Below are 139250 nucleotides of genomic sequence, written 5' to 3' on the forward strand. Positions count from 1 at the left end.
AAGTCTTGTGGTAACATGCGACACTTGGTCAGCAGTTGGGACTGGGAAGTGGAGCCCTAAGTAAACCTTTAGTTTGTGTGCCCAACCAGCTTGTTTGGGTTGGGTTGGTTGTTGGGGTTTTATCGCCCCCAGGGCAGAGGCTAGAAGGAAAGATGGTGAAGAGGAGGGAGGCTGCTCCTCTGCTGACGGCCCTCTGGTTGCTGCTACCTGAGAGGGCACCTGTGCAACCTGTGCACTGCAGCAGCCCACCCTCATGGTCAGTGGAAATGGAACACACTAAACCTGTGTCATGGCAAATGGCATTGGATATGTGGCTGCCATTTTACCGCATGATTATGTGCGCTCCCTCACATCGCACATCTCTTATTCCACCTGTAGGAGACTGGGAGGCACAGACAGACAACAGTCCAAGGTGGGAAGTGAGAGTGCAGCTCCAGCTGTTCAGTCTGTGCACACACTGCTCATCATGCTGAGCCAGCAAGTCACTACCTACGTTTGCTCCCCCACTTGCCCCAACACACTTGAGTCACTTGCTTTGATCCCTGTGACTTTCATTGCTTTGTAAAAGGAGCCTCACAAGCCTCTCACACCTTGCTTAAAAATAAGCTGTGCCTTGAAGACATCTACTTGTGCCTTTTTTTTTTTTTTGCTGTATTTTATTGAAAAAGCTGGTATTAACATATTTATATTTTTATTCAACAACAGTTATAGCTAATTTGTGCAACACAAAGAATGCAGCCATGAACAACAGCTTTCAAAACAATCAGGTTTACCAACTTTACCATCGTTTACTCTACACCACTGAAAGCTCAAACTAAAAAGAGAAAGAAAGTTGGAAACGTTCACAATGACGATGTTAACTTTCCGTACATTCAAGAAGACCAGGAAACAACTGTAGTAGCAAAGTCAAAGATGTGGGTGAGTGCTGGTCTTTGAGGGATTTCTGTGTACTTCCTCTGTCATCACTTTGTGTTATTTTGGTTGGGTGTCTCATTAGTTTTATAAAGCTCCAAAGATAGATTCATTTCTTTAATTAACAGGATCTTTTTGGTACCCAGAGCTATAACAGAGTGAGGTTCTTCAAATTAAAAGGAAAAAAAGGGGAAAAAAGGGAAAAAAAAGTTGTATTAAGAGCTGCTTTATACTAAGTTCTCTATAGTCTCTTACTTGCGTATGGTAAAAGCTAAATATATGTTTTATGGTACTTCTACTTGGAAATGCCAATATGAGCTCAGAGCAATTTTTCTTGAGCTGCGAAGGTTAATGAGGAGGCCTGAAGTCAAAGAAATTGAATGACGCCCTTGAAGCAGCAGTTTGGCATTAGCAACTTTTCTATACAACTTACCACATCCTTAAACCTCTTTACAAGGAAAAAAAAAAAAAAAAAAAGCGATTTTGTTAAATCTCGTTAGAATAAATATGTACACATACTGTCCATGCCTGATAGAGCATACAGTATCTTATCAACAAACATTCCTCATTCCCTTTAAGTTAACCTACATGTTTCGTACCAGGTGTGTTTAGTATGGCTGGAAACCAATGCGCGTGTTTGTGCTTCTACACACAAAATATACAGCACTGATGTAGAAAACTTCAGACAGGTTTGGCGTGTTATGATGCCTTATAAGAGAGCCACATACTCGACTTTTTCAGGCCTTTAAAGTAGCTTTTCACCCATCCTTTCCTCCAAAAGAAAAGCATGCAGATCCCTTCATCAGTCTGTTCTCCACTAACCAAAGGAGTCAGTGCGTAATGGCTTAAAGAAGTGGGGTTTTGTTTGTTTGTTTTTCTGAGGAGCTTTAATATGGGCGCATTAACACCATCATCTCAGCTGTGCTCCCGTGGTTGTGATTTGCAAAGAAATCCTTTGGGATATCAGTTTTTCTTCTAGAGCTGTGAGGGGGGCAGACAGAACTTTCTAGTGCGTGAAGAGGGCTTCCTAGCACTATGCTGTTCCCATGGACTTCCAAAATGGAGCACGTAATTCCATGTGCTTTCATTTACCACTTACATCCTATTCATTTGACAGCAAAGACAGATCCGTAAGAGTTATACACCTCACAGTAACGTGTTTATGTGAAGAAGGCTTGGTTTGCACTCTGTGTTTTCCTCTTTCTCCAGGGATACCCAAATCACCCAGCATTGGGCTCACTGACAACTCACAGTTCGCTGAGCAATGCAACCTCTCACAGTAACCATTCTTTTTATAGCTACAGCTATTATGGCACTGTCTGTATTCCCCATATGCCAGGCTGAGAATAACCGTTCTGCACTGAGCAGATGTGGGATTTCCTGAAGTGTCCAGCAGAGCTGTGACTTTGCTTCCACTGATGTCAGGATTTGCCTCCAAGGACAGCACTGTTAGCCAAGGCTTCCACAACTCCCACCCCAAGGCGATAGTGTAGGTTTATGGATTAACTGTGCTAGACTGTGTTTGAGCAGCCAGTCCCTGTGCAGTGGTGATGCCAAGTTTGGAGGAAAGCTGCTTATTATTAAACAGAGCAAAGAGATTGAGGGAGAATGAACTTCCTAAAACAAGTTGGCTGAGTAACTCCAGCAGCCTGCTGCTTATTCACTCAGGAAGTCGAAGCACAAAGTTAGTTATGTGAATAAATAATGCAAGAGTGTACAGAAGGGAATGGGACAGGTGACACAGGGCAGCTTCTCACCAGCACGCATTTGGGAGGCCCTTCCAATGTGCCATGTGGTCCAAAGGGATGTGGCTACTCATTCATTCGCACACAAACAGGCTCGGCTTAGTTGAAAGACAGAAAAATGTTACTGAAAAAGAAAATTAATCATCAAAAGATGAAAGCAAAAGCTCTAACCATGTGGTAACTGTGGGCCGCAAAAGCAGGCAGTGCACCAGAACAACGTGGTCCTGTGAACCACTGAGACCCTCAAAGCACTGACAGGAGTTGAGGAGTCCCAGCCCTCCTCAGAACACTCCCCGGCTGTGTAAGTGCCCCTGTTGGATTAAAGGAACCGACACAGACCACGGGGCTGGATTTGCAGTCGTGCCTTTTACTCATACAGTTGCAGTGATGAGAATAGTTGGCTTGCCACCAGTAATGATACAGGCTGAGGGGTGAAAGGATGCAACCTACCGATCCCACCACATAAGCCCTAATTTTTGTGAAGATCACATCCTTTTACAACTCTCAAGAGGCTGGTTTGTAGGTACAGAGGGATATCGATAAACCTAGTGCATTTCTGAGTTCACTTTATCCTGAAATATATACAAATTGTTTGTCGCAGCTACAGCAATGATGTTCTCCGTCGGATGCCAGGCTGTGTGCAAGATCTTCTTGTTGAAGTCCAGACTGTCAACACTGATCTCATCTTTCCTCCTTTTGCCACCCACACAGACTTTGCGGGGCTTGAGAATGGCGCGGGGTTTGCTGCTCTCCCGGGATGCCTCCAAGGTCACATCCCGCTTGGTGTTCCGGTCAAACATTCGGAAGAAGTTGTTGTAGGATCCTGTCATGATGACGCTGGGGAGAGAAAGAGAGGAGGGGGGGAAACAAAGATATAATTACAGAGCAGCTTGTGGGAGGTCTGCTAACACTAGTTCCTCAGGACGGCTGAGCACTGACAGCTGGATGTCTTCTGGTTGTAATACTATATATAATACTTCTTAGAACTGAACGTGTCGATAAACAGGGTTCCTTTGTCTCTTGTATAGAAAGTCTGAAGGAAAATTCAAGTCAGGCTGCATCTTGGAGAAAGGGACAAAAACCTCACCCTGCATAAATCCCCCATTAATCAGACTGAAGTAAAGGTTTCTTTGATCCCCCATTCCCCGAGGGGAGACACTTTGTCAGCAGCTTTAAGGAATTCAGGATTTCATCCTTGGCTCTCAGGTTACTGGATTCATATGGTCACAGGCTTTAAAACCTTGCTTGAGAGCTCATCTCCTGCAAAGCTTTTCCCTCTCCACACTTGGGGCCACGCTCCACTCATCTTTTCTGTCTCAGCGCCAAACACAGTGACTTTCAGCACTTCCATTCCAGAAAGGGATCCCACCCCAAACCACCAGGTCTCCATGGGAGGAGCTGCACACTGAGTTCAAAGACAGATGTAGGCAGTCAGTCAATGTCTGCCTGTTCAGTGCAGCCCAACCAAGCATATTTCACACGCTCTGCATTTAACAAACTAATCTCCACCACGGGTGACAGCCGCTTGCTTTCACATTTTGCAGTCTCCTGCCTGGGGGGATCTGCTCAGCCAGCCAGGAGAACTGCACACCCAGCAGTGGCACAATGCGAAGTGTGAGCTGTGCTCTCTGCACTGCACACTGGCTCATCACATTTGGTGCCCCTGCATTCAGGAGCTGTCTGTCCCATGCTGCATAGTCTACATCCAGCATTGTCTTCATCTAATCTGGAGCCATTAGGAGCTACTGCAATACAGATGAGTAATGCAGCCTCGTCCTGCTCTGTTGGCTGCTGATGGCATGCCCTGCTAACAGGCTGCTTCTGCCCTGTGCTGGACCAGAAGTGTTTGTTGGCAGCAGCTGCAGCAGGGCTGTCTGCAGACTCAGCCCATCCCTGCCCCTCCTGGCACTGCGCTGCTTATTGAGCTGCACGTGAGCGATCTCGTGGGCTAAACAAAAAAACAGGCAGCCTGACAGCTTGATAAAATGTATCCCAGAAGCTGCAGAAAGCCTATTGATCAAGATTAGTGCCCGTTTCACAAACTGAATAAACAGCAGTAAATCTAATGTTTCACTCCTTCCAAATCACCGTGCCTCGTCATTAGGACTCCTGATACAATGGTCGCAACGCCAAAAAGTGGAGGTGATTTCCTATCCTAGCAGTGCCATGCACCGATGCTGACAGCCCAGCGTGCTGCCAGGGGGGTCTGAGTTGGAGCTGCAGGGCCACAAGTGCCTGCAGAGCTGTGCCAGGGATCAGAGCTGGGCATGTACCAGATACAACCAGAACTCATAAGGGGAGCAGAGCTCATGCAGGCAATGGACCAACGCACCAACAGCACAGATAAGTGCTTGTCAAAAATCTTTTTTTAGGTTGTGCTTGCAGTAAAGCTGCTTTTACAGACCATTTGCTTTTTAATTTCTTCAGCTCATCTATTTTTTAAAGTCTGTTTCCTCCAGTTGGATTCATGGCAGGGCTTTTTTTAACATATGTAGATTACTTCTTTTCATGCTGGCCCTGTTTTTCTGTATTTTAATGGCTCGGTAAAAAATAGCATTATGGAAATGAGAAAGTGTCCATTCTTGTTCAAGGTCACAAACCCAGATGGTTTATAACCTTACCTGCTGCTTAAAATAACAATAAAAGAGAGTGAGAACTCAATGCCACCCCGCAATTTATTCCTGTTCAGGAAAATATAATATACAATGATGGAATGTATGCCATAAGGAGGATTTATATATGTATAACAATATACACAAGGCAAAAGCTGGGCATGTTTCAGTGGCGGCACACAGCAGGCTGGGGGATGATAGAAAAATGAAACCAGCCCTGCCTGCCTGCCCCGTAATGCTCTGACAGGGAGACTCACCATGGATCCAAGCCTGAAAGCAGCACCCACCAAAGCTGCCTCCAGACACTGTCCTGAGTCTCTGCAGAGCTGCCCCTCCAGTCACCCAGCATGGAAGGGGCCATTTCCTTCATCTGAAACCATCTCCCCAGTAATGTTGAGTCACCACACCTGCAAGATTTCAACTCCAGGTCTATCAGAGCAAGGCAGCACACCTGCTGTCTTCTGGGACCAACATGCAAGGCCCAACATCTTCTTGTGGCAATCCTGGGAATGGTTTAGGTTGGAAGAGACCTTAAAGACCAGCCGTTCAAACCCTGCTCGTGGGGTTAAGACTGGAAATAAGAAGAGGAATTCCACAGCCTTCTCAAGCAAACATGTGTCATGCTGAGACCTGATAACAAGCTGATGTCCCCCAGCACTCTGAAACAGAGCGTAGTGCCAGCAGAACAGGCAGTTAGCGGCCTGTGCCCCGGGACCTGCCAGTTCCGCCTGACGGAGCGAAGGCTGACGGCTGTACCCCAGGATGACTGACACTTCAGTAGGGAGGATCTGACTGCACAGTTGTGTGTGACTTCATTCATCTGCTTACGGCACGGCACTAATGGTGATGGCATTCAGAAGCTTCCCTGGAAGGGCTCCCATACGCCATTCACTGCAGTCTTAAAAACAGAATGGTCACTCAGGTATTCATTTGCTACCGTGTAGAATACACCACACTATCTTTTCTTTTACTGACCTTTTTAGTATATCACAAACAGATTTGTAAGTACTAATTTTTGAGGTATAACTAAAAAACAGAATGGGTAAGTAGAAAAAACAGAGTCCAGGGGGTTGTTACTTAAAGCCTTGACTTTGGAGTGGAATGGAAGAATCGAATGCAAGTGGCATACAAAGCAGAGCTCATGTAGTCACGTAATGATGTATATACAATAAAGATGGCATGATTTTAGTGTAATATACTCAACCACAGATAATATGTGCTCATCTGGCTGAATTACCCTAAGACCTCTGCCTGACTCTCTCCCTGACCACTGCTTCTGCCCAAGTGCCTGCTGATTAATGTGCCCTTCAGCAAATGAGATAGGCTCTGTCTGATCAGATTAGTTCCTGTTCATTGGAGAAACTGAGCATCAATCATGTTCTAATCAGAGCTCGCGAACATTGATTTTTTTTTGTGAGCAGCCTCACCATCAGGTTCTCTCATTGCCTACACTAACTCCTTACTAATGACAAAATTAATAAACAGTATTTCACCCCAGGTAACAAACATGCTTTCATTTTTAAATGAACAACCTTTTCACTTCAACTTGTCACTGTAAACTCTGCAAAGGGTAGAAGTAACATGTTTAGAACTGCAATTATTACTGCTATGATTATGAATTAATACTATAAACCCTGTATTGCAGCATCTCTTAGGAATACCACTCTTAGTAAGCATTGCTTACCTTTAGCAGAAAGGCTTTGTTGAAAAACATACACCAAAAGGATCCAAGTAAGTGACTTAACTATTCAAATCAACCACTCTCTAATAGCTGCTGGTACCCCAATGTAATGTAAACTATGATCCACCAAAGCCAAAATAATCTTGTAGTATGTAGCAAAATGATAACATGTTGTGGGTAGAAGCAAGAAGCTCAGAAGACTGAACATGAATTTTGTCACCTCAAAAGATGAACATTGGCACTGGTATATTTGACTCCTAAAAAGAAACAACTAAACTAGAGCAGACCCTAATCTTTTATCAAACGTTGCCAGCTACTCTACAGAACACTTCCTTACACTTGAGAGCAGCACATTGTGCTTAGTGATATATCTGGTAATTGTGCAAGGCTAACAACCCCCTGATGTTTGGGCAGTACAACAAATTAAGCCCTCACAGTGCAAAGCTCTCACTTAATAATTACTTACTGAGCTGATCTTTCTGATCTGTCATGTAGGAACTAAAATATTACGCTCATTTTACATCCTGCTATTAAATAAAACTCGTGTTATTAGCAGGCAGCCATTCAGAGTGGGGTCTCGCTTCATCAGCGTGGATGGCAGCACTTCATGTGATGAAGGGAGAAGGACTCTGGCCCGCGTGGCTGCCCATCCTGCACAACACACTGGGAGCTCCCACTGAGGACAGGGAAAATGGTCTGAAAGAACCTGAAATGGCCTGAATATTTGTTCAGGTTTCAGAATATCTGAATTATTTGATTTGTCCCTGTTCATCACAGGGCAGCTGGACTAGATGACCTTTAAAGGTCCCTTCCAACCTAATTGATTCTGTGTTTCTATTACTCAATGATTGTGTGGTTCTTCAGTATCAGATTTAGGCAGCAATCAGCACCACTAAAAGGCTTTTACTTTGGCATTTCCAGTAGAACCAAACTAGCAAGCAGATCTAGGAAGCATGTTGCCCAGGGTGGTCCTTCTACATCTTTTTAAATGGCCTGCAGTTTGTATCATGGAGTATACTCAAACCTGAGTTAATCCTTGTGAGCAAATATTACTGAGGTGTGCATTATCATCTAGATCCTCTTCTTCCCTATATACACCTCCATGATGTATTTAGTAGAAGTGAGTATAATCTTGGCTCTTCTTTTACTAGGCAAAATCTTACCCCCTCCTGTCTGCAGAGCAGCTGTTCATTTGCCTGATCAGCTCGTCTGCCTTCTGGATGAGGGACAAGAAAAATCATGGAATGGAACCCCAGCATAATGTCAGCATTGCTCCTCCCTGTGCAGGATATCCCAGCCTTGCCCACACAAGAACCACATGTGCCTTTTTCCCAGCTGCTCGACACTCTGCATCACTGTCCTTGCCCAGTCCAGCCAGGCAGACCTGCTCCCTGTGACATGAGATGGGCTGCTCTCCCCAAAGGCAAGGCTAAGTGAGCTGAAGGCTCAGTTCCAAGCTCTCTGAGCATGCCAAACCATCAGCAGCACTTGCCTTTTGGCTCCCAGCTGTGCTGAGCCAAGGAGTCACTGTGTGCCATGCAAAGCTGGCTCGTGCCCTCCCTGTCACATGCATTTTGCAGCCTGCTAATCCCTTTCATGGTGTATGGATGTCCCTGTGAGTTATTTCCAATTGGTAAAATGGAGTTTCATGCTTTCTTTCAGCTAAAATCCTCACCTTGCATTATAAACCAGGATTCACTCAGCATGCAGAGACGGAAACTTACATGGAAAATAACCATATGTAATACCTCACTTATTGAGTGGTCCATCTTATGGAGGGTGCTCTTTTGCTAAGTCAAGACAACAGTGGACATAAGGATGGATTACCTGTCCGATCCATTCCATGCACATTCAAACTTGTCAAAGATGCAGTCGTTCTCATACAGCGAGCACAGCTTGCTGCGCAGGTAGTCATGGACCTGTTTTGTAGAAAACAACAGCTGTTATTCATGAAACAGCACAACCAGCTCCAAAGCCAGCCCACCACTCTCTGCTTTATCTCCCACAGTCACTTGCAAATCATGCCACGCAGATAGGTAGCCCTGCAGAAGATATTGTGTATAAAGAAGCTGTCCATGCCTTCCCACAACCCAATTAACCAGGTGCTGCAGAATTATTGCTGTGGGAAGGCATGAAGCACACCTTTCTCAGCAGGCTGCAAGCCACCCCTCTGCAACACACTTGTTTCTTGCTTGGGTGATTTTCTCTGTGCCAGCCTAATTCCCAAAGATGTTTCACCACCTGATGCCCTGGATGTGCTAATTAATGTGCACGAAATCTAATTTAAATTGTAACAAATATGTCATATTCCAAGGTAAGTGGATTATCACTTCTTGTGGCAGAAAGAACCTGGCTCTATTAAAGGAACCTGACATGTGTGATAATACGTATATTTGGGTAAGGTATTTCAGAAGCAAAATACAGCACAAGGTTGCAGTTCCATAGGCTGCAAATTAAAGCACTAATTTAGCCCAAAGACATTTACCATTTGGCTGGGGCTTAAAAACAACACTGTACATTCCCACATGAATACTTGAAAAGTGGGATTAACCAGGAGAAGACCTTTCCTCTGGGTTGAATAGAAGTCCTCATAAAGAGACAGCCCTCATGCAAACTGTTTCAGCCCTTTGCTGAATTTGATTAGTTTTCCTTCTGGATGATCGGTTTCCTTTTGCATGGAAATAATGAGCTAGAGAATCCCTGCCCAGGTGAACTTACAGATACACTCTCATTCCTGGTGTTTTCTTCTTGCTGCTGCAGAAACTGTAGAACAAAGCTGTGTGGAGGGGCTCTAGGGACACACACCAACCTGACAGCCAAGGGCACTGCTGAGCTCTGGCACAGGGGCACTGGTTTTGTGTGTCTATGCAGACCGCTCCATTCATGGCCATCTGAACAAGGCTATGCTGACAGCGGTTCTTCCTGCACACACTCAACACCCTCCTCCCTGAGGTCAGAATATTTACCTCCTAGGTCAGAATACTGAGAACTGATGCAGTTTATTGTACCCTTTGTAATTAAATCCTTTCATTTTCTCTTTACTTAGAGCCTTTCTGTGCTACCGCTATCATTTACAGAGCTGGAGTTCGTTCCATTATCACGTTTGTGAGCTTCCAATACGCCAAAGAAACACAAAGGTTAGAGCAGGTAAAGAAAGCAGATCATATTTGCCTGCTGACTGCCATTTCTAGGCCTCCCTAGTTCCCATTGCCAGCAGCCATCTGTCATGACCACTGTAAAGCACATACCCTTTGCAATGCGTGTCTGACTTTGCAGCTCAGAGCTGTGCCTTTCATCAGCTCTGCCAAGAAGCATTTTGCACATTCTCTCTCGGTTGTCTTGCTGATTTCCTCATGGTCTCAGCCCCTTTTTCTTGTCTGGCTGCCAACTGGCCTGGGACAGCAGCTCGCTCTTCCCGTTGGCCCTTTGGTCATCACATTTGACCACATTGAGACCCTCAGAGACTAGGAAAACCTAACAGAAAGCACTAAACTTTCACCTTGCTTTTATGCTCATCTGCCACTGCAGACCTGGAGTAAAATCAGATTTGCTTTGCCTGTAGGTATTGTTCTTACCACATCCCAACCCCAATCAAATTCACTAGTAACCCCAGGCTGCCTCCCTCCCTTCACTGTGCTCTTTTAGGTCAGACCTTCATGGAATTATCAAGTCATTTTCTGCTAAGGAATTACACAGCGATACAACCATGTGGGGAGCTATTTCACTGGGACTGGCTATTCACAATCAGGAATTGTGCTTAAGTGACACATTAGTGCAAATCCCTCTACAATAAACCCTGCCAAAAGCAGATCAAGCTATTATCAGCTCCGAACATGTTCACCTCTGGTAGCTGCTGGTATGGTTCTGCTGGAATCATTCACCTGGGCAGCAAGAACAGAGCATCCTTTCAGGCAGGGATGCCTTGCAATGTTCAAGCACCGGCAGCTCTACTGCATTGCTCTCTGTGCTGCCCAGGGTACCATACTCTGCCTGGTTTTTTTTTCTTCTATGTGAAGCATAAACAGAAGAAAATCATGTTTGAATCACTGTCAGCAGATAAAGCGTTTCTGCAACAGCTGCTTGATGCAATAGCAGTCTTTTTGCCACAGCACTGATAAGAACCTGCAGGTGGAATTTGATTTCTTTTTGCGACACTAAAATTCTATCCCAATAATAAAGCATTACAGTAATAAACTCTGCTCTTCCTTCAGTCTTGTGGGGAAATCTCCTATCACGGCCTGCTGCTTCGTGAGCCTTTCAGTTAGACAATATCTAAGTGGCTACCAAAGAGTCGATGAAATTAGAAATACAGCTTTTAAATGATATACACATAATCAGAATTCTGTAGATACATGACCTAGAATATTAAGTATATTTGTTGCCTTCAGATGATCCACCATGAAATCTTGAGAGACTTAACACATTTATACGTGAGATCTAAGTGAGATACCCCTAAGAAGAAAACAACCTTATAATAAGAACTACTCTTTTTCTTTTTGCCTTTGTCTGCAGTTGGTAAGAGAACAGGGGTTGTTGAGAGTGGCTGGACTGAATCCTACACAGCCCCATGTTATTGGCTTCCAGGGCCTCTGAGCTGTGGATTCTCCTCATTCAGTTACAGAACTTGATGGTGCATCTGCACACTCTTTACAAAACTAAAGGCAATCCCTGGATTAAAGTAAAGCAGCCAGAACGCAGTTCTGTTTTCAGGTGTTTGTTGTTCTTTGTTCTGACTGCAATATCCAGTACTGAAAATTTCACATTATAATCAATTTCCACATCTCAGCATGGAGAAATGTAACTTCTTAATTGGCCGCACTGCTGGGTGTCAGATTGATTTAAAGTTGGCCAGCTTGTTTCATAGCTACCAACAGGAGGAAATAAAAGCACATGTCACAGCCAAGATGAACAGGTTGGGGTGACCAGCTAATTCTCTCTGGGGAGAAGGCTGCCTACTCCATTACCATAAACATAAAGTAATGTATTATCTAAGTTCATAAAATCTGAGATACAGTTCTGCTCTCACTCTTACCTTTCCCACTCTATTTTTACAGGATACCAACATTTCAAACACATTCAGAACTGCAAATACTGCCATTTTCAGAGCAAAACCATTTCTGTCATTTTCAAGATACACAGGCTCAGAGTTCCCAGTGCTAACAGGAGATTCAGCCCAGGGTATCCATTGAAATGCAATGGGTGCACTGGAAAGCACTGCCATCTTTGTCTACTGAACACTTGGGAAGGATGAGGGACATCCAATCTTACTGACACCACATGTCGGTTGCCTTGACAAGTCCCACCACCAAGTTCTCTTTATATATTACTTTTAAAATAATCTTAATAGTAGTTACTGTGAGCTGCTGTGCCCCACTTGCCATTAGACATGAAGTTCCACAGTACTGCAGGACCGTCTCTATGTACAAGGCAGATGAATGACATTTTCCCTTCTTTTCATACTCTTCTGCAGGTAGCTTAACAGCTTTTTCTCACTGCGTGTTTGCTACAAGCATTTTCTGTGTCTCAGACACATTTTCCCTTCTGAAGGCAGTCACAAAATGTAAGCTCAGACCTCCACTGCCAACTGGAACAGATGTCAGAGCACAAACACAGCGCTGGCTGCAGCCACTGGCATTTTGTCTGGATAATATCACAACGAATTCAGGCAACCAGATGTGTCTGTCTGGCATTCACAAAGTGCTGTGTCAGTGGTAATGTTAGGATTTAACAGCGATCTCTTTTAGAAATAGGCACCAGGGAGAAACATATAGGGAAGGTTTGAAAAGGAAAAGTTCTGAGCTGATAAAGGTGTAAATTCTCAGCAGTCCCAGAGGGAGCTGAACACAAACCAATTCACAACACCCTTCCCTCGCTTTCTTTCAAATTTTAATAGTGGAATACCTCAACTGAAAATGGATGTCAAAGTGAAGAGATTATTTCCCTTGTTGGAAGCACTGATTTTTTTCAAGAGCCCATTCCACACTGTTATGGTGACTCCCTAAGAATTGCACATCTTTACTGCTGCTAAAATTGTCCTTTTGCAACTGCAAGGATTCCACCATCAGGACTTTAATCACACTGATTAACAACTCTTAACTTGCAGCTCCTCAGACCAAGCAGGAAAAGATTATGAAAACCTTCAGTTTTTTTAAGAGAGTTGTTTTTCTATTGTTGCGTTTCAATGAGAAGGAGGTCAGTAGGAGATACATACCTGGTACGTTTCTACAGGCTTTGTTTCCATGTTCAGATCCCAAACCTTGACAGTGAGGTAATCTCTTGTTAGCATGTATCTACCGCTGTGACTGAATTTGACATCTGACACTGAAGAGATAATTTCTGAAAAAAAGGACCTATTACTGGGGTCTTCTGGTTCTTCATAAACTGTTGGAAGAAAAGAAGCAAGGGAGAGGTCAGAATTCTATAGAAGAAACACTCTGTTACACAATCTGCACTGTGTATTTCTTGTGAAAAAAGGTAATCCAATATACAGATGTAAACTAAACAGAATTAATTCTATGCCCATCACCTTTATACTTTCTCTTTTATCTTTAAATGAAGATTATCTTATCTTCACATAAAAATACAAACTGTAAACTTCAAATTTACAGTATTTAACATTATCAGTGTGGTCAAAAAACACCCCTTTGGGAAACCACATAAATATACCATGTAGTTGACTACAGCCTCAGAACAGCAAGGCAGTTTATCTATGGGCACCCTTCCTGGGGTTCCCACATCCTGTTTTCTGACACATAACCAAAATGCAGGTGTTCCCGTCACACAGAAGATGTACAAAAGGGCCTTGGCATCCCTGCCTGGCTGTCTGCAATAATGACATTGATGACTCATGTTGAATTGCTGTAATTGAAAGAATTGTTCTTTGTTACAAGCCCATTATAGTAACCAAGATCTCTTCATCCTTCCCCAAAAATCCTGCACTAACTCTAGCCCTGCCAGAGCACAGAACTGAAGAGACCAGGTGATGCTGGTGTCAGGTCCTATAGCTGGTCACAGATGGCTAAAGCAGGCTATGGCATAACTCAACTCCTACAGGAGCCCTGTGCCATTCTGTGGCCTTTCTGCAGAACTCTGTAGCCCTGTGATTCAAATGACCTCATGTGGTGAAGTTCAGTAGGAAGTTAGAATTTCCATCTTTCAGCTATCAGTAAAATCATAGAATCATACAATTACCAAGGTTGAAAAAGACCTCTAAGATCATCCAACCATTCCCCTATTACCAATATTTCCCATTAAACCATGTCCTTCAGGACAGCATCTAAGTGTTTCTTTAACACATTGAATCAGGTTTCCAACCTTAAGGTTGGAAAAGATCACCAAGATCATCAAATCCAACTGCTGACCCTATGACCCTAGAGGGCACTATGATGCCCTCTGAGATGTGCTGAAAGTAAAACAACTTTTTGCTGTCAGTCAAGACAGACTTTTTGGATAGTCCATCAGAATGTGTTGTTTTTTTTCTCAGTTCATTTATCTATGGCTATGATTCAGCCTGTTGAAAGCAACAGGGCTGCACTTTCCATGGGGTGAAATAATGTTCAGCGGAAAGCTAAGGGTGAGTATGTGGGCGTCGGATGAGGGGGTAATGCAAAAAAAATGATAGGCAATTTTCTTTGGGGGTGGGCAGTGGAATGCAGCCAGGCATGCACATGGGAATAAGGCCTATATTTGTACATGTACAGCACTCCTAAATGGCTCTCAACTACTTCAAAAGAGGGGGAAAAACTTTTCAGACAGACTGCAAACGAGCAACTTTAAATAGCTCTTTAAAAATTTGCCTAGACATTCTGCAAAGTAGGTATTTTGTAATTATCCTGTCAGATTTTCAATAGAATTCTGACGAGCACGAAGCAATTATCGTTTCTCATACCTCTTGCCTTTAATCTGTCCAAACTATGTACTTGGCTGGCAAGAATTTCATCCTCCTAATTATGATGTGAAGTTGCTGTTAAAACCAGAAAAGAAAAAGAAAACCTAACTGAACTATACCTTCATTTACAGCTTAGATGTATTTTCTCAGTTCTGTATGTCTCATCCAACTGCCAGTGATTAGTAGAGAAGTAATAATTGTACCTGGATGCTCTGTGTTTCGTTAATTAACGAGATTAAGCCATTTCATCCCTTATCTGCACTGTTTATTGCTTTTCTACCCCCACCACAGTAAGTATTAGAATGACTTAGATTAATTAAGCTGCACAAACTACTGCAGGCATGAAAGCCCAATATCACTGCAGAAAGAAAGGCAGCAATTCTGTGAGAGCAGAATTTCTTTGCAGATATCTCCTATAGTCAGCATAACTAAACCAGGAGGATTGTTAAAGGAAATCAAGAGCAACTCTCAGTGTTACAGAGGAAGTGCAGTCTAACAACCAGAACAGGGCACTGAGCAGCCTTGGGAAATGAAGGTGAGATAGAGCTCTTACAGCTCAGCTATCTGCGGTTTAGCATCAATGTAGGGGAACAGGCACACAGCAAAAAGGCACATCGTCAGTTCAGAATGGCTAATAAAGCTAAGCAATTGGAGACAGAACAGCAGTGAAGGCCATGCACCTGGTACGGTAGTTCAGGCAAACAATGCAAATCTTGTCGGACTAGAATCTGGAATCTGAACTTTACTGAGATTTGACTGCAAAGTCTGAAGAACAGCAAGTAGACTTTAACTAAGTGATGTTTTAGGAGCCAGACAGCTATGAAACACCAGCAATAGATAAAATATAACTTCAGCCTCAGAAAGTATAAAACCTCGTGTCCTCTGAAGATTTTCCTCTTTCTTTTGCTGGTCCCATTTCCAAAGGCTCATGCTTTTGATGGAGTCACCAATACCACTGAAAATTACTGTTTTGTTTGCATGTCTGAGCTTTAATCACCACAGGGTCAAAATTCTGGTATGTGTTATATGGTAACTGTTGAGTCATGGCCTGAACCGCTGATTGAGCACCTGGGGAAAGGACCTGGTCAGCCCTGGGAGCACAGGTGAAGGCAATTCAGCTGTGTGACCAGAAGGGGTGGAGCCTGGCTGCACCTCTCTTAGACCTCATTTAAGGGCTGACTGCTACTGGGGATGATCTCTGGTTGGAGATCTTTCCCTTGTGGAGTCTTTCCTGTGAGCCTGGATCTTTGGAGATGGGTGAGCACCTTTACTTTTCCTTTGAAATACCATCCTATCTGTGCTAGTCCTTTTGCTGTTATATTCCTGTATTGCCCTTCCACTGTGTGATTGCAACATATGTAAACTTTATAAAGCAATAATGCTAAAGATGGCTTACATGGTAGATGCAACATCACAGTCCGAAACAGCACACACAATCCTGTACACCTCCCCAGATACTCACAAGGAATACATGTGATCCTTTACATTATGTTAAAGGACCTCTGCTAATACCTCAGCAGAATTTTCAGGACTCCTCTCACTTTTCTGTTCCTCTTGCCTTCACTATTACCCAGATAAAACAGAACAGGAGCTCCTCACAGCACTGCTGTACAGAGATGGTTCCCAAACTCAAATGTGAATAATATCTTTCAAAGCGCAAAGAAGAAAAGATCTATTTAAAGGGAAAGCAGTAACAGTATCTGAGATAATGTGGGGCAAGGGGTTAGAAAAGCTATCTACTTAATATAATGAAAGTTTTTATGGAGCTACTTTTTATTTTCTACAGGAATTTATGTATAAGGGGTTGATGGGATAAAAGAAAAGCCAACTATATTCAGTTAAACAAACCTTTCATTGCTTTTGAAGGGGAGAAATGTAGAGTATAAGCTTTGGCAAAATGTTGTTATCATGGCCTGAGCACTTGATGTTAACTGCAAGGGTTTACTGTGAAATATCAGTAAACAAAACAAAGAGAGAAAGAAAGCTGGTGAGCGGAAGGCTCTGATAATACTGTGGCATGAAAACAGGAACCCTGAAGATGTCTGTTACTACCTGCCAAAGGCAGAACTGTAGATAAAAAAAACTTTTTCCTATTACAAAGCCAAACAGATTAAAAAAGAAAAGATGAATCATGACCACTTGTATTTCAGAGCACATGATTAGCTGAAAAGTGAACAAAGACACCTAAACATAATGCCTTAGCAGCTTCACGGAGTTGGTAAGTCAGGGCAACTGATAAGGAGGGAGGGGACTGTGCGGAGCAGAGCCAGGAAAGATGCTGGAACAACAAAGGGAATCATCTGCTTTGTCCTGCCACGAACACAGACTGCAGCTATGCTGAATTAAGGACTCCTTGCAGATAACCCCCAGGTTACACACAAACACACGCAGTAGGTGTTTCTCAACTGGATGCATGTTTACTGGAGGTGGGTCAGCTATTCTCTTAGTGGGCTTCAAGTTACACCAGCACAAAAAACTGATGCAGTTCCAGGCCGAACAATTTCTCATCTAAATTAAGTCTCTCTTTCAGTCAGATCCCAAATGGAAATGGCTGCAACATCTAATAGAAAAGTGCTGAAAATGGCAATGGAGATGAAGGAATTGCCCTTCCGAACAGTGCGGCCATGGCCCTTACCAAAGGGATAAGAGCCAAGGTGCTCTCTTGAGAGCTGGTAAATAAAAACTTTAAACATTCTTTTCTTTTTTTTTTTTTTCTGGACTACATGGTTATACAAAGGAAAACTTTCTCATAAAATATGATTCTAAGCTGAAAGTCTTTCTAACGACTGGCTCGCACTATTATATTTAGATAGCAAATTAGCACAGATTCCCAGAAAACCTGTGATTAGCCCAAAAACTAAGCTAAATGTCAAAGTTACATAAAAATATGAGCACTTCTTTAAACTATTTTCCACCACAGAAAACATGAAACCATCAGGTTGTTTTTTGTTTTTTTTTCTGTGTGCATGTGGCATTTAGATTCAATATGCTCACATCTTGAGTTATGCTTAGTTCTGGTCTTATCTCTAAACTGGCAAAAGCCCAAAGATACAAAAATGGGCAACAGCAATGACCAGAAACATCAAATGAGCAGAGAACAGCTAAATAGAACGGGAATCCTCCGTCTAGACTGCTCTGAGAGGTCTGTAATTTTGAGTGGCATGGGATGGATGGATAGGGAAGGACAGGTACCCTTGTACATGTCTGTTCCAATCAACAAGCAGGGGTCACCAAAGGGAACTAGGAAAGGGTTAGTACAGGACATGTGGGAGCTGACAGCTCTCCACACTCCGCCTCATTAAGTTACCAAAGATTTCACTGACATTTTGGGAATGGTCAAAAATTATACACAGGTTCAAAAATAAATGCACAATTTCAAGGAAAAAAAATCCATTTGCGCTCCAAGAAATGCTCATAAATTCATTCTTGCCATGATCCCTGAACCTCCAGCTTTCAACAGTAAACTACAAAGGGTAAAGATTTTATATCTGCTTCATTCTTACATTTTCTGTAATGCTTCAGAGCTGGCAAGACCTCTAGTTTACCCACAGATAGTCATTAATACACAGTTTTAAATCAGCTGCAATGCTCCCTTTGAAATTCATGGTATCTTCATTCATTTTTAGTTTCACTGCTTATGATGATAGTTTGATTTACCATTATTAATTACTTTATCTTTCACTATCTCTGAGTGTCTTAATGTCTGCTGTTAAGACAACCCACTTGTACATCCATCTCCTGCAGAAACTGTCTTTCAAGATCATACTGCTAGCATGAAAATCCTGTCTTTGTGTTCCACACGGATTAATACAGATGTGCACATGTGGGAATTGTTTAGTCCAACTTCATATGCAGGCTACAATACATTCGTCAGGTAAGACATGACATATAAATAGCCAATCATCAGTACTTGACATTTGATATTATTACAGGTTGGAGCCTTTGTTTCAGCTGGGATGAAATCGTTCTCTTTAGAGTATTTGGTACGATGCTAAGTTTTGGTTCTAGGAGAACTACAATGTTGATAATACTTCAATGTTTATAGATGCTGCTAAGAGCCAAGAACATTTGCAGCAATGGGCCGAAGATGCTGGGAGAGAATAGAATATAAGGACAGCTGACTTAAACTGGCCAAAGGGATATTCCATATCATATGACACCAGTGCAGAAGGAGTTTTGAAGGGAGTGGGAATTCAGCTCTTCCTATTCCACTGCTCTGGGGGTTAGCTGGGCATCTGTCAGGGTGGTGAACAATTCCTTGTGTATTGTTATATACTAACAAGAATATACACATAAAGAGAAGGATTATGACATACACGGGTCGTAATTAATATCCTTTTCTTTTTCTCTATCTTAGTAAACAGTTTTATCTCAACCCACACATTCCACTTTGTGGATTCTTTTTTTCTATTCACTCCCCATCGCACTGGGAAGGGGGTAGTAAAGCAAACAGCCATGTGGTACAGAGCCACCTGCCAGGTTAAACAACAGTAGGCAGTCATTCTGTATTATTTGCTCATCCTCTTTCAGTCTTGGGGGAAAAAAAAGAAGGGAAAAAAAGAAAATCTGATTTTCTTCTTCTCTTTATAAAATTCAGAGGGCAGCTCTTCATGCCCTGTTCACTTACACATCATTTTCCATCTCTGAACAAGGGTGAGTTTCAGATGCCACCCCCACACCTCAAGACTGAAATTCCACCTACCGCAGAGCATTCCTTTATCCGGTGACCTGTTATTAAAACTGGGCTTCTCATCAATACCTCTAGAGAATCTGACTTTTAGAAGTGGAGCCCCAAATCAATATTTAAGAATCTGTTTTACCATCTGTGGCGAGTTGCTGCAGCTTGTCACAAACCACAAGGGATAGTGCATTAGTGCTGAAAGGCAAAGCCAGATCAATAGCTAAGGATCAGTGGGTGGGAGCTTCACTATGGAGCTGCTTACATTAATGTAACTTTGCCAGTGAGTTTGTTAAGAAAGAGGAATGGTGCTAAAAGAGCAGGGAAGTGAAAAAAATGCGAGGCTAATCTGGAGGAACAATCATCTTTAAACCTCAGCCTCACAAAGACTTATGTGCTTGTTTAATGCTGTGTGTTGTGAGCAATGCCATGGAAGGTAATGGAACATGAAACTACTCCTGTACAGCCAAATTCATGCATAAGTCTTTCCAACCTTGATATACAAGGTTAGCAATAAGTGATTTTTTTTTTCCCCAGTGAAACAGGATTTTGAAAAAAATAATGCTGATTTCAAGAGATTGAAAAGCAGTATTTGTTGCTATTAAAAAATTGAGCAAACAAGACAGGAATTTTAACAGTCTGAATAATTAAAGGAATCTTACAGCAATTATTTGCTTTATCTGTGTGTGGTTGGCAGAGAGGGGTTAATGAAACACCTCTTCAATCATAAATCATTCACCACTGCTTCAGGCTTTTCTTTCTTCCTACTGTTTGATGGCTAGAAGTACATAAATCAGTCTTTTTCTTACTCTGATTTAATTTTAACATATCTTGCATAACTGGAGGAAATACTATACAGAGATAATTGTACTTCTGTAGAAGCATTTCCTCATCTTCATTGCCTGTATTTTGAATGTCTTTATTATACCTCCACATAAACTGAGCAGAATGGAAGCTCTGGAGCCCATGCTAAAGGCAATCTTCTACCACATTCCAATGAGATTCTTGCACAAGGAAAGATCCAATCCAGCATGTATTTACTATGTGTAAAATTAGGATAACACATCCTTAGTAGCAGTTATAATTACAAAATTATCAGGATACAGGCCCAGTTTTTCACTGGGTATATAAACCTGGCAATGAATACGCCTTTGTAGTGCACACTTAGAAAATAAACCCAGAACTAGGATAAGGGGAACAAACTTTCATTAAAGCATGGAATTAAATCATTACGGAAGCTCAGATAAATTCCTTTCCTGTCACTCAAAACCTTGCAGATTTTGCCCAAATGGACATTACTTTGACAGTGGCTGCTCAATGCACAAAGGAAGAATGCTGGCTGCCTCTCCCTCAGATGGTAATTTGACATGAAACCAGATGCAGAAATAAAAAGCGTATTTCCAATGTAAAGCTCACATAAAAGAAAAACAAGTTGTCTCTTTTCCAGACATACAATAAGCATCATTCATTTGGAAAGGTCAATATTAATTAGCAAATCCAGCAGGGATACTCTGTCACAGGCTTTTTTGTGCTTCTGGTTGTTCTCTGTTGCAAATGAAAGATAATCCATATTCAGTTAGAGGTCTGAAAGCTGTCTTGTCTCTGTAATTGCAATCTCCCTTAAAAGGTTAGTAAATATCACTCATCTAACTTCTTAAATTCAACACTTTCAAATATATTCTCCTCAATTTCTGTTTTGGCTGCTTCCATGGTCTGGAATTCTGAAGTTTAAAATCAAGAGAATCTGTAAAAAAAACAGCAGATAACCAAACTCAGTTAAATGCCAGACAGATAAGGTAGCGTAGTTTATCCTAGCGGAAGGGCTGGCACTTTCATGTCCAAACTTCAACTAAAGATGTGGTCAAGAACTCTCATGGAAAGCAGAGGACACCACCACACTATTGGGTCCCAAGCCAAACCTGAAGTTCACTGTGCATTGCTCTGAAGACCAGCTTATATCTTTAGCACATAATTAACCATGCTGTGATTTTATAGCTGTAATGCTTTGCACCTTTCAGGAGGAGTCCAGAGAAGATGCTAGGACTGCCTGTCATCTGAAAACGATCCTCAACTTCAAGTAAAGGGGAGGATGACCCCAAAGTTTCTATTCTAAAGACCACCATGGAAACAGAGGCAGTAAGTCTGAAACTGAACCTCCCTCTTCACTGAAATATATTTTTTTTCTAAATTTTGCATGTGGGTAATGGATAATTGGAAACAATTTTTTAGTCTACAAAGACATTAAGAAATGAACTCTAAAAAAATGCTTAAAGCAACATATGACATTAAAGCAGATTACATCTTCTGAAGTACGCAATAACTGCAAGATATTAAGGCTATTACACTGAATGGCAATAAGTGTTATACTCTGGTGACTTAAATTTCCATGCTGCATAAATATACAGCTCCCATTTTCCACTTAATTCTGAGCTCAGTAATTCTGACACACTATTAAAAAAGCTCTTCATTCCATTCCAGCTTCACATGCTCAAGCTATTTTTCTCTCACTGGATGCTTCACTGCATGATGTGCTGAAACACAATATGTACCTACCTAGTCTACAAGCTGTTTGGAAGAACGTATCTCCCAGCACAATATAAGGAATTCTGAACATAGTATTAGCGAGACAAATCAAAACAAATTAGCAACTAGTCATTAATCAAACAGTATTGCTTTTAATTGCTGTAAGAATTCCTCATACAGGAGAATAGTAACGCACCAATAGCTTTTAACTTGTCTTCTTTGTTAACTGAATATTTTGTATGACAATTTCAGGAATTAGGGACAGGTTCCTCTTTTTGTTGGATGCTTCTAGTTGGCCACTCTAACAACAAAATAGTTTCAGCTGTTAGCTCCCCTTGTTTTCCCTGCCTTTATACACTTCACTGCCACACACTGCCTGAATTACGCCTCGAAGAAAACCTTGTTATTCCATATTATTTAGATGAATATTTTAATAGTGATATAAATATTAATCTTATTCCATAATATTTAAATAAATTCCCCATTTCTTGCTGCTGGAATCTGACCTTCATAATCATTTTACATCTTTACGTATAACCCCATAGACTTCAAAAACACTTTCTTCCTCTAATATTCTAAATAAAAGGGTCATGAGCCTTTTTTCTCCTCCTCTCCAGAAAATTTTGATGGAATTATCTCCCACTATTTGCCAAGTCTGACAATAAAATGATGCGGTATTATGTATGTATCTCTCCTACAGCTGCAGATGGAGTTCTCCTGGATATCCATTTGTAATGGCCACATATGTTTTGCTCCTGATTGCTCACCCAGCATTGTATGATCTATTAAAGAGGTGTTATAAGAAGATGTTTTAGGTAGTCTATTACAAAAACAACATATTTTATCATACCTTATCGGTATCTCAATGACCATTTAAAACTCGCTACTGACCTGATACTCTCTCAATGCCTTATGGATAGATTTGGTAGTTTGAGACAGTTTTCCTGTGGGACAGAGGTCCCCACTACAACTCATCACACAGATTGGCAGCTTGCTAATAAATCTCAGCCCAGGCACCAAAGATAAGCAAATACAGAAGTCTCTTCCATGTCAGAGCCAAGAAAGATTAATATGAGAAACCATGTAGCACTGCTGTCACTAAAGCTGAATAGAGAGATTTTACCACTGAATTTAGCAAAACAGATATCTTCAACAACAATATAATTTATTAACATCCTGTGTCAGTGACTTCTTCTACTGCAGACACTAAGTTTGTCATTTACTTACACAGTATAACACAGTAATTATGCACAGCACACTCTAGACTTGTAGAAATGGAGGGGCCCTTCCTCCCAAAGCTGCAAGAGACTTTAGCCTAACCACAGAGATTTGTATAACAAAAAGTCTGGAAAAAGAATAAAACCAGAAGCTCACAACATATCCTCAGCATCCAGCAGAGTTTTATATTGGATCTTTCATCCCTAAAAATACGTTTTCATACCACAATATCAGAACAGCATCTGAAGTACAGATTGTCATGAAATGAGACTGACTGAAGAAAGTAAAGTTGTATGGCAGAACCTGAGGGTTTACAGTGGCTACAATCACAGCTATTTTGTTTGGAAAGTCATGCCAGTCATGAATACGAAAGGTGCGAAGACAAGTTGAGCTAGGAGAGTAAGGTGTCAATCATGCATGTGCACCATGTACAAAATAACAGTAAAGAGGAATGAGATACAATGAGAATGTACTTGAAATGTGATCACGCAAGAATTTCATTTCCCAGATTGTTTGATTCCAAAGATATATCCTTTTCAGTTGCTACAGGCTTTACACCATCAGTTTTGCATGCTTCTGAGAGCTATACCGAAATCACTCCAGTCAGCAGGTCTACTCCTACTACTGCTTTGAAAGTTCTACTATTACCTTCTCAATTTTGTATTGTACATGCTCTACACACTTGGCTTCTCAATGTGCTTGACTTCAGCTCAGTGCAGCAATGCTACATTAAATGGCTATTTTCTAACTCACAGATCTGGAAAATAGGGTTTAATCAATGACCATTAGACCCTGCGCTCCCTTCTGGCATAAAATGCCTTCTTTCATTGAGGGTATACTGTATTCTTGTTTTAATAAGTTATGATTGGCACATGGCACTGCATTACAGGGGCAAGAAGGGCATATTAGTGGGGAGAAATTAAAGTATTATGGGACAGAATAACTCACAACAATGCACCAGATCAGGTTGTCCTTGCATTTCACTTCATAGTGTGAAGTGAAAGGAATTCCCCTACATGTATAAGGGGACAGAGCTAACAAAAGTAAAACGCTTATCTGATTAGGAAATTGTCCTAAAAGCTTATTTTCTACAATTGGAGATCACACCCCAAGAGGGGCCTAATGCAAAACCACCACAGCTAATTAGGTTCTCAGCTCCTCACTGGAAACCACCTCGTGACACAATGTCTGCTTCTTTTCAGTCTCAGAAGATAAGGAATAAAAACATTGATTCCATAAAGAAAAGCACCTGAGTCTGCCAGGGTACTGGTGCTAGTGGTGGAATAACCTTTATTCTGTCTTACCAGCAAGACATTACAAACACACATTTTCCTTCATCCCTCTGTTTGAGAACTGACAGCCTCACACTCTACTTCCTTGTTATTAGGTACCCTTCAAACACAAATGGTCGTGAATTAGAAGCTCTGCCTCTAAGTCTTACAGGATATATAAAATCACATTAAGACATGACATCTTCTATGAGAACACAATATGGTGTTTTTAGTGGCTTTTGTTTCTAGGGGTTTGTCATGGTTTAGGGTTTTATTTAAGTTGCCTGATCACTGAAGAAGCATCACAGAACCATGAACTTGTCGAGGATGGAAGGGAACGACACAAAGTACATCTGGAGCTAAACACAAGGAAGGACTTACGCTTGGAATGTTTGTCACAGAGGGCGGAGGTGCGCATGTCGCACAGCCGGATGGTGCCTTTGCTGCTGCTGTACACAAAGATGTTGCAATGATGGGGATGAAACTCAGAGGCTGTAATCACTTCTGTCAGGTCCTCCATATTGGCTGGCTTTATATCTACAATGTCTGAATGGAAGTTTCATTAAGGAAAATTGAGTTGTTTGCCGGTTATCTGTGACTCTTACAGCTTTCTTGAAGGAAGCACAGTGATCTAAAAAGCATCCATAAATTTAATACTCTTCGATAAAAGATGTTCCACATGGGGCATTTGTTTGCGTCACCTGGACAGAACTCAGAAGCAACCACTTGATAACAGTTTTACAGCAGATGTCATTAGTAATCAACATTTGCCATGCTGTGCTCATATGGACACCAAAGAAATAGTGTTTCAGATTTGGAATCCCCACCTTCATTAAAATAATCCAGAACAAAATAAACAATGGAAATGGGGTTTCCCAAGCACAGATCTGTCAGTTGAAACACCAGAGATTACCTACATTAAGTATAGCTCACCCAAGTCCATCCCAATACAGACTTCCCCACCCATATAGACTACCTACTTTGGTGAGTTGCAAGCATTTACTTGGAGGAGAAGGCCAGCATGTGGAAGATTGCTGATAAAGAATGAATGAGTCTCACAAGGAAGCTGCAAGAAAGCAGTATACATAAAATGAAAGAAGGGTGCATATGTAAAGCAGTGTATTTAAATAAGATTGTGCATTTTCACATGGCTGTTAGCAATCCACTGTAGATAAGCCATCCAAATATTAACAAACCCTTCAAACAAGAAGAAGGGTAACATTACCCTGTTTTACTGATGAGGCTCAGAGCGAGAGAAAATGATTTGCATAAGATCACATGGGAAATGCATGACAGAACAAACTCAGATCTATTGAGCTCCACTTCAGTGCCCCAACCACAAATCATCTCAGTGCCTGGATTCCCCAAACATAAAATTTGAATCAGCTGACATTCAAAATTTAAACAACTCAGAGGATAAGATAAATGAGAAAATCTGTTTCACCAATGGCAAGAGAAATCATCTCTTAATGATACCAGGCTGTTTTTTCCCCCCCTCTGTTCACATTTCCAATGGAAGACTTTTAATTGATTTCTGCGGGACTAGAGTTCAGTCCATCCCCAACTTGATATTCTATACTTTCATCTTTCCGAAAATGCAGATTTAGAGACACTACAGTAGAATTAAGCATAACAACACAGAAGATTCAGAGATAATTATTTTGAGGACTTTGCATAGACAAATACCACACACTGACTATTTCACGGTTTTAAAAGGAAAGCATCAGCAAGATTATGAATACTTTGTGACATTCAGTAACAACTGGGAATGAATTAATGTTTCACTTCAACTGCATTCCCTCTCGCGTCTTCACATCCATCTCCAATAATCCACCATGATTAATATTAGTGCAATGAATATTAAGATGTAGCTACATTGTTTTACCTAATCTTATAAATCACTAAATTGTCTTGAAAATTAATGGGAAAAAAATAACCTTTATTCAGTTATTTGTGTTTTGTGTATCTGTCTTGAGAAATACAGTTAAGTAAAAGCAATTGCTTTCAGTGATTGAATTGCTTTCAGGAGTTCAGAGAAATTATAGTAACTCAATACAAGAATTTCACCTCTCAGCACAGAGATGAATAATTGCTGAGTGATGAGAAAGATATGAAAAATAAATAGAGTATGTGAAAAGTCATGGAAAGTATCATTTTTCTGGATGCTGTAGACAATGTTGACGAATTTCCCTTCATTGTATGAAATGAATAACCCTATGCTGAATAATGAAATTAAGTATTCCATTTGCCTGCCAGAAGAGCATAGGATACTTGAAACAGATTGCATTTCCAGATGTGATCTAAACCTCCGCTGAGGAAAAAACTCATTGCCTACTGAGGATAATGGAGAAAACGCACCACAGGAAACTCACTCTTTCATCAGATTTAGAAAACAACTAACACTTGTATTAAAGGAAACAATCAAAGGAATGGAGAGCTGTGGAAGATACTTACTCCAAATAATAGATGGAAAAACAGTTTTTGCTTTGACAGCTACAGAACCCCGTGTACCAAATGAAGAGTGTATCACACAAAAGAATATTTTCCTTCTTTTGTGATTTTTGCCATCTATTTGAAAACAATCAAATACTGCTTGACATGTGATGTGCGGAAACTGTATTTAAACTAGCATGGGTAAGCCTAAGTAAGGGCATCTCCCACGAGACACTGCATTTCTATTATTTTCCCATCTTCCCCCTTCTCCCCCTTTTTAAACACAATGTCCCTCAGCATGAAAATATCTAAAAAATCGGACCACAGAGAGTTCCTAGAAACCTGCCATAAACCTGCCATTTGGTGAACTGGAAGAGCTCAGTGAAAAGCGTATTTGGCAGAAATTGATTAAATGAAAATTCCATTGCTGAAGGGAAAAGTATTCTAATGTCACAAAGCTGTAGAGCCACTCCTAAACTAATGGCTTCCTTTGCAATTTTATCTCATGATAAGACATCTTGACCAGGTTACAGTCCTTGTCCCTCAGTTCACCCACATGTCAAGGACCAAAATCACATCTGAGTCCTACTCTACCAAATCATTTGGTGCATTTCCAAGGTATGAAAACAAAAACAAAGGCCAACACTTCAAAGAGACTGAATGACTTAACAGTCTACAACCGGCAGTGCACGGGGATATAGCTATTGCTACATTATTGCTATATTGCACTATTGCTTATCTGTGTGAAATGGAATGAAGCTATGAGGAGGCCAGCAAATTTTCAAGATGCTCCCCATAGAAAAGTGGAAATTAAAGGTCAGAGAATGCTGAGATATTGTGTTCTTACAGTTGGGTTAGTAGAGTTACACAACCAGAAGTAAATTTTGGTAAAGGCAAGAAAGATACATTCAGGCAGTGTAATCCTGAGCTCTGGCTAAGAGCAGCGCTTGCCTTTACCAACACTGCTCAGCAGCGGAGGCGTTACACAGCAGAAGACGCAGGTCAGGACCTGACTGAAGTCAGAAATTGCACACGGAAAAGCTCCATTAGCAATGTGCAACAACACACAGTAGGAGAGATGCAGTCTGAGTGAAGAATTCAGTTACACTGTATGATTAGTTGCATTCCATTTGTGCTGCTGATAATAAAATGAGGACAACAGGATGAAGATGATTTGTTCCACTGCCTCTGGGCCACTAGTCACGCAGAAAAATGTGAGAGGCCTATGTGAGAAGCTGGTCCATAAAGTTTCTTTTAGTGCAGGTTACAATGATGACCCTCACTTGGATCCAAAATGTCCACTGACCAGACTTGCCCATTTGGTCAGTCAGAATATACATGAGCAGGCATACTTTATGCTCATGCCAAAACATGCATTATAAGACAGTGGAAAATACACAGGGTTCCTGCTGAGCAAAAAAGGTTCCAGAATGAGTTTTCCTGTATGATAATGGATACATAGCCGCTTCCTCAAAACAGATTACATTCCCTTTGAAGTGAACAGTACGCATAAAGAAACAGCTGCTTCATCTTCTAGAAACCAACAAGGAATACTACCAGAAACCAAATTTTGTAGATAACAAAACTCAGAAGATACAGCACATAAAGGACTTATTCCTAGTTGTAATCATTTGGATTCGTTTTCATATCTTTTACATGTTCACTGCAGGAAGGAAATCACTGATATACTCACATTCAGGCTACAGAAAAGAATTTAACTGCATCTCAACTGCAATGCAGAAGAGAGGCTTTATTTAGAAAGTCAGACAATTTTCCTTAGTAACTTCATAAGACAAAAAAAAATCCTCTTTATTTCAATGTATGGTTTTTTGTCACTTCATTTTTACCCCTGAGTGGGATTTGTTTTCTTTTTAAATCTGTAAGCACTTTCAAAAAATAAAATTCAGCATAGCACATCCTCCCAACCCTGGCTATTCCCTGTGTTTTCCACAGAGGTCTATTCCAGCTCCTAATTTAGTCTGCTTCTCACACCTACATTCTAGCCTAGACCTAGAAATATTCACTGAATAGAAGCTGAAATCAATAGCAATTCATGGAAGCTGCCAGGGCTTCAGTTTAGGGTAATTGATTGCTGTGGTCCTGTTGAGGCTCTACACTTTTAATATAAGCACTTCTCCAAGTGATTTCTTCTGTTAGTAATTTAGTGCACACCATTTTCATTATAAGGAGGGAACTGTGATGCTTACAAATCAAGCTCTACCAGTTTTACACTTCCTACACAGTGCTTATATCACTCCTATAATACCATGTGTCAACTGAGGGAATTCATTCCAAATGCCCACAGTGTTCTTGCAGGTTGCATCAGCACAGCAGGGAAAGGATCAGGCTTCAGTATGCATGATAACATCATGATATGATTAAATCAATTTACTAGGAAAGAAAGAAGAGAGCCCTAACATGTTAATAGCTATTCCCTCACTGTTTCTTCTTATTCATTAAAGATATAATGTATGCTTACACAGTCAAATGACAATTCTGCAGTAGGCGTGTCACAGCACTAAGGATGCCACTGGACAGATTCCAGCTTTTTAATCTCTATCTTGCAGACCCTTTGTCCAAGAGTCAAGGATTTCTGGAATGGATTATCAATAGGTTAATGATTTTGGCCTGTTTGTCAAATTTCTGTCTCTTACCTTAGGCAGAGAGATGACCCAGTATTTATTCTCTAAGTACTCCTAATAGCCAATGTCAATGCTTTTTATCATGCAGCATTTTCCCACCGCTCCACTAAAAGCATGTGCTATATGGGTTTTATTAAAAGCCCAGGGAGTTGCAATTATGTTGTCCATGCCATTTTACTCTTCTGAACCACGAGAAAAGAAACTGCTGCATAAGCGTGTGCTCCTTCAAGCTGTCTTGTACCTAATATCTGCTAATGCAAGGTATTGATCCATTCGTGAAAATGACTTAGTAGTACAAGGTCAGCCCGATTCCATTTTTAAATTCCACGGTCCTTACAACAATGACTCTTGAAGATATCAAACTGGAGCTGGGAAGTCTGGCAAATACATTGCACACAGGTGGGGATTTGCTGATGTTGATTGGCAATGTTTCCATCGAAGGCACTTAGCTGGTGCCATTATGATAGTACAAGGGCTTCTGACAGCGTTTGTTTGGTGGGATGGTTTTTTTTCTGAATTTTCCCTCATATTAGGATTATGAGATAGATAGCTAAATAGTGAAACTGCTACAAGTCTTTCAGCTCGACCTGGAAAGCCAATCTATGGGCAGTTATGTTAGGTGCCAGGCAAACACAAAGCAAAAAGACTGCTCATTATATAAAGAGCAAGTACAAAGTGCATACAACGAATAGATGAAGTAGTGGTTAGCAGAGTTCTCTCAACTCACAGCAGTGCTCCCTGGGCAATGCTTAGCACAGAACTCTTAGTGCAAGAATTTCCTCACAGACTAATAGCTAAGGTTTCAGACAGAGTTTTGTCCAATTTTGTTCTCTATTTACATTTCTACCATCATAAAACCTAGGAAGAGAAGAGAGGTGGATATTCAGAGCCTTATTATATTTGTCTTTTGGAGCTGCAGAGCAATCAGATGCAAATTTTCTCATAGATAGATAGGTTTGCTCATGCACATTGCAACCATTAATTTTCTTAAAGAATAATGAAGTTAGAAGTAGATACTGGAAAATGTTGATCTAATTAAAAACTGAATCTTCAGCTTGTTTTATTAGAACAAAATGCCCTCAGTTTCATCTGGAGACACAGTCACAGGCCTTTTTTAACTGTAACCATATGCATACCCAAATTTTCAAAAGCAACAAAATCATCATCTGCAGATGCATGCAGCTGAGAGCAAAATTAAGTGGATGAGTCAACACAAGACCTGTGCTAAAAAGCACATCTGGAGTTTTCAGTGTATAGTACTCTGTCACTGAAAGGTTGCAAAGTAGTATTTAGTTAATATATTTGCATGTTAATTAATTATGATTTGTCTGAAACTGCTGTGAGATGCTTAACATTGCATTTGAAACATAGCAGATATCAGCAACACCTCAAGTATGTATAAAATATGAATGAAAAAGACCTATTAAGTCACCTAGTTCAGCTTCTCTTAGGCAGCAGTCTTTTCTGTGGTACAGCAAATGGCACCATGTATTGCAAAAGTTCCCAGAAAGGGTACAACTTCAGTATAATAAAACAAGGAAAAATTATAAATTAGGGCAAAATCACCTCATCATTGACAAACTTATTATCCCAAAACTAATGTTTAAAAGAGAACTGAGAAGGAACCACTAGGTTTGCTAAATGCAGTCTCATACAGTAAAGAGAAGTACAGCATACATAACTTCCTTAAACTGAATCTTAGAATAGCCAGGGATTTATGGGAAAGCAGAAATAACATAGTAAGTCTATGCACTAACGGAGAATACTATCAATACATTTATTCCTTGATACTTATTAAAATCTCACACATCTTAGGAAGATCTGTCTTTTAAGAGGCAGATGCATAATTTCTAGCTGGAGGGTACAGACTCTTTAGAGGATTTTGGTGGATTTTCTTCTTTCTCTATATGCAATTTATTCTTTCACATAACTTACAGGAATACTTTACAGAAATCCCCAGCGCAGCATATAATATAGTAAAAATATTCCATATTTTTACTGAAGAAGTTGTATTTCAACTCAAAGACTCGTTGTTTGCTTAGTTTAGCTACCAAAAACAGGTATTTGAGAGCATGTTCTATTTTTCCTTGCATATTTATTACAGAATCAGTAAAATAAAGCAATCTATCTTTAAAATATCTAAATGTTTCTGAAAAAGAATTACTTTGAAAATACTAACAAAGGCTTCAGTTCAGATTTCATGCCGAAGTTTTTGCCTGCAAGCACTCTGCACTGCCAAGCAATCTTGAACATCCGCAATGTGAAAATGAAAATAAGGAACAGATGCAGTTCTCATGAGAATCTCCAGAGTGAAAGTTACTAAGATCATCTCTATTAACACATACAACACACCTCTATTAACTCATACAACACACCTCTATTAACTCATACAACACACCTTCTAGCAGGACTATTAACTAGCTGATTAATCTACTGAAAGATTTACAAAAATGCCCATCAGCTTCCCCTCTAGGCACTGCAGAGAATCATGGATTTCTGGAGTTTTAAACACCAAGACTATTCTTTGAGGCAAAGGAGTTTGATATTCACAGCTGTATGGTTGTTTGCTTGATCTCTTCAGGAGACTGATTCCAGACAAGTCACATAACTCTATTCAGTATGGAAACTGTCATAACTGTTTTGAACTCTGGTCTTCTCATCTTGTTTAAGATAATATGGGTTTTATTCACAAGAGCATTTTCACTCCAAAAGGCCCTGAAAGTGAACTCCCTAAATGGAAAGTATTGTAATTTCATATGTAATGGCAATAGTACAGAGCAATCCTTCCCGGTGTGTATTATGGGAGCAGACAAGAGAAACTGAAATGTCTGCATTAACAAGTACATTGGGTACCTCAACAGCAACAGAAAAACTTCCAGGGTTGAAGGACTCAGAAGTGTAGTCTATATGGCTTTCAATACCAAGATGACTGTGTGGGCATTGTTATTACATCTCTATTCTTCTACAGAAGGTCTCTGAGCTAAAAGATTTTAGCTGATGAACACAGCAGTAACATTTTCTTCTTCTTTATGTTAATAGTCCACAAAAGATTGTTCTTTGCAAGGTTAATTTCAAGCCCAAATTCACAAGGGAATGAGAATAATTAGGCCCATTTAAAAGAATTCTCCCCTCTGGCAGAGTCAATTGAATTATTTATGCGTTATCTTTTCATATAATTGTACCTAGGACTGTGTAAATGATTGGGTTTTTTTGGTCTAACTTTCAATAAATTTATAATACTCGTGTTCCGAGTTGGATACACTGCCTGCACCTGTGACAGCGGAGAATGGCTCACTTTTAAAATGCTTCGATGAGAAATTATTCCAGAGGGAAACAGAAGCACATGGTTTGAAAGCTTTTACAGTGATACCGTATTGATTAAAACTCATCAGCTGAAGAAACAAAATTAGTAGGACAATAAATCTTGTGCTGAATCCTGCTACCCATTTCCACAGGAATTGACTACAGCCACACCGTGCTAAAATGTAAGTGCTCCTTAGCTGAGAATCAGTTCTATGATGCAACCCTTTAGCTGCAATTCCTTCCTACACTCCTGCAATATTCCTTGCAACAGTTCCCATGCCCCTCTTTGCTGAAGGATCTCAGATTGCAGATAAAACCTAAGAATTCTAATGAGATGCTGAAGTGAAAAAGGAAACCTGTCTGATGCTGTTCAATTGATTTCAGCTCTACTGAGCATTCTTTCCTTCGTTGACAGAAAGAAACTTGAGAAAGTTTGAGATTATGACACCTGAAATGACACTCCTGGTACAAAATAGTTATTTGTTTGCTACAGTCAGAAGAACTGACGCAAGTAGACTGAAAAGCAACTCACACTGCAGAGATCTAAGAAAATATACTTTTGTATCTGCTTTTTTACTTAGATCACTCTACAGACACATTGGTATAGCAAAATCCCACCACTGCTCCTTAACGTACTATTAAAGGATTCTGACATGAGCTTTGTGGGTTGTGGATATTCTTCATTGTCTGCTACAATTCCAGATAATTTTCTTTTTTGTTTTTGCAGTTCACTGTAAGTCTCTAAAAAGCAGAAGTATTTTAATGCCTCTGGCTGTTTTTCCTTACCTCTGCAGCACCTACATAACCGGTAAGTATCTCTATTTAGGGACAACTGCATTAGAGAAGATGGAGGGCTAGATAAAAGTGTAATCCATTAAAAGGTTAACAGATTCACATACTTATTCATTCAAACTGTGTATGGACAGGAGTGATAAGTAAGGAAATTAGGTATACTGATTAACAAATTAATATTGTTATTAAACAATAAATCTGCAGCACAGTAATTATCCCAAGGCTATAGCTGTGTTCAAATCACTTTAAATTAACTTCTTTAAAAACTACTCCAGAAAAATAATAAAGAAAGAGAAAAAAAAGATGGCTGGTCATTGCCAAGAATGCAAAAGCCTCAGATATAATTGGTTTTTCACAACCAGACTCTACTCCTTCCATTTATTTATTTTTATGAGACAGTTAGATAGGGAATATTTTCACAGTTATATCCCATGCCCTGAAGACACTGATATCTGATCCTCCAGCCATGGACTGCTTGCTTTTGCTGCAGTGCATATTTGAGCATTCTGGATGGATGGCCTCAGACAGCAATCTGATGCTAAAGCACCGTTTAACTAGCTCTGATATCTCTCTTTTTGCTCACAGATACCCTCTTTCATCCAATTCTATTTGACTGGCTGACAGGCACATTCTTGAGATATGAGTCAACTCAAGGTGATGAGAACAGTTAAAAACTGACAGTTTCTGACACGGATTGGAAGGGCAAAACAACACAAAAGTTTCAAAGTCTACATTTGCAAACTTACTTATGGTTTCCATAGCTCTCTGAATCTGGAATTAGTCTTCTAAAAGCCACAGTGAGTTCTCTCTGTTTCTTGAAAACAAAAATCCTTAAGGTTCTTAGAGTCACTATTTATGCAGTCTTGTCTGTTAGAATTATTATCTGCTATTTGAATCACATCAGTTAGCTATAGATTAAGAACACAAGATAATGTACAAACACAGGACTAGCTCAGCTCCTAAAAGCCCCACTCAGGATATTCCATGGTATAGGATGGCCACATCAGAAATAAGACCACATCCACATATTAGGCGTAATTTTACCTCAACAGAAGTAGAACCAATTCAATGCCTGAACTTCCTGAATAATAGCATCATAGAAGCTGTGACAGAGGCTGTAAGACCTTTAGGTGACCCTAGAAATGCATTTTCCTCCTGGCACCTTGCACTAGAGACACAGAATTTCTCTTACAGATGAGTCTGGTCAGAGTTCGTGAAAGGCTCTGCTGTTATCAGGATCTTATACAGTTCAGAGAAGATGGCAACTTTCAACTATATACATTTTTTTAATTAATTTTATTCCACAACTGACACTAAAAATGTTCCACAACTGACACTAAAAATGTTCCTTAATTGTTTTAAACAAAAAGAATCCCCGCTGCATTATTCCTAATAAGCAGCAAAAACATATGTCAAGGATTTTCCCAATACTACAGCTCTAAAATACTCATTTTAATGGTCAAATGGGATATTTTGCTTACAACTGAAAATTCTTTATTTTATCCCATATTTAACTATAGTGCTTACAAAGAACAGGTGCTCAATGCATTATTTAATTACACACCCATAGAGCCAGCATGGTCCCTAGTCCAGCAGTCAGAAAATTCTTTCCTCCTTTTATATTCTTCTTAATTATTATTTATCTAGTATTACATATCCAATTAGTGTAGACCACTACAGAATCTTAAACATACTATACAAAAAGCAGGCTTTATTTGATCAGTGATATCTAGAAACACTGTTTAACAGCTCCATTAAAATAATGATTGAGTTTTATTCTAAATTAGAGCTGCATTTGTCGAATTTAATGTATATTAGATATCCTTTTTATGGTGTATACATAACTTTAATATTGGAATTCCATCTAGCTTTGTTTGCACATATCAGTGATGTTTGGTATGTAGTTCATACTTTAGCTTAAATAAAGTGCCACTTAATCTAAAACAGTATTTTAGATTGAAGTAGAGGAAAGTGGGATCTCACCATGCAAGATTCAGATTCTAAGCTAAAATCCCAACAAACCTATTTAACAATCTTTGATTAAGCGTGTATAAAGTGGGGCTGAGACTGACTACCTTCACCTTTTTAGTATAATTATTTAAAAATAAATTTATTACAGTGTATTTCATTGTGTTACAGTCTAACGAGCACTTCAGTTATACAGAAGGGGAAAGATCCCTATCATGACCATTTAAAATCTAATTGCTATAGATGAGAAATGACAATATAACAAAGAACCTAACGGTTGATTGTTGATAGTGGTGTGAACTTTGTGTATTAAAGATGTTTAATATATTAGAATCTCTTATCTGTTTTTTTAGCCTTTTTGCTTTCCATTCTTCCCTTTTCTAAGACTTAGCAGGACAGGGCACTTGAGCCTTTACTCAGCTTTTACAAGTCTTCCTCAGTTAAAGCATGATTCAGCATTCACCAAAAGATACAGAAAACCTCCAGCTCACAGTACTCAGATGTGAGCTAGGTGCCAAAATCTTTATTCTCACTGCTGCCAGTGGTTTTTGCTAGAAGGCCACTATTACCCTGCTGGGAAAAATATAAAATAAAAAACAAATGGAGACAAAAGAGTACATCACATCTATCCAGAAAATAAGCCTGTTAAAAATAACTCTTTTTTCCCTCAGTTATTCAAGTAGGAGTATTTTAATTAGGAGAGCAGAGCAACAGATTCTCATTAGCTACATTCTAAAGCAACCATTTCTCAATAGTTATACTCTAAAAGAGCTTCCCAAACCATACAAATAGGGTACATCTGCTGCAATTTCTTCTGTGATCCCCTACTTCTGACTTAAAGATCTGATTTCAACCATGCATTTGCCTCTAATGGAGAGAGACCAAGATAAAGCCAGTGGGAGAAGAAGGGATTCTAAGAACTATAGAACACAAGAACACTATGAGGAAAGCTACTCAAATTTTGCTAGCAACAACTCCACCCAATTAGAAACAGGCTCCTTGATGCAGTATACACCTTTTGAACACACAATGCTGATTGGCAGAACTTAATTCTTGATAGAACAGGAAGCATGTAATATTCAATGTATATCAAAATGTATGTCAAAATGTAATATTCAACTATTCAAACAGAGAGCATATGCTTGAGGAAAACAGAGCTGAGGGTGGGGTAGCAGCAGGTTTTAATGCAGCCAAGGCTTTTTTTCAAGAGCACGAAAAACACACTATGAATAGTTTGTGCACAGTCATCGTGTTGGAGGAATTTTTATAGAAACAACCATATCTCGCTGAAGGGCATAAACCTGTCAGCTTCCAGCTCCAGGAATGCCAAGAGAAAACTGCATGTTTGCTCTCAGCTTAGCATTCAAATGCACAGCACTGAGACAGGGATGAGGAATTCTGCAAGGCGGCAGGCTGCCCCCAGGGCACACTGTGATATGCCCTGTGCAATTCAGATGCACATTGGGTTGTACAAACTTGGTCTCCATCTATGCACTCTGTCACTTCGGTGATATTATTTCCTTGCTTTTGTTGTTGTTGTTTATTTCTTAAGTAAATTAATTTCCCTAAGATACAGTGCCTAACGATCTGACTATCTATGATATGTTTCAAATACTGGCATACATTAGACTATAAGAAGGCCCTATGGTGATCTGCTAATTAGCTTAACCCTTATGGGACAAAGAAGTAGGAATTTTTTATTAAATCAGGATAACACTGGACTATATTGATCTGACTGAGAAATGAGTATTTTAGTCAAGATGAGTCTCTAGATGAGTACATGCTGGAAACAGTGATGTTGTTTCCATAGCAATGCCATGACTGCCTCTGGAGTGAAATAGTGCGCTACCAGGAAATGAAGGGAGTTCAAGTGCTATGAGCTACATACTTCTGTGAGTGATCCAAATACATTCTCATAAAGAATATTTAGTGCAGCTAGATAGTCCAAAGATTGCTGCTGATGTGAAGTAAGCCTTATCAGTATGCTTCCAGCGCTGCAGTTTTCTCATTCAATACACCAAAGATGACTTATCTAAAGGCTTAAGCTATGGGCAACAATGCTAAGCCATTTCAGACTGAACATTAACAAATAAAGCAACCTTTACCTCGCTTCTTTTCCAGTGAAGAGTATCATCTATAATTAAGGACACCGACTCTCATTCTCCATAACACAATCACACACATTAAACCTTTCAGCAAAGAAAAGCCTCATATGTGTAATTATTTACCAGCTGACCTTCCCCATTCCTTTCCTCTCACCTCCTCCCTTCATCCTGCTCATACAATACTGAGTAAATACGCTTGCAAGCGGGAAGTCATGAACAAAAGTTTTGCATATTTTGCAGGAAAATTTACAGTCATAGCATAAAACTCACCTCCTCTGCATTTCATCCCAGTTACTGTTTATGCTAATATAAAAGAAAACCACAAAGTCACTACCTGTATTTTGCTTGCCTAAGGCTTTACCTGAAGCACATATTTTGATCAATTTTGCAAAGTTGAATTATTTTCCAAGGGAACCAGAAAGAGAACTAACTTAAGATTCTGCACTGCTTTGTCTTTTTGTTTTCAAATAAACAAAGAATTCTCAGTGATTTGTAATAGTGCTAAAATAATAGTTATAACCAAAATAAAGCCATTATAACTGTTCTCAACTAAAATTTTACAAGACAAACTATTTTATTGGAAAAATATCCTAGCGTATCACCGTTAATCTGGCAGTTTTTCTCCAGTCTTTCCCAAGTAATTTGTAAAGATGTTCAAACATCAGCTGAATGTCCAGAAGCTCTACCACTGAATTTGATGTGTCATTGTCACATCAGCCTCTTGGGTAAAGAAACTGCAGTTCATTATATGCAGCCCTGTTGTCTCTGAGGGAAAGTAAAAAGCCAAGTATGTACCACTGCCAGACCTCTTATTAACAAATGCAACTTCAGAGCTAAATATTTTCTATTTATTGTTTTAAACATTTCAAGGAATTGAGCCCCCAGTGCAAAACAGCAAGACATTTCACTTCCATTTTATATCTATTAAGAAAGTGTGAAGCAAGCATTTTACAAACTCAATTCTCCTCTCCTGTATTCTTAACTATTCTGCAGAACAAGGCACCAAACACAGCAACATCCAGGTTGGACATTAGGAAAAAAATCATTCTCTATGAAAGAGCGGTAAAGCATTGGAATGAGCTGCCCAGGGAAGATGGAGTCACCACATCTGGAAGTGTTCAAGAAAAGATACCAGCCACTGTGGCCAGTATAGCAAAAACAGGCTGCCATCTAAGATTAAACATCTTTAACTAATGTTTTTGCCAATGTTCTCTCTTACCACTGCCTAAACTCTCTCATGACCATCTGACAGATATTCATTCATGTGTATCTAAAAAAAGTAGTAAAATCTGTATCTGAATCCGGGATAAAACACAGTTATTCAAAAGTTATCCACATAAGTATCCCAAGGTTTAGAAACAAAAAGTTTCCCATCCTAAACCTCAGAAACATACTCTGATTTCACCTACAAACAGCAGTTTTAGAACATCCTCAGACACTGAAGTTACTTAGTATAAACTGTGTTGTGTTGTAAGGGTTAAATCAGCGATTAAACTACGAACTCTAGAAAACACACTTATTAGTAAATACTCCACAACGGGAATGTGTGCACAGTGCACACAGATGCGACCGAATACAACAAATGAGCACCCACAAGTAGAGACAGTAGCATTCTAAATAGTTATCCAGTCTCAAGTACCTTTGATGCCCATGTTGTACGCATCAAGAGGTATGGTAGCATTTACGATCTTGAGACTGTTATCCAGCCCTTCACCAGAACGCTGCTAGTTTGAAATACCTTTGTGGACAAGCACGTACCTTTGCGGACATACAGAGACTGCTGCTCTCATTCTGACTCATTGCTCTGCCTTAGAAGAGGAAGAAAACACCCATCAGGCAGATACAAAAGTGCCCAGGAGATCATAAGAGTGGGAAGGTGAAGCTACAGTGAGAAGGACACAGTGAGAAGCCATACTGCTACTCCATAGAGATGCACTGGCAAAAGAATTTCACACTGTGTCCTCTCATATGAAAACAGAGAAGTACAGTTGCTTGCATATCAAAGACAACACTGCTGAGTTTTAAAGGACCACCTAAAGATTGATCCTAAAAACATCTTGTTAAAGAAGGCACCACTGATCTCACTTCATGCAGACAGGTGAAAGGCAGGAAAGGAACATCTCAATTTGTTTCCAAACTCATACTGTCTAAGGATAAATGCACCCATTCTTTGATACTGCAAAGGCAGTTCCACTTCTTTATTTGTTTTAAGGACATCAAGAATTGCTTCACTTGGTAATTTTTTTTCTCTGACATTTATGAAGTGCAGGCCATGCTCCAGAAATTACCTAGCCTGCAGCCCAAGAAACATGAAGAACCAGTAGAAACAGGAAAAAAGAGCTCTTTATGTTGGCAAAAGGAATTTGTCCACAGCAGAACAACAATTTCTCTTCAATATTTAATAGTCCTCCATACAATTCCATGGATAAATCTTCTAATTCCTCTTGAAATAAAACAAAACAACAACGACAGGAATACAATATTCCAAGCTGGCTCCATAATCTATTTCTTATCTTTCTCTTCCCTTATATTCTGCAATGCACAGAGAATCACTTTTCTTGACTTCATTTTCTCTATCTCCTCCTGCACTGTGCAGTGCAGGGGCAGCCTCCCTGACTGGAATGATCCCACAGCATGGCTTTCAGGATGATGCTGGCACTTGATACCGTAGTGACTGCATTAACTCCAAACACAACTCACATGAAGTAAGTGTAAGCCTAACACCCGAACTATGAACATCTCAGACATAAGGGTTTTGTGCAGCAGGGTGGCTGAGAACAGGGGACAGAGGAAGGAGAGGCCTTTCAGGAAAAGAAAGAAAAAAGAGAGAGAGAAAAAAAAAATCAGTAGCTCAGCATGAAACGTCTTCAGGAAATAACAGTATAAAACATGCTAGTCAGGTGGATAGTTATCATTCAGTCATCATTTTTCTGTCCATGTGTCATTAACCAACACCAGAACTGCTATTTTTCACAGAATTCCCTAAATTTTGCAACCCTTTAACTGTCCTTTATGATATCTGAGCATTTTCTGTTACAAATACTGCCAGGATTCTGACAAAGGTAAGATATATGCATAAACCTGAAGAAGAAATATTTTAAAATGTCTCTCCTAAGCTCCATTAATACTATCAATACTGAGTAAGGAACCACAATAAAGGATACTGAAGCTTCTATCTGTGATTTCCAAATGCCAGAGGTTAATCCTGAGGTCATCTGCTGACATGTATGTCTCACAGTCACTGTTGACAGATATCGAGTTGACATGATAGGTGTGACCATTAGCAAAGATTCTCCGGGGAGTGACTTCTACCATCAAATCCATAGGTTTCAATACAGGCACCTGCCAAAAAACAAGCCATAGATCAGAAACAGAGTAAGATCTTAACTAATTTTTTTTGCTAGCATGATGGAGAAGAAGTATTCAAAGACTGTGACATTATAAAACTTCTCAGTAGTGTATGCAAGGTGAATTTCTCCATGGATGAATAGTTGGGCAAGACCATCTCTGACAACGGGGAAGGGACAGACAGGAGCCATGGAGAGATAGGCAGAACACTGGAAAGCTTGGGCCACTGGAAGAGAGGCACTGACAGCTACCACAGAGCAGACCAGACCCATGTTTCACAAATGCAGAAGGTTCTGGCTGCAGCAGTCAATGAACTCCCAGTATTTTGGTTTTCCTATATTCTGTTTGCTGTGAATCACTGGCACTATTTATTTTGCTACTTTATCTCAAAAAAAAAAAAAAAGTCAAGCAGCAAAAAGGTTATAATCTCTGCAGAACATAATGAATACAGCCTTCGAAAACAAAGCCAACTGATCATTGCACCCTTGTTATTTCCCTGTGTGTCACTTCGATGTCACGCTTCGAAATCTAGACAATGCCAATTCATTCCCTGTTGGTAAAGCATTAAACTCAGAAATGCAGTGATCCTCAATCGGGAATATACAATGTAGCTGAACATGCATCATAAACAATCTTTCAAACATGCAAGATCATTTAAAGAGAAACACAGAAATGTTAAAGCTTTGAGTTTAACTTGCTGCTCCAGCAACAAAGCAATGATTTTCTCAGTCTTTGAATTCTCAGATTATAAGCAACCCTAAATGGCTTTGTTTGCTTAGTGATACAAAACAGGTACTCCATTCTGCCTGAATTCCATTCATGTAGATCTTCAGACTTTTGAGGGTATTTTTTTCCTCAACAGACAATATTGGCTTAGTTTGCAGGTAGGAGCTGATTGTTCCTTTTTAAGATTAGTAAAAATAATAGCATTTGTACAATTCAGCCTTCTAGTTCTAACCGTTAGTCATCCCCTTTGGAAAAAAGACTGAAGTGAATTCAGCCATTAAAGTGTGAGAGCAAAAATCTATTACAATACGAGACTGACAACTGAACCCATCAGCAATGGAGTCTCACACTCACTGGACTTCTGCATATCTCCAGAAAGAAGACAATTATTTCATACTACTGTAATAATGATGAGACCGAAATCTGCTGTGCTGACTAACTCTGTTACTCTGAATGAGGTGTGTGAAAGAATGTGAAGTCATGCTGAGAGAATTTTATCAGGATAAACTCTAAGCATTTCTGTGACAGTCACTATATCATAAAGGATTTGTCACTTATAAGGTTTTGTGACTGTGAGCCGTTTGGATGTAGTGCTCACAGATATGATTTAGCAGAGTTAGGGTACTATGGTTAGGCTGTGGTTGGACTTGATGATCTTTAAGGTCTTTTCCAACCTGAGTAATTCTATGGTTCTATGAAAATACATTAAAGATTCAAAACTGTAAAGTCAACCTAAACTTCAAGAATAATTTCATATACGCTTAACACTAAGTATATATTTAAATCTTCTACTGACTTGGTACTCATGACTATCTTCTTCATATGGGAGCAACTAGGACAAAGATAGCATCTTACCTGTAGTGATGTTACTGTAGAAAGATCTTTAAGCTTTCCATCTTCATCTTTTAAGTTATAGCCCTCTGGCCTTTTGTCCCTTTCACTGATTTTCCATAATTTGATTGTTTTATCTTTAAAAGAAGAGACAAACAGCTTTCTGTCAGCATAGGAATTCTGAACATGGTTACTCACCTTTCACAAAATACTCCTTAAAGAAGTTTCTGCACCTTGGCTTAGCCACGTTCCATGCTGACACAGTCTGGGTCTCTAAATCTGGCACATTCAATCAATGCTGCCAACTGGAAAAAATACTCATAAAGCACATCCCATACCCTGAAGTCAGTCAGAGGGCCCTGACAGCTGACAGACCCTGCAAAACACACGCTGCTCTCATATCCAACTCAGCAGTTTGCAGGCAGAACATACCAAAACCATACAGTGCTTCCTGCTGAAGGTCAGACTTGCAAAGTCAAATCGTCAAAGAAATAATCTTGATACTGAAGCCCGCTAGCTAGGTTACTTCTGAATCACACAAGAAAAGAGACCAATTATACCTGCTTGTCTTGCTGTGGGAATGGGAAGAGGTGCATTGTTAGAACATTGTGAGCTCTAGCAAAGAAATGACTGAGAAGTATGAAACATTTTGCTCTCCTAACAAGGGATATCAATAGAAATAAAATCAGAAATAACATCTCTCTCACTTGTAAGGGTAAGAGAGTGAAAAGTGGAGAGAAAAATATATTAATATAGCAGATATTGTGATTAGATCTGAATTGAAGGGAACTGAATTAAACCTAAACTCTCCCTTTTCATGATGGATAAGATGATCATTAAGAATATCATGATAGAATAACGATGCCTCTTGTTTAGCGAAGAGTTTTTCAAACATTTCAGATGGAATTCCTCCTTCCTTTTGTAGCTGCACATTAAAGCTGCAGATTTCCCTGATACTGCCTACTCCCACTCCAACCTTGCACCCCAACTTGGCAAATTTAGGCAGAAAGATAAATGTCAGCTCTTCTCCTTCCACAGATGTATATACCTTGTCCTGACCTAATTGTTGTTTCACACATCTCTTCGTGGAGCAGCCAGACTTTCCAAAGCTTCTCCACATCAGATGCTAACCTCCAGATGGCTCCAAAAGGGACCTGCCTCTGGGCAGAGCTGAGCCATGAGTGATGCTGGCTGTGCCTCTGTGAGAGCAGATTTAAGAAAGGGAACGACTGCTGTTCAACTGCAGCTGGAATAGGAGTGAAGGATGTGAGAAGAACAGCCCTGCAGGCACCGAGGTCAGTGCAGAAGGAGGGCAGGAGTTGCTCCAGGTGCAGAGCAGAAGTTTCCTGCAGCCCAGAAAAGGCCCATTGCGAGGCAGGCTGTCCCTCTGCAGCCCATGTGCCCTGTGTGGAGATATCCACGTATAGCCACGGAGCAGCCCTGAAGGAGGTGCAGCACATGGAGGGCCCCAGCCGAAGTAGGGCCTGGGCCAGAACTGCAGCCCATGGAAAGGAGCCTGCAGTGAGGCAGGAACTCTGGGAGAGCTGCTGCCCATGGGGAACCATTGTGGAGCAGTTACTAAAGGATGGGCCCTGTGGCACTGAGCTGTATTGAAGCAGTGCTGTAGTGGAATTCAGCTGCCCAGCAGGGTGAAACAACAAAAACGCTTCCTACAGATATTGATCAATCTACAGAACAAGTGGTTATTTCCAATTTGCAGCTGAACAGCTGCAAAAAAAGTTCAATACATTTCATTTCTATCAGCCATGTTAATTGCTAAAAGCACATACAGGTTATATCACGTACTCAGGGCTTTTATTACATGTACATGTGCTTTTCTGCTCATCTACTATAATATTTTTAAATACAGTGATTATAAAATATGTAAGAAGAAAGTGTGTTTTCCATTGCTGGACTTGACTGCTATTGATAAACCTATCACTTCTCTGAGAGAAAACTTTCAGTGGTTAAGGATGTTGTGTGTTGGTTTTCTTCTTGCTCATCTGCATTCCAGACTTTAAAACATCCCTATAAATTCTAAGTATACTTATATTTCACAAAATATAGAAACATCCTTGTGAAGTTCAGTGTTCCTTCAGTCTCAAGGGTGTTGTGAAGTTTACATTAATTAATGTCTAATAAGAAATCTCAAAGCCTCAGATGAAAGGATGCGTATGGGTCAAATTGTGATTTACTCAATATAAATCAAATAGGAAGTCCCAATATATTCTGGTACAAAAGATACCAATGAATCTTAATAATTTAATACTATACTACAAAATTAGTTCAGTTTACAACGCAAACCAGGAATTTGCTAACTGTAAGCTAACTGCAAATCCACAGTGGGATTTGAAAGCCTTGGTGACTTCCTTCTGCCTTCATTAATTAAGACAATGCAAGCAGAGCTTAGCTGATAACTTACTGGTAATGCGTGAACTGCAAAAGAACTCTCTAAAAGCAAAGTGACCTGTGAGGGAGCCCTTAAAAGGATAGAAATAGATTTGCGAAAGTGCACACGTGTCAAGTCTCATATAGTGAAGGTGAGATGTAGATGGATTTTCCTCTCATGCTTTCCCTAACACTGGGATGCTCCTTCCAGCAAATTCAATGGACACCGCCTACCTGTACCTGGGCAGAGAACATGCTCCGCAGAAGTTTTATAGGATGCTCTTTCATAGTCCTCATTTTTCTGACCAAAACTGGGCTCTGGATCCCAACCTAACAGAGGGCTCATAAATAGGTAAAAATATAAGCCAGTACTCAAAGTGTTTCTACAACTGGACCAATGTAAGCATGGATAGCAGACAATGCCTTCACATTCTACAGGCTGGGGAAAATACTATTCTCCACTTCTAAAGGGCATGGAATTTATGTAAATTGTAAGTGTATTCTCATAGAAAGTCTGTGTGGCAGAAAGAAGTTCAGCAAGGACTTTCTGTACCCTAAACCCAGAACTATTTTATGACCATGCCACAAGATGAATTTTTCAGACTTCAGCCTTACTGTGCCAGGACATGGTGAATTCTCCTTAACACAGAATCACATTCTGCAATCCCAAGCCAACATCCATAGGCTATGCCCATGGCTTCACTTCTGCTTTCTTCTCATAAAGAAGTCACCTAGGATTCTCCACAATTAGGAAGAACAGAGAGCAAAACATTATGCTGAATCTTAAGCTGCAAATGGTGACCAAATATTTCCTAAATTACAGACGTATAAATTAGGACCCATTCAATTTCTTCCAACTATTCCACACCTGCATCTCCCCTCTTAGCAATGATACTGCATTTTCTTCAGCAATAGGCCTTAAGCATGTGGAAAGATGAGTCAGTATCAGTTTCTTATTATTATTCCTACTGGGGAACTTAAATAGAACATTCTGATGATAATGAATGAAGAGAAAAAGAAATCCATTTATCACCCTTACTTTCATTTACGCATCTGCAAAGAATAAAAGTTATGACAAATACAGCAGACAAAACTCTAAATTCCCAGTGGAACACAGCTGCTGGATAAGGTGATGTCTTTATCACAAAATTAATTCCAAGATAGCATGGCACAGAAAGAGCAAAAATGAGCAGTGCTCTAAACATCAAAAAAAAAAAAAACCTTTTGATTGCGTACCAAATGCATAAACAGCAGCTATCTGAGTCACTATGGCAGTCTCAGTAAACTCTGACACATGAAATCACTAGAATGGTAAAGGAAAATGAATGCAGAATTTGAATATATACAGTCAGTGCTAAAATGCAAAAGAGCAAAAGGTTATATCCAACATATTCTCTTCAGTCTTACCATTTGTTGATAAAAGTGAGTGAGCTGCATTTTGCTGTGGTAACCACTTGATCTTGTTTATTTTTTCTTCTATCTCCAAGCTCTTCAAATAATCAAATTCAGGTTCATGGCTCTGGAAAGTGCTGTAAACATTGTACTCCCCCTGACTGTAAGGCTCATTTTTACTCTGTGGAGAGTAAGAACAACAAAAAGGCGTGTTTTATTATGGCAATATATTTTCTCCTGCTCTAGGGGAAGTTGTATTAGCAGCCTTATAAATACAAAACTATTGAATGTATAATTAAATTTCTCATTTAAAACACGAGATCGATAGATCTGTTTCTACAGGAATGAAATTTCCTGTGAGGATGGAAGAAGCGTTTAATAAAGGACAGAATTTTGGAAGAAATGTCAATTGTTCAGCAAGGCTTTGTACAGGAGATGTCGTGCATGGACTAAATTTAAAGCTGGAGCAGCAAAGATAACACAGCACAAACACTGTTTGAAATGGAATAACTCCATCAAAGAGGGAAAAGCTATTAAAACAAAAGTAAAACAAAGGCCACCACCTCTTTTCTTAGCTTAGAATATTCTGAAGAATTCTTGTTTGGAACAGGAAAAAAACTTCTAATGAAAAAGACATTTACCCTCTTCCCACATTCTTTTTTACTCAATCTTGAGATTATAAGCAATTATTATTTTTATTTTTTTATAGATCTAATTAAAGTACTAACAATCAAAAACGGTTTTAGAAGCTATTAAGGACTAACTCACATACCTCAGGTTCCCTTTGGAATATAACAACCCGACCCCCCTTGTCCCCTGTTGCCAGCAGTTCTCCAGTGTGGTTAAATTCAACTGTAGAAATAATATCAGCTAGAGGGGAAAAGAGAGAGAAGAAGGAAAATTTTAGACTGCTGCTACAACACAAAGACATTAAGAATATCAAGCACTCCACAAAAAATAAATGAGGGATTTGAAGGAAAATGAATTCAAAACAAGACACTAATGCAAACAGGCTGCATGCCATTAGAATCCAAGGTTGCTACACAATGAAACAAGTGCAAATGTAAGGAGGCAAACTTGTGTTTCCAACACATCTTCAGCCTGGAGATCTCTAGAGGGGTTAAAATTAAGGAAGAGCAAACCCATTCCTATAATGCTTTTTCACTACTGGAGACAGTAGACAGTGTTGGCCCCATGCTACTTCCTCAGCAGGGACCAACATAAAAGCTTATTCCTGCTGCAGGTATTATGTATTCTTCACCCTTTATTAGGGTTCTAATAAAACCCTGAGAACTAGTTTACTATGTGTTTGAGCCAACAGTAAAAAGGCAAAGTACGCGTGCCACAGAGCACTGCTCATTGTGCCATGCTGGCAAGAGCCCATTCAAATCAAAAGAGTTTTCAGTAAATCATTTCAGCACCATAAAAATGTGTCATCAGAAGATAAAAAGATCGCAGCCTTTTCTTTTTCTGATTCTCAACAATTCTCTTTCCCTAAGCAACTGCATCAGCTTATACAAGAAACCTCATCAAAACCTGAGGCCAAGCTTGAGCACAAAATACTAAACATCAGAAAGAGAAGGGAGAAACTGATAGAAGCAAAAGAACGGGCCCTTCTGCTTGTCTGACAGCAAATGCAAGAATCATAATCCACAGTTAATCCTATGCTATTAGCATAATTTAAATTAAAATGCCTAGTGCAATAGTAAATTAAGAAGCCATCATATATACAATCACAGACAAACGTAGGGTATCACTCAGGACTACACGTATGAATTCTCTATAATGATCAGTATGCACTCAGCAGAAACATGGGCCACATTTTTTGAGGCATCCATAGTCAGTAGCTCCACTTTAGGCATTAAAAACTGTGGTTTTTAAATGAGTTCATCGTTTATATCGAGAACAATGGGGCTTCACGGGGTTAAGCTCTTCTGAAAGCCTACCCCCAAATGAGTTCCCTAAAATTTAAAGGAATTAAAATAACAAGTGGATGCGCCATTTATTGGATACATTTTGTGAACTGAAAACATCTGCTCCCATTATTCCTCTACTAAACGAGTAGTTGATTGTCAGAAAGCTCCTATTGCCAGTAGTTCCCATCAGCAACACAGTTTCCAAAAAGCCAGGTTCTTACTGGAAGGTTATGCTCTGGGGCTCAGGAGGGGCTGGGTTGGATCTAATAAATACTTAACAAACAAAAGAAACAGGTCAACTTTCTTGGCATGTAAAGTTCATTCGTAGTTCTTACTAAGAATATGCCCTGGTTACTTTGTTCTTATCCTGCAAAACTCTCCAATGGTTGGTGTGAGCTCTGGCTCATAAAACAATATCTGCATGGTTTTAGTCACCTGAAGTTGTATCTGACCACAACCAAACAGGCAGAACTGCAGACGACTCATACTGACAGTGCTTTTAGAATGGAGGCTTATCTCTAGCATGCATGGAGCAAGAAGGCAAAAGAGGATGGGAGGAGTGTATTAACAAAATGTGTGTATTGGCGCACATACTCAGGCATGTGTAATGCAGAACTGATTTTTCCAACAGATCACAAAAAAAACAGATGTAAAAGTAATGAATGGCTTTTACATTAGTATAAGGGAATACACCTTCTGTTGGCTTGAAATATTTCCACAATGGCATGAAACTGTCTGTAAATGGTCGCAAGATACTATAGAAGGCACCTCTAAATGGTCTCAAAGCACCAGACACTTCAGCCAATGCCCAATGAAGTCAACAGGAGTATCTGCATAGTTGTCAACAGCAACCAAAACAGGGTAATAATAAAACCTCTGTATTTATTAAATATTGTGTGCTGTTAAGTGATAATTATTTAAATAAAAGCAGCTACATGTAAGTATCTCTGGGCAGTCGATTGTGATATAGTCCAGCACGTAATTACCTTCCTCATAAGCTGTTTCTCCCAGAGGCATCCCTCCTTTCAATAAGAGAAGAGAATTCTGAACTGGAAACTGCCCATCGTTCTTAAATTAACTTGTTCTTAAAAGAAGATCAGAACCAATATTCTGACCTTACATGGTATGCAGCTTGTTGGTAAAAAATTAGCCTTGAATTGAAAAATCACTTTTATTGATCCTGTAAATAACAGCTGAAAACAACAGCCAAAATATCTTATCCAACATAGCAGTTCAGCAGGCAAGCATTAGTCATGCTGTTTTCATAAAGATTAGCCGAGGTGGCTCTTTCTAAGACTGACGAGGCAGGAACAGAATCAATCCACAGCGCTTTTCATATCCCTCTGCAGGACATTCCCCTACATCTCTGTCAGTGCTATAGCAACATCAGCCACTATGGCCTCCCTACAGACTCCTACATTGGAGAATGACCCCTGAGCATGCAGAGAAGCAAACTCCCAGTGAACTACCTGCTCTGGGATATATAAATGCTCCACAGTGCAAGAGCTAGTGAATTTGCATGTACAGAAGATCCTTGGTACAGGATGGTTGAGATGAAAGGCTCTGTCCTGCTCTACACCTTCCATGTCCTACCATTATCAAGCTTGGCACTATGATTATATGAAACAGAGATAATTCACCTGTTAAGAATAATTACAGGTAACCTCAATAGCCACTGTTGACAATTAGGCTGGCACATTTTGACTTTAATGCAATATTAATCTTCCTGATCTGTGTGTAAATTCCCCACTTTTTCTACACAGACACGCATACAAATTTGTATTTTTAAAAACATGATGTGCAACATTTTCACACAACCAAAAACCACAAGTTTAATATTCAGTGTACAGATGCTGGCTGAGAAAAACACACAGAAAACCTTCAAAGGATAAGAGAACGCTCCAGGGAGGTACACACCTGCTCCTCTTCTACATCCTGACACAGCATATTGTTCCAGCAGGCACTACACATTACAGACCTCATTCCTTAGGCCAACAGAAGTGTGTTTCCTGAAACATTTCACTCCCTGACTTGTAGTCATCTCTCATTACACCTCATTATCTAAATCCTCTGCAGCTTCAGTTTACTCTCTCTAAAGGTGTTTAATTGTGATTTTGTACTGAACAGCTGCTGCTTAGTTATCTATATTCATCTTTTCCAATAGATCTAAGTATATCGGTGTACAACGATGCATAGTTGTACATAGAGACATCTCTATCTGTTTAAACCACTCTTCCCTCAGTTTCATTAGTGCTGTTCTCACACAGATGCAGGCAAATGAACTCTCAGCAGTGCCCACTCAGACTCAGCATGGGGTGGGATGAAACAAAGGTGGGCACATGCAGCCCCAGCTACTTTGTGCTACGCTTCACACAATCACATACATTCCTGTGTTCAGTCCCTGGGCTATCTCAGGTTTATTTTACAGGTTCTTACTAGTTTCTTCCTTGGATTTAAGTAAAAGCTAACATAGAAAAGATAAAATACCTTTACAAGAACTGGTAAGCTCATATCTGCGTAACACATTTTTCTATCTGTCACTTAGGGGGACTCTTCCAAAATTGTTCAGCATGCAGAATGAAATAAAGCCTGACACACTTTATTCATCTTTACATAGTCAAGTGTTTTTGGTCAGAAACCTCAAACAACTCTAAGACAAAGTTCAACTACACTTTTCTGTATGTTACTTTTACTAATAACTTCTACTTTTCTGAGGACCTTAATTTGAAGGCACTGATACACTTGATAAGTATTACTTTGGCTTCAGAAGATCAAGCAAGTTTTGAGGGAAAACATCGTGACGCAGCTGTATAGGGAAAAGATGATCAGATAATATAATATACAGCTGAACAGTGCTATAATCCTGATAGAGACTTAAAGGATTTGCAATGAGACAAAATAGTGTAATTAACATCAGTATTTTTCTAATAAAAGGTTGTGAAATCCCACTGATGAGAACAGGAAAGAACGTTTCCTTAACACTTCATCCACCACAACCAGCATCAAAACATGGGGCCTAAGCTGACTAAAGCAGTATCTCGGCCAGGTTTTTGTTGTGTTTTCCCAGTGGCTGGAAGGCAATCTTGTAGTCTACAACGTTTCAACCAAGTTCTGACCTGGCCTAACCTTGGCTTGTGAAATCCAATCAGATCACAGCACAATCTGGCATGGCTGCAAGCAATGTTCACTCATACTGATACTAAAGTCCCAGAGGATCATAATCTGGAAGAAACAACAAAGAAGCTTGCAACAAAGACAGATATAAAACAAGAGGACAAACGGTAGATAAAAGATGAGCAATATTACAGTAACTCTTATGAAGGGAGGCCATTAGAATGAGCTATGTTGTCAGGATTTAATTTAGACGTGGTAAAAAGAAGTATAAAGGTAAATTTAAAAATGAGCGAAAGAGCCCACTCCCCTTTTATTAAGCTGAACTTTCACAGTTTTCCTCCAGCAGCAAGAAAACAACGTATGCAAACCCCAAAGGTATGAGGGTCGGATGCACCCTTCTTTTCTGAAGCAGCTGGCAGAGGGATCTCTGGCAACAGAAGTTGCACACATGACACTAGAGGCTCTGTAGCATGCACTCACTCTCATTCACAGCAGTGCTGTGCAATTACAAAGCACCAGAAACCACCTTCGAAATGCAAGGAAGCAAAAGGGAATATCTCACATATCGCACTGCCCACACCTTGGCTAACTAAAAGCTGATACACCAGAAAGCCAACTCCACTCTGCTGGAAGACATTTTGTTCTCAAACAACCTCCTTTCCATGCCATTAAAGCAGTGTAAGACAAGCACTCTCATGAGTGGCCATTTGGGAAGGACAGATGAGAGAAAAAGAGAGCAGGAGCATGCACAAAACAGAAAGGACTGTGAAAATAAGTAGCAAAAAGAGTTGATTGGGGAGACCATGTGCGAGAGCTTGAGCCTGAAAGAGCACAATGAAATGCTACAACAGAAGGTAAGAAAGCAGTATGAAACAAAGGATCTATCTGCCTCTTTGCCCCTGACATTGCCACCCTGCTAAATCAAACTCCGTAGCTTTTCTTGTTCATTTTGGCTTTAAACCCAGATGATGCCTGTGCTACAAAATGGTGTTTGTTCCATGCTATGTGGACAATGGACAATGCAAAACACAACAGGCAGCTGATGTTGGCCAAAGCAAACTCTGAATATAGGTGCTAATAGTGTAAGTGCCTCAGGGATCAGCGAAACAAGGTGATTAATCAATAGCAGAACAAAGTCCAGAGAAGCGTGTCCCTGCACTCTGTGTCACTGCTTTCCTAACTGATGCCTTTCTTGGCTTCACTGTCAGCAAGAACAAATATATTGAGGTCAGAATCCATCAGCCCCATTTAATCCTGTCAAGCAAGAACAAGGAATTTTATTGGGCCAAGTATCACCTTTCTTCCTGAGTATAATAGTATCCTCCTGATGTGAAATCCAAAACTACAGGGTTGAATACTGACTACCTCCTGAAAGGCAGCTTTAAAAAGAAGTGTTTCACTGTGGGACAGTAGTGAAGAGTAGTAAGAAAAAATAATGAGTAAAAAAATCTCCTAACTTCAAATCCTCCTGTGCTGCAAGAGGACAACACGATCACTGGTCATAGACATCATGAGTTCATGAACAGAAAGTCCTGTTTAGCTAACCAAGTTTTCTTTTATGACAAGGTTACCCACCAAGTTGAACAAGGGAAATCAGTTGATGTGATCTACTTTGATTTCAGTAAAGCTTTTGATACTGTTTCTCACAGTATCCTTCTGGACAAAATGTCCAGCATACAGCTAGACAAAAACATAATGTGATGGGAGGTCAAAGAGTTATAGTCAGTGGGTTCCATCAGGCTGGTAGATGGTCACTGTCGGGGTCCCCAGGGTTCCATTTTGGGGCCAGTTCTCTTCAATGCTCTTATAAATGATCTGGACATAGGACTTCAGTGCATACTAAGCAAGTTTATGGTTATGACACTAAACTGGGAGGAGCTGCTGACTCCTTTGAGGGTGGAGAGGCTTTGCAGGGAGATCTTGACAAATTAGCTGCACACAGGGAGTCGAGGGGTAGCGCTAAGCTCTGCTCTGTGTGACAGCAACAGGGCCTGAAGGAACAGCATGGAGCTGTGCCAGGGGAGGGATGGGTGAGGGTAAGGGAAAGAGTCTGCACCAGAGGGTGGTGGGCATGGAATGGGCTGCTCAGGGCAGTGAGCACAGCACTGAGCTGCTGGAGCTCAAGGAGCATTTGGACATTGCTCTCAGACACAAGGTTTGAGTTCTGGATGGTGCTGAATAGAGCTGGGAGGTGGACTTGATGATCCCTAGTTTCCAGTGTTACTTCTCAAACTAGAAAACCAGGAAATGACACCCATCTGCAGGAGCACAGTCAATGGGAAAAAGTATTTTTTGCCTACAGCAAAAATATGCAGCACAGATTATAAGGGTTCTCTGCTCTGTGGTAAAAAAAAAAAAAAAAAAAAAGACTTCACACTGAATACATGTCACAGATTCAGATTTTAATTAAGCGACCCCCACTTTCATTGCTAATTTAAAGTCTCCAAGACCTTATTTCAGTGGTTCTGGCACTCAGCTCTTCCCTGCAGAGTACAAGGCATCTGGGATTAGAGACTTGACCTTATGCCCACTGAAGTAAATGGGAAGTTTCTCACTACTTCAGTGATAAATAAGGTCAAGGAACATTTGTCAGATGCAGTGTAGCTGAAAATTAGGACACAGTTCTTAAAATTCTGGCTACAGTTTACAAGCACTTTAGTTTCTTTCTGCACAAGGTGACCTGCTTAGATCAGCAAGACTGCAAAGCTTCAGTCGTTAGTTCCACAGAACCCCTAATTAATGTTACTATTTTTCCTAATGAATTCAGTAAGTGTGCTACTTGTACCTTCATAACCTGAAATACTCAATGGACTGATAAAAAATTTGCCATAAATCCTTATAATACCTATTTACGGTGGCACCGCATTACATGCAACACATGAGCAGCCTCACTGTGCTGGGAGAGCACAGCTCTGTGTGTGCACACAGGTAACAAAGGGCCTGACACCTGAATAAACCACTGAAAATCAACCTGGCTTTTAGCTGAAAGATATCCACAGAAAGCTTCCAAAATGCTCATCCCCAAAGCACTTCTCCTCAGCCTATACATGCCAGCAATTTATTCTCCTGAGATTTCTGAAAAAATAAATCTCTAGATGTTTCTTTCTTGCTGTGTTTGCTGTTAAGTGAGGCAGGCCTGACTGTGGCACTTTAAGGATTCAGCAACAGGCTTAAAACCCTCCATTTCATAAACATTAGTGCAATTAGAAAATGTGCCAGTCTGCCCCTCTTAGCAACCAGCAGTGAAGGGCAGGAAGGAAAAAACTGCCGTGGGCATCGCATTGTATGTATACAATTTTCAGAGCAAGGTTTGAACTGGTCTTTACAAAACGAGGGCTGCCTGAGCTGGGAGCTCCTGCTCGCATCCATGTTATTGCACAGCGAGGAGCTGCACAGCCTGGCTGCCAGCAAAAGACAGATTAGAAACGGTGCTGCCAAGTGCTAAAAATGCTAGGCAACCGGGTTTCACTGAGAGCACTGAAAGACCTTGAACTGAACTCCTTATTTTAGAGCTAGCAAATGCCAACAATGGAAACCACACAAATTATGAAAATGCATTAATCTTAGCTGCACTGTCAGAAATGACTATACTTGTGAGTAATAAATGCAATGGTCTACAATGAGCAAACATCCAGTTTTGTTAAAAGACTATTAGAAAACAAAGACAAAATAACATATTTATACTTTAAAGGAAAATCATCAATTTAAAATATATCCAAAGGTAATGAAAAGTCATCCAGAATTTAAAATATAATGCTGAATAATCTGATTCAATATGAATGCTGTTTCCAACATAATACTTATGAACATCAATAGAATTTCCCTGCCAGCTGGTTCCGAATTCTCTTTTTCCCTTTTTAAGTGAGCAATTAAATTCCAGAAGCGAAGCTCTCAGTAATTCTGTCACAGCAGATCTTACGTTCAAAGTGCTTTACTGGCATTAAACCCCCCAGCAAGCCAGGGAAGTCAGTAAGGAAATGTTAGCATTCCCATTTTACACAAAAGAAAAGCAAAATGAAAAAGATCCTTGAGAGTTATTATCCAAGATCAGAGGAGCACTTTTGATTCTACACATACAAAGGGACAGATAAGCCAGGCTAACCCTCAGCAAAACACTTCTATTTAGCAAAGCACTTAATCATTTGTCTAGATACTTAAATGTTCCCAAATTCAGTTCTAATGAGTATGTGTGTAGTTAAATGAATATACTGGTGGAAACCTAACAGTGCATCACAATAACGCACACCAAGGAAGAAAAAGCCGTGGGGACCAAGCTTTCAAGTGAAGCTGAGGGTATATAATCTTAACCATCATGGAGGGTTGGAGCTAGGAGCAGGGCTAGAGCCAGAGTCTTCAACTGCAGAGTGATGACAAGGAAAGCAAGGGACACAAAGCCATATCTGCACTACAATATGCAGGACAGCTCCCATACCTTCTTGGGCTTTGTAATGCTATTATTAATACAGTTTAATTGTTAAGAGTGGACCTCGACAGGCTTGTAGCACACTACTGTCCTTCAGACAATCCTCAGTATGGTTCAGGAGTTACCATGAGCCAGGGACACTACTCAGCAGGTCCTGACATTTCAGAAACTGGAATTTAACTATCATAGGCATGGGCCACTTTATGCCAGCAGGTTGCAGCTCAGTAATGCCTAGTTTACTTGAGCAGATGTGATTAGTGAGTGTTGCTCACAGAAATCAGTACTGCACATAGTGTGCTATAAACTATAGCCAAACATGCAACATGCAGCTCAAACTTAAACATCACTGGACATCTCCTCTGTGATTCCCAGCAGTGGACCAGCAAGCAAAGGTCACAGAAGGGCTCATTGGCTGTCAGGGGAGCTCGATACCAAGCTGTGTAGATACTCATCTAACATTAGCATCTGTTTGCTTGGCAGGCTGCAAAGGCAGTTCAGCTGACAACTCTGCATTTGCCTCTGGGTCTGTCACAAGATCATATAACTGTGGGACTTCTGGGAGTGCCTAATGCTTCTTTGATGAAGATCATGCACATCATAATATATTAGAGACTTTCTAAGCATCCTTTGAAATCAGCATTTGTGACCTCTCAGAATTATTCAGGTACTGTGGCTGGTTTAAGCGGCATTTAAACCAAAGCCAAACTTGAAGATCACGCTATCAGTTCCTTCAACAAGTATATCTAATGATCCTAATAAGAGAAAAATAACTTTTTTTTTAAGTTAATGTGGGTTGTTGCTGCTGATAACATTAGGCTGGTCTCAAAATGAATAGAACAACTATATCAGTTCCACTATAAACCATATATATCAAACCATAGTGGAAAGGCCTAGGTTAAGAATTTGGTAGCGGCTTTCACTACGGTCTAAAAGCTCAACCCATAACACTGTTCATGAAAGACTAAAGTCCTTGTGTGTATAGGAATCTAGCAAAATAAATGTGATGACAGACAGCATTACTCATGCTTAACATGAAGGCATGCTTAAGCACCCTAACATATCAGGAAGCATTGGCGCTCATAGCCCTAAAAGACTGAGTTGTAGGGAGTCAGAATGTGCAAAGAAGAACAAATTTGCCATCAAGTTTAAGTGCACCTTGTTTCTAGTAATTACTGTAATTACTCTTAAAAAAATAAAAAATCACTTAAAGAACAGAAGATATTAAGAGTCAATGTACCTCTCCGCAATCTGTGTCTGATAAAGAAACTTCAAACACTGTTAACAGCCTCAGGAAACAAGCATCCCCATTTTGCAACATTCCCAAAGGATACCAATTACATAACAGGACTGGATCAGCATATATTACAAATGCTACAGACAGCATCTAAAAAAGCAACCGTACTGTTTGCTTGTCAGGCAATTTCAGATTCTTTTTCTATTCTGAGGAATGTGACAGCACTCAAGTAACTTAGTATATTTCCTAAAACAGCCCTTAAAACTCCTTCCAGTCAAATAACACAACACTGCAAGTGGGAACTCAGTCTGCTTCCACTGCATTCACTAATGGGAACCTCCAAGCTCCAAACCAACTGTGTTTTAAGACTAAGCACTACCATTCTTTTTCCAACAAATAGATAAATGCAAAATACAGCTTCTACTAGCATACCACTATAACTTAAAAGTTAGGTAAAAAACAGCCTGAAAAACCAAGCCTTACCAGGTCAGACTCATGTCTCCCAAACAGAAACAAAGCAGTTTTCCTAGAAACCTCCCCAGATTGGGGGGCTTCAAAGCACACTGTGACAGGTCGCCCATCTGCAGGCACCTTCCCCAGGGCCATACAACCTGGGGCTGTATTGTCGGAGAGCTGCTAATGTGCAGCCCACACAGATAACATTTAGACTTTTAAGCCCTTGTCAGATATACAGAGCTGCCCCCACCCCCAAACCCTTGAAGAATTGCCTTGCAATTATCACAGGTTGTTAAAACAGGCCATAGTAATTATCGCTGTGCTCTCAAAGCTGACCAGCAGGTCTGTGGTACGAGGCCAATCGAAGGCTCAGCTCTGTTTTAATCCCACTATAGTTATAAATGATAGATGTCCAGTTGAGATGGTGCTTTTGAATTTTTGTTTGCACAAGGGTGTATTTATGCACTGCAGAAGAGCACTGCAGAGAAATATTTGAGCTTGCACCACCTGAACTAGCATCAGAGCTGATATAACGACGTCAGCTCAGTGCTGAGCCTGCGACAGCACTGCTGTCAGGACACGCTGCTGTGTTCCGAGCTAAATACAAAACATACCTTTTCACCGTCCTCCATTAAGCAATGTTGACGTATCTATTAAATGCAGAATGAAGAGAAAAGGTGTTGACAGGTTTCTCTGAGGCAAAACAGTAGAGAAACAGGCTTATTAGGTGTTCAAAGGACTGTGATAAGGAGAAAGTTGTCGTCCAAGCTGGAACCAGGGAACATAGGCAGGAAAATGAGCCAAAGAGTGGCTGGGTAGAGAGGGCCACCATGTGCCACAGGCTGGTGTGGACTGGTCACTGCCATCATGCCCCGTGCATGCAGCTTCTACTTCAGTAACCTCCTGTGCACTTGCACATTTAGTAGCCAATTCATTTGAGATAGAGTTTTGCTTCTATGTGTTTTCCACTAACTGGAGGGTCTAGTGCAAAGCAATATCACACCAATGATATTCTAAGTACTTTGCAATTAAACCAATAAGAAGTTTCGTAATTATTTAAATTACATTTTCCAGATCATAGCTACTGCCTGTTATTTTCTCACCAAGTATGAAGGACTATAAGGAGCACAAGACGTGAAGAAATGGAAGTATGTCACTATTACTGTGGTTCAAAGAGAGAGTAAACAGAACAACTTCCTCCAGATTCTGTGAGTTGGAGAGAACAAAATCATTGCCCTAAATCTTGAAGTAGCTCCTCATATTCCACGTCAACTCAACAGACTTGTCTGTTAACTGTTCACTTGTGATCTTGGTCCTCCTTATCTAGAAGTAAGATGCGGACCTTGCATAATAGAGAAGTATCTTTCAAACTTACAACCAGTGCATGATGACAAGACTTGAATGTGCTGAATTAATATTCAGACAAGGCATTAACCATATGCCGAGGAGGAATGCAAATTTCATCAATGAAATACAATGCAAACCATAGATTCATAAAATATCCTGAGTTGGAAAGGGCCCACAAGGATCACTGAGTCCAGCTCCGAGCTCCAAACAGGAGCACCCAAAAATCAGACCAATAGAATGCAATAAAAATAGAATTTAAATAATATTAAATAAGAAGAGCAATCTGCCACAAGTTTGTATCAGAATGGGGACTATATTTAAGTCTTCCATGTGTAAAATGGATCCCTGAAGAAAGTAGTCAGGGCCTTCAAATTCTTTAGCTGTATCCTGCTTCCTTAGTCTCTGTGCTTCCAGATTATTTAAGGCAAAAAGAGTTTGCAGCAGGACAACAGGAAATACAGGGACACGACTTGGTGGCCCTGCCAGGCAGGGGGGTTGGAACTACATGATCCTTGAGGTCCCTTCCAACCCGGGTAATTCTGTGATTCTGTGATTCTGTGTGACTTTTGACTACAGGAACCTACCAAAGATATACAAGTTAGGAGAGGAAATCCTGTCACAAAAATCCAGCCATCAAGAAGTCACTAACTCTCTGTTTCTGAAGAACAAATGAAAATGACTATCATAAAGACCCTATTGTGAAGGAACGCATTTATTTGTTGCACCAAGTTTATTCCTGCCAGTGCAAGTTGAGAAGCCCTTCAAAAGATGTCAGAGTAGTACCTGTCTAGTTTGAGCTAAGTGCACACCAATAGCTTCAAAAATTCAGCATCAAACCATACAGGGTTACTGTCACCAGTATTTTATGATTTCCTAGCCAGAAATAAAAGTAATAAAGAGGCCAGAATACTATACATAGCTAAGAGAAACTGCCTTGTACTAATTAGAAACAACGTGCAGTCTGATGACGCTTTATAGACTTCAATTACCATACTCTGCAGGAAGGAGATTTCAAACATCTGTATGATGATTATATTCCACTGGGATGTCATTTACAGTGCAAAGTATTGAAAATAGGGCCAAAAAAATCAATTATAATCTTTCTAAATGAGCATATTTTTGATCTAAGGGATTTGAACTTCTGTGTGGAAATTGGCTTAAAAAGAAAGACAGAAACTGATTTGATTCTGTGTGTGACAGCAGCAACAAAAAAAAGACAGCAAAACTTCTCATATCTGATTTGCACCAAGTTTAACCTAAGGAGCATTAAAATAATGCTGGTGGTTTTTTGTGTATGCTTTTTTTTACATGATGTGTAAGAAGAGAAGAGTAATATTAGAAGCCAGGCCTAACAAAGCATTGACTAACCACAGGCTTTCCTTACTGAAGTTTTAATGCTAGTATCCAGATTTACTTTTCACTGACCACTAATTAAGTGAATTAGTAAGATATGCCCAGATGAGGCAGGAACACAAAATCAGATATTTTATTGTTTCTAAGTTGTTCTAGACAAGTATTTTCATGTTTACATAGAAAAAAAACACTAGCATGCAAAACTAACAGGAAGAGGAAAAAAATCATGCAGTAGGCAAGAAAAATGTCATTTCAGTTGGTCAGTATTTAACATATTAGCACAGACGATTAAGGATTTTACCCTTTAAACAAGGGAAACCAGTATAATAAACAGCTAGAAAACATGCAAGGCACTGAATCAAGATCCGTAATCATGGTATCAAATCTGACAGCGTTAGCCAGACTGCACACAGACACTATGACCCTGATTATTTTGCAAAGACAATAAGACAGATACAAGATCTTCTCTTGGAAGCAAAACTTATTTGCCTTTCTAAGGGCAGAGTAAAGAACTACCAACATGCTGTTGTGTTCTTTATTTTCTAATGCAAGCCAATGTGGACTGCAGAATCTTGCTTGCTGAGTCAAGTGAAAATCATTCTATTCTTGCTTTCTAAAGACTGCCTCCTGGTAATTAAGGAGGCACCAACCTAAATGTTGGCTTTGACCTTTAATGCCCTAAGCAAGCTGAAAATCCAGCTGAGAGATCATGCTTTCTGTGCACTTTCCCCCTCGTTCTTCACCCCTTTTGCCTTTCTAGTGATGATTAGAGAGAAGCTGACACTTCCCCTCTGACATTCTGCCATGTGGTCAGACAGGACTTGGACCTAGTAAATTCCCATTCAAACTTCACAGCTCATTTCTCCTGCTGGGTACCTGCAGAGAAGACTAAGAGGACATCCCTGAAAAATTATATTATGAAGCCACTACTCCGTTTTGAAGCAGGCTACTATGCAGATGGCCAGTTCTGAAAAGACAGTGATTTTTATGGTTAAGAAATGGAAAGCAGCCCAGAACAAAGGATGAGACCTCCACCATCTTTGCTTAATCAAAGGTGGAGAATTCTTCTACAATCCCCAGACCCTTCATTGCTATGAATCATCACAGCTGTCACTGGTGTTCTGGAAAAGGGAACTCAACAATGTATGTACTCCATAGCATTAAAATAAAAGTCTGAATTTCACACAAAACTCAACGTAACTGGGCTAACGCAGGCTGTCTGCAGCTGAATTTCAGCAGCACAGCAGTCTCAGATGCTATTCTGAGCAGTAGCAACTACTTAAATAACTAGAACCAGCAAGTGGCCATATTCCCTATTGTTGGAAATAACAAAGCTGGAACACCTCTAACAGGCTACCTGGGGATTACCTCAGCTAAATACAGCTTTGTTATCAGGAAAGAAAAGGATTTTTTTCAGCCTGACAGCACCATAAAAACTTTCGTTCATGTTGAATGACACATGAGCAGAGACTGGTGTTCATAATTTTCTGCTGGTTAAAGACTCATTCTTGTTCCCATTGAAGTAAATGAGGCAAAACTGCCATTGATTTCAGTCAGATTACCAATAGACCTTACAGACGCTAACCATCAGCACTTATTAATATGGAATTATCAGCATAAAACATATTGACTACTTGATCTAAATACTTCATTCTCATTCATCAAAACACTTAATGCAAACGAACAAAGACAGAAAACTGAGCCCAGACCAAAGGTCATGCTCAACTTATAAATTGCAGTGACTGCCGATACCCATTACTGCCACAGCATAATACATACTGCACCCGATCCAACCAGCAGATATAAACTAGGCAGAAAGCACATAGCAACCCCCTCTGTTGCCCAGCAGTTCCAGTCCTCCATCAGCGAGCAACTTCCTCCACCCTTCCACAAAAATACCATGAAAAATTCATAACAATCAATTCACACAACTGGCTGTTTAATTGCAGAATGCCTTTAAAAATAATAGCCAGTGTGAATGTTTGCCTATAAACAACACAACTCTAGTAAAAAGCTCTGAAACTCCATTAGCATTCCTTTTGACTTAAAGGAAATAATTAACGTACTATAAAGGAGGAAAAGAGTGGTAAGAATTCTGAATTTAATTATACGAATGGTCTTCTATATACATTTAATTGCAAAGCAGTAACACAACCACTTTCATTACTCTTTATAGCTTCAGATACCCATTAGCACAATCCCCAAGGTTCCTTGTGAATAATTAGATTAAGAAAGGAGGACGCTGATGAAACGCAATAGGATGCGGTACTTATGAAACAGCACAACCTGAATCCAGATGCTGACATGACAACATCATGAAGAGCTAATTTGCACATCCAAATTAATACCGTCATGATGATAACATAAAAGAAAGATATGCATATAAAATGAGCTACTAGAAAATAATGTCAAAAGGAATTGAGGTACTTGTACAGCAAAAATGCATCTTTTTGACATTTTTACCCAGTTGCAAAGGTGTGAATAGACCGAGTGTCACACTCATGAACACAGCTCTACTTAAGCTGACTTGTTAGGATTTAATCCACTACCTGGCAACACATGGGCAAGCTGTTTATTAAATAGTTGAATCCATGTGCAGCACTCACATAAACAGGTGAATAAATTTCATTACGCTTCATTACACATCTGTTTTCCTTTGATGGCACTTAATGTTTTCATTTGTTTGGTGCTTCTTATGCACCCATCATAAAAAAAATAAGCTGTTATATATATATATTTTAAGAACCTGGGACATAAAAGATACAAATTAATAAGATTCTATAAGTATTTTAAAGTGAGCCAGATATTACTGCAGTTCTCATGACTGGCCTATCTGCATATCTACATATCTGAACAGTTAAGAGATCTCCCCAGATCCATTCAACAGAAACCAAAGGTATCTTGATAGAAAGGGGAACCATCTGCTACTCAAAAATATCAACGCTGTCCCTTTGCTCTATATCCTGTCAAAGAATAGCACATTCATCTAAAGGATAAAAACATTTGAATTCACGTCAAGCTGTAGGGAACCCTTTAGAATAATGAAACATTACACATAAACTCTGAAGAAATGGAAATACTGCTACAAAGGGCACAGCAAAAACATTAGGATAAGAGCGAACCAGCTAGAGACTTAATACTGGGGGAAGAATCAGTACATTGCTGACACAAGGAGGTCAAAAGGTTCACGAGAGATGCATGCATTTATGCACTTATCCACCACTGCACTAATTATCACCAGAGTTGTATGAACTGAGACAATTTCAGAATAGCAAACTTCTTAACTCTGTATTTGGGATGTCAAGATGAAACGTGCTATATTTGTACATAATATTACACATACTACTTCAGCAACATGATTTACACAGTGATTATTCATTCTAAAAAGCATTTCCTTTTAAAAGAAGGTTATAACTTCTCCCCTACTGCATCCTACCAGTCTTAGTGAGGTTGCTCCAACACTGTTTAAATTGCTAGGAGTTCCTTTCATGGACTTCAAGGGAAACAAATCATGACCACAGTCTATGAGTAGAATATGTTAGCAAAACCGAAAATCAAATAACCAGCAAGACACATAGGCAGCATGCAGTGAGGAAACATACGTGAGGAATAAGTAGAAGCATTTATGGCAATATGAAAGAATTTTCATGAGCTTTTGCAACTGCAATCCTCATGCTTCCTGTCTTATATGCCTTTCTTGTCACCTCTTGCTGTGCCCTGTCTAAATAGTGAGATTCTGGTGGCATGTTCATTTTAATCACCTATAAGGCATCACACGTTCTTGTGTCACTGATATGAATAAATAACACCAGGCCTTTTATTTTGATAAGACACAGTTAACTCTCTTAGTAGTGAGGTATGCTGTACTGATCTAAGCAGAATACAGCTTCAATCAGCATAGCCCATTATTTCAAAGGCCAAAAATTTAAATATATATATGTATATGTGGTTTTTTTAATATAAAGCTACTATGTGTCATTGTGTAGCTAATAGTGTTCCCAGCATGAACACACGAATCTACAGAACACCATGCCTAAACCCCAAGCTGTCACGCTAGATGTTTTTCACTGCATAGTGTGCCTGCTATGCAATCTGTTCTCTGTAGCAGCACCAAGACCCGCTTCTGGACTTGGTGCAAATGGATGATATTTGCATTCCCTCATCTGCTTCCCTGTAATTCTTTATGATGTGCTCAATGGCCGGGAGTTCTGCCCCAAAACGTACTACTCCTGGAATGATGATTTATAATGGTTTTCTCAGATACTGCACTGAAGTTCCATCAGCCCACGTCTGTGTAACACTTCACATGTTGGTAAGAGCTGACTTAAATCCACATATAATTTCAAATGTTTTATTGTCAACTTTCCTACCAGAATAGCTCTTACAAAACTAAAACTCACCAAAAATCAGAGAATCATGGAACCCTGCAATGGCAGAGATTGCCCAGAGAGGTGGTGGGTTTTTTTTTAATATAAAGAAATAATTTACAGACAAGATCTGCAATAAAGTTCATTGTTCATTCCCCCTCACTATGTTTTTTATTATCCTCATTAATACTGCTTTCTGTCTACAGAATTGAACCTTCAAGTGCTTTCTCATCTTTAACTTCTCTCACCTGAATACGCCCATGGGACTTATCTGAAGGGCAATACTAAACATGTGCACATAACTTCACAGGATTTTTGTGCATCCATCTGGTCTGGTTTTCAGGGATCACAACTGAATCTTTAACCATCCTTCTCCGGGAATCAACTAAACATACATCAAGACAGATGCAAATTTGCCTGAATTGGTGACAACACTTCAGTCTAAGAGCATTCACACTTTGTAAGTTGTTAAAAGAAACCCTTGGGAATCTATACGGTTAAATTTTTACTGAAGCCTTCATGTCTCTGCACCTAGATACTACAGTTGCCCAAATTTCACAGCCATTAAAGAGAGAGATGTCTAAAATATTGCAGCTTTAGGTTATTGTGGCATCTTGCTTTGATAAAGATGCATGAATGTTACATTAAAAAAAAAGCTATTTCACAAGTCTGCAGCTAGGCCTGGAATCAGAAAAAAAGAAATGTGTCAGCTGATGAATTACAAGCTTAATTACATCTGGGATAAGACATTTTAGAACCCAAAGGAGAAATGATTTGCTGAATGTCAGTATGCTCAGATGCCCACCAGTGAGCAGTCCCTCCTCTAACCCAAGGTTTCAGTGAAGACAACATACATGTCAACCACAGCAGAAGAAACACAAACTAATGAAAATGTGTGTAAGCTGTAATTACACTGTCTCAGTGAATGGCACTTGGGGTATTGTGAACAGATTGTACAAGTTAATTCACACAGGGCTTAATGAAGCATTCCCTGTTCTACAAACTTCACCACTTGATTTAATTAACCTTCATACCTATGCACGCACTACCTACCAATCATAAGTGTTGGAAAACCCTTACATAAACTGCGATGCTTTGGAGCTACATTTAGTAAAGAAACAAATGCTTGGTTTTATTCCCTCTGTTGTGTCAAAAGCAAATTATAAGACTCTTAGATGGCAAATCTGGCCTTACGTCAGCTAATCCAAATATAAGATTGAACCTGTTTTTAAAAAAAAATTGCAACAAAGCAGAATCAATTTATTCACAAAAATAAAAGCTTCCCAGGTTTGCTAGAAGAGCGTTAACCATGAAAATAATTTGGGAGATTCTACCTAGATATTAAGATATGAGAGGATGCAGAACAAAATAGACAGCAGTCACACCTTAGTTTTGCAGGCAAAGCTTTGTACATTACAAACGGTGCTTTCCTGCTAACTTTGAAGAGTGACACAAACACCAAAAACAGCCGCTCGTTTGTCATTTCTTCCTATGTGGGTATAAACTCCTGCTCAGACTCCATCTAGTATCTAGTGAAAAAGTGAAAATGCTGCCCTGTCTGTTCTGCTCTGGGTGGAAACAAAGCGAGGCAGGGAAACAGCAAAGCCTTGTTTCACCATTTTCTGCTATTGATGGGCAGCAGAAACTGCTGCTGCTGAAGCATGAGGGAACTAAGAATCAGAACTGCAACTCAGAGGGCCACTTCGATGGCACAGGAGCAGTCAGAGCAGCTCTTGGCAGGCAGAGCTCTGCTCAGTTCACTTTGCAGAGCTTTAATAGCTGTGTACAACACAACAGAAGTAGCAGACTTTTTTCACCTCCCTCCTCTACTAAAGTTCACATAATATATTTAACATTTTTCTTCACTGAAAAAAACCAAAAAAACAAAGAACAACCCAAGTTGAAATTACTTAATGCACAAATTAGAAAAAACATTCAATATTAGCTTAGAGAATTTATGCAGCGCTGGAGAAACATTACTAAATCTTGCACAACAACAGAGTGAGGGAAAGCTATAGAGATAATTTATGTGAATCTCCAAAGCCATTCCAGTAGCATCTCTCATAAAAAATTAATCTGCAGAAGTTAGAAAGCATGACACAGAGAGGGAGAACCAGTGGACTGGAGAGAAGTTGGCTGGGGGATAAAAGAGAAAGTTTGCCAGCCATGGGAGATGAGAAGTCTATTTGCATTTTAAAATTGAATTGGCGTTTTTTTGGTCCAGTCCTGAGGACTTGCATTACAAGCAAAGAGAAGCAGAACGATCTGCCTGCACATTACTTTCTGTTATTACTTTGAACAGAACAAAATCAAAACCACATAGAATAGAACAGGAAAAGAAAAAGAAACTATATAAAGCAATTGCATTTATGGTTACATTGTCACCCCAGACCAGAGAATTGCAGGAGGGGGCAGGACACTGTGTAATAGAGGCTATAAAACAGGATTTTGAATTAAACGAGAATTCAGCCAACCCTGACAACTTAAACAGAAGGTACCAAATCTGTCTTCTTACTTCACTGGTGCTACGCTATTCAGTTCGCAACAGAATCCCAACCGATGTCAATGTCAGTTTGGCTAAAAGGATAATAATAATTCTGTTTATAATACAACCCTTCAAGGCACCATGCGAGATCACTCAAGCAAATTAAAACACACCATGAAAATGTTTAAAGCATTATAAACCTGTTTTTTTTACTATTTCTCACGCCCGTAGAAAATTTGCAGTTGATGCAAAGCATTTTGTTTCACACAATTTATTGATGGAACCAAATGAGCACGTTTTGTGCCATAATATAAAGAGAGGAGTAGCTAATGACACTCACCTGCCCCCCTGAACTGATGCTAATTGCTCAAGGGCCAGCATTCACTATAGATATTCACTCAGCTTTTGGACCCCAGCAGCCTGGTGGTCACTTAAACCTCAGTGTAACAGATACTAGAAGAAATACTGTGATGCCAGAAAGTGACATACTGCCAGGAGAGCAGGGACATGGAGCACAACAGATGACAATGCCATTGCTCTGGACTGTTATGCTGTTATGGGGAGTGATTGGTAGGAATATGGTTCAAGTGCAGCACTGTGGAACCACTTTCTGACGGTATTATAGATCTTATTAAATTATTCAACCTAGATCACCCCCCCCCCCCCCACACTTCTTCTGTACAGCAATTACAGGTGATAGAAACCACAGGTATTTTGTTTTTCCTGGCACTCTAAAAATCAGGGGACACCGAATCCTCCATTTCCTTGTGCACCACAAAAACAGACCTCAATCTGAAGCAGCCACATCTGTATCATATTCATGGCTACAGTGTTCAATGGACTGGAGACATTCTTATTCTGGTTTGCAATTTAACAAGACAGTACAGAGCAAAATAAAGTAATAGACTTGGAAAACCCATTTATAGTGCGTATGTCCCAAGGAGATACAGCTAATAACTAATTCATTTCACATCACACATTTGAATGCAATATGAAAACTTCCCAGTTTCTTATCTGCACAGGAGAAATGACCCCACTGTGGCTTTCTTTAAAATAATTAAGGATTCTTTACCAAAATATTTTAATCAAACTATGTCTCTACAGAAGTCTTTTCTTTCCATGCCTCCTGTCTGCTTCCTTAAGAGGTCCATGGCTATTAAAGTTTAGATAAAAACATTTCACAACAGCAGTTTGCCAAGCTATTAAATATGGTGCACATTTTCCTAGATAAAGCATTTGTTTATTGGATGGTTTTCTCCAAGCTGGATTAAAATCCAATATATTATTGGTTGTATCAACAGGAAACAAATGCTAAATAATCCTGTGAGCAACACAACTGTGCTATCTGCATCTGAAGACGTTTAGATTTTGCTTTCTGTTGTAGAGAAACAGATTAGCTAAGTATTATCCAGCAGACTAGATAGCTGAATATGTTATTGCAAGTGATTAAGAATTAAACAATTGATAAGAAAGGAAGAAAAAGACATATAGTACTTAAAAACATCATTTGAGTTTTCCTTGCATTGCAACTGTAGCAACAGGAAAGCAGTAAACAGATACAATGCTCAGTGCAATGATAGTCTTCTAACTACTCCACCATTTTTGTTTTCTTTCTCTGTTCTTCCACATTCTGAAAGTTCTAACAGCTTGACTTCAGTGTGACCACCCCAAGAACTGTGAGCTTTCAGCAAATATTGGTCCAGCACAAATAAGTCTGCAGAAGATGCTGCAAGGGGACCCATCTTGTGCTCTATGGAAGCAACTATTGTTAGGGGAATGCAACCCAATGTGCTAGGAAAATAAGGGGCATTGTAGACAGCAACTACAAATACAACCACTATAGACTGCACTATGGCTCAAAGACTTAGCAAACAGTGACCCACTCTTTAACCTGGGATTTGGGTTACTTTACAATTAAAAGGTAAGTTTGTGTTAAAGGGTTTTGTGTTGAAGTTGTAATTAATTGCTACAGAAAACAATGTGAATTAACTCCACCACTTTGTAATCTGCTGCCCTTAGGGTCCACAGTTCTACTGAGTAGCATGGCAACATCCTAATTTACTTTAACCAGAGAAGAAGCAGCATAAAACATTATTGAAAATGCATGTTAAACACAAAAGCAGAACTGGATGTAGTGAGCTTACATGGTTACTAATTTACATTAAAAGTTACATAAAGATGGTAAGCCGGGAGCTGGAGAGGAAGAGGAGGGCGGCGGCCGAGCGGAAGGGAAGCGGAGGGAAGGGAAGGAAGGAAGGGAAGGGAAGGGAAGGGAAGGGAAGGGAAGGGAAGGGAAGGGAAGGGAAGGGAAGGGAAAAAGGACAACACATAGGTGTGTAAGTCTGTTAGTTATTAAACTTGCACATGTTAATGACAAAACAAACAAAAAAAAAAAAACCAGAACACTGCATAATCAACCCAGAGGCAAGTGACAGCACATCAGGGTTTTGTTATCTTTATTTATGCATTATCAGAAAGGTCACATTAGCACCATCTCAGTAACAGAAAAGTGCAAACATCTCTTGAAGACTAAGAAGTGATCTCCTCATGAAGTGTATTTATAACCACTGCACTGCAAGGGCACACAGTTACCGATCATCCTGTCTCCCTATGATGTACCAATAGAGGCTCCTGATGTGCCAGTACATCAACTTGTCAGAAGCAGCTACAGCAGCATTAAATAGCAGCACTGTGAGCACACGGTCAATGGAGTTGCAGTGCTGAGTGTACATAAAAGTTCAGATCAGTATGCTGCTGCTGAGGAAGCATCACTTTGGCTGCTGACCACGTTTCCTGTATTATGAGATGGCAATGCAGTGAGATAAAATGAACCACTACAAAAGCAAATGCCACACAATACTGTATTATACAGTTCTCGGATGGAACAAAATAGAATAACAACAGCCCTCTTCCCTGCCCATTGTTGAGAAGAACTGAAACCTCATTTTGAAACCCTTTACTGTGCCAAATTCATGCTCCAGCTGTTCATTTCAACAGGATTTAAAGCTCTGCCATTCCTGGTTTGTTGCCTCATTGTCCACATAGCATCATCTCATCAATTCAACAAACCCATTTGGTCCTTTTGTTAGAGACCTTTGGTTACATGGACTGCCCTTCTGCAGATCAGACCTATTTTCTGTATTTCATGCTTGATCGTGTTAGCAATTTTTTTATCTCCATAAAATCTCTTCAATAGTTGAAAATGGAAAATAACTTTCTGTTATTCTCTGCATCACTCTACCCTAAACTTTCTTTGCTGTTTACCTCTTTATGCAGCACGGTCTCTCTTTACTGTCTGTTTGATAGATTAGCACAACCAGTTCTCTGCAAAACCAGCTTTTAGATTTCTTTCACTGAACTATTCAAATCTGTATCCTCTGTTACTTTCTTCTAATGATGCTTATCATCAGCCCTTTGTGCTGAGGAGCTGGAGCTCACTTACGATTATACACAAAAAACACAAAAGCAGCTAACAAAACACATGTGCAAATGTCCACCTTTCCCTAATATTTGCTTACTTCCCTTCAGCATATGTTTTACATTTCACATTTTCAATGTCCCTGGTATTTCTGAATTCTGTAATCATTAAATCCCTTCCATTTATTAGCAGGATTTAAAAATCATATCTTCAATCTATTACCACTGTTATAGAACTACAGTACCAGAAATCTGTCATCCCACAACAGCCCTTTTCTTACTGCAGCATGCAGTACGATGCATGCAGCCTGGCCCATTCCCTCTTCTCATGGCAGGCGTTAAGCAGCAGTACTTTAAGCCAAAGCCTATGATTAGCTCTAATTTCCTTTGCCAGCTCCCAGATATTCCCCATGTGGTGTTCACATTGGGAATGAGAAATCTCTCACAAGGTCTTTCCTGTTCAGTTCTTTTGGCAGATATTTCCCACAGACTGCAAATAGAGGAGCGTAATACTTTTGATAACCTAAAACCAGCATTAAATAACACCAGAATTTCCTTGAACAAAGAAAATGACTTTACCATACCCAAGTGCTTTGACCTGCCAGCTGCTGAATAGAAAGGTACACAATAGACAGAGAGACTTATCATGGAACACTAGGGATGGAGAAGGACAGGAAGGATTTGACACTGACCACTACAGGCCAGCTGAATGTCATCAGAGATTCTATCATAACTCAGCAACCTTATCTTCTGGCTCCACTAATAACAGAGAAAAAATTACCTATTATCTGTATGCCAAAGGTTCAATCTACTGCTATTGATCGAAATGGCAGACATATACTTCAATTATTTGCTGCATTGTATTAATTAAACAGGAGAATGATGGGACCTTTTCACTATCCTCTCAGCAGGAACATGTATTTGAACAGAATTCTTTTCAGAAGGATAACCATCTGCAGACCAGCTCTGCAAGCCTGAACCCCAGTGGCATTCATACTTATCTAATATCATTTTTCCCAAACAACGGATAACAGATTTCATGTAGCAGCTTGAAAGCTGCATGCAACTAGCAGATTTTTTCTGCGTGACCTATAGTCTTCCTTACTGCGGTCATGCTCCATATGATCAGAATGGGATTGCTGTAGCATTTCCCTTAGCAAAGATATGAATGTTCACAAGAGGTCACACATGCCAGCCAACCCAGCTTATAAGCAACCACCCCAGATCCAGCCGCTCTCACAAGTGCTTTCTGCACTAGGGAGAAACCACCGAGAGATTTAGTATCTAGGTACCACGCCAACATAAAGACAAAGCTCAACATTTGAAGGTAGAGGCAGGAACAGCTGCAGCTCAACATGCAGAAGAAACAATAAGGACGCTTCCTCCCATTCACCTGTAGCCAAAAGCTGTCAGCTTTGAAGTTTTCCAATTCAATATCCATACAATATGATCAAAATTTTAACAGTCTTTGTGCAACTGGATTAATATTCAATCAGTGTCATGCTCAGATGAAACTATTTTTACAAAATCAGACTTAATTTTTGGATCTCATGGACTATCCAAGCAGAGCAAAATATTCAAGTAGGTACCCACAGGAACATCAGAGGAAACAAATCCTTTAACACATGAAATAACGCTTCAAAAAACATCATGAAACAGGTAGTGAGCTGTGATAATAAAATTGCCTCCTCTATAGTTTAAAAGAGACACAGGTAAGAGACAGAAGGTACCCCTACATAAAATAAATGCAAAGAGAATCTCTAGACTCAGAACACAGGCCAGCTGGCACTGAGTCTGCTCACTCATTCCCACAGCTATCTGTGATACCAAAGCAGATGTAAAAAACCTAATGATCAACTGTCACTTAACATAACAGTGATCCATTATTTCTTCTGGTAAGAATTGTTACCTTACAGTCAAAAGCTAAAGCTCTGTTAGAACACAGTCTGCTTTCCTTTTACAATTGCTGAGTAAACAAAGTAAATGCAAATATATGGCAAAAAAAGGAAAAATAAATAAATAAATAAAGGAGTTGATGTTTGGTTTTGTTCTTTCAGTTTTTTCCACATATAGTAAAACCATAAAAGGTTGTCCTGCCAGCAGTCCTGATGTCTACCTGCCTCTGGAGACAAGCTGATAAACCACAGGAGTGGGTAAGTTGACCACCAAGATGCAAACTTGCAGCTGGCAGGATCAAATGCCAGAGCCAAGCTAGAATCTCATTTAATTGTTATTGTTGTTGTTTGGCTGGATTTTTTGAGAATACTTTTAGCAGGATGCAGGTGATAAAAAGACAGTCCACAGCAATGGGGACAAACCATACTGTTATAACTATCCAAAAAAGCAACAGAATTAAGAGTGAAACAAGATCAAAAAATGGTGAGTATATGTGACTGTACCTTGGTCTATCATTTGGAAGATAAAATTTATCAGTGCAAGCAGTGCAGCTTGTCTACTATATTTAGGGCTAAAAGCAGTTGGATTCAGTCAAGGAAATCTGAGGATTCTAGATGCCACCAGTCGCCTTGCGCACAAGCTTCCTTATAGCTTTCCCTAAAAAACAAAGAAATTCAAGACAAAAAAAAGGTGAAATTTTTCCTCATCTAAGGTTAATTTTTCAAGCAGGAACAAAACTGTAGACCCCCGTAAGCAAGAAAGCACCTTGTTCTCTCAATCTCTTTCAATAAAAGAAAAATACCTTCTCAATGGACTCTCCCAACTTCTAAGAGTGTAAATCAAAAGCTTCAGGCCAGATCTCTCCAGCTCTTCTGCTCACTTCCTCCTGTGTGATTTGCAGACACTTGAGTGATTTTCCTGTCTGAAACTCTTTATCCTAAGGAGGTAAGAATTATTTCTTGAATTACCAGACAGGTACCATAGTTCACTGCTGATCTAAGTAACTGGAAGCCCTTTGTACAGCCACTGAAGGGATTTGGCTCAGATTCATCAATTCACACACCATCAGAAACCATTCAACAGAATGCTTGCTGAAGCAGAGTTTTAAGAAGAAATGAACTGATTCACTCAGAATTTGAAATGGACCTCGGAACATCAGTCTACAGGATCTAGAGAACAGGTGCCCCTTCTCTTTCATTGAAAGGTAGGATCTTCTTAATGAAAACTGAAAAAGTGGTATGGAATAACAAATCACACAAGCATTAAAAATAAAACGCTCTATTTCATAGAAGCAAACAGTATGTCTGTCATCAGAACAAAAGGAGATGAAGTTAAGGAACCCATTTTATTAACACTCAAACCAGAGAAGTCCAAGCAATCAGTCCCTCATCCTGAGTCTGTATAGCATCAAAATGAATAATTTCTTGGAACCTTGTGGAAATATATTTTCCATTTTGATTTGTTTCTTTCAATTTTCTTCCAAAGCCTTTCTTTTCTGAAGATATATCGAAAGGCAAATAGATGCAAGTTCTGAATAGGGGAAAAAAAAATTGTTACACACGGCAGGATGATTTCAATGCTTATTTACACATGCGTACATTTACATTTGTATATCTTTGAAATTCAGAAAGATGAGTTGCTGATAATACCTTTTCATGAAGGTATTTGTCATTATGTGAATTTAGTCCAGAAAGCAGCGATCCACTCACATTAGTCACTCAGGGGTGTGTCTGCACACATCCTACACATGGCAGAGTTTTTCTTCTACTTACATTTCTGCTATTAAAAGCGGCACTTTTAGTAACTAGTGAATGCAAATCAAGCACGTAGAATTACTGTGGTAAAAATGAAGCAAGTCTTATTGGCATGCAGACTATCATAACTCCATCATAATTTCCAAAAGCAGTGGGGCTATGATAATTAACACTGGCAGAGGATTGGTATATATAACAGCCTGAAAAGAATCACTGTATGCAGTGAATAGCCTGAGAAAGGTAAAATAAAGCATCAAATGAAGCAAGCCAAGTCTCTGAGCACCAGATCAGCACAGAGTATCGTTTTTGTAGCTGAATTTAAATCCACTTCCCAACTCTCCCATTGCCCTTTCCTTAAAAAGACAGGGCTTTTCTAATTGAAATCCCATTCCCTACAATTCACCTTGCAAAAGCTGAGTGGCAAGTAGACAAAGGCAATTATTAGTAAAGGGCAATTCGTAAGTGAAAGTAGGAATATATCTGCAATTAAGATGAGGAACCAAAAACTACTGAAATTAATATCTTGCATAGAATTTTTTGCAATAGTATATAAACGCAGTGGCCCATGCAGAAAATACTTTCAAGACTTTGAGCACTCTTGTACACATTCTGGCTTAAGAAATTTAGATGCTCATTCTTTTTTAATACAATCAGTGACTGCAGTGATTTGAGTAACAAATAAATTCATTCATCTCTATACCATTTTGCCACCACTGGGAGACCTCACCTAATCATTTACTGGGAGCATCATTTAAAACCTCTCCAAGATTCAACTTCAACATTCATCTACTTTCATAACCAAACCCCTGACAACTCTCTTCCTACTCAGTGAGAGCAGAGGTGTCAGTGCTCACTGTCAGCATGTCCCACTGTCAGTGGGTTTAGAGAAGAAAACAAAAGCCCTCATGGCTTAGGAGAATCTGCTATCCACTGGGCTAGGATATTGTGCTAATACAGAGTACATAAAAAGAATTCCTAGAATAAATTATTACTTTTTTTTTGTAAAGCTATTTACAAATTCAAATATGTGCTTCCACATACCTGTTGTGATTAGATATCTGATGGCCTTTGGTAGGTAGCATTCTCCTCTGCAAGCATTTCTAGTCATTTCTACATTGGAACGAAGAAGATGTATTTGTGGTATAGGCACATCTTCAGAGTGATGAAGTTTTCTTTAAAGGCATTGGTACATTCTGTTTGTCCTACAGATACAATTGTGGACAGAGTTGGGAAGAGAACAAACCTACCTACAAGTGTTTCTTAAAAGCCTATAAAAGGACTTAGGTCCACAGGCACCTGTTGTCCCTTTTTGGATAGTACCTACCGGAATGTTACCCCTCTCCAAGTAACCTGTCTTCCTTATGACCCTGGATGACTGCGCTAACATGTCAGCTCCATTATGACACTCAAAGCCATTCTATACTACACTGCAACGTTCCAGAATTTTCTGATAAGACAAGCAAGGAGAACCCAGTAATCTACCACCAGCAAGTAACAGGATGCCAGAAGCATGCTACCATTTTGTAACAAAATGAGATATTTGAGTACTATGTGCTGCAGTGGAATCAAAAATGGCCACAAGATAAAAATACTTGGTAATTTTTAGCTGTGAATTACCAAAACCTTTTAGAGTGATAAAACAAGATGCAAAAATTAGTCCATAGATTCAATTTTTATCATAATCCTGAAAAATTACTGTCACGACAGCTATCATTAACATTTAGTTATATAGTAGAAAAAACACCATAAACACTGACTGTTATCAGTATTTTCTGAAAACTCATATTTTCCCAACCTCTGTAGATTTTCACGCCAACAATAGCTGTTCTTTTGATTACGGCTCTGGTCTGTGTGACCGATTTCTTATTCTGGGCTGAATCACCACAAAAGCAAGCCGATTGGCTACATAAAATGCTGAATACCATAGCAACTGACTTACAACCTTGCTAGCATGCAGGAAGGATTCTGTACTTCAACAAGAGCTACAAGTGAAAACACCAGGCTAAGAGCAGACCTGATGTAACATCAGCAGCGCAACAGAACAACACAAGTCATTTAACCTCTCCCTAATCTTTCCCCATTCATACCTTGCAACTGCAAAGGGCAGCAGCAAATCTTCAGATTCTCATTAAATACAGCAAACAAGGAAAAATGTGTGCTATGGTATTGATTCAACATATAGATCCACCCAGTGCAGACTCTTTGCCAAAACAAATAGGATTAAAGATTGAAAAATCAAGTCATGGAAACAGAGCAATAATAGATGATGACCTTTAGTTTTAATTAATAATCTTATCACTCAATATTGAAAAAGATTACAAGTTTCTGAAGAAACGTCTCAAAATATGCTTAACTCTACATTGTCCATTTTAGTGGCTGCTTTTAGGAACACATCAAAGTAGCCAAGTAATAATAAAAGCAATCATTTAATGACAACAGCCTGTAAAATCTGCATCGGGTTTACAAGAAAAATATAGGAAGCAGAATATTGCTCAAGGAAAAATGGCAGGAGGCCTTCTGCTTCAGGAAAGCACAACCTTCTTTGAGGCAGATAAAGTTCACTGCGTTTAGGCTTTGTAGGCCAAGAGAAAACAGCTCCATTGTTCTCTGTGCATCAACTGAAAAGGAATTCAAAACCTACCATGAAGTAATATACCAAGTGAAGAGGACCAAATACAAGACCTACAGCACAGCTACCTACACTGCTTTTAAACCAGAGACATCTTAGTGAAGTACATAACTCTACAGCATCAAATCAAGTTACTTGACTTCCACAGGCAACATTCCTGGTGAGCTCCCATTGATATTAAAGAGTGCTATCAGCCACCCACAACCAGGAAAATCCAAACCCTTGTATGTATTAAAGCTAGGGGAGGGGCCTTGACCTTCCTGAATCTGAAAATACTACCAATGAAATAAAGACCATTAGAGGATTTTTAACCTACTGATTTATTTGTCTCTGACAGAAAAAGGCCAAAAAATTCGTAAGAACCTTTGACCCTCAAATTCAGGCAGCCTGACAGGAAACAGTCACAGGAAACACTTCCATCAGAGAACAGACGTATGAATTAACAAAGCAAGAAGTACATTTGTTCATCATGTGTACACACACACACACACACACACACACACTCAGTCTTGCCTATACAAATTAGACAACATAGATCAAGGACAATAAATTATTGTAACAGCAAAGGTCAGTCTAAAAGAGGGCTGGGATACATTTTCTTTTCTTTGACCTTAGCTCTGAAAGAATTTTTCCATGCACAAAGTGGCATGAAAGAAATGACAAAGATACAGTACTGCAGCAGAGATTCAGTGAAGGACATAATGATAAGGCCAGGAAATTAGTTCCTGAGACAGGATACGAAGTGAAAAAGCACCCTAATCACTAATGGTCAGACAATGGCTCCAGTTGCAGTGTTTCAAAAACTCTGGCAGAGGATAAGACAAATGGTCAGAAAGAAGGAGAGGATGCTGCTGTTACCCTTCACCCACACAGCAGAAGGGCATCACTAAAACATAAATACTGGTACTGTTCTTGTAATAATAGTTATTATGATAAAATATCTAATTCATAGAACTACCGAGATTTCTGTTAAAAAAAACTAAATTTCACGTGTACATATTTGCACTGATGCTGCTGCTTGATGAACAGCTGGAGGCAACGCATTAATATGAAGGAAAACTCAGAGCTAAGGCAGGATAACTTGCACCTTCACTACATAATATTGCTGATACAGCTAGGGCCCAAGAAAAGTCTTAAAGAAATACTAAACATCTAAGGGAGTGTCTCAGCAGAAGCTCAGAACAATCTACTTAAAAAACACCTGTCTTGTCACAGTGATCACCACAAGAAAATACCCAAGTCATCAACAGATGTACAGCACACCAACTCTTCTATTTGTACCATGTTTAAGATTTAGCAGAGGGCTGTTATTAGGGTACTATGGCTGTGGTTGGACCTGACGATCTTTGAGATCTTTTCCAACCTGAGTAATTCTATGGTTCTATGATTCATGTTCTAACCTTTCTTTCATTCGGAAGGAACACGATTCCTCCCAGCAATATTTAGACTTCTGAGTTTAAAAGTGAGTTCACCATAGGCAGTTGAAGGTGCGCCACACCTTGTTTGCTCAGTTAGTCTCAGAAGAAGCTTTATAAAATGAGCAATTTAAAAAACTGGTGGGAAAAAGCAGTAGCACAAAGGTATATCATCGTTCTAAAAACTGACAGAATTCCCTAGTGTTCACAAGCATCAGCATGACTGAAGAAGTATGTAATATGAACTCTGCTTTCCCTTTTATTAAAGTGATAAATCACAACAGTGAATTCAACACATTTGACCAAAGACAGTTGTGCAGTTAGTGGATATGTATAGAAGAAAATCAGTGCCATTTCATGTAGCTTTCAACAGTCCAGCTAAAATAATTAACAAGACAGATGGCATGTATGATAGAGCTGCTCAGCAGGTGAGAAAAGAAAAAAGAAACAAAAATAGAGGAAGAGCTACATGCTTTTAATTTTATTGTAATTTCTTAGGGTTTGCATCACGTTTGGAAGATCTCAGGCTCCAAACAGCAATGCTTTGTACATGCAGAATCCAGATGTGCCACTTCCTCTAGGAGACCGTTGTTTTCAAAATCACTTTTATTCACTGCTTGTAAAGGAACACAGTACAATCAAAGAACTGTAGACATCTTTATTATATTTGCTTTTTGTGGTTTCCGTGGTCCATAGTCATAAAGGCTCCCCTGCAACCAGCCATCTGGGATGAAAATGGAAGTGACGGGCACCCTTACCTCCAAATCCATCTCCAGAATCAACCTCATAGATGCTCTCCACTTCCATGCTGTCTGTAGACCCAGCAGAAAACAAGATCTCTCACAGGTGACTTGCTGAGGATCCAGAAGTAAGCTGAATCCACCCACTCTGAAGCCAGCAAGAGATACCTTTCAAACAAAAACATAAAAACAAAGCCATTGATCCACTTCAGCTATACAAAGGAGCAGTCATTTCATTTCTCCCTTAAGCCCCCAATGTTTCAAAACCGTTTGTCAGTCAGTTCCAAGTCCAATATCTGAGGACCTTATAACAAAATACTATAAACCCTCTAACCCATATAGAGTATTTGCATCAGCCCAAATTCCAGAAGCACACTGAGGTGAAAGCCTCAGCACAGACACATGCTGCTTCTCATATGGCTTGACACAACTAGAAGTGGGCAAAATGAAGGAATATACTACCTGTCTACAGGACTAGCTCTTCTCTGGCACCATAATGAGACTAAATAATATACAGGTTACAAACAGCAGCACAGCCTGAAGGTGCTTGGAATGGACTTCATTTGCAGATGAAGGAGAAGAAGAGTGTAAAGATGAGTGTCGACAATGGAAGAATAACATTGTGTATTGTGCATTTAAGAGTAAGACAATTAAGGGAGCAGTACTCTTTCCTCTGAACTGAGCCCATAGTCTGTATTATTTTGTTCATCTCCATTCTTCAACCTCCATCAACAAGAAAGCAGTAAATATTATAAACAAATCTGTATTCAGATATCCACTAATAGAAAATGAGTCGTTCAAGAACTATATAATTTTGTTGATAAAAAGAAGGGCATACCTGGAAGCTTCGCATCAGATGACCTCTATTTCTTCAACTTCTTCAAGCATTTCTCTCAGCATCTGCATGTTTTGGTCTATTTTCTGCTGATTGAGCCAGTGCAGGTGTATGCCATGGAACAGAAGATGCATGGCACTGCAAAACACTGAGCAGACTTCATGGAGTGAAACCTGTAGGGCAATCATCTTATGCTGCTGGTGTCTCTCCTCAAAGTCGCAGCAGTGATTCACGGTGTTGTTTTGAATCAAGTTACGTTTTTCAGATGTTATGCTACTGCACTTTGCTAAGGCTGAGAATGGATCCACAATAATGCTGATTGATGAAGTATCCTCTGCAAATATTTCAGCTGGTAAAAAGAATCCACATGTTTCTAGCAATACAAAAATACTTAACAAACAAATAACTGGAACAATGTGTCAAGCTCTGGCTGAATATTCACACCTGAGATATGTACATTCCAAACGCTGATCTACAACACTCATAGGAACATAAACAAATGTAATTCTTGCTCTTGAAAACAAAAACATCAGACTTTGTTCATCTATACATGTCTTTGTTCATCTATAAACAAGAACGTGTCCTTGGGAAACGCTGATGAGGTGTCTCATTTTGCATCACAGTAATGAACAGAATGAAGACTACATGTCTTTATCACAACCCGTAAGTGTAGAGTAAATATCAACACACTCTGTATTTACTTAACTTCTTTAATTTGAAGTCTTTGTCAGTTATTTGAGAAGTTGCAGAAGGAACAACACAAACAAGGAGAACTGAGAAGAGCCTCAGCAGGACACTACTTACATAACTTTTGCATGTTTTTTTTCATTGCCTTTTGCAGAGCAGCACTGCACAGGGAAATGCACAGAAATCACAGGTGCTATTCGTGTAATTGCCACGAAATCCCGCAGACTGGAAGAATCCTCAGCCACACAAACAGTGTTGATCTCTGCTCATTTTGACCTGTCTGAGTCTGAAAATGCCCAATCAAATGTAAATGACTATGGCCATTTGGTCTTTCTGCAGTGAGCTTGTTATTCCCTCCAGCTACAGGTGTGAGGGAATGAATCCCCAGGAACAGATACATACACTGCAGGATATGTATTTTTTGATAATATTTGAAAAAGCACAAAATGTATCTCAAAAAAAAAACAAAACTCTAATTATGATGACAATATTTATATCTACACAATTTAAACCTTCAGCAAACTTTGTAAGCTTAGCTCTCTGATTAAAGTCAGAAGATCCTTCAGTTCCCCAGATTTTGCATCAAGAGCTGAGATACCAAATGGACTTAAAGTAAAAAGTCAGCACAATAACACACACCTCTGATAGTGACACAGTCCCAGTCACTTACTGCGGGCAGACTACTTCAAACTGCGTTATTCATAACAGATTTCTTCATAAACCCAACTTCTAGGCTTTGGCTAGACAAGACTTGGCCCAGATGTGCACTGCCAACTTCCATCTAGAAATCACTGAGTGTTTTCAGGTAGTCTGTACAGGAAAGCATTCATCTCCCCTCACCCACCTCCATTTCTTTCTCTCTTCCTATTGCAGAGGGCACAGACGGAGAGAATGCTCCTCCTCTCTGCTCACCAAACTTTACTGTTTGTTGCAAAGACCCTTTTTCATTACTTTGCATTGGGCATCACTGATGATTCTACGTGGAGAATACAGAGAACATGAGAATTAGGTGAATGCAGAGAGTGACTTTGCAAGGCACTAGGGATACAGATATTAGCAAGAAAAATCCGAAAGGAGTCAGAAAACAGTAGATTTCTAGCATTGTTATGTTCTTATACCAACCCCATCAAAGCACAAAAGTAAATCAGCAGATTTGTTCATCTAGTTTTACTGGAGAGAAAAAGGAGAGAGGGAAAAAAAACACCTGATAATCTGAACTATTACAAGAGCAGAGAGGAGGCCAAAGAAAGATCTCCTTCTGAAAAGGTTCTGCTCCTTCAAAGCCTACCCTCAGGTGGATCTGCAATGACATATCAGACATGCATCTGTCCTAGTCCTGTGCCTCTGCAGGGAGCCAGCCATGCACAAGGAGTCTTGCTCAACAAGCTATTTGTGCTTTCTCTTCATTTCCCTCATTTGTCATAGGAATTTATTCAAAGTTAATGATTCAGTCCAAGGTTCTTTATACATATTTAAGGGCTTTTCAAAAAAAGCAACCTACATTTCAGAAATGGTTGGAAATCTTTTATTCAGTCAGGAATAGCCACACTTCAGTTAGTCCTGCAGCCATACCCTAACAAGAAACCTTCCTGACTACCAGACTTGATAATCATAATTCCATCTAACAGGGCTACCAGTAAGACTGTTTTATTATTCAGAGAAAGTCTGGATTGAATTGATTTACCTCATTTCACCACAAAGTTGCATTTCTGGAGATATCTCCATATGGAAATCCTAAGAAGTCAAAGTGAATTTCCCTATAGACATGCATTTTTAAATGCTGACAAGATATTCATTTAGGATACCTTCAATTAAGCTCCAGATAAAAATTCTGTAAAATGAGATGAAGTGCTAACAAAACAGATATAGCCATGAAAGGAGATCCATACATTCTAATCTTACAAATCACAGCTCAGGGAGGGAATAGGAATCAGCACCAACAGATAAATTCCACAACTTCAGTCCTCCAAAGCACCCATCTAAATTGAAGAAAGTGAAGTCTAAGCCTGAAGAAAATTATTTCTGCACATTTCATTTTTCTTATCTTTGCTATTGGCGGGTACAATAACTTTGACATTTATAGGAACAGTGGAGGCCAAGGTAATGTTCACAAAGCCACCTGAGGAAGGTGACTACAACCTGAAAACACACATTACTTATCGTGACTTCAGGTCACTCAACTGAACTAACTGAACCATGATGGGCAGGGGCATGGGATTATGTAACAAAAGCTTTTCTTTAAAGCTATGTCTAAGGAGCCAATTTCTGTACTTTAATTTTTATTTTATAGTTACTAGGAAACTGTATTGCATCAGCGATTCATAGAGGAGTTAAACATCTTTGACAATTACATGAATCAATCATGGTACACAGCATCACTCTACTATCACAAAGTACACCTTAAAATGGGGGGAGGGAAGGGTGGGGAAGGAAAGATGAAGCAAAAGATAACAAAACAGTAGGATCTTTCTCTTTATAGCAGGATCATCTAATTTGAAAGAACAGAAATTATATTCCACTCTTATCATAACCAGCAACATCTCCTTGAACATATAGAAAAAACAAAGAACTGATCAACTTATTGATCGCAACAATTGGCCAAAAGCTGCACAGATAACCTGTCAACAAAAAGCAGACAAAGCAACAACAAGTAAAACAAAGCTTCAGATCAGTAATAACATGGTTTCATTTAGAACCTTGCAGTGTAAAAACAATTTGCTTTCCTTAAGCTTTAGCTGAAACCCTAAATTAAGCATGCAATACATACTTAGAGTATTTTTTTAATTTGCTTTAACATTAATTTCAATACAATGCTGAAAATATGAATTTATGCCCAGCTGTGGTTTTTATAACCAACCAAGAGAAATTTAGTTTGTATGCTAGAGCAACTGTGGAAATCAATTCTTAATCTATGACCTTGTTTACCGCAGCTTGAAGCCTTGCAATAAATAAATGCCTTGAGCCAGAAATAAGAAACATTTGGCAAATCAAAGAGACAAATAACACGAATCTATATGTGTATATACAGCATTAGAAAGGTCATATAAAATACAATATTGGCTCTTTTCTTGCTGTAACATAATAATGTCTGAAAGGCAGGATACAGTAATTGGCTGCATTAATACCCAGGTGGTGAACAGACGTGAGTACCTATTTTCTTTTCAAGTGACAATGTTCATCTTTGTGGAGGATTTCATGTTGCCTGGTGCTGTTTCTTTCCTAAGAACAATATTCTCTGAAAAATAACCCACTTTCTTTGTCTTAGAAGATGTAAAGGCTTCCTCTAATGCATATTTAAGCTTCCTTGTGAAATTGCTCAGCGCTTCATCACTCACAATAGAGAAAAACCAATAATAATGATGCGGGTGCTCACATTTACCTGCCCTTAGTCACAACCCCTCTTCTTCCTAAGAGGAACCTCTCAAATTTTCATACACTGTTATTACTTGTTTCTTCATAAGCATTACTAAAACAAGCTTGACTTTAATAGCACTTACCCACAGGAACACAGACTAAAGTATTTTTCAATATTAACAGCACTCACCTTCTGAAAACAAATCAGTAGATATTCAAAAACACAACTTGACTTATTTGTTTGACTGCAGACTTTATCCAGGCAGCTGCTTTTGAAATGTATTAGTACAAACTAGCACTAGTTTAGCTAATTTTGCTCCCTTAATTGTCCTCTTGCTTCTACACAGGAATTCAAATGTGAATGTGACTGACGCTGCTTTTTAAGATTAAGCAGGGCACTATTAGCTTGCACAGCAGGTGTCCAAAGGAACTGATGGAAAGTTTCCCTTATTTTAACTCTAAGTAAAGCATGTAATCTAATAAGAAATGAAAGAATTTCACTTTCATAATTATCCTTGGAGTTTGACATAGAAAATTTAAAAAATAATATCAATCTTTCTTCAAATATAATGAAAACTTCAGCCATTATTGATAGAGCCACAATGCCACCAGAAGATAAATTCATCTTAAAATGAAATGACTTGGCTCATCAGCCAATCAGAATAGGCTACCCCATTTCACATCCATAAAAACAACTCTGGAGACTTTTTAAACTTCTCCCCATTGGTATGATCTTTTGTCTGTAAAATGTGGCTTTATTCCATAGCATTGTAAAAGATCACTGAGATCATCCAGTCCAACCATTAAACCATCCCCACCACACCCACTAAACCATGTCCCTTGGTGCCACATTTACATGTCCCTCGACCATCTCCAGAGATGGAGACCTCACCACCTGCCTGAGCATCCTGTTCTAATACCTCACTACTCCTGAGAAGAAATTTTCCTAATACCCAACCTGAATCTCCCCTGGCACAACTTAAAGCCATTACCTCATGCACTATCACTGTTACCTGTGAGAAGAGGCAAACCCCCACGTTGCCACAATCTCCTTTCAGGGAGTCGTGGAAAGTTATAAGGTCACCCCTGAGGCTCCTTTTCTTCAGATTGAACAACCCAGGTTCCCTCAGCTGCTCCCCATAAGACTTGAGCTCTAGATCCTTTACCACTTCAACAGCTTTGCTATCCTTCTCAAGACACACTCCAGGGCCTCAGTGTACTCTTGTAGTGAGGGAACCAAAACTCAACACTGCCTCACCAGTGGGAATGATGGAAAGTATGTGTTGGTAAGAACTACATCCCAAAGAGAATCTCTCAGCCAACAGCAGTGTTTTACAGGTAGACAGCTCGTGCAGTTCCCAAGTTACCAAAGACTTTGCAAATGGCATTAACCAGACCTCTCCCAAGCTGCTATGGGAAGAGGAAGGAGCTAACACTGCAGTCTCAGAAGGGGGGATGCTGGCACAGGGAGCCCTATCCAAGTGTCCCTAGCATTTCATATTAGTGTTTATCTCAGAGTCCAAAAATTAACTTCTTCCATACTCAGTTTCCAAAGACATCTTAGCTACTGACACTACCTTACTTAAAAGACAGTTTGTTCTAATTCCAGAAGGAGAATTGCTCAGCATATTAATCTAGGTCAGAAGAAGCTATTTCCCCACCAACAAAACAACAAATTTACATTACAATGCAGCTAATTATAACCAATGACCTTTTCAAACTTATTTAAGATTCAATACTTGTGAAATAAAGCAAAGTATTCACTGATGGCTCTGTATCAACATAAATGACTAATTACCTTAATCAGGAAGCTCAAAAGATAAAGAATTTGATTTATTATAAATACAAGGGCTTGCTCTCATAAAAATGATTTGCACTGCAGTTCAGGACATGCATTGATTTATGGCACTACTTGTAATTCTCTTATTATTTTTACATTTAATAATAGGTGAAAAATGGATTAAAAGTTAACTAAAGCAACTCACATTCCCAATATAATTTTATTCAGCTCCACAGCAGTACTCATACCTTGTCTATATCCGAATACAGTTATTACAGTGTCTGGATTATGTTTCATTGATACTTGCCAGAAAATTGTGATTAAGGGCAGTGTGAAATGCTTTCAACATGAAGAACATTTCCATAGACTTGGAATATCTGCTAGGTCTAACTTCAACTCCAGGGTTAGCTAAGACAAATGGTGTTCCTCAGGGTGCAGCAATAAATGAATTAACATTGAGTAAAGATCCCTGGCAGCTGGGTTCCTCTTCCAGCTGCTGCTGCCTCTGCTGACCAGCCCTCAACACAACCCCATGTTCCCCCTACTTTACTACAGCTACACATTGCCTGTTGTCTGCTCCTTAACAGAAACATTGCTCCAGGCACAAACCAGCTCCTTCTCATGTGTTTACAGAACCAGCTGTGCCGAGTGACCCTCAGTGCTAGCACACCACCAATAACACAAATGATGTAGATGTGATCGTGCCTTATGGCAGAGCTCAACAATCCATTCAGTTAAATAGCTGCAGAATGCAAGTTGATGGAAATTTTTATTCATGGAGCAAAGGCTTCTCCTGTTGTGTTACCACGGTTGATAACTCCTTAGTACAAATCCTCTTTCATGTTAAAAGTTTCGTTTTGTTGGGTTTTTTTAATCACCCATTAATTCTGAATCCTCACAGCTATTACCACAGCTAATTGACACAGAAGAAAGACAAGTATTTTCAGCAGTACTTCTGTCAAACGTTCTCCATCTATTAAGCATTTCTTCCAAGCCAGGTGATGCACAGAGGAAGACCCAGAACTCAAATGGCTGCATTTGAAAGATACCTACTAAAAGATGACTAAATGACATCTGTTTTGGTCCCTGAGAGGCACAGGAGGGACTGACCTACACTGTACTTTATATCTACTTGTTAATGGGTGGATATGGAACTAAAATCTACTTTCAGATAGCTTAAAAAAAATGGCATGCCACTTAGCAATTAGAAAAGAGATCAGAAAGTATGGGATAACTACCACTATAATGTTGGCTTCTAAGACATTTAATGAGCTTTGATAACTCTCTTTGATAGCATGTGAGAAAGCTGAGGAATCTTTAAAGGCTTTTGAAATCCGATGTTGTGCTACCACTCATGGATGTCTGAAACTGCATGTGTAATTTTGAAGGACTGTTTATGTTCTTTGGTGGATTTTTAAATCATCACTGGCTTCGTACTTAAATCCCTGTCCAAAAACGGGGCCCTCATTACAAGAAGTGAACCATCTGGTGTTTTAATCCACAGTGTCAGAGGTCAGAAAGCGCTGAGTGTTCAGGGGAGGATCTGGAACAAACTACAGAAGAATGAGAAAGTTCAGTTCAAACACAATCTGACAGAGGAATTATTATTAAAATGCAATTCCAGTATTATTTACAATTTGGTGGTGGTTAAATCTGGGTTATATATAGAAACACCGTAGAAATATTAAGAGAGTAGTGCTATAGAGCAGCACTAGGAGGCATCATGGGCATTATCACAACCTGTGAAACTCTTTATTATATTTCAGAAGTAATATTAGTTTTGAACAGAAATTTGACATTAAAGCTTACGTTTTTAAAAGTACCTCTGTGGTTTCAGAGAAGTATTAAGTCAAGGCATTTACCCTGTAACAACCATCTAGTTTCCTATTTTGTTACATTGGACAGCTCTTACGGGGAGCTGAATCCCTCATCTCTGCAGCTACTACAATTATCAGATCAGGTTCAGCAGTGCTCAGTGCTCAGTTCTGCTGAGCACCAAGGAGAGGCTGCCCAGCATCCTCCCTGCCACAATCACATTTAGGGACTAAAACTTGCCAGCAAAAGTCCTTAAAGGATCGTCTGCTGGCAGAAGTGGGGAAAAAACATTCCTGTGCATACTCAGGAATTACCCAGTCCTTCTCAACTGCAAAAACCTTCTAACAGTAGAAGTTACCACAAGCAAAGTTAAAGCCTTTGCTATTCTACCTCTGCCTGCTATGGAGTCCTCAAGACAGGAGCACAGCACAGCACCCAAAGGCACTGAGTTGGAAAAGGTTGGAAAAGACCTACAAGATCACCCAGTCCAACTGACCGCCTATCACCAACAGTTCTCTGTAAACATGTCCCTCAACACAACATCTAAAAGTTCCTTGAACATCTCCAGGGTCGGTGCTTCTTCCTTCCTCCTTTGCTGTTCGTACTGAATGCCGTGCATGCTCTTGGTATGATTAGGCACTTCTGCCTTTATGGGATTGGTTATAGGGTAAGGTGATCCTTAGTGAATACACCCTCCCATTTTACTGCTATGGTCTCATCTTCCTTCCCTGTTTGAAACTAGATTATCATTACGGCCCTTTTCAACCCAGGCCATTCTATAATAATCACTCCTTCACGACAATGCACCAACATTAAGCAGTACTGCATCTAACTGCTGGAAACGGTGAGCACAACATTTGCATACAGCTTCCAAATTAAGCTGAATAAAACTCAGTCCATCGATATTACAAAGTAGCATTTCATGAATTCATCTCCTGTTCTTGTGAAAAGATGCCAAGTCAGTACAAGCTCTGACCTGACATCATGGCAGATTCCTCCATGAGCTATATGGAAACACAATCATGCACTGCTCACACCAAGCGAGAAGTCACTGTTACAGGGGTAGAGTTACCTAGTTCACACTGAGCTCGTTGCTGTCTCTGCATAATCAGCTGTAAAACTGTAACAGGAGAAGGACACAGCCCACAGCATCACCTCCCTGCTGCACAGGCACTCAGTGAGGAGAGAACCCTATAAAAATGCACTGATTGGCACAAATCTGGCTGCAGCCACCCCAAAATGTTATCTGTACCTTTAGCAGCCACTGGGCTGAGAGAGCTTTTGCTTAAACTTATTGATTTAGCACTGAGACTCCTCCATCATGAAGTTACAATAGTGGTGTAAACACAAATAATGAAATCACATCAGTCTTCCAAAAAGAAACTGGTATCCAGATCAACGTTTTTGTTCAGTATTTCTCTCTACTGTTCCTATCCTAGAAAACAAACAGGACCTTGTCTTCCCAACCCCGGTCAGGAATTGCAAGAATACAGTGTATCGTTGTGTTCTATTTAATTAGAAATATAAGCCTTTTTTCTTCCTCCTTTGGCAAATTGCAGGGCAATATAAATGTCACTATGTCAGTCAGCACAGCACAGAAATATCACAGATGAGCACTGGTAGATAATGCTACAGTGTATTCCATAAATTCCAGTCATCTTTGCCCTAAAATTCCAGCTAACATCTCTAATTAATAATTTATTCATTACAGTATTCATCAAGTACTCTGCTACAAGATAAAGGTGATAATCCCCCAGAACAGTTTTACTCAGTCTTAATTTCCAAAGTGCTCAAAAGAAAATAATAAAATGAGTTAAAATGTTGTTGAGGGTTTTGGAGGATAGTTTTCTTCTTTGCTGCTGGCACAGAAAGTGTTAAAAGCATATTTATATTTAATTATATTTATATTACCTGCATCATGGGCTATTCTAAAGTCTCAGGTGTGTGGAAGCAGAAAAATGTGTCAGCTCTGATCCTGCAATGAGCTCCTTCTGTGCAAACACTTGAACCCCTACAAGCAGGCTGCAGACTAACAGGAACTGAATACGTATATAAACTAACTTTTTCCATATACGCCATTACATAGGTGCTAATTAGAAACAACATCCTGGCCACCAATGAATTGGGCTAGACTAAAGATGCCCACCTAGAGGCAGATGGAGGGTACAAACCCTACCTATAAAGGCCTGGAAGACAGGTGACAAATTCATTCCTACTGCCACCATAATACTAAATGACATCGTGCTCGGAGTCCACGATAACTACATGGTAAATCAATGGCAGCAATTACACAGCCTGCTATTTGAGAAATGAGTTCTTATTCCCAACAGCTTTAGTTCCTTAGCCTTCCTTTCACTTACAGATGCCAGTGACATAAAGTTGTGATTATAAGGAATTCCTTCTGCTACATCTCAATCATTCATTTTTAGACATCCAATACATGAAATAGGTCTAAGCGCATTAAACAAGAACCAGCTTTTGAACAACCTAACAGGACTTCTGCCCGATGGAATCCACACTAGGTTCAAATCTGTTTTGCTAGAGATACCTCCAGCAGATCAGGAAGAAGCAAACTTCTTCTGGATCACTTGCATATAAATGCATATATTACCTACACAAACAGGAACAAAGTTTTAGCAAAAGGAGCTCCCAAATGCACCCACTCACAGTCCAGAGTGTTATTATTCAACACAAACCTGAGAAGGGTTTAAGAGAATAATGCCTTCGTGAATTGAACCTGCAGCCTCAAATCAACTCACTGAGGCTCAGCCAAGGTATTTTTATATACGCTCTCCAAGGACTGATTTGACTTTCCTATACTCCCAGTCCTTGGACACAGCCAGCAAGGCTGTAAAATCACTAGGATATAATGGGAGGTAAAGAAGGGATAATAACATTGAAGCTCACAGGATAGCAGTCTGTAACTATGAATGCTGAAGCCTTTTCTCATGTGACCAGTCATACTGGAATCAACAGAATTACTTATACAAGTTAGGGCTCCGGGATCAAGGTTCTGAGGATTATCCCGCCATATTTATTCATGCTCTGGGTTATACCTTGTTTTACAAGAAGATTCCTTTAGATCACCATTATTCAAGGTAAATATGCACAAAAATCAGGCTCTGTATAATCACAATTTGAAGATAACACATTCAGAAACAGAAAGACAAATGCAGCATGAATAAAATGCAATGTGAGAAAATCCCCTTTCCATATTTTTTGTGTTCATACTTGATGATGGTTTAACTGTACTTTTATACTTCATTTTAAAATAAGGTTCATTACAAAAAGAGTTTAATGATGCTAAATTGTGTCGTCTTCAAAGGTTTATGTGACCTAGAGGAAGGTTTGAGCCGAGTGCTTGGCTCAGTCTACAGAGGTGTGTGGGAGGCCAGCTCAGGACCTTCATGAGGGTTTGCCAGTGCCAGTGAGAAGCTTGCAATGCGCACTGCATTCAGAAGGGATGAAAACAACATACCAATTCCACAGTGATTTGTTAGCACCATAAAAATATTAATAAGGTGATTTGTTAGCAAATATATCCAATGTTATACTGCCTAATGCAGTGAACTGTCATCATGTTCAAACTTTTAAACTGAATTTATGATTTAGTCACAGTTTACTTCCCAAGAGGACTCCATTGCTGACTTTATTTATGAACCAAACCTCGCATTCCTTGTCACACTGACAAAAAAAAAAAAGTCAGAATGGAATGAATAACATTCTGAACCACATCATTCAAACAAAAGACAAGAAAAATCTTCTGGTTAGGAAGACTAACTCTTTCAGATGTTGCAGAAACTAGTAATGTTAAATTTGAATTGCAGTATGTTCTTTTATTATCATACCTGCTTACAAACAGCCGTACATGCAGAGTTAAACAGACCTGCAGGCTTCAACTACAAATGATAATCAAGTTGTTAGAAATCCTTCACAAAGCATTTGAAGCTGCAGAAGTGTTTCACCACAGCCTAACAGCCCTGCTAAGCCTTTGTTTCCATTTTCTATATTACATCCATATATTTGAGAGATTTAAAACAGAAAGAAAACAGAATAGCACCCAATGTATTTGAAGTATGGGGCTCTTAAGTAAACCCAGGAATGTACATGAAAAATTACTTTGCCACAGGTGTAAGCATGCATTATTTTTATTCTGAAGATTGCTATCAATTTACAATTTTTCTCCTCAAATCCTCTACCACATATCTTCTGGTTTAAGTGACAACTACCTACTGCAACAGCACATACACAATACTTGCATATAGCGTAGGATGCTGTGTGTCTAACTTCAGATCGACTGATTTCATTAATTGTAAAATAATCTAAAAAAGAGCATCCGTTTACCAGCTTAATGAGTGTTAATATCTAAATTACATAGTAATTATGAAAAATGGAAACATAAAGATACGGCTTTACAACAGAAACCTAATTGTCCATTTAGATACTGAAAACCAACATTCACTTTCTTATCAATTTTTGGTGCATTTCAAAGCATGCCTCCTGGTCTAGTGCTCTAATGCTCCTCTTGCACGCATGGCTGCCATCAGTAACTCTTTAGCATCACATTCACAACCAGACTGCATTCAGTTATCCGCATGCTACTTAATAGGCGTGTACATAAAGCATTGGCAAAGTCTCTGAAAACAAAACAGTGCAAAAACAAAAACATACAAGGGTGCCATCCAACAAAAAAGCAATACCAAAACGTGACAGCAGTCAAGCAGAATAATGCAACCTCAATGAATCCAGCCCACGCCGCTTTACGGTACATAAAGTGATTATCTATCAAAGACTGGTGGTTCATTCAAGACACAGGGGCAGTCTCCATCCAACAGTCTGTCCTGGCAGCAATAACTTCATGGACAGAGACTTATCACCCACTCACCTCCAGAAGTGACCTCTTCCGAACTGGGTTGAGGCACATTGGTGGGGCAATGTGGGGAAGCTTGCACTGCTGCTGCCCATGCTGTACCTGTTCTGTGGAGAAATAGAGGACTCAATTTCCAGGGCTGTCAGCCAGCACCTCCTACAAGTGAAGGAAAATGAAACTAATACATTTTGGGGTGTAGCACAGAACCCCCATTTGCTACTGCAGTATTTCACATCTTCTGTGGAGCTCCATTTGTCTGCTTGGACAGCAAGCTGGATTCTTAGGTTCAAGAGTTGATGGTACTCTTGCCAGTAACCTATATAGCAAGCTGGGATGTGACAGTTAAGAACCAGTGTTACTAGATACACAGCCTAAACAAAGTAAAATACAGTAGAAAGTTTAAACTAATCTCTCAACCCAGACATGAACTAGTACATGCCGTTGGGTAACTCTCTCCTTTATCCCTCCCTTTCACAATCACATGTTGCTTAGTCTGCTCTTTACACATTTCATTTTGCAGATGATTACCATATGGATTACCCTAATTGAGAAGCAGTTCTTCTTTCTATGTTCCATTCATTCGATATACTTATTTTAATTTCATATTAATCCAAATAGTGTTACCACTAGAATCAATCCCTGGAAAGAGAGTTTTCAAAGGGAAGATGAGAACTTTCCCCTGTCCTCATGCTTTCCAACTAGGCCAACAGTTTTCAGCCACCAGTTTTTAGTGTGAAATATGCAAATGAGTTGTATGTAACAAGACACAATCCAAAAAGAGACAAGAAAAGAATATCTGAAGTATATGAATAAATCATTCTTTTGAATGTGGTTATGAGTGCAGTGTTTTACAATTTCAAAAACAATTCTCTGAAGCCTTACTGAAGTAAAGAAAAATACTATAAATGTGAGTTATAGATATGCTTTAAAGCTGCTGAAAAGCATGGGAAGCAAGCAAAAGAAATATAATAATAAGTTAGAGGAGCTTTGCTAAGAAAGAAAAAATACATCAGCTTTCATTATGTCAATTGCTTAAGCTTAGTCTTTTCACCAGATGTGTGCTGAAACATGCATGTAGAGGTAAATGAAACTGTTCCTTTCTTATTTGGGCAAAACAGATTTATGGACCACTTACTCCATGAACAAAGATGTCATAGAAGGCATTTTCTTCATTTTTGTTTTGTGCCAAAACTAGATACTCGTTTTCTCTTTGCAAAGTTTCCAGCGTCCAACATAATAAGCAACAGAACAGTTCATTTCTGATTAGATAGTAACCTTGGATTAATATCATGGCCTATCAAGGACTATGATTATAAGCAGAATTTGACCTGGATATTTGGATGAGGAAGAAAAACAGTAGCAGTGGTTTATGTATATAATAAGTATATCTATATTTAATAAGCACTTTATTTAATATATTTACTAAGCCCAATATTTAAATAAAAAGTAAGGTATATCATGCTGGCTTAGAAGCACAGGCCAAAGATTGTGCCCTGAGCACTACACAAGTGTTATGTCTGCTTTCTAGGTTACTGTTTCATTAGTAGTGTTGGCTGAGGCCATCATTGAAATCAAAGTATACCAAAATAGATATCAGTGAGCTACAATCTCAATATTTCAGAGGTTCTAAGAAGATAAGATGCTGTAACTGGATAGATTACTGTGACCATTAAGAAATGCCCTCAAAGACTTACTTTAAGTAAGCGCAGCTCCACACAGTTAACTATACAGTTAAAAGACAAGAAATTGGGGAAAAATCAGTGAGCAAATATTACAGTTTTGCTCCGTAGTCAAATGATGAAGTAATCCTTCTAAGTAATAACAGGAATTTCTGTAAATCCATTCCTTTTCTTCATGTGAAAAACAACAGGAGTACCACAAAGAATCACTATCGAGGGACTTAGATAACTTCAGTTTTTTCATGCAGCCTAAGCCCATCTCACAGTCACACAAAAAACTGCCCAGAAGTGACCACAATTCACTGACAATCTAAATGTCCAGGTAACAAATTTCTTTCCAGGCAGAGAGAAGAACTCAAACACTCCGAAATCTTGAGGATAGTTTCTAGCAGTCCCTGTTAGGACTGGCAGCAGTGGAACCAAGGTCCATCCAAAACCACTACTGTCACTGCCTTTACCCTCACGCAAATACAAAGCAGTACAAGCTGCAAACTGAATGTATGAGCTCCACACAGCAATTTGAAACAGCTTCAGTGTGGATTGTTGTTTATTTTACTAATCTTCAAATATATCAAATGCCAAGCCTTTGACACTTTGAAGGTAACCCGTATTTGTTTCAAAAGCAAGCCTTAAACATTCAAAATGCATTACATGCTTCAAAGGGCACTTCCTTTGCTTACATCCTCTGGATTTTCTCCCCATAAGTTAATTATGGTTCCTAAACCTCCCCCTGCAGTCTGTGTATATCAAGCTCTTCAAGAGACTCTTTAATCATATGGGATAATTCGTAAACGTAGACACATTTTCACTGTCCGGGAGAGCAGTTCATAGAACAAAAAAGAAAACCATTTCCTCACATACGACTGATGTATTTTCCAGAGACCAATTACAACTGAAAGAACTTCCATGACAGAAAGCACATGCTGTTTTTAGGAGGAAATCACCTTGCTGCCATATCCAAGCTGGAATTTCCCTTTGGTTTCAAAGTCATGGTGCTCTGTGGAAAACATGTAACCTTTACAAAATACCTCTGGTAAGACCCTGCCTCTTACCTGTCAAGCAAGATATTTTGCCAGGTCATTTGCACCAAGAAATCTGCTTCAGAGACCCACAGCTAAAGCAGGTGACATCTTTTCCCTGCAGCATACTCACAAGAGGCTGGTATGCTTCCAACAGTGACTGAATCAGATAACCACCATTTTAAAACCACTTCAATTAATTGAAGTGACTAATTCTGGATTTGCCACGCTGTATTTCTTTTCCTCCAACAATGCACCTGTGCTAGCTGGTTAGACACAGCCTATTTCTTAACAAATCTGCATAAACCCAAACGTACAAGAGCGGCAGCTGATCTTGAGGAGTAATTACTACTCTGGGGGGAAAAAAAAGGTACATTTTCTAAAATTCTGATACTGACAACTCTGAAAAACATCTGTAAAATAAATGTGTTAAAGGGTCGCAAGATGTTACCGATGTTCATGAAATATCTTGTAATTTATTTCAGAGATTTAATTACACCCTTCATGCTTACTCTCCTATTAGAAGATCTTCTGGTTAGCGTTAATTTGAATTCTACAGCAACTTAAATTAATACAACTGAGAAAAAATTATCAGCCCTTTAAATAACAAACTGATAATGTGTCCGGGCAGTATATACTTAAAAAGAAGAAAAAGACATACAATTAAAATCTGAGCTACAATTACTTTGCATTTCAGAAAGTTAAAAGTAGCCTGAAGCAAGATGATTTCAAAGGGAAAATCTGGACAGTAGCTTTGCTCCAAGCAAATCTATGAGAGTATTTAACAGGAAAAAAAAAGAAAGCAGAAATCATAAATCATATACGAGGAAGAGACAAAAAGGTCAAAGAGAAGGAAATGAGTTTATGCCTAGGTTATTATAAATTTGCATACACTAAGCTCCTATGGAAACTTGCAAAGAAAGTATTAAGACCATATAGCTTCAACTCTAAGGACTCTCTTACGGTGCAACTGCAGAATGCAGCTGAGTTTCCTGACATGCATAGAGAAGCTTTAGAGAAATTAAGATTCCTAAAAATAATGAAGTTAGGCCAAATTTCTAACTGCATTTGGTTTTACTCTAAAGAACAAAGCCAGAATTGGTACTGAATCTCTGAAGATTCACTAAACTGAAATTTGCAGGAAGGTCTTCCATCGACAGCTACTCCAGCACTGATTCTTGCACTGACACCTAAGTCAGATAAACTCTTCAAAACAAACAAAGAAAACAACAACAAAACTCTTGCAGCACCAAGCACAACATACTACATGCCCACAACAGATGTAATGCAGTACTGCAGACAAAAGCAACTAAGGCCACCACACAGCAATAACTGGACAAAAACTAGTTGTACAGAACAGTGCTCTTAAGTGAAAAACAAAAATATGTTTGTAAATATAGGTGTATTTTAACGGACTTACAGTACGTACATACAGTACAGCTGTGCACCATGATCCAATGTCACTGAAGCCAATGGCAGATTCTTAATAGGCTTTTTTCATTACTAAATCACAGATACATGAAGGCTGTAACAACTTGTGAGGATTTTAATGAATAAATTATTGTTATTGGAAACATGGATCTCTCTGTCTTAACAAGCAAAAAAAAAAAAAAAAAAAAAAAGTATAACATTTTATCTTGATAACAAGTCATATAATTAGAAAATGAAGCCCCACAAGCTTTTTCCTCACAAGAACAGGGTAAAAGCCTGACCCCACAGTTCAGACAAGCCATTAGTACTAGCCCACTTTGCTGGGACTTCACCCAAAACGCCTGTCAAACCTTCTTCCATTTCAGAGACCCTCCCTTAACCCTGAGGTTCACACACAGACTGACCAATGACTTCCAGGTCAAGATAATTTTAATTCACATCCATGACCTTTAACAAAGACAAAAGAACAGAGGAATGGAACAGCAGGACCATCCAGGATCTGGCTTTCATGGATTTCAATGAATATAAATTCAGAGCAAAAAGAATGGCAAACACTGAGTGACAAACCAGCTGGCATTTTGATTTTGCTGCTGGTGATGGTTTGGTTGTGTTATTTGTTTGTTTGTTTTTAATAAGCATTTCTGGAGTTCAAAGCCTAGCAAGTACTGCAGACATAAGCCAAGCATCACTACAGTCAAGTCAAGCAGCAAGTGGAAAGAGAAAAACTGAAGTCAGGGAACAAATTACAGTATTCTGCCTGTTTATTTCTTCCCCCAGCACTGCTGAGATGTACATGTTCCTGACATCCCCCAAGTCTGAGCAGAGAGTATTATTTCCAGGAAGAGACACGTTGTGAATGTAAAGCTCCAGGGCCCTGCTGGAGCAGAGATGGAACAGTTGCCTTCTGGCAGGAATTAAAGCTGGTATGGAAATTTCAGAAAAGGAATTAAAGGATGGTCTGGAAACTGGCCAGGAGTAGATCAAAGTAACTTTAGCAGCATGAAGACACATACCAGAAGCGCATGAAAGGGGACTTCAAGGCAGACCACTAGGTTTAAGAAAGTATCTGTTGTTTGGACAGAAGTCTGCATGAACCAAAGGAAAATGTAAATTATTCTTCTGAAACATTTAGTCCCAAAATATCCATTCTGTTTTGCATAATTTCCACTGTCTTGGCCACATGTCAGTCATCTACCAGAACAGATGTATTTTAGATGTATTTTGAACTATAATAATTGACCAGCTTATCCTACTTCTTCATCTTTAAGCACAGTATGTTCCTGGAACTGAAGATCAGGTTCAGGACAACTTCAGCTACCTAGGAGTTAAAACATATTAAAAACAGAGAAAAGTAAAGTATCCACCCACTCAAAGCATTTCAGTTTTCTTATTAGCTCTGTATTAAGTCTGTCTGCAATGCAGGAAGGCTCTTCTCTCTGAAACATAAGCTCATAAAACTTTCAAAATCATTTTCCGTTTATATAATGGGAGGCCAAGGCAGATCTTCTCTGGGACTCACCCATGTAACCACTGAGCTGGGCCCTAAACAAGCTGGCGTTTTACTGAAACAAAACATCACAAGGGGGTAGTTCTTAAAGCAGCCCGCTTCAAAAGAAGAAAAGGACCATCCCTTGCTATGATCTGGGTAACCTCAGAGCTGAAAAGAGGTGCTGTGGGAATTCTGAATTGGATAAAAGCTTCAGGGAACTGGTAGATTATTGCTTTTAAAAGCTATTAGGATGAACAGGAGCTTTGCCTCCTCTCCTTTTCTGACCTATGTGCTACAACAGCACCATCAATAAACTCTGTTCATACTTCCATCAGTAAAAACAGCTTTTGAAAAATGAAGAAACATTGAGAAAATATTCCTGTGCTCCAGCAGAAAGTTTTCAGCAGACAGAACAAAGAATAAAAACACAATTCTTGATACAAATTCATGAGAATCACAGCCTACAAGCCATAGCACAGGGCTTCCCCAAATGCCTTGTTGAGGAAGGACTGGGGCAGCTGGTGGAGCATAACACTGCTTGGGATCCTGGAACTGTGCTCATCCTCTGCTAGGAGCAGGGTTACCCTCCACAGCCTCACTCAACTGTTTCAATATCTCTCTTTGTCTCCCTCTATCACACATATTAAACCCCCATCCATCGACCTTCTGTACAAACGAGATGCAGATGTTAGTGGTACTCTGTTACATCTTGCCTGCTGAGCTCACGTGGGGATTCATGTAGATAACAAGAACTCAGAGTCAGAATCTCCGGGCTGCATTGCTTGGTTTTGAGAAGAACCTTAGTTCCTCCCTGCTCAGTTATTTGGACTCTGTTGCTGCATAAATTTTAGACATTTAGAAGACAAGCACATTTGTTAGAGATAACACTCAACTTAGAGCACTTCTAACATAGAAATTTACACTTTGAACATTAGCAAAATTCAGATACAGTTTTTAGTCTTAAAATTTCATGAAATTTTGAAGTTACTGGATGCTTTACTATACTGAACATTAGAGATTCGTGAATGTATACACTTGTATGAATAAACTCATAAATGGAGATGTCTGGAGCCAATATAACTTAGCAAGAACATGAGTAGCTTGGAAATATTTGCAACATTTCAGGAAAGGAAATGGCCAAAGTAGGCATTTTTTAAAATAAAACTGTAAATTCAATTGCTAACAATAATATGCCAGCCATAAAGACTGAATTCAATCACTAAAACATGAAACAAAGGATCAGCATCCTGTGCTCACCTCAATATAACTACATTCATTAAGTCCCGTCTGTAATAACCAGGCTGTTGTTTGCTTTGTGGAGTCTGAATTGCTAATTCCTCCCATTTACACCAACTTCTTGGCAGTCCGGAACAAAAATCGTTTTCTGTCTAAATATACTTACACTTAACAATCAGAAATGAATCCCTGTGTAAACAAGCTCCATGTTGGTGATCATCTTTGTTAGTATTTATTAATGGGGCAAGAAGCACTGCAGCTTTCCACGTTCAGATTTAACATTGCTGTTACTGCCATTACTCAGGTTCACCCAGGATAATAGTCAAATGCTTTTCCAGTACATTTGTAGTCTATGTTCCTCCTTTTCTGTTGCTCATATAACATTAAAGCCTTGTAAAAACGTGGGTTTGATGAGATATTATGGTAAGGATCACTACTAAGTATGTGTTCGCAACACTGAGACACTGACATTTCTGATGCACATGTAACAGCTGACAAACTATGGGGTTCTGGTGACAGATGGCAGCTTTATCCCTGCACAAGTCAGCACTGCTCACCGTAACCTTTGCTCCCAGAAGGCAGGTGTGATGCTTCCTTCTCTGCTAGAAAGGGACAAATTAAAAAACTGGCCACCATTCTGGCACAGTGAGAGAGGTTGCAGAGCCTCCCTACTTGCAGTATTCTGAAGCCATCTGGACACGTTACTGGGTACCCTGCTCTGGGTATCCCTGCTGGATTAGGGTTAGCACAGATGGGCCCAGAGGTCCCTGCCAACCTCAGCCATTCTGTGGTTCTGTGACTTTCTGAAGAAGCTGGATTCAGGCTGGTAGGCTGACCAGTGCCTCTCTCACTCCTGTCCTCTCTGCTGCTCCTCCAAGGGGAGCCTTGGCACAAACAGGCTGCAATAGGTTTCCAAGGCAGAGAAGGAAAGGCAGGCATGAATAATGAACTCTTTGCCTCTAATAACTGCACGTGCGAGCAGTTGCAAACTAAGTCCCAAACTCAAAATACCTTGAAGTTAGTTTGAAGATACAAAAAAGTACAAGAATTTTTTTTTCAGAGAAGCTCCAGCTCATCAGCAGCACAGGGAAATCAGAAATACAAGGACACTGCTTCTCACACCCACTGTATAACAAAAGCTTTGTTCCAGACAGAGCAAATCTCACTTCCCAGTTCAGCAAACACTGGTGGACATAGAACAGAACAGACTGCAAGTCAGATGGGACACACATCGCTTTTCCTGTCCCGTTTCCCAGTGCTGAAACTTTTAAATAGCCATACCAATAGATGCAGGTTCCCATTTCAAGTGTAGCAACTGGTAGAAATAGACACACATGACAACAGTCATCCACAAAACTTTTGTCAGTGCAACATGTACACAAACACGCACCACACAAATAAAATCACACTTTGTATTGCTGGGTCTTCTCAGATATTGGCTGTGTATAATAGAATTATGGAGCAGGTTTGGAGTTTATGAGAGTCCCACCACAATCGCACTTTCCTGAAGACCAGTTAAATAGGGCAAACAAAACAAAAAGGCAAATAAACCTCTGGCTTACATTTAACCCTGTCTTTCCCAACAAACAATGCGACAGTCTAGAAGAAAGAAGTGCATGTGACCAAGACGTGTATGTCAAGCTCTATGCACCATCCTTATCCCTGGTAATCATATATTTGTCAGTTGATGAGCAGAAATTATAACTGCCTAATGCTGAACTATTGGTCAAATTCCAGGTTTCCTTTGTTTAAAAGAAAAACCCTCTGGCAGAGTTGGCATCCGGTATTAGGGGACAAGGTGTTCATTTTGACCTAGGATAAAAGCCTTTAAGCAATGCAAAGCACCACCCACCCATATGGCCATTTTTTGATTCTTAGCATCAGGTGTTCCAAGAATTTCTTTAAGATAAGCAATAATTCACAGCTACCTATTTCAAAGACACCACATTTTTTAATTCCATTTTGTGATTAAAGACTATGCTTCCATTAAAGAGAATGTGCTTGACCTAATACTGCCATTCCAAACATGACTCCAGAACAGCTGACTTCATCTCCTGCTGGCTATTCCAGTACCACCCATCTGCATGCACAAATGAAAGATACAAAATCAAGTTTACACGTAGCATGATGAGAGCTTTGTGTGCTTTCCTCTGCACTGCCCAGTCCACTGCTCCTATCTGTTGCATTTTACTTACTAATTACTGTTACTACATTTATTATTGAATTTTCCTCTTTAACATGTCACAATAGAGAAATAAATATATCCAAAATTATTAAATAAGGAGAGAAAAAGTCTGATGTTACAGCAACCAGTACATCAGTGGGTAGCATTAACCTCAGACTTGGTGTAAATGGTCTCATTTTGCACTATCATCAAATACTCGCAATGCCTGGGTCACATCTACAACAAAAGCGCTATGTGCCAGAAGAATGAAGGTGATAATTAGTTAAGTTCTATTCAGATTTGAGTTGAACCAGAACCAGAGAATATAAAAGAATTCTCAGCCCTTTAGTTTCTGCTGTACTTTGTTGTTAATTAAAACGCACATGAATGTCATTATATCACATGCAGATGTTCCTCTTTTTTTAAGCAGATAAATATGAAAGGCAGTGCTGCATTTGCTGGTACAGATTGCAAACCTCATCGTACTCAAAATTCACAAAAGTTACTGAACTGTGTGACACGTTGTGCTGAAAAATGTTCTTAGGAATTGGGCCTTTTGATGTGTATCTTTATAACTTGTATTGGCACTGTCCAAATACAGACTGCTCTCATTTGCATTTATGCAACAAAAATAAGAGGTAAAACAGTTAAGTGGGGAAAAATTTGTGAGAAAATGAACTCTTAGATTACATAACACAGCTTTGATAGGCTTTCTTTTGTTATTTTTGGTAAAAATTGGGGGGCTTTTACCAGAAAACAATAATAAAGACCGTTTTTGTTACTAAAGGTCATTCGGTGTTAACCTGGGAACTACAGAAGCAGTTGATCAGGAAAGCGTCTCTGTATGACTAGATGTGCACTTAAAACCCTTGCTTGTTTAACAACAAAAATCCCAATAATACTTTCCTCTGGTTCACTGAGTTACTCACTTCCTCTGCCATCCTTTCCCAGTCAATAAATAAATACCTTGCCTCCTCTTAGCATATGCTCCTCTATATAAGGCCTTACTAAGGTGGAAGAAATAGACTGCAACAGAGAAGTCTCAGGAACTGGTAACCAAGTAATTACACAATGCAAGTAGTACTGATTGATTACCTCTTTATGGATGTAATAAAACATACTCAGTTCTTCTTCTATTATAAAATATTCAGTGTTAGTGTATTGCGTTTCACAATTTAAACTGATATATGAACCACATCTATTATTCTTTAAATATGTGAAACATTGTTGAAATGTCTGTGGTCTGAGCAGAAAACAAAATATCCTGCAAGGTACAGTTTTCTTTTCATAATGATGCATATGCTAAATCAGCTGCTCCCGCAGTGAATGATGACACTTACTCTACCTGCACTGTGTTGTTTAGTTTTACATTATTCAATGCTTTTGAATTGTCAGTTTCAATTAGAAAGAAATCTGGCATAGATCGAGGAGAGCGTGCATAAATCCACATTTTATGCTGGATTTTATCTCATAAATACAATGCACCGTTGACCTCCTGAACTTCAAGGCTTAGGTGTAATTGAATATATTGTATATTGGAGTTAGATGGTTGAATATACTATAAATAACTCTGTTTAATGTTTCTAGTCTGTACTTGTTTGTATCAAAAGTACTTATGAACAAAGTGCACACAGGCTAAATTGCTGAAATCTAGCAATGTTTTGTGCCACTCAGACATGTGTCAGACCCTGCTGTTGGGCTCCTGATGAAAGCCCTATGCAGGTACCTGCTGCATCTTTTGCTCTTGTAGAAGCAGCGTGGCTAGTTCATCCCTTAGCCAATATTCCAGATGCTTCTTTTCTTTGGTTAATGACACTGCACAGCAACTAACTATAGCTTTTATTTGGTTACTGAGTGGGACATCATCTATTAATTATCTATGTGTGTAGACAGCTAATGTTGCTGTCAGTATCTGAGGGCAACCCACCAGAACCTGGCATTAGATTTCTGCCTTAACAAGGGGAAAGAACCCAGTTTCGTCACACTTGGAATCACTGTACAGGGTACACATGACCCTGGTGAATAATTGTCCTTTGGAGGCCCAACATTAAGTGCAGCTCCTGAGCAAGTTAACTCCATGCTTTTTAAGCACAACCAGCAGCACAGAACAGCTTCAAGCGCTCTCCAAGGAGGACCTAGCAGCCGGACATTCATCACATCAGCCTCTTCCCTGAGCAAGAAGGTCTTGGGCAGAGGCAGTAACAAGTGGGGGAAAAAAGCTCCTAAATCTGTTTTCATTATCTACAGGGGATTTTACTTTAAAATCATTACCAAATGTTAAAAAAGTATCTTTTTTTCATCCCCTATAATAAATGCTTTACATGGTTATGATTCAATATGTTTTACACTGCACTGGTAATTCTCATTATTTTTCAAATATCACATTTGAGAAGGTTAATACACCATTAACATGATTAACTTTGTAATAGAAGTTAAGCCATATGGAACCAATCTGCACCATTTGGCCATATAAATGACTAGATACTGAAGGTCAGCTTCTGCCTCACTGCACCTGTGCATCTTCCCCAGCTTCACTCACAAGTAAAGGCATAGATTGAGGGAGAAACTGAGAGGACAAGCAACCTCTTAGTTCTTCCTGAAACAGGGAAACTCTATGGGGATGGATGGGGATGAACTGACAAGTTGGACATGCCTACATAAAAACTGCAGAATGCCTTTGCCACCAGAGAATCAATTCACCAGATAAATTTAGGTTCATGGAGATTATTCACACTTATCAACACCGTTCTGTAAGGATAGTGAATTTTGTTCCTTGTGTAACAATTTATCTGCCAGTTCTACTGTTAAGGCGACGTCAAGGCAGCCATCAGACTGAAGGGCAGCCTCTGGCCCCATAAGCACACTACCACTTACCCATATGCTGTCCCCATCCCACTGGCCACCATTTTCCTGCCATCTTCTCTGATAGACTTTGTAAGCAAAGCCCCTGTTCCTCCCACCCAGCCACATCCCACTGTGTTGCTGATATTCTGCATTTCCCTGACACCGCACCTCCCGGGCAGCTGGGCTGCAAGAGGCTGTAAAGACAAACCCCAGCTTGGCAGCGAGTCATGAGCCTGAATGGATGTGGTGCATCACTGAGCCCGTATTTTGGCCTAGGGGAGGATCAGCTATCACCATCTCACTTCCTACCAACATCCACAGAAACTGCATTTAACAGTGTCCAGTGACAGAAACCTCACAAGCTATGGAAGTTTTCTTGCAGGTCACATACTCCAGGCCTCAGGTGTTTCTATTCTCTCTCTTTAAATCTCATCGTTTTGGTTTTCAGCGAGCAGACAACTTAAATTGAAGCCATTCCCTCAAAAAACACTCTTGAAAGTCATCACTGAATATGTTCCTGCATGGTGCTGCTCAAATTAAATTGCCTTATTTCCACGGTGCAACTGTAAAATACTTTCAAGAGATATAATGACAAAATTACTCAAGTCCTGCTTGGTTTAACTCCATTAACTTTACTGCAGGTACACATATGGAGCAGGAGAAACAAGTGTAGGTTGTCACTGCTGCCATCTAAATGTCTGCAGTGCTTTACGTGTGTGTATAATGCCTGCTATCAGAAACAGAAAAACACTGACAGCAATGCATCATCAATCAGATCAGGAAACATTTGAGATTCATAAAACAATTAAAGTTCTGGTAGTTAAGGTCAGCCATGCTTGGTACATAAGCCCAATGTTAGAAAATAATGTCTTAACACTAAAGAAATCATCATTCTTTGCTTAAGCAAGCTGTCCATTAGGAACATGCTGGGGCCACTAGTGAGAGCAAAGCCAAGTTAGACTTGGCTCATGGTCTCCTTACACCCTGTGCATTCAAAAGCCTGTCTAAGTCTTTTCTGGTGTTTTTGTTTGGCTATTCAATGCAGTAATAGATCAGAAATAAGGCAATAGTCTAGTTATCCCACATCACCTTGATTGTTGTTGGCTTTACTTTCCTAAGGGAACAGATGGGAAAGAAGTGCATATAAGGTCAGAAACACCTCCTTCTGCAAGTGAATTTAGTCTGCTGAATTTAAAGCAACGACAACAGAAGAACCCCTTACCAAGATTTTAAACTCTGAAAACAAAAGAGAACATTGTAATTATTTACAGAGAACAAGGGATCAGTAAGCTTTCCAATGAATAAAATGTTAAGTGTTTATTTGTTTTCAACAGTGGATTAGAAAAGCAAAAAAAACCAACAACCCAGAAGATGAGTCTTTGGTTTGACCCTGCCCAACATATATTTCAATACAACAAAATAATGCAATACTGTTTGCAAAACAACATGGCTGCATTTCCAGATGTACAGTGCTATCATACACACAGTACCATCATATGATAGAGCCAAATGCAAAGGGCTGCAGAAGGACTTCAAGCCTTCCTAGATGAGAAGTGTTAAAAGCTGTTTCATGGAGCCAGATCTTTAGATAAATAAAATCATAAAATAAAATTAAAAAAGAAAAAAAACCACAATGAACAAAGTACATTTTAAGCACCAGTTTAACTTACATGGTCACTCAGCATTTTAAACCCAATCAATTATTAATTAGATCAGCTCTCCTCAGTTTGTATCAATTAGAAATGAAACTTTGTGAGGTAGATTCCTGAAGGCATCCCTGGAAAAACTGCATAAATAAATCTGTTCCCTCATGGTTTTCACGTTGTTTTAAAAAAGGTGTGACAACCTCAGGGGTAATATATGGAAGAATTGTATTACGTCTGTCCAGCTGAGCATTACAATACTCAGAGCTGAAGAATTAACACCATTTCAAATAACCTTTGCTATGACAGTCTCCTATACATCATCTACTCAAAATCAACACATTTCACAACGACTCTCATTCCCAGGGGAAATATAGGTTGACACTGATATTTAAGGCCTACTTTGCCCCATTTAATACAAGCCACCCCAGGTGCAACCATGGAAGAACATCCAGTCCTTCCAATCCAAAGATCAAGTGAAGGTAGAAAGTGAGAAAACCTCACACTTCAGTCAGCCATGTGCCCCAAAATACTAAAATCAATGCCATCTAAAACACCTGTAACACATAAACAACAAGGCTGGTTTGCAAAATCCACAAGTGATTATTTCCCTCAGATTACAAAACTGACAGATTAGAAGACCAAATTGTCATGTAGCCACACACGCACATTAAATATACATCTGAATCTCAACATGTAGATAGTGCACTGCAGGAACTGCACAGTACATCTTGCAAAAGTGAAGACATTGATTTACAAACCTAATAAATGGAAGACAAATTTGCTTGAAATGTTCTCACAGATGAATACATCTCAAACTGTAAAACATCATTCGGACAAAAGGCACTGAAAATTGAAACCAATTCTTTAGAATGTGCAGAAACATGAACCAGGATGCCAGGAATGTCCTGGAGGGAAGATGATCAAACAGCTACACCAGCCAGTGGTAACAGTTACAGTGCACGGCTTTCTACATTTCCCTGCTGGAAAATATCTGCTTTGTGTTCCCAGTCTGGCCAAACCATCTCACTGCTCTCCACATCCTAAAAAACTGCAAATCATCAATAATCGAGAGAGCATCAGCTGATCACATTTCAGGATGCAGCACGGGAGTATTAAGTGACTGAACATTGATCAAATGACGACACAATCTGGAGACTTGAGTCTCAAGTAGTGCTGAGTGACCCTGATGTTAAGTATGTTCATATTATATAAGCCTACAGTGAAGTACTGTTTCTGCTGCTGGAAAGTGCTGTTAAAACTCAGCACACGCAAATATATTTGCAAAGTCAAGCACCTCCAGATACATTCCTCCTGTTCAATAAATCAACCTTAAAATGGCCTGCTCTTAAAGCAACTTTCTGGAGATGCAAACTGGATCAGCACCAGACCCAACCATTTCACTCAACTCAATCTAAAATATCTGGGCACTTAATGTCACCTGCAGGAAAATCCTTTTTATGTAATAAACCAGCAGCCATTGAAGGACTTAAAATGAAGGTGCCTTTTCTTTCCTCTTATACCTTGCACATACAGAGAGAGGGTGGCAAGAAGGCAGCAGTATTTCAAAAGATTATGCATGCACATCCTTTCTAAATTTATACAGTTCTCAAGGGAACAATCAGCAATGTCTGTGATGCTCAGGCTACAATTACCAAAATGAGATGCATAACCTTTATTACACCAGCAAACAGTTAACTTTACAGATTATTTCTTTTACTGCAGAGCTCTGAAATCTTTCATGTTTTTAAAGGGATCGGCTGCTTCCAGGCTTTCACACTGCAGCTCCTGTGCATTCAATGCCAGGTGCTGCACACCTCACTAGCACAAACTCAGCACAATGCAAGACCTTCTTCAGCACATACAGTTTCATATACCATCACAGCAAGACAGAATGCCTTTGAGATTTAGCAAATTCAAACAGATTCTGTTGCTACATCACACAGGAAAACACCCTGAAAGACTGCTGGAAAAAAAGAAAGAAAGAAAAGAACAGCCTACATCTCCAAACGTGACAGTGCATTCCTGGCACAGAATCTGCAATGCAAGAAGAGAATAATGACAGTATTTCTGTTACCTTCAGTCACATAGTTGTGGTCTCGAAGAAAGCTGTGGTTAATTTTTCGTGTGTCCGTGTCCTCGCCCATTTACAGCAGGATTACTCAGCATGCCTATCCGCAGTGGACTGATAGCATCAGCAGAGGTCGTCACAAGAGCACCATCCATGCTGCCACTGCCTAGCAGAGGCGGGGAGCACACCGGGCTACCGAGCACAGCATAATGAGAGCTGGTGATGCAGCACAGATTTGGGAGGTGAAAATGCTCAAAATAAATAACTAGAATAAAAGGAAGGAAAGGAAAAGTCACGGGAGGGAAGCAGAGGGAGGAACTGCTCCGATAAATTAAGAATGCGGAAAGCCAGTAGGGAGCTTGCGTGAAGGGAATACAGGCACTTCTCCCGCAGTTAAAGAATAACCCAATTGTTTAGTCAGGTACTCCTTAAACAAGTGCCCACGCAGCGTCTCCTCCGAGTGCCTGCTGCCGGGGATCCTGGCGGATGGTCTCAAGTGGCAATCAGCGTACTGCAGCAAAAGCCGCCTGGCGAAGCTCTCTGCTGGCTGTTGCTGCTGTCATATGCCTGTGCTGCATCAGAGCAGGCCCCTCCCAGCCAGCCTCTCGCTGCCCAACCACGCAAGATCTGCATGTAGGAAAGTGAAAAATGAGACTGCAGGTAATTATTTTAGCCCTTCTGCTGCGAAGATGGGCAATGAAAAATTTAAGGGAGGGGATGAGGGAGAAAAAACTTCCAGCTGCTTAAATGGGTTTGCATCGACACGTATTGCACAGTGACGGGAGGCCACAGCTCTGCGCTAGTCAATACTGTCATATGCAGCAAAAGCAACAGTCGTTCAATGTCAGCCTGGATAAATATTACTGAAATTGCCAAATGCCTGCCTCTGAGAATGGGATGGTGAGAGACCAGGCATCCACCAGGAGAAAGTAAGATACAACTGCTGTCATTTGGTTTTCAATTTTTGCCAGTTTCTTTTAAGAAAAAAAAAAAAAAAAAAAAAAAAAAAAAAGGCAAAATCCTAAGTATGGGAAAGAAATGAGGGATGAGGGCCAGAAAACAACTTTCAGTGATTCCACTATAGAGGAAAGCTGGACAAAGGGAATGATTGCAGGTTTGAAGGTCTCAGCACCACTGAAGTACAGACATTTGAATAGAGGACAAGTGGCTGGGTACCAAAGCCATTACAGCAATAAAAGGGAGTACACAATCACCAAATCAATTCAGAGGAGAGGGATGGGCCTGTAACTCAGGCCCTGGAACTGAACACAAAAAATACAGTTGTCAGCACTATAATACAGGTTGTTTTTGTGTGTGTAATGTTACATGGATCCTGCAGTTGCTGATTTTTGTTCTTGTATCTTCTTAATGAAGATAGCTTTACCTTCAAGAGCCATATGTACTAAGTGCCCTGCACCACTATAAAAGGGATACATGCCATTGGAAGAAGCAGAGCACTATATAAAATGCTCACTGTAATGACTTTCCAGGGATAAACATCTAATTTCAGAATGAAGGACAGTTCGGGGAAAAAGAGAAATAGCAGGAAAATGACCTCCCTTCCTCACTGATGAAGCAAAATAAAACAGAAACATCTTCAAGCTGCCAAGTAAATGTTACTATATATGCACATCTGAGAAGGTAGGAAAGTAAAGAAGATATTCCATACTTGCATTTGTTGTGAACACATTCACATATATGCAACATTTCAAGGCGACAACACTAGACCCTTTACTTCTGCACTCAGAGTATCAGTGAATGCAGTGGTGCTATCTGAAGCTCTTCAGAGCTCACTCAGTCCTCTTCAGCCAGGTGCTGCCTTTCTCTATTCCCGTCCATGCAAAGAATCCTTCCAACCTCAGGATATCCCATCTGCTCATACACCAGCACCATCCATTTTTCAAGGCTGTGCACAAAAACAGTTCTCTTTTTCAGTTTAGAGGGAAAGCACAACAGCAGCACCAAACAACCCAGGGCCTGCTGCTTTATGAGCAGGAACATCTTTATAGCCATGCATGGACTGGTGGACAGCTGAAGCCTCAGGTACAAGGTAGGATCCTAAAACAGTGATCCAGTCTTCCCTGTAGCTTTGGTAGCCTATCCTGCTGTCTGTTATTCCATATTTTTTACCTTGTTATCAGAAGCAAGTATAGCATAGGTACTGGATGACAATGTTAGCTAGTACATGAAGTAATTGTGAGAAACTGCAATACAATAAATGGGAAAATATTCCTAGGTGTTGGCTGAAATAGGAAAGAAGACCTTACAGATACTGATATTCATTTTATATAATGTAACTCTAATCTATCTGATAGAACTGGTTTATTTTGTCCTTCTCTGTTGCGCTATTTTAGGTTTCAGTCCTGCAAAGACAAGAGGTGTTGTGAGCAACATGCACTGCATATGACATCCTGACACCCTGAAGTCAGCAGCAAAGAGTACAAAGAGCAAGTTAACACCCAAATTTAGACAACTAACCTGGCTGCTTTTGTGAGGAACCTGGGGAGCAATTCAGAGCATATGAGTCAGAAATCTCTTTCTCCATTTTATAATGGACACTTAAGGCACCCATGTTCTTTTAGCAGCTTCCTCTGATCTGTGACTGCTGAATCTAGAAGAAATGTCACCTTGCAGGATATTTGATCCCAAAAGTTACCTAACACAGTTGACTAGAAATACAGTGAATAATTTATATCCACAAACATAGATGAAACAAACTTGCGTCTTTCCCATAAAAAAAGAACAATACATTAAAAAAAATACTGAAAATCAATCAACAATAACTTACATTAGGCACGAAGTCTCAAAAACACTCTGGCAGTTCATGGAGAAGAAAACAAAAACCACACTGCAAACCATTTTTGTCAACACATCTACATTTCTGTGACCAAAGCTTTTGCAATTTCTATAGCATCTGAGAGAATATTTTCCTGCCTTTTAACATAAGCTCAGCATTTGCCATCCCTTATTTGTCCTTCATCCTCAATCTGTTGAAATTTCATGATTTTAAGCAATTTTAAGCTTGCACTCTACCCATAAGTGTGAGGTGCAATTTAAGCAGTTAGAGTGTTTTCAGTTCTTTTTGTGAAGTCAGTGTAACAACTCTCATCCAGAGATAATTTTCTCCTCTCACCATTTGAATTAGACAGACGTACAAACAACCTCCTTAGGCACCGTGGGTCAGATTGAGTTTGCTTCGTTCCTCCCACTTTCAACTTGAAAATCACATAAGGAGGAATGGAGTGAGGAGAAAGCTTTTAACAAAGCCACCAGACAGTATTCCCTGTGTGTATGCAAATGCTTTCCCCAGGATTATGAGCCATATCCTTACTGTGTAGCAAATCTTAGTTGTCCACTGACGTAAGCATGTCAGTTCATATGAGAAAGATTAGCAGAATTCTGCTCTAAAATTGCAATGCAATGCAAATTTGTGAGACAACATTTGTGGATAACCAGCCACGGCGTTTGAAAATGCAGCTTATTAGCAATCCCACTGATAATTTGCATCATTTGATCCAGCCAAAATATCCAGGGAAAGGATGGGGGAAAAGGAACCTTTGATCAAGAATGTATGACTTACTAGCACTTTCACAGTAGTTCACAGTCCTTTGCTTAAAGCAGCCCACTAAATGAGCAGAATAGCATACAAACAGAAATAAAGGAGCATCCTATCCTAAAGAATTTCTAAGCAAACTACAAAGTGGGAGTGCCAAGTATAGATCAGTCAGATGTACAAGTAAAGACTGACTCAGTAATGAGGATGGAGAACTGGTTTTGAGATTCCTTTAAAATATCATTAGACTTTGTGGAGAGCAGCAATAAACAAAACCTGGATTCAAGAGATTGAAATATATGTGCCTAACAAGAACAGAACAAGCTTAGAGTAAGCTCCACAGCATAAGAGTGGGAAGAATGAGGTGTCTGAAGACAACTGGCCCTGAGAGTTCCATGTGATCCTATTTACAAACATCTGGTGATTGGCTGATCTTCCCATTTTGCTCATGCAGAACGTTTTTGTTCTTCTCTTAAACACGATCACACAAAGAGCTTCCATTTACCTTTGTTAGAAACCGCTATCAGAGCACAACCTTTAATAATTTAAACCCTCAAGATCTGAAATAGAGCACTGTTTCCATTTTACTACCCCAAATTCATCAGTCTGAATTATAATAATTAAGAGCAGTTGAAAGAAAAGTGGTTGAATGCTTAAATATCTTCTTTGCCAAACAGAACTTTTCATATACAGATGATTCCCAGTTCTTTAGGTAAAATGCAATGGCTTTAGGTCAAATGGCACTGAACTTCAAACTAATGATTTCTGAAGAATGAAAGATTCACAGTACTGTGAGGTTTTAAATCCTTAAAAGTCACACAAACTGTAATGAAAGTATCTTATTACCTTAACTTAATGTTTGTGTAGCCACCTGAGTCTTTCTAGTGCCTTGACAGGATCTGCTGACCACATACTAACGTTGGCAAATTGTGTGAATCGGTACCAACTTTGTCTTCTCATCTTGAAATGGGACAGAGTAACACATTCAATAAGTCAGCTACAGAAAAAATACAATAAAATATTTAGCTAACCCTAACCCTGTTGATATTTCATAGCAATTGAATTTGTTCACCAACGGAGAATATTTATGAGCCAGATGCTCACTTCCCTTTATGCATATCCTGTTAAGATAAAAAGAAAAGGCTTAAAGACTTCTCCAATTAGGCCACTGGCAAATTAGCTTGGCTTTTTACTTATTTATCTTTAATGCCCAGGAAAATAAGATTATGCAATACAGCCATACTCCTGTTCAGAAGTACGGGAACTCCTTGTCTGCCTGTCATGTGAAGGACAAAGCATGTGATAAAACGTTCCACATCCAGTCTTCCTCCAGCCCAGTTTAGCACAACAGAGAAGGCCTCAGCTCAGGAAAAGCATTTTGTGTGATAGAAAACACATTCCTTATGGTTTTGAAAGGTTTTACTTTTCAGCATTTGAGAATGCTACCTTTAAAGTAACATTTCTCTCTGCTTTCTAGTTCTCATTTAGCATTTCCATCCAGAATAAGCATCTATCACTCTGGAACCTTCTATCTCCTGTCTGATACTAGCTCTGCACGGCAGGGCAGAGGAAATATCCAGGCTAACTGTGAACAAATGAGATCAGAGAAAGCACCTTGCCTTGACAGCACAGACTTCAGCACCAGCCACTTGCCTTGGGGGAATCACCCCACAGGTGATAAAAGATGTAATGGTATCCATCCACTTTCCCTTATTTTGAAGACTTTCAAGTACATCTCATTACGTGATGTGTATTTGGCAAAGGACTTAATCTAATTGCGTTGTTATAGTGATAATGCATTATAAATGATGCTGATAAGAGATTTAAAAATAAAAATCCATATTCCCATACATTTTTGAGTAGCCCCTTTTATATTTCTTGTCTAACAGTCAAATACAATACACAGCACTACCATATAATTTCATTTTTAGTTCTTTGACAGCTTAAACAAAAACAAATAGATACTGCCAAAAGCCAACATCCAAAAAGTAATAAAAGAAAAACAGCATCAATCATAACCCTCAAGTAAAAAGTAAATCATTTTGTCTTACTGTAACACCTCCCCAGTAATTGCTCAGAATCTTTAAATTTACAGCATTTAATTTACATTTCAATACACAATGTTCAGTCACTGCATACTGAATTGAATACTTAATATTTATTAAGATGATGTAGTAGCCCAACTGTTTTGAAAAACCTAATGGCTACAATAGGAAACCATCCTGTTATTCTCAAAGAGAAAGCTACTTTAACACACAATGTGTTGAACCTAAAAATAACACCAATCCAGAAGAAATAAGTTATTTTTAGCCTATATACTCCAGACACTGAATAAAACAAATGGCTCCCAGCACCTGGCAATATTAGAAAGCAAGCAATTAAAAATTATCATCAAGTGATTGAAATTACAGAAGCAGACTTCCTTCAGCATCCTCCACTCTGTCTGTTTCTGAGAGTCAGTGCCATGGAGGTGTTCCAAGAACCAGAGCGCAGGATGAAGTGAGTCCACACCATGCTCAGCATTCCACATAGCCAGGCACAGTTCTGCCCTTCTCTTTTGCAGTGCGGTGGCAAGGATGGCAGAACTAACCAACAGAGAGAGCTCTGTGCCTAACTTAGTGTCTTTTCTACAACCAAGAGAATGCAGTATTTGGACATGGTGGCTCCCACTGAATCCAAGGCAGGACAGATGCTCATAGCTGGGACATTGCTATGACAAATGCTCCCCTGTAGGGCCACTACCTCACCTTGACAGGAAAGCAGCAGGCTCCCCCATCCCATCATAGCAGTTGCATACACCACAGCCCTTTCCAAGCCTTACAACATCACAATAACCCAGGCTGGTAACCCTGGGCACTGTTTGCAGGCATTTTCCTTCAAGAAAGGAATAAATAGAAAAAAAACAAACTCTTCCTTATCTACCCGCTCAAGTCCAGTGACAGCAAACCAGCAGTGAAAGAGCAGGAACTAAAAGGCAGAAGTCGTAGTAGTGTCTGGCAAGGGGAAAAAGTGCCCAGGGCCAAATTTTATGGGCTTACTGCCTTGGGTGGCACAAGAACACTGTATTCAAGGCAGCATCTCTGTAATGCGGCTACAACACAGTGAAAACACTGGGAAAGGAAAGTATTCCAAAAACAGCTTCCAAAATGGATGCTCTGAAAGCCTTAAGCTGTAAGATACATAAACCACACAGAGATGAAGCTGGAACAGTTTCAATAGCAAAACTGAAGACATGAGAAAACAGGTATAAAAAGAGAAACATTCTATACAAAAAGGAAACAGAGGATAAACTTTTAAACATTATATTTACATGTCATAAAATATCAGAAACTGCCTGAGAATTTATAACACATCAAAAAAACTTTTGAGAGTCAAGCAAATAATTAAGAATCTAATCAGATGACGAGTGTGTTAGCTTTCACATTAAAAAGCATACCACAGCTACTCTTCCTAACACCTTGCTAATTCAGAACTGGAAATGTCTCAGGAAATAATAATTCAGGAAGCCTTTGAGCACTTGGCAAATCTATTAAGCAAAATCAATGTATGGGATCATTTATTACCATCTTTACATTCTACACACAGCCATACAGAAATGACAGCTGCAAAGGGAACTTGGCCCAAAAAGCAATGCTCTTCACAAGCCCGCAGAGAAATGACAGAACATGTCACACGTCAGCCATGCTGTCTCCTTCCTTTCACCAATGTATTTAATTAATTCAGATAGGTAAAGTGCCAAGAGCTTTTTCTCCAGTATCACCTTACTTCACAAGGAGTTGTTACGTATTTCTATGCTCCATGATAACTAACGAGGCACAGGAATCTGGTGATTTGGGAATGCCCGCAGACCATAGCCAGAGAGAAGGAGCTGTTGCAGAGCAAACAAGCTGTTCGAGAGAGTGATGCAGCCCTGAGTTTTTCTTGTAGATAAAATTAACTGTAAGATTGTTGGCACAGCTTAAGAGAGGTGCTCTCTTAAATAAATGAGGTCACAAGAGATGCTTGCTTGTTGATGAAGGATCTTGGTGTCACCAAATATTCCCTGAAAAACTGGGAGACAGTCTCACCTTATTGTATAATACCATGCTGAAAACTCAGATGGGAAATCCAACATCATCTAATTCAGTTTGAGGTAATTATATTCTGAGTATGGATATTTATTATACCTCCTGCTGACGATGCATCAGGTGGCAACAAAGAATGTTGTCTCTGTGAATCCAGAAACAGTCCCAACTAGAAAGAATATAAATATGTGTGTCAGTGATTGAGATGCTCATGTTAGGCAAGGGAAATTTTCCCACTGGCAAGAGCACTTGAAGCATTTGCACTTGGAGTTACCTTACACAGGTAAGAGAAATAGCTGTATGGATAGGATGCAGGAGCAGGGATTCAGCTTGGCAAAGGCTGTCTCAGTTTCACAACACAAACAGGGAAGAAGAGCCCTCACCCAGCACAGGCCAAAAGGCTTCAGAGGGGTCTGCCCAGCATAAATACATCTGCAGCACATCACCAGCCCTTCAACAAAAAGGAGGGGAGCATCATCTGATCGATAGCGCAATTTTTGCTGAACTCAGCAGAACTATATTTAACTTACAGCTAGATAGGGAGTAACTCAGTCACTGAGCTAGAGTAAATGCTTAAAATTTCTTAAAATATCTACAGACTGTATAAGAGTGAACTAATTTCGACTAATGAATTGCTGAGCCAGCACAAAGAAAAGAACAGAATATGCACACAATGATGCAATTACTGTTAAGACAATTATAAATCCAATGAAATTGAATGATTTCTCTACGTGTTGAGGGACAGCTACCTAAGGAGGGTTGAGGAAGACCATTTGCAGGACAGGGACACAGTGCCTAAGGGCGAAGTGACCAGTGATCTTATCCCATGGTGACCTTCCTCATCCCTGCCTGCTGAGGCTGCCTGCAGCCCTTTGATGTTCTGATCATCCCTTACACTGTCACTTCTCAAAGCACTTCTAAAAATTTTAAGCAGATGGAATTCGATTATAAGAGACCCTTTAAAGTAAGACATGGCAGATTCCTCTGGTAGTATGTACATTGCACAGTTCTATTTAAAGAAGTTTAATCTAAAAATTTACTTGGTAACACACTTAGTACTGTAACTTCAATGACTCCTTCAGGCAGTAATTAAGAGTGGCTTCTTAATTATTCAGTGTATCTATAATAAGGCAGAAGATTTAAGTCAATGTAACTGACGGAAGTAAGAATTTCATGTTCAACAGAAAACACTGGCTGCTTTGGCTCTATGACCCCTGAGCACAGGGTACTCACTGCAACACTTCACTTTATTCCAAGGGATGACCTTAAGTCACAGCTCCTAAAGTTTATGAAAGGTTACCTTTTTTTTTTTTTTTTGGACAGAAACAGTCTTTTTTTGCATGAAACAAAGTTCCCTTCAATGAGAAAAAGGAAGAAGCAAGTAACAAACCCATAGCTGTACCTGCTGCAAGCAAATAAAACTGTGTATCAGTCAAGTTGCAGCTTTCAGTACCAGCAGTAATTGAGTACAACCAGAAAGCATAGTTTGAAAGCAAGGAAACCGATTAAAGAGGCAAAAATCATCCCAGCCCTCGGAAACATATGATGGCATTATGTTATATATTATATGGTAAAAAGGGAACAGATGAAATGCAATTCTACATCGCATTTAACACTGTCCCTTTGTCACTGCAACACCACAGTTGTAAATTTCTGAAGATGGTAAATTTGTCCCAATCACACCTCAGCAGCTGGGTTGTCTGAAGGCTCATCCATGCAAGTTAGCACCAGCTGTGCCCTCCAATAGAGCTCTGGCCATCATGGGTGGCAGGGCTCATCCAAGGCTATCAGGCCACCTGGCCTTCAGATCAACCCATAAGCTGCTGGAAGATGTTCAGCCCCTCCCCTCCCTTCTCTGGCTTTGGGCGTTCTCCCCTCCTCTCCACCTTTTCTTACCTGCCTCTGAACTAGCACATTTCTTTGACTTTGAAATTAGTTGGCTTGTCTCTCTCTCACCCACAGACACATACACACATGAAAACTTCTGAAAACCTGTTCAGTCACATAGCATGAAAAGCACCAGTTCTAGCAGCAATTCTTCTAAATTCTATGCTGCCACCATGGTAGGGTGTCTGCCATTAATGAGAGTCTAACTCACTTCTGCTTCTCCATATGGTAAAGAGCTGATACTGCTGCATTTCTTAGATCTTATCTGGGGGAAAAAACAGTTCAATTAGAGACAGATTCACAACAAGCAAGACTTTGACCCTTAGTTTCGACTTTGCCTGCCTTTTGTTTGTTTGTGAGACACTGTAATTGTTTACATGCAACATAAATTGAATCGGTGGCATGCCAAATCCAGACTCTGCAGACTCTGTATGTAACCTAGGGTTAGAGGTTAAAAAACATTGACACCATGACAAATTGCTGCAATTTGAAGAATAATCTGAAATCCTGCTGGGACACAATTGAGTTTGTGAGCCTCGTTGTTAATGATAATAAAAGCTGACACAGTAAAAATGATAAAATTAAAGAGAACACCCAGTAATACAAGCACCTCCAGTGTATGACATTGACGATCCAGTTAAGAGGGCTGGTAAAAATCTGATTGGCAAGAAACGTAATGTTCCTTTTCCAATTTTAAAATGTTCCATTTATTTGTAGGAATACAACTACTAAGTTATTTTGTCTTTTCTTGCTTACATGTTGTTTGCCATCATTATAAAAGTACGCAGTTTACAAAATGATTTCGGTAATGCAAGGTCATAATTTCCATTCCTGATTAGTTTGTATCCATGTAGCAATAGACAAAAACCATACTTTTAATGTATTACACCCATGATACCTTTCTCTGCGTCTTTGACATATCATAAACCAGCTGGCAACATAAAATATAAATTGGCTAGCTATAAGAACAGATGAATCATTAATTACTCTGTACCAAAATGAGAGAGAGACCAGTTTGAACAGCATTAAACAGCATGTGTAGCTGCTACTTAAAAATTATATTTAAATTTTAAAAGATTTTGAGAAACAATTTAAGATTTATATTCATGCTTCATGATGAACTGCATCATTCACAAGCCTTCATATCACAAGTGCTTCATATCACTATTCCCAGCTTTGCAATTCACAAATACAATTTAGAAGACAAGTAAACCATATGCTGCTAACATGCATTAAAAAGCAAAAACAACAACAAAAAACCCTACACTATAAATCCCCAAACTAAAGCCAACAGATTTCTGACATCTTTCTGATGGTACAGTCAAACAGGGTGGGGGTGGTTAGGATTGAGGTCTGTACCATCAGGAATTGGCAGTGCAATTAAAATATTATAATAAGAGGTAAACTGACAAAATCTAAGAAACCACTTGGATTTCCTTTAGAAATGCAGAAAGACTCAGATCTGTCCCCTGGACTGGTAGCTGTGATAAAGTCTAAAACAGTAACACCACTGACGCTGGCTTTCTTCCAAACCTTTTCCAGCTTAATCCCCAAAATAAGCACTCGACATTGAAGACTGCAAGGTTAAAAAATGCTATGTCTTTATTCATAATTAGCAGCCAACTGCTACTGCTAACCTATTTTATCATATAGAAAATGAATGCAATAGATCTGCCTTTGAATGGCAAATTGCATTTGCAATTCTTTCCTGGTTTTTCACATTGATGAAAGCTGTGGATGGGGATCTAAAGTGGTTCACTCAGCTTGTTATCTTCATCCAGTGAACTCTAAAGGCAAAAGCTGTTACACATAATTCCAGCATCCTTTGACGCACTTCTATGCTGCACAATGTATCTAAAATTTTTTATAACTTTTACCAAAGAGGGTCTAACATTTCTACCAGCTTAGTTCCTTAACTAATTTCTTCTTAGATTTTGTCTTCTCACTACTCTTTTCCACACCCAGCAGCTTCCTCCTGACTCCTGTCAAACCAAGAATCCTGGCTGAGATGATCAATTTTCCTCTTGGGAATGGAGGGGTTTTTCTGTTGAGATTGCGACCTAAAAGGAAATGGATTCCAACTGCCCATCTACAGACCAGAAAGGGGAAATGCTATCCAAATAAAAATGTGTAAAATCAGGAAAAAACAGCATGAAGGCCTTCATAGGTATGAAGTGGGTTAAAGCAACAGTCCCTAGAATAAGTTCTTTATTTATTCCTTCAACCCGAGTATTGCCACTGATCCCTGAGCTGCCTGGCTGCGGGCTCTTCATAGAGATACTACAGGTCTTCCAATCAAATGGGCTAAAAGTTCCAGATTCAGATTTTAAAGTAATATTCCAAGAAGAATTTTTCCAATCTGACAAGACTGTCAGGAGAATTTCTACAGCCACATGTTGTGAATCGCATTCAAACAAATAATAAATTACAATGGAAGTTTATATTGCACTACACACTGTGGGATATGCAGAGTAGATGGATATTTGGTTTGTTAAGAAAAGGTGAATCACATTAATCAGCTTTAATTTTCACTAACAATAAAATATTCTAAATATAAACACACTTCAAAATTGTACCACAACAGAACAATCATAATTATACAATGCTGACAAGTATTTTGTTCTGTTTTTTAATCTTTGCATCACTCTATATGCAGGTTTTTATTGGTTTTCTATCAGTAAAAATCAGCATTATACAAACAAATCAAGGCTCAGCATTGATCCCAACCCCCATTTCCCAGGGTCTCTCATAGGCTTCACAAAAACTCCCTCTTGAAGCGGGATTTTGTAGGAACTTTTGCACAGATGAGATTATGCAGGGTTGGGGCCCTGCTTGCTTTGTTCTTGTACAAATGAGCATCTGCTTTGGCACACATGGCACTGAGCCCGCATTGCTAAAATACAAGTGTTCTTCTGGGCACATCCCCAGACACTTGAAGAGAAACAGAGATCTTCAGAAGAATGCCATAGCTTCTTTCTTTAGCAATACCATGGTTTATTGAAAATTATCATAGGTTCTTGTATAAGACATAGAATTTATAAATTTATCCCCCCCCAAAAAACAAAAAGCGCAACTAACCCAGAAACAAAACTATGCGTAGTTCAACTACACAACGTGTTAAAGGGGAGCATCCAGCACATAAACCAAACAAACTGTCAGAGATTTTAAGCAACGAATCATAATGTACGATGAAAGGCAGAAATCCTAATGAATTTCACTTATATTTCTACAGAATCAGTTGACATGTCCAAAAAGGAAGCTAAAAATAGACAACACAAATATGCAAGGTCTCATGAGTATTTCTGTATACTGGTATTTTTGTATGCTTGGCATTATGACATCAAGGCATCAAAGGAAGCAATTAATTGCTACTACACAAGCGGATTCTCTCTAATCCAGGCTTTCTGACTTTCAGCTCTTGCTCAGGTATTAGTTATGAGAGAAAGATGTGTTGAAAATATATTAATGTAAGGAGAAAATAACATAAAATATATACAACAATGAAAAAAAAATAACATTTATTGTAAAGTTTTTCAAAACCATTGCACATGAAATGGTTTAAGGCATCTGATATTTACCAAAGAATGGTAAATGTTAAAGCAGGTTCCCTAAAGGAAACTGTCCAGATGTACCTTGAATATTCTCCAGAGAAGGAGACTTCACAACCTCTCTGTGCAGCCTGTTCCTGTGCTCTATCACTCTGACAGTGAAGGAGTTCTTCCTCATGTTTGTATGGAACTTCCCACGTCACAGTTTTGCCCATTGCCTCTAGTTCAGTCACTGGGTACCACTGAAAAGAACCTGGCCTCTTCCACTTCACTTCCATCCTTTAGGTATTTATAAATAGCGATGAAATATTTATAAACAGTGGTGAAGATACATTTCAGAGTCACTTGAAGTCCAGGAGCTACATTCTTCTTTTATCAAACCAAGGAATGCCTCATACTTGAAATCAGCCATACTTTTGGAAGGTTATGGAGAAAGCATTTGAATGGGACCGTCAATATTAAAAAGAATTTGGAATATTATCTCCATATTAAAGCTAGGTATATAAAGCTGCACTTTGTAGGCAAGTGCACATTACCTAATATTGCATTAAAAAATATGAGATACTCACTATATGCACTGATTTGGTAGTAGGCTTTTTTATGGCTCATTAACCAAACAACAGCGAGTAAAATGACTGGGAGATGCAGTTGGGAGACATAACTACTACGACTTTAAAAAGAGAATTATACAGTGAGTGAACAGAAAATGTGGCTGTAGGTGAATTTCTCAATTTCATAACAAATTAGTGAGGCTTTCATCTCTCACTTTAAAAAATATGCTGAACTCCAAGTAAACCTTAGTAAGGATTTCAGGACATGACCCATTTTGATGCTGCACATGACTTTTTAGTGAGGATGTATTTTATCTGATACAATACAAATAGGTCAGTGCCTCTGTTCTAGTTCTTTTTGTTATAACTAAAATCAGCACAGACTAAAATTAATACACACAGCAGATAAAGAAAATAGAAGTTATTAGCATAGCAATACTCAAGAGACACAATCAGGTCACACAAAATGGGGAAAAAAAATCAATAGGTACTACCATAGAATCATAAGACATCCCAAGTTAGGAGCCCATTAGGATCATTGAGTCCAACTCCCAGCTCCACACAGAACCACCCAAAATCCAAACCCTATATCTGAGAGCAGTGTCCAAACACTCCTTGAACTCCAGCAGCTCAGGCCGTGTTCACTGCCCTGGGCAGCCAGAGCTCAGTGATGCCTCTTCATTCCCTGTGAGGAGCTGTATGCTGCTATGAGACCTCCCCTCAGCCTCTTCTGTTCTCAGCTGCTCCTCATACATTTTTCTCCTCAGACCCTTCACCATCTCCTTTAGATGTTCTGTAGTAGTTTTAGGTCCTTCTCATTTTGTGGTATGTTATCACCAAACTGCAATAGGATCAGTCTTGCTATTGCAAACAGCTGTGCATTAAGCAAATATCCACCACATAAGGAAAGGAAAAGATGTTTAGGACATGTTTAAAAAAAAATGTTCAATCCGTTGCATACATGCCACTGTATTACTAAAGCATAAGGTGATATACCAGCCTCTTACTGCCCCTACCAACAATCTGATAGTTTTAAGCAGAAAATTGATGTTATATTCATACAACTTCATTAATAGAAAAGTAAGGAAACAGGATAAATTGAAGTTCTGCCACAGTTCTCAATTTCATTGTAATAATAACCAATGGTGAAATAAAAAGACAAAAAAAAAAAAAAATACTATGAAACAGATCATTGATTTCAACTACCATCCAGAACTAACCTCTCTGTTGTTGGTATCATGTGGAAAAGTAGCACATGTATGGTGATGCCAACAGTACGCCCTTGCTGTTCTTGGTGGAATCAGTTTGCAGAATTCCTGTGGCTCCCTGTGCCGGCCTCCTCTCCCTCCCACTTCCTCCCCTGCCTACTCATTTCTGTTTCAATTGCCAATATACCATAAGCGTAAATTAAAATTATACAAACTCATTACCTCTGGCATCATTAAGGAAAAGGAAAAGCGAAGACCTACACAACTACTCACACATAAGCAAACTGTGCCAGCTCTTTAATATGTTTCTTGTCCTGTATTCTACACTCATTCCCCAGTCATCTTCTATTTGTCTCTTTCAGAAGATCATCCCTCAGGGACAAGGATAAAGAATTTGTATGCTTTGCAGCAACATTTCTGCACCATCATTCTCTTATATAATACTGCTGCGTTGTGACAAAGTTTCCAGCTCTGTCAAGTGCAATGTCAACAAGATGCATATGCAGAATTTATTCTTCCTCTGCAGCAGTTTCCTCTTTAAGCAGCTTGTATTCTCTTTGCCAAAATAAGACTGAATATGGTTGAGCATTAAGGAAGCCCACCACTTGAAAGAGCAGTCATTCTAATTATAAAAGAACATAATATCGGCTAGACATGGTCAAAGGCCCACACAGCTGAATACCAGACACAGCCTTGAGGGACAGATAGAGTAGACACAGCATACAGAATATTTAATTGTTTTTAAGCAACTAACATCCTTTCTTGTGGCAGGAGCAACTTTGTACAAGTCTTTCTGTGTTTCTTTGCTTTAGAACCAAAGCAGAAACCCTGGTCCTTTTTTATTTACTAGTTTTGGTTCTTACAGCTCCAGCTGAATTCCTTGCTCTGAGCCAGATGCTCAAGGCAAGATTACACTCCTTCCTATACATCCCTTCCTTTCACAGAAAGGAGGTCAAAACACACCCATACACTGCTCATACTATAATTAAAAATAGACAAAAAACCACTGTTGCCTATTCCAAACTGATCAATTTACATGAGGAAAAAATAAAAATAAAAAAAAATCAGTGTGCTCCAACAGGAAGAGCAACACAAAACTCTGTTCTCCCTTACTCCAGTCTAGTGTTGTCCGAACATGCTTTATTACACATAAAATAATGACTAAAAAGATGGAAGCAATTTAATACCTGTAGTTGACATACTGAAAAGGCAATAAGGCTGAGTAGGCACGTAAACTGTACAGAACTCTCAGTCAAAAGACCTATTCATGCATTTATTCATATCAACAGAAGGATTCTATGGTTCACTGGCTTTAATTGATAAGATTTAAGGATACTGAGTTAAAGATGCATCACACAGCTCTATTTTCCTGCTTATATTTCCGTTCATTTCTCACATCCATGTTATTCCATACTTTTTCAGATGACAACAGTTTGCATTCCAGTGTGGTGTTCTAGCGTTAACTGCTAGGCTCACAATTATTTTTTTTTCCACCATCAGGGGGTGACTAGAACTGATTACATGTTACCATTACAAACACCATGCTTGTAAAAGTTTGTAGTGGATCCCAACAATTACATTATTGAATTACTATCAGACAACGTGAGATTGTCTGCAATTTACAAAAGAGAGGATTGTCCACAAAGGTTTTATGTCTTCTGGTTCTCTGGTTACACAAGGGATAAGACATTTTCCAGAATTCCTTTTCCATTCCTTTTCCCCACTGTAGCCTACAGGTTGAGGTAGTAGAATGGCAACAGATAGTTGTGATGACCAGCAAGGAGCCTTAATTGAAGAATATTATCAGGGTGAACTCCTACTCAACAGAGAAAGAACTTGGTCAAAATGTCAGTGAACAAACCAGAAAGATATGTGACACTGCTATTTAACAAGATGAAAAACCCCTCTGCTAATACAGAAGTGGAACAAAATCAATAGCTATACAGGAAGTCTCCAGAGCTCTGTCTTGCTGTGCAGCTTATGTGAGATGAGAGACTACTACCTTTGCCTTAAGTTCTCTTTATGACTACTGTAAAACTTGCAGTGTTATACGGCAGTTGTTCTATACATAAAGATACAACATTTTAAAATGTTCTGATTTCAACTACGCATCAAATGCAGAGATCATTAATAAATCCTTCCCTGAACCATATCCTTTTTCTACACTAGAAACTGTGGAGACACTATCAACAGTGCCATTTTTAAGCCATTACAGTACTGGACTCGTAAACAGTATGAGTTGTGAGGAGTTGCAGGAGAAAGGAGAAGGGGAAGAGAAAAACAGACTCAATGATAAGAAAGTAGATGAGGATGTAAAGGCTTTGAATTACAAACCGCAGAAATTATCATAAAAGCTCACATAAACAAAAATTAATATGCATTTGACTCAACGCAAACACTGTGCCTTGGTTCCACAAGTACACAAATTGGAATGGGGAATCACTTCAGCTTCCTGGAGTCAAACAAAATAAAAAAATAAAATAAAATAAATGAAATGAAATGGAAATGGAAATGGAGGGGGGGGAAGAGAACCACTTCATATTTAAAAGTCTTTCTGTGGAAATCATTCTCTTCTAATGTTCCCCATCCATGTACCCTGCAAGGCATGAGAACACATCAAATATGCATGACTACTGTCTCACTTTGTTGGCGTGTGCTGGTAAAAAGGATATACAGTAAGAAACTGTTTTGGTTCCCTTTAGTTTTGACTCGCCAGCAACGTTTCAGTGCACAAACTGCATAAGGAACATTTATTTCCAGTTCCTGTGGTTCAACCTTGTCTTTCCCGATCTCAATATTCACCTCCTCTCTCACTAGTACTACTCATTATGGCTGATAGCATAATTTGCTATGCTAATGCCTATTGTAAAAGCAGTAAACATGGCTTTTTTCCAACATAGCAAGAAGGAAGATTATAAAGTCGTAATTCCTGATCTTCTCATAAAATAGCTGTCCATGCGTTCTGTTCTCCATCTGCTCTGCGGTTATCAATCTGTGATACACCACCACGCAGCAAGGACTCAAGCTGTGAGGGAAGCACAATTCCTACCTGTGCAGTTTTATAAGGCTGGAACACTGCTGCTCATGGCTTTTTAAATCTCTTCAAACATGGTCAAATACATTTAAGAAAGGAAATAAATTAGTAAGCGATTTCAGCTACCTAAAATCATCTCATAATATGTAAATTAGAGCTGTATTTCTTATATGCCTTACCTTACTTTCAGTAGACCGCTCCATTTTTCTGATCAAATCTCAACACTACAAGTGAAGCTAGATGCTATCGTAATAGCTTCCCCTGTTCTACAGAGTTCCCAGCTTTCAAATACAGTGAATACCAACTTTTTTGTTTTAAAAAGATATTTTTTTTGGCCCTGGTTAAATTCTTTATGCTTCTGTTTCAACTGGCACAGTAAATACATAGCTGCTGTTTGTTCCATTAAACATGCTGAAGTCTTGCAGTCTGGGCTTTTGTTTTGTAATCACTCAGACAAAAGAATGGGAGGACAGATTCCATTATAAATATTAGAAAAATACTTTGATTTATGCTTTTAAAGCTAAATAGGCCATAAAAAAATAAAGACCCCTTTTAGTCCCCATTTCCTCTCCAGAAACTTCTAATTAATTTTCCATAATAAAAGGAAGGTTAAAGATAGGGTAATTGGCAAAAACTTTGCTGATGAGACAGAGTGGTCTATTATGCCTCCAGAAAACACACCTTGCATGACCCTCTTTTCAAGAAAGAAAGATGTATTAACAACTCCCAATTTCATTTTAATTGATGCTCTCTAAGCAGTACTGCCATGTCCAGCTTACTTTTGTGTCTGTAACCTTCTGAAGACACCAGGCTCTCTCATACGCAATAGCCACCATTCCTCTGAGCAATGAAGTCAGTGCTTGCAGCCGCTGCAGTTCATTCACAGAAACATCCTCAGCAATGTGAATTTCTTCTTTCTTCCCAGAGATCAAAAAATAAACTCTCCAAGTCTAAAAAACGGCTTTAAAAGAATATATCAGAAAATCCTGAACAAATGCTTTCAGAAACTAGCTAGACTCGACATTTCTAATACCTGTTATCTGCATACATGTGCAGAAGGCATTGACTTGCGGAGTTTCCCAAAAAGCTGTGACACAGTGGGGATTATGGCAATTTCATATCCTTTCAGTGCTGTTTTTACTTAGTGTAGTTATTCTTTTGATTCTGTGCAGACCAGTGGAAGAAGGATACAGCCCTGATGAGTTTTACTAATCCCAGCATCCAAAAGCAAGACCCAAGGTGACTTGTCCTGACCTCCCGAACACACAACACAATTTCTAACAAAATAAACAAGACAGAGCAGGGCAGAAGGATAACACGTCCAAACAGCTTCCAGCATCTTTACACTGCTCTGTGTAGATAAACCTCACTCATCCGTTCTTGCTAGCATGTGAGTTTTTCATCAGTCACTTAATTGAAGGGATAAACCATCCATCATCCACACAGCAATTATGGAATAACTCTTTGTTTTGCCACTGAATATGTTGCAGATCAGCTGTGTTTCTGTGCTGCACTTACATGTTCAGGTTTTGGTATTGGGCAGCAGCTGTCCCATGTCAGATGACAGCTGTGTCCAAAGGGAGCTACTGCTGCCAGAGCTGAGCCATGAGTGAGTCCAGGTGTGCTTCTTAGAAAGCAGAGTGATGAAAAAAGAGAAAGCTGGGCAGCAGCAGGTGGAAGAGAGGAGCAAGAAACACCGGATAAGCAGCTCTACAGACACCATGGTCAGTGCAGAAGGAGGCCAGGAGGTGCTCCAGGTGTGGAGGAACAGTTTCCTACACCTGTGGTGGGTCTGGATGTCTTCAAGAGGCCTCTAGGACACTTCTGAGAAGGAGAGTAAAAGAAGGGAATGCTCAAACACCTATAATCTGTTCAGTTCCGTGACTTGAAGCTCTTGTATTTTCTTAGTGCCTAGAAATTGCTGTGATAGACCAGAGCCCTTTATACTAGCACCATACAGAAGTACTGTAAATCTTTCATTAATTTCTCTTAAACTCATTAGAACAAAATTTTAGTCCAGTCACTTATGCCAAGTAAATCTTAAAATATAAATAGGGTTTTCCACTCTGACAAATAAATATGCAGTCCTCAAACAACAGCCCATCAGCTCCAACCTGTCAGCAGCCCCACAAGAAAAGTAGTAATTTCACAAGAAACGTAGCCAGATGATAATCATAACTGGAAGACTGACAGCAAGAGGTTGAGATCAGATCCACAGCACAAACTAAGAAAAGGAAATCAGATAGAATATGTATGCAGATAACAGATTGGTCTCCATTACGCAGGAGATCAGCTTAAAGCATATTCTGCTCACAGTGCAGTGTTCTGCAGAGACAAAAAGTAGTTTAGATACCACAGGCATTAGAGCTCAGCCTGCTGTAAACAGCACAGCTGAGGAGAAATTTTAAATGGGAGATGAAAATGTGGAGAGGCAACAAAAGGAAGAGTATAAAAGCACTGCTCAGGAGCTTGGGGGCTAAATGGGGCAGGCCAGTGCTCACCTGATATCAGAGCTAGGGAGGGAGATTTTGGGCTCCCCATTGGACCTATAGGTATGCCAGCACTGTTTTCCTTTTACTGATTCTCCATGCCCAAAACTAGATACATCCTTTACAGAAATATTACAGCTATATCTGTATGAGCCATTTTGAAATAGAGTTCTGAGTTTGTTACTCTCCGCAAATTTCAATCAGAGATGCACCAACTGTCTCATCAATCAAAGCAAGTCTGAAGAAATATGTTGACAGGAGGCTTTAACTGCTCATCAGCACTGATAATTTTATCCTGTTGAATTGCTTCTCACCCTGTAGCACTGCTGTAAAGGACAGACAAGCAAGCAAGCTAGAGCTTGAGCCAGGAAGAATTGGGGAAGCAGGAGGAATGCGTTACTCCTCTTATCTATAGAGGTATGGTTCTACCCTCATCAACAGGGCACCTGCAGTGCACCTGTTGACAGCCCCTCAGCCCCTTTCTGAGCCTCTGCTGTGCCAGGCCACATTTGCTCTCTTACATTCTCTCCCGGGACTGAAATGTTTCAGGAGAGAGTTTGATTCTAACACGTATGCAGTTGTCTGTAACTGGAGAACATAAAAAGCATTCTTTATGCAAGGAAAGACAAGCAAAAGCATTTTAGGGAGGAAAGCTGTTTTGATTGTGTTTAAAGGGAATGGTTTTGCTTTGGTTTTTTTTTTTTTCACTGAGAACTCACAGAGCATACTTAAAGAAAAGGCAGAACCCAAGAAGATTGCCTAAAATGCTTTTTAACTCCTCAAAGATGCCACGATCTAATTCTTTTACTGAACTCAATAATTTAGTTTTAAAATATGACATTTCTTAGAACTTACCTACAGAATCATTTGTCACTTCTCACCAACATGAGCCATGAGGCAGGACCATCCCTGCCCCAGAACAGCCTCAGCAGTTGTTTCACACCATCTCCAACAGAGCAGCAAGCAGCACAGCTGATAGCACTGTTCCTTTTGCTTCACAGTTTCTTGCTAAAATTAACGTTTCCAATTTAGTTACTTACTCTTCCCACAGTCCAATTATGAAGGAATTTCTTCTTGAGCACAGTATTAAGTTATAAATATTAATGAAATCATAACTTGTTTATTAAGTGTGGTACTTATTGAGCATGGTATTGACCTGGTATTCTCCCAATTATTGTTCAAATCTATATAAAGAAAATTGAATTTTTCAATTGAACAGACAAAATCCTGCATGAAAATCTCCTATAACTATTTTATAAGTTTGAGAGCATAAGGTTAAGAAATCAGTGATATTGAGTTTTATATATATATATATATATATGTTTTAACCTTCTAGGGAAGATGTACATATGCAATGGCTTAGAAGAACTGTTCTTGCTACACAACCTATTTTAGATTTAGAAACTTAGAAGTTATTTTGCATTTTTCTAAATCACCAAATTGCATTTATCTTTTGACGCTGTAATAAATATTGCCACATTTTTAGTTTCTCGGGGAATTATTTGTATTTTAAAAGTCACACTGGATTCAATGAACAAAAACAAATTAAAAAATGTTTTTTTGTGAGGTAATCTGAACAAACATGGACAGTAATGTAAACATCTTCTTCCAAATATTTAAACTAACTTAGTGTCTCAGAGGTGAAATCTGCTTCTATCATTAGTATATAAGCTCCAAAACAGCTGTCAATATCAGCCTGAGGGAAACCTACATAAAAATCTGGTTAAAAACAGACCTTTTCCCCTAAAGTGCAAAGCAAATGGGAATCAACCCCCTAGCCATGCCTATCTACAGAGCATTCATTGCAAATCTCACACCAGGGGCCCTCTGTGAGCCCCAGCTTCCAGCCCACAGCATTATATTTTCCAACCTAATTGGAAAAAACTTAGCACTTCCAGCAGTGCATGTATGTGTCCTTAAAACAGACCCGCATGGGCCAGGACACAAGGGGTCTTTGTTGCAAGCACAAACTGGGACGGGAAGGCAGAAGGAAGATCAGTTAGATGGGTGCCCTCATGAAGATTCTTCAACACATAGGGCACAGTGTTACACCACAAGAATCCCAGACAAAAATTGAGCAGCTTGGGGCTGTCACCCCCAGCCCAGCACAAAAATGTCTCCAAAGGTATCCAGAGCACAATGCCAACTCTCTGAAGTCAGTCACAGTGCCTCCCTTCACCAACAGCGACACATAGTTCTTACCTAATTGGGCATAAAGAGTGCTTATTTAGGGCATTGCTCATCAACAAACCACTTCTGCTACCTGTTACTAGAAGCCAGTGGAAATGTTACAGCCTTCTCTCTCTTTCTCAGCTCTACATCCTCATTCTTTCAAAAACAATCAGGATAATATTTCATTTTGATTAGATAAAGAGTTCCTACAGACTGAAGAATTACTGATTATATTTAAATGATGTATACAGTTGAACAGAGGAGCACCAAATAACCTAATTAAAAAGAATATTTGAATTTATTTCAGTAGCATGTTAGCAAGTAAATCTAATTTTATTTATAGCTCCCAGCCTTTGAGAATTAACTGAATTATAGCCCTAGTGCCACCAGCTGCCAAATTAAAGCCTCTCTAGTGTCGCAACCTGCCAGGCCATGGTACTGCACCTTTGGAATACTGAATTTTCTCTGTCCTTTGACTTAAGTATGTATATATAGATATATATATAGATATGTATAAAAGAAATAATAAGTTTTTAAAGTTTAATTGTTTCAAAGCCTGCTCTTTCTTGTTCAGACACACAAGCATTGCATCTCTACCACAAAGAGTTACTATCAGTTCCTCTGAATGTTTAAATGCACTACCAAAAATGCAGTATCTCTGAGGAAGACAGAGCCAGAAGGTGAGATTATTTCCCTTTAGAAAGTAATAATAAAATTAATAGAACCATCTTATACATGAATCATCTAAATAAACCAGTAATTAGTTACCATATGTGACTCATAGATTATCTCATTTTCATTGATAACTGCCTCTTGAGAGGAATCAATTTGCCGGGTCACCATCTAAGTCATGAAACAAAGAAGTATAGGCAAAATGCCAAAGTTTTTCTTCTGTATGAGAAGAAAGTGACCAATGCAACATTTTCTAATGCAAAACAGGAGCACTGCCTCTCTAAGTGTATCTGTCACTTTTACTGGAGAATAACTGAGACTTTCTCTAGTTCCTATGAAGTCAAAGATTAACAAACCATTTACAGATTTAACTCTGGACAAAGATCTTCAGCATTCAATGGTTCTGGACTGGAGACCTGCATGTGAGCAGAGTTGAGTAGTTATTTTGAGGAAGAATTAACAGCTTCAACTTGACAATGGAATTAGGCACTGCAGAAACATCTTTGAAGACATGAGCCTCCTCCAAAGGGATCATGGTACAAGTTAATTTTAAACTAATCTAAAAGTTAATTTTGGATATAAAATTAGAGCTTCAGGAAAGAAGCAAAGAGACTTAATGTATTGTATCAATACACTTACCACAAGTCTAAATCTTGCAACTCTATTTAAATAGACATCATTTGAATACTTAGCTAAATGGAAAGCACTCAAATTATGAGCTACAGCTGTAAAAATAACAGCCGCTCTACTTATTCTTCCTTGAGGATCCAGTTAGATTAACACCCATGTAACACTTATGATTTATTCATTGGTTTCTAAGTAGAAATATAAAGTAGCTAGACTGAACTATAAAAAATAGGCTAGTATTGTTTCTCCTTTTAACATACTTGAGAAACAGCAATGTGAACTCTCTGAACTTGCATAAGGCTTTTTTCTCCATCTTAGAATAGCTGACTTATGCACATGATTCTGTTTTCATCGCACCAGTGATACAACCAGCATCACTTTAAGAACATCTTGATTCCCAGCTCCAAAATTAGAGAACTGTGAGATCCAAATGCAAACTTAAGGAGCAGTACCACCATCTGACAGAAAGTGATGAGCTTCTCTAAGCACACTTTATTTTAAAACATTAATTTTAAAATAAGTACAGTGAAACCATTTAGGGGTCTGATGATGAGTACCTGATGCACTGCAGTTAGTACATGGAACTTCAAGAGCAACACAAGAGAGGCTCTGTCCAGAAAGATAAGATACATAGAGGATAGAAACAGCATGGCCACCACTGGTTGCACTCTCTACTAGTTGGGATGTCAGCAGAAGAAAGGCTTTAAGAATGGATTTTAAAAACAGTGTGGTATCCTTAACTGATAAGGAAGGACAGAACTGGATTTCTCCTTCACATGGATGCAAATTATTCATTCGAGAGCCATTCAATGTGAGCAATGGCTGCTGAATCAGCCTCAGGTGGGCATCCAGGATGTATAATTATGGTGAACAGCTGCAGATGTAATAAAAAAGGATAAAATCAAGGAGACATACCATAAAGCATCTTAATACAATAAAAAATGATGTGTGTACACCTAAGTATTTAAAAGTAAATGAGATACACTAAAAATGGTGTACACGCAGCCAGGTATTTAAAAGTAAATGAGCCAAATCTTTCCAGTTTTCACTAAAGTAAATTCCCAATAAATCTAACAACAGTTTAATCATTAAGGTGCTTTGTTCTATAGCTCACCATTTAGAGAAAGACTGCTATTCCCCACATAGGCCTATCCACAAAACTCACAAATTTTGCACTTAATGTTCTGTCACTGGATAGTAGTTTATGGTTTGTTTTATGAAACAGGTCAGGCTACACTATCAAAATCACTGCCCTTTTCTTATCTTCAGGCTCTATCTGAAAGCTTGGTCACTTCAAAGCAACAGGAGAGAACTTTCCCCAGCAGAAGCTCCAATAATGAAAACATTACATAAAATCGTAATATTTCAACTATCAATTTAATTTTCAATCAATCTTCCTAGCGTCTTAATACTGAAGCTCAGATGGACCAAATGCATACCAACTGATAGATGTGCTATAGCTTCTACAAAGGTCGTCACTGTGTGTACCCTAATCCTATCAGCTAAAGTTTATAAAGAACCAAGGGTAGCTGATATTTCCTAACCATCTAATTTCTATAGCAAACTAGAGAACAAGCAGCTGTGTATTGGTTTGTTTTGTGTTTTTCTCTTCATCTGCTCAACCACCAAAGACTCCATCAGACATTTCAGTACCAAGGCAAGGCACAGTGAACATACAAAATAAGCAGGCCCAGAGGTCTCTTTAGGTTAGACATGGCTAGAATTCCCCCTAAAGAAGAAATTTCCCTATCAGAATAAATGGTAAACACTTCACTATATTCAAAGCAAAACCAACAGCAACAAAAAAACCACTAAATTAAGAGTGTACATTACTTGTTTAAACAAACAAAGCAAAAGCACCAGTACAGATGTATCCAGTAAGTACGGAAAAAAGATGTGATATAAGGGTTGTATTATTTCTTTTAAACAAAATGAATTTTTACATCTATCAAAGCTTTTCCCTTATATTTGAAAACACACAATAGCAAATGAGCAGACAATTGCCCTTGAAATCCAGTGTACTCAGAAATGTTTGGAGACTTAAGCCCTGAGTCTTTGCATATAATCTACTATGTGTATTTACACAGTATCAAGCTGAGAGGGAAGTTTTAAATAACGTCCCAGCTGTGCTCATTGAAGTTACAGCTAGACTGGATTTCTTCATGAGATGTCCTCAGCAGCACAAGCCCCAGGGGGCAGCTGCAGTGACAGGAGCAGTGAGCTGCTGCTGCTGCATTTCAGCTCAGGGAAAGACTGTGCCTGGGCCTGATGAGAATAATCCATAGCTTCAACTGCACGCAGAGGCTAACAGAACATCTCAGCTGGATGGAGTTGTGTATGGGTGCTACCTACATTTGTACTTAAAATAATGAAAGGAAACATGTTGACTGCTAAATAGAAACATTGCTATGTAGGACTCCAGAAAAGGTAAAATCCTCTGCATGCTTCCAGAGACATAAAGAATTATAGAATCTTTAAGGTTGGAAAAGACTTCTAAATTCACTAAGCCCAACCATCAACCCATCACCACCGTGGCACTCAGTACCACATCTTCCTTTCATTGAACACCTCCAGGGACAGTGACTCCACCAGCTAGATTTTTCCTAATACCCAGACTGAACTTCCCCTGGCACAACTTAAGGCTCATCTCTCATTGCAAGTTACCTGGAAAAAGAGGCTGACCCCACCTCATTACCTCCTTTCAGGTAGTTATAGAGAGCAAGAAGGTCCCCCCAAGCTCTTCTTCTCTAGTCTGAACAATCCCAGTTAACCCCCTTAACCACTCCTCATAAGATCTGTGCTCCAGACCCTTCACCAGCTTTGTTGCCCTCCTTTGGACATACTCCAGCATCTCAATGTCTTTCTTGTAGCAAGAGAAAGATAGAATGACCTGGGATAACAGAGACAGTTCTAATCATGGTGAATAAAGAATGAAAGAAGAATGAAGAATAAGGAAGAATAAGGCATACTGTGTACAAACATCTATCTAATTCAGAACAAAAGAGTCAGGAATATAAATATCTAACAACATATAAGAACAAAGAATCAATGCAATATCAAAAGATACTTGTAGATCATGTTTAGCTTATTACAGTTCTTTGCTACTCAAGACAGTCTAAAAATAGTTTACTAATATATGTGTATCTACAGCACTAGAATGATAACCAGCTTAAACCCTGCACATCTGTTGCTTTCTTTTCCTAATATCTAAAGGATATGAGCTTAAACTTTGCCACGCACTCACAACCTCCTGCTAGCTAGATTTTCCTTCCATACATTATGTATAGCCATTTTGTCAATAGGCAGAGCACTGCATCTGCTCTAGGAAAACGGAACAGATAAAATCTCCCATCAGCTGCAGCTGAAAGGATGGGCAAAGGGATCCAGTGAACCAGCATGTCCCATACTGCAGGTTCTTCTATCCCATAATGCTGTCATCCCAGCTCCTTCTTTCCGCACACCTAATAATTAAATACATAACATGCTTGTCACGTTATAAGTCATCCAAGCTGCAGCAACCAAATTTCCTGTTTGAAAAACCTAAATCATCATAATACAACCTAAGGCCCTTCTCTACAATCACAGCACAAGCCGTCATTCCACAGTGCTCAGATCCTGACCTCTGAGACTTCAGGCAGAGCTGACTGGCCACTGACAAGTCTGAAAATATGATGTGACAGTTTCAACCATAAACATACAACAAATAACCCCCCTGGTTTTATGACTTGTCATCCACTACACGTATTAAAATTATATATCCTAAGCAAATCTCTGGGAGGATCTGAAGAGCTGTGATCTGACAGTTCTCTATTTTCAGAAGAGAGGTATCTATGTTCTGCATCCCCGAATCCCGTGCCAAAGGGAAGAACAAAGACAGCAGCTACTATTTCATGGTTTCAAGCAATACTTTATAACTGTTCCCCATAGAAAAACAGCTATCACTTCATCAGCAAAAATTGATGTGAAAAGCCAGGTTTCTACTCCTAATGAAGTCCATGAAAGTTTTAGTATATCATTGGGTAGGTTCTAAATTGACTCCCATTGGGATACAAATCATTTTTGAAAGATTTTTTATTATTATTTTTTTAAAAAAAGGAAAATAACTATGTATGCATTTTTGAAATATTAATTATTTTCAGCCACTGTCAGTTACAACAGAACCTTCCTACTTCATAATAATGACAGAGATGTCTATAGAGAATTACTGAATTCTGCAAATTAACAACTGCATAACACAATAAAAAAGCAACTCTAATTTAAAAGTGTTTATGCCACCTCAGAACATAATAGTCAATGTGCTACGTTATATCTTAGTAACAGGACATCACCATACAATCACAGAATCCTTTGAGTTGAAAGGGGCCCTTAAAGGTCATCCAGCCCAGCTCCCCTGTAATTAACAGAGACACCTACAGCTCTATTAGGTTGTTCGTGGCCTGGTCCAGCCTTACCTTGACTATCTCCAAGGACAGGGCATCTACTGCTTCTCTGGGCATGTGGAATGGCAGAATAGCTGCAAAGGATGGCATGCCAACCTCCTGGACTCTGAATGAAGTTTTTTATTTCTTGTCTAAATCCATATATTCATATTTCACTCAAGTCCTGTTTTGTATTCAAGAAGAAACAAGCCTGAAGCACTCCAGGCTGGAACATAAGCTGAACTTTCACAAATGGAGACTGAGTTCCAGTTATCTACATTTTAAGTATCATGACTCTACTCTGAAATACTATTAATTTCACTGAGTTTTTCACAATAATTTCTCTAGCTTTAGGACCACGTAAAACTATGATATGAAAGTATTACATCTGAAATGGATCTGCAAACATTATATACTTGGCATTTACTTTTAGCTTTTATAGCAAACTGTATTCAGTCAAAGCCTCCAGTACTTTCCATTTTTATTTTCTGGATTCACACATTTGTTTATCTGCATTTGGATGGACCTTCCAAGTTGCTAAAGCTGACCAAGTAAAGAAAATTATGATGACAAAACTCATGGTATTTTTTTACACTGGCAAGAAACTACATGGGAAGATATTATACCTATGACTATCTCAACTTACTTTTTTTTTTAATATGTTCTTTTTCATGCTGAACATTTCCGTAAAGCCAAGCCATTTTAATCAAAAATACACTGATATTTGATTTCTTTAATTACACAGACCGTTTTTCCCTCATTCTCACAATTAAGAAGTCATTTACCAGCTTTGCAAATGCAAACAGACAGAAACTGAATGCCAAAATATGAGTACCTCTGTCACTGGTACGTGTTGAGATGGTCTGAAACTTTTTACATTAATTTATTCAACACAAGATGGATGTAGCTCACTTAACACCATACCTGGTACCACATGCCTCCTCCACATCCTCAGAGTTTCAATTTTCACCTAAGCTCCTCAGTGCCAGTCCATTCACAGAATCACAGAATGACCTGGGTTGGAAGGGACCTCAAGGATCATGTAGTTCCAACCCCCCTGCCTGGCAGGGCCACCAAACATACACATTTACTAGATCAGGTTGCCCAGGGTGCCCAGGGCCCCATCTAACCTCCAAGGACAATCCTGCAAAAGGCAGTGCTTGCTTCAATACAGAGCATGATCAACTTATCTGTAAAACTTCTATCAGTATAACAAGCATAACTCAAACCAATTTTTGGTAGTTTTGATTGTATGACATATAGATGATTAGATAGATGTACAATACTCTAAATTCTCCACAACTGAACTGAAAATTTCAGTAATTCTGACTTTTCATTAATTCTTTCCAGCTAATTGCAGTTGACATAAATACATATTTTCAAATAACAAGAAATGACAAAAATCCCTAACAGATGGAACATGGCGTACACCAAACCAACAGCAACCAAAGATCGTTTCCTAATGGCAACTAACAAATAAAAGTCAAACTGTATCTCACACCTAACAGCCCATGACGCAAGCAGATGGCTTTAATCCCACTGCGGAAGATTTTCTTCTCCACTGAGAACGCAGAGGTGACACAGCCATCCACTCTCATCAAAGTCCTCCGTTCCATTAGGAAATCCACATCTCTGGGGCTATGCACACAGAGGAAGACACACACTTAAGGTAAAACATATGCATTAGTAGACTTGTATTGAGAGGATCCCCATCCTACCTAAACAAAGCAAGATCCTTGAGATCACTGGCAATCTCTGGCAGTATCTACAGTGCACTGCACTTCCTTAGACGCTAAAAAGCAGAGCTGTTTGTTGCATAAAGTAACAATTTATCACTGCACCAAATCATCCAGCGACACTATTATTAATGCTTGTTGCAAAACTAATGCAAATTCAGTGCTCCTAGATCCTATGCCTTTTTCTAACAACAGCTCAACTTCAAGCACAATGCTTTGCTGTTTGCCAATAACTGTAATCAAAGTTCTTAGTTTTCCATTCAGTTATGTTTTGAACTCCACAGTTACTAGGTGTAACCAGATAAAGTTTTCACACTTTGAAAAAGCCCCAAAGCATTACACTGAAGGGAAAATAATGGTCAAAATTCTGATGCAAGCCTATGCTCACATATACTGTGTACCACAAGGTATTCACTTTGTTGATGAAGTTTATGCTTTAGCAGCACGTTCAGCCTCATATATAAAAACCTAGAATCCAATTCAAATTCCAGTATTCTGCCTTCCCCTTGAAGAACTTCTATGATTCACAACTCCCAGTCCCCTTCCTCATTTCAGAACCAGTACAGACCCCATGGAGAGATTACACCAACTCCTGATCACACAGTAACCAGAATTTAACTAATCTTTCTGCATTTATCTGTAAAGAAATTATTGAGCTGTTGTGATTGTTTCTGCTGTTAATTTTCAGGTCAAGTTCAAACTTCAGTACATAAACTCTGACGACACAACAAAACCTGCATTCATATAATAACTAATAATTTTGTACTTTTGTACATGTGCTTGTATAAAATCCCTGCAGTTCGTAATTAGCTTTTAAGCAAAATGAAAACAGAACAATAAAAGCTTTGGGAAGTCAGCGGGCTGCAGAGGCGAATCCCCTCACCCCTGGCTTTGAGGTACACTGTGACAATCCTGTAGGTCTCTGCCTAGCAGAGATAACAGGCACTGTCAGAACAGGTTTCCTATAGCAGATTGCCTAACTATCTGAGAAGGGCAGAATCCCAGGATTTCCCAAGGAGAATATTTTCACATCTAATCAGTCTTTCAGCTCGGCCAGACTGTCCATAAAAGACCTCGTATTGGAGGCTGAGGACTTGATGGAGAGCTGAAAAAGTTCAGTCCAGTAGAAAACAAAATTAAGTCGCGAATTGAATTTTTGTGTAGTTTACTGAAGAAAATCTTATCACTAACCTCCTTATCTTATGTAATTTCCTATGTTTTTTAATGATTGACAGGATACATTTTCTTATATGATAGATCTCATAATAAAATGGAGGCATTAGCATATGCCTCAATCAGAGGGATGTGTTTGATTTAAAATAATAATAAAAATCACAAAATGTTCAATCCCACCTATAAATGCAATTTCATC

General features: G+C 39.4%; 1 protein-coding gene and 1 long non-coding RNA gene across 2 annotated transcripts; both read right to left on the bottom strand.

The window, feature by feature from the left end:
* Nucleotides 1–674: 674 nt before the first annotated feature.
* PPP2R2C (protein phosphatase 2 regulatory subunit Bgamma) lies at nucleotides 675–108507 on the bottom strand. The gene is made up of 9 exons (XM_015862886.2): nucleotides 107926–108507; nucleotides 47229–47326; nucleotides 46472–46637; nucleotides 42701–42813; nucleotides 40936–41113; nucleotides 24910–25074; nucleotides 13162–13331; nucleotides 8778–8869; nucleotides 675–3494 (listed from the first exon to the last, which is right to left on the bottom strand). The coding sequence occupies exons 1-9, from the start codon at nucleotides 107993–107995 to the stop codon at nucleotides 3203–3205; spliced, it is 1344 nt and encodes a 447-aa protein (XP_015718372.1). The 5' UTR covers nucleotides 107996–108507; the 3' UTR covers nucleotides 675–3202.
* Nucleotides 73791–75651, bottom strand: LOC107314027. Its single transcript, XR_001555277.2, has 3 exons — nucleotides 75543–75651; nucleotides 75260–75420; nucleotides 73791–73994 (listed from the first exon to the last, which is right to left on the bottom strand). It is a non-coding gene; the product is annotated as an uncharacterized LOC107314027 (long non-coding RNA).
* Nucleotides 108508–139250: the final 30743 nt, after the last annotated feature.

This window comes from Coturnix japonica, chromosome 4 (genome assembly GCF_001577835.2).
Source record: "Coturnix japonica isolate 7356 chromosome 4, Coturnix japonica 2.1, whole genome shotgun sequence".
In the NCBI taxonomy this organism is placed as follows: Eukaryota; Metazoa; Chordata; class Aves; order Galliformes; family Phasianidae; genus Coturnix; species Coturnix japonica.

Excerpts from the sequence above, each read along its gene's own strand:
- PPP2R2C (XM_015862886.2), bottom strand. The coding sequence starts at position 107,995 with ATGGGCGAGGACACGGACACACGAAAAATTAACCACAGCTTTCTTCGA. Across the intron at positions 42,814-46,471 it reads CTCACTTTTATCAACAAATG|ATAAAACAATCAAATTATGG; the intron begins GTAAGACTGAAG and ends CTTCTTTTAAAG. Across the intron at positions 25,075-40,935 it reads AATCACAGATAGAAGCTTCA|ACATTGTAGATATAAAGCCA; the intron begins GTATCCTTTATT and ends ACTTCCATTCAG.